The sequence below is a fragment of the Pelmatolapia mariae genome, linkage group LG8, assembly GCF_036321145.2.
Source record: "Pelmatolapia mariae isolate MD_Pm_ZW linkage group LG8, Pm_UMD_F_2, whole genome shotgun sequence".
In the NCBI taxonomy this organism is placed as follows: domain Eukaryota; kingdom Metazoa; phylum Chordata; class Actinopteri; order Cichliformes; family Cichlidae; genus Pelmatolapia; species Pelmatolapia mariae.
In genome coordinates, this window is record NC_086234.1 from 15,781,853 (window position 1) to 15,920,483 (window position 138,631).

General features: G+C 39.8%; 7 protein-coding genes across 16 annotated transcripts; 2 read left to right on the top strand and 5 right to left on the bottom strand.

The window, feature by feature from the left end:
• The first annotated feature begins 576 nt into the window (after positions 1-576).
• On the top strand, positions 577-42,394 carry lrp2b (low density lipoprotein receptor-related protein 2b). Its single transcript, XM_063482010.1, has 81 exons — positions 577-643; positions 2,193-2,303; positions 2,490-2,612; positions 3,117-3,233; positions 3,327-3,437; positions 4,920-5,036; positions 5,146-5,262; positions 5,526-5,669; positions 6,129-6,245; positions 6,506-6,634; positions 6,838-7,007; positions 7,109-7,332; positions 7,587-7,793; positions 7,881-8,083; positions 8,385-8,525; positions 8,764-8,973; positions 9,098-9,290; positions 9,590-9,715; positions 9,839-9,969; positions 10,491-10,628; positions 10,849-11,127; positions 11,219-11,458; positions 11,577-11,699; positions 11,901-12,017; positions 12,148-12,525; positions 12,714-12,962; positions 13,057-13,265; positions 13,373-13,557; positions 13,714-13,942; positions 14,192-14,369; positions 15,030-15,158; positions 15,342-15,508; positions 15,758-15,901; positions 16,476-16,585; positions 17,104-17,281; positions 17,372-17,585; positions 18,374-18,610; positions 18,729-18,920; positions 19,031-19,503; positions 19,939-20,386; positions 20,478-20,643; positions 20,768-20,926; positions 21,019-21,308; positions 21,441-21,644; positions 21,769-22,011; positions 22,318-22,443; positions 22,542-22,661; positions 22,864-22,995; positions 23,138-23,339; positions 23,443-23,738; positions 24,787-25,303; positions 25,629-25,784; positions 25,955-26,125; positions 26,260-26,483; positions 26,572-26,749; positions 26,840-27,036; positions 27,289-27,534; positions 27,990-28,118; positions 28,931-29,050; positions 29,195-29,311; positions 29,433-29,549; positions 30,946-31,083; positions 31,318-31,440; positions 33,185-33,313; positions 34,981-35,112; positions 35,220-35,345; positions 35,815-35,958; positions 36,160-36,325; positions 36,484-36,612; positions 37,154-37,374; positions 37,470-37,652; positions 37,999-38,118; positions 39,434-39,521; positions 39,680-39,744; positions 39,865-40,027; positions 40,726-40,789; positions 40,907-41,038; positions 41,361-41,450; positions 41,638-41,721; positions 41,862-41,909; positions 42,268-42,394. The coding sequence occupies exons 1-81, from the start codon at positions 577-579 to the stop codon at positions 42,277-42,279; spliced, it is 13,842 nt and encodes a 4,613-aa protein (XP_063338080.1). The 3' UTR covers positions 42,280-42,394.
• Positions 42,395-44,337: 1,943 nt separating this feature from the next.
• Positions 44,338-72,157, top strand: LOC134632576 (MAGUK p55 subfamily member 3-like). Of its 7 annotated transcripts, none has more exons than XM_063481249.1 (20): positions 44,338-44,559; positions 59,247-59,408; positions 59,708-59,826; positions 60,647-60,724; positions 60,820-60,900; positions 61,406-61,543; positions 63,087-63,168; positions 63,596-63,681; positions 63,781-63,855; positions 64,484-64,680; positions 64,777-64,841; positions 65,328-65,345; positions 65,516-65,671; positions 67,430-67,495; positions 67,719-67,877; positions 68,855-68,935; positions 69,698-69,791; positions 69,917-70,025; positions 70,601-70,720; positions 71,494-72,157. In XM_063481249.1, the coding sequence occupies exons 2-20, from the start codon at positions 59,372-59,374 to the stop codon at positions 71,671-71,673; spliced, it is 1,941 nt and encodes a 646-aa protein (XP_063337319.1). In that variant the 5' UTR covers positions 44,338-44,559; positions 59,247-59,371; the 3' UTR covers positions 71,674-72,157. The 7 variants fall into 7 exon arrangements, with proteins under 7 accessions (XP_063337319.1, XP_063337323.1, XP_063337322.1 ...); XM_063481253.1 differs by having other exon boundaries at positions 44,339-44,559; positions 65,630-65,671; positions 71,494-72,156; XM_063481250.1 differs by lacking the exon at positions 44,338-44,559 and adding an exon at positions 46,413-46,431.
• A 27-nt stretch (positions 72,158-72,184) lies between these two features.
• On the bottom strand, positions 72,185-76,733 carry psmc5 (proteasome 26S subunit, ATPase 5). Of its 2 annotated transcripts, none has more exons than XM_063481257.1 (12): positions 76,681-76,733; positions 74,737-74,811; positions 74,581-74,650; positions 74,393-74,490; positions 74,252-74,308; positions 73,869-74,099; positions 73,518-73,644; positions 73,234-73,424; positions 72,791-72,889; positions 72,595-72,705; positions 72,424-72,510; positions 72,185-72,346 (listed from the first exon to the last, which is right to left on the bottom strand). In XM_063481257.1, exons 1-12 carry the CDS (start codon positions 76,702-76,704, stop codon positions 72,293-72,295), a joined length of 1,224 nt encoding a protein of 407 aa, XP_063337327.1. In that variant the 5' UTR covers positions 76,705-76,733; the 3' UTR covers positions 72,185-72,292. The 2 variants fall into 2 exon arrangements, with proteins under 2 accessions (XP_063337327.1, XP_063337328.1); XM_063481258.1 differs by having other exon boundaries at positions 74,737-74,808; positions 76,681-76,725.
• A 1,193-nt stretch (positions 76,734-77,926) lies between these two features.
• Positions 77,927-88,499, bottom strand: smarcd2 (SWI/SNF related, matrix associated, actin dependent regulator of chromatin, subfamily d, member 2). 2 transcript variants are annotated; one of them, XM_063482013.1, is made up of 13 exons: positions 87,962-88,497; positions 85,383-85,582; positions 83,138-83,180; positions 82,931-83,053; positions 82,204-82,323; positions 81,410-81,505; positions 80,875-80,976; positions 80,615-80,776; positions 80,294-80,391; positions 79,943-80,078; positions 79,718-79,840; positions 79,069-79,170; positions 77,927-78,864 (listed from the first exon to the last, which is right to left on the bottom strand). In XM_063482013.1, the coding sequence occupies exons 1-13, from the start codon at positions 88,112-88,114 to the stop codon at positions 78,811-78,813; spliced, it is 1,512 nt and encodes a 503-aa protein (XP_063338083.1). In that variant the 5' UTR covers positions 88,115-88,497; the 3' UTR covers positions 77,927-78,810. The 2 variants fall into 2 exon arrangements, with proteins under 2 accessions (XP_063338083.1, XP_063338082.1); XM_063482012.1 differs by having other exon boundaries at positions 79,718-80,078; positions 87,962-88,499.
• Positions 88,500-90,697: 2,198 nt separating this feature from the next.
• On the bottom strand, positions 90,698-98,242 carry atxn7l3b (ataxin 7 like 3b). The gene is made up of 9 exons (XM_063482014.1): positions 98,119-98,242; positions 97,465-97,513; positions 97,256-97,379; positions 96,987-97,119; positions 96,680-96,851; positions 94,303-94,403; positions 94,178-94,200; positions 94,004-94,049; positions 90,698-91,606 (listed from the first exon to the last, which is right to left on the bottom strand). The coding sequence occupies exons 3-9, from the start codon at positions 97,304-97,306 to the stop codon at positions 91,527-91,529; spliced, it is 606 nt and encodes a 201-aa protein (XP_063338084.1). The 5' UTR covers positions 97,307-97,379; positions 97,465-97,513; positions 98,119-98,242; the 3' UTR covers positions 90,698-91,526.
• Positions 98,243-98,860: 618 nt separating this feature from the next.
• LOC134633151 (nucleolar transcription factor 1-like) lies at positions 98,861-105,242 on the bottom strand. Of its 2 annotated transcripts, none has more exons than XM_063482016.1 (15): positions 104,992-105,242; positions 104,704-104,879; positions 104,444-104,521; positions 103,434-103,589; positions 103,277-103,341; positions 103,059-103,166; positions 102,438-102,573; positions 102,272-102,313; positions 102,114-102,182; positions 101,085-101,140; positions 100,794-100,983; positions 100,660-100,707; positions 100,491-100,562; positions 100,154-100,222; positions 98,861-100,057 (listed from the first exon to the last, which is right to left on the bottom strand). In XM_063482016.1, the coding sequence occupies exons 1-15, from the start codon at positions 105,023-105,025 to the stop codon at positions 100,010-100,012; spliced, it is 1,347 nt and encodes a 448-aa protein (XP_063338086.1). In that variant the 5' UTR covers positions 105,026-105,242; the 3' UTR covers positions 98,861-100,009. The 2 variants fall into 2 exon arrangements, with proteins under 2 accessions (XP_063338086.1, XP_063338085.1); XM_063482015.1 differs by having other exon boundaries at positions 102,438-102,576.
• A 1,205-nt stretch (positions 105,243-106,447) lies between these two features.
• slc4a1b (solute carrier family 4 member 1b (Diego blood group)) lies at positions 106,448-114,002 on the bottom strand. The gene is made up of 16 exons (XM_063482017.1): positions 113,846-114,002; positions 113,278-113,413; positions 112,390-112,459; positions 112,221-112,263; positions 111,124-111,308; positions 110,275-110,479; positions 109,927-110,130; positions 109,690-109,838; positions 109,366-109,560; positions 108,711-108,959; positions 108,486-108,575; positions 107,801-107,967; positions 107,462-107,703; positions 107,171-107,340; positions 106,621-106,794; positions 106,448-106,528 (listed from the first exon to the last, which is right to left on the bottom strand). Exons 1-16 carry the CDS (start codon positions 114,000-114,002, stop codon positions 106,448-106,450), a joined length of 2,517 nt encoding a protein of 838 aa, XP_063338087.1.
• Positions 114,003-138,631: the final 24,629 nt, after the last annotated feature.

The window sequence follows — 138,631 nt, forward strand, 5'->3', positions numbered from 1 at the left end:
GTCTCGCCCATTCCACCACATCCCAAACATGATCTATTGTAGTGATCTCTGGTGACTGTGGAGCCCATTTGAGCCATGTTCAAGAAACCAGTCTGAGATGATTTGAGCTTCATGAGGTGGTGCGTCATCCTGCTGGAAGCAGCCCTCAGTAGATGTGTACACTGTGGTCATAAAGGTGGGATGGATCCATGTTTTAATGTTGTTTATGCCAAATTCTGACCCTACCATCTAAATGTCACAGCAGAAGTCAAGATTGGTTTTTTGGGGGTTTTTTTTAAAATCTTAACAAATATGACTAGTTACTTTTTCTTGCTGATGTAGACAACATTCCAACAATTAAAAGTTAATCTTAGATGAAGTTTATGTAAAACAGCATGCCATAAAAAGCTGTATAACTCCATCTCAGATCACTGCTTCCCTGGTTGGTCTGAGCCATACATCTTACATCTGAAGTCATTCTCTTTTGGGTTTGGGAGAGTGAGGGCACAGATTTAACATGAGCGTACTTACTTTGTGGAACTAACGCCAGACCTGGGGAAGACAAGATCACTGCAAAAGGAAACAGAGCTTTAAATTATGGACCTTAAAGGTCTTCATCTTCTAATTCTTTTGCTGCTGTTCCAGGGAATTAAACTTGTTCAAGGTAGGTGTACACTCTTCATTTCAAGAAAGCACACTTTAAGTAAATAATACACTGGCAGTGAAATGTAAGGGGAAATAATTGATGTTTCTGTGCGATACAAGTGATTTTTTTCACCAAAACAGTACAACTACTGCTGTAGAATTTCTGTATGTGATTTCAGTTCTAAAATCCAAAACAAGTTAATACTTTTAACCACTACCTAAAATAAATGCTATAATTTGATGTAAAAAATCTCAGTTAACTGAACATAAACAAAAAGTACATTTCTAAAAATCTGAAAACATGTTGTGTACTTACAAAACTAAAATAATATCTTTTAAAAAGTACTGTATGTTTTTGGTTTTAATTTTTAGCAGTTTGGTCTAATCCAGTCTAATAACTTCAGTTCCTATTTATTTATAAATCACAACAACAGTTGCCTCAAGGTGCTTTATATCATGAGGTTAAGACCTCATATTAATACAAAGAAAACAAAAGAAACTCACAACAATGGAGATGTGGCAAAATCATATCATTATGAGCAAGAGGTTTGGTGTTGGTGGAAAAGAAAAATTCTCTTTTAACAGGAAGAAACCTTTGGGAGAACCAGGCTCAGGGCAGGATGGCCATCTACTCCAACCTGTTGGGGTGAGGGGAGAAAGAGAGCCACAGATTAATAATAACTGATAGTTAAATGCAGAGAGGTGTATAAACACACAGTGAGTGAGAAAGGTGACTGAAGAAGAAACACACAGTGCATCATGGGAAGCCCCGAGCAGCCTACACCTACTGCAGCACAACTAAGGGAGAATTCAGAGTCACCTGATCCAGCTTTAACTATATGCTTTATCAAACAGGAAAGTTTTAACTGTAATCTTGAAAGTAGAGAGGGTGTCTGTCAAATCCAAACAGGAAGCTGGTTCCACAGAAGAGGGGCCTGAAAACTGAAGGCTCTGCTTCCCATTCTACTTTTAAATACTCTAGGAACAACAAGTAAACCTTCAGTCTAAGAGCGAAGTGATCCAGGGTGATCTAATAAATTTAAATATTTTTAAACAACAACAGAGCAAACCTATTCTTAACTAAAACCAAACTGCAATCAAAACTAAATGATTAAACACAAATTTCATTTAAAAAAACAAAGCAGAATTAAAAGAGCTAGCTTTTCTGCTAAGTACACAGATTCAGTTAACGTTGTGCTAAATTAAAGTTTGATAATGAGTTTAAAACGATGGTCTCATAATCTCCTGGGTCATAAGTTGGACTGCTGAGGTGTTAATTAGTTATCTTTAAAACACCGACTCACATGTTTAAAGTTCAGAAGCTGCACACGGAGGAAGTAGCTCTCATAAACATAGTAACTCATTTGTGAAGAACACTATAAAACATGTTCATCTTACTTAAGAAACGTGGACTTTAAGCAATTAAATATCAGTTAACTGCCTGATGTCCATTTATTTTTATTTTTTTATATGTATATTTTGTAAATGATTTCTAACCAAATCTGTGCATGTGAAGCACACATGCTGTCCATTAAAAAAAGAAAGAAAGATATTTTTTCTCTCTACAGGAAGGTGTGGAAGTGATCAGTTTCAGTGCAACAATGGACAATGCATCGACATAGGTTGGAGGTGTGACGGAACGAAAGACTGCACAGATGATTCAGATGAGCTGAACTGTTGTAAGCATCGCAAACAATCACAGAAAAAATATCCTTTTAAGAAGTCAGACATAAGTTGGTACATGTGCTCTCGCTAATGTAACAAAAATAAAACAAAAAGAAGAGTTGTAAAGAAATGTGAAGCCAAGCATAAACTGTATGACTTTTTTTGTATCCTAAACAACTGTTTTGCTCCTTTTGTTGCAGCACCTCCATCGTGCACTTCACAGGAATTTAAATGTGTGACAAGCGGCGAATGCATCCCATCGGGATTTGTCTGCGATGGGGAGGAGGACTGCATCGACGGCTCAGATGAGCAAAGAGCCTGCGGTATGCAGAATGAATGCTTGAACGTGGTGTCAAGGAACAGAGAAATGAACAAACACTTTTGTGTTCTGAAAACTGACATAATCACAAAACACAAAAATGTCTGCTTGTAATGAAGTAATGAAGAGTCAAACTCGGTGGCCTCTAAAGGTATTGTTCATAATTTCAAAAGGAGCAGAAACTAAACAAAATGAATAAAAGTTAATCTGTAAAAGAAGCTATCTGACCTCACTAAGTATTTTAAGTATCTAATTTTAAAACTTAGGTCTTCCAATATTCATGAATTTAAAGTTAACACTGTGCTTTATTCATAACACAAAACCGTTATAACAGTCAATCTACCTTATGAACTATTTCTTTTGTAAGGTCTGTGTTTGGCTTTCAGTGTGGCAAAGACTTATTGAACCAAGAAGCAATTCTATAATCACATTATGCTCCTTGTTACAAGTCTAATTCTCCCACAAAGTGGATTTTTGAAACAAGCCTAGCTTCATGTTTTTGGTTCAGGCGGACGGACCTGCAGCTCAAACCAGTTCACCTGCCGGGAGGGCCAGTGTATCCCCAGCAAGTACAGATGTGACCACGTAAAGGACTGCGTGGACAACTCTGATGAGAATAACTGCAGTAAGAGTTTTAGATCTAGATGTAACCGGCCATGGTTACTTTACTAGACGATAGTATTCTAATTCTAATGGAGGAACTACTTGTTGTTTGCAGACTATCCACAATGCCCTGAGAAGACCTGTGCCAACGGGGCCTGTTACAACAACTCACAGCACTGCAATGGGCTAGAAGACTGCAGAGATGGCTCTGATGAATTCAACTGTAGTGAGTAGATAACGCTTCTACTCTTCTTGTTTTCAACTCGCATTTGGAGCTACTGCAAGATATCAGACCAAAATATAAACTGTACACAAAATCTTAAAGTGAAAACACTACATCGAGATGAAGAAAATCCGCTTTTTGGGATTTCCTTACCTGGATGATTGAGCATGAATCAAGACCTTTACAATATCATACTCTTATTTTGGTACTTGAAAATAAACTGTAGCCCTTTAAAAAAGCCGTTGTAGAGATCTACACTTTGTTAATAGAAATGTCAATGTTGTTTCTTTTGTACAAAAGTGTGTTTTCCACAAAAGAAGGAAAAAAAATAGAGTTATGTATCTCAAAATTTCAAGTTATGTCTGAGCAAGTCAGACTTTCAACATACCGAACTCAAGATTTCCACCTACTATGTCAATCCAAACTTTGCAATATGTAACTTGAACTTTTGAGATTGACAACTTAAAATTCTGGGTTAGTGAGTCAGAATTTTAAGATACCAATCTGAAATTTAAACTCACCAACAGGAGAAAACTATTTTTCAGTTGTGGAAACTAGCTTCCATTGTCTTGTCTGCACCTTTAAAATTCAACACTTTTCTTACCTACCTTACCTTTACTTGTCTTAAGGTGCTGAGCACAGCTAAGTCAAAATTTCAAGTTACATTTCTCAAAAGTTTGACTCACTAAATATCTCAAAACTTCAGGTTAATTGTGAGCAAGTCAAACTTTTGACATACTTAACTCAGAATTTCAAGATACTTGAGATACCAACCTGATGTTGGGCCTCATGGACGGCAAAAAAAATTCTTCAGTAGCAGAAATAGGCTTCTGTAGTCTCTTCTGCGTCTAATTTAACTAAAATTCTAATAAATTTATGTATATTTATACTTTTTCTATTAATTATATTTTTAAAGTATGCTATTACCTAAATTTTATTAGTGTTCTCCTGTTGTATAAACATAGCAAAAAGCCATTTCCAGACGCCATATTTGTTTGGCCTCTAATGGTGGGTCCTGCATGGGGTGTTAAGATGATGCATGAAATGATGTTGTGCAGCAACATTGCAGAATGTTTTCATCCCAGTTGCTTAAAGAACATATTCACAAAATGGTTGTCATTTTAGTTCATTTTTATTATTTTTATTTATTATTTTTATATTATATATTTTGATAGCTATGCTGAACTCCTAATTAGCCAGTTTTATTCTGCATAATGGCTACGAAGTATTTAAATTTTATTTGGTTTACAGGTAATGATAGCCCAGCTATGCATTATTATAGTTTAGCAGTCTATGGTGCCAGAGAGCAGTAAAGTCTCAACCTTTGTACCTCTGGATCTTTATCAGTCTGGACTCCTCGTGATTTTGATGAACCTAAATTGAGATCTATTCACTTGTTACTTTAGTTTTTGTGGGTCATAACTCATTTTAATAATTAACATATTGCTGGACCTCTTGTAAATCCAGTCTCTGTTTTATTTTCAGCAACTCAGCATTGCCCCATCCACCAGTTCCAATGTGCAAATGGCTTCTGTATCCCGATGTCACTTGTGTGTGACCACTGGGATGACTGTGGGGATGACAGTGATGAGCAAAACTGTGGTAAGGGTGAATGAGACCGAACACACATGCTAGCTAATTATGAGGCTCTTTTACATTATAAATTATGTTTAGTAAGCACAGGCTGCCATTTAACTTACTGGTTGTCTAGATTACCAGAGCTGCAGTGGCAACCAGTTCACTTGTGCCAGTGGCCGTTGCATTCCTCAGCAGTGGGTGTGTGACAAGTTCAATGACTGTGGGGACTACAGTGATGAGAGAGGATGTGGTGAGAAAACTTGACTGATTTACTAATATGTGACATTGTTTATGACTTTCAATGAAAGAATTTTTAAAAAGGTCATGAAAATGTCAAGATTAGTTTAACTATTAGATGTATTAGAAGGTTCACTGAGTTTTGAAATCACTCTTCAAGAGTTAAAGCTCAAATTATACCATCACAATAAATCAAAAAGATTTTTTTCCTCAAAACAACATGAAAGAATGTTTGCATATTTTTAACATAATTATACGTCTTTCGATGTTTTTCAGATAGTAACTCCAGAGACTGTTACCCTGGTGAGTGGGGATGCCCAGGCTCGACCATGTGCATACCAGTAGGAAACGTGTGTGATGACAAGCCTGACTGTCCTGGAGGCACAGATGAGACCAACACCACTGCACAGCAAACCTGCGGTAAGCCTCACGTGTACAAGTCCCGCACTAAGAATTCTACCATTTATGATAATATCATGTCACACCTGCCTTTAAAATCTAAAAAACAAACAAATGAGATGAATCTGAAGGAATTGAAGTGATCGAGATCTTGTCGAGTGTAGAATGTCTCACGTTTTCAGAACCGTGATTTGGTAAATTTGGGTGTAAGGGCTTTAGATATAGTGTCGAGTAATCACAAATGTTTACCAGATGTCAGCTGCTCAGATACTATAATCATAACTTTTGCATTCCTTATCACTGCCTTAACACACACTTGGTTTAATATTAACTTTTTGCAGGTCATTTTCAGGCCTATAAAGCTTATTACGATACCAATAATGTCCTGGCATTCAGGCTTCTTAGAATAGGATTAATTTTACAATTTAACCGTTGTCTACATTTGTCCATGATGTTCATTTGTGTGATGTTGACTCACAGGCCTGGAAAGGTGCTCAGCCTTGAGCTGTGAGTTCTACTGCCACCCATCTCCTCAGGGTGGTGCATGCTACTGCCCTGATGGCTTCATTGTAGCCAATGACAGTCGGTCGTGTGTAGGTGAGTGCTTTTATATATTTTTTTCCCCTAAAAACATAATCTCTATGTGTGGCAGTGTTAAAAATTGAATCAGACATCGACAGCACACACAGTTTTAGGAACTTGTGTTTTGCATCCTGTCTGGAAAAAGCACAGAGCTTTGAGGAAGCATAAACTGTGTAATTTCAATGCGTTCTAGCTGCAAATCATTTGTATAGACCCTTACTATAATGTCCCTCACATTATACATCCAAAACATGGCTGTTTGTTCTATTGCCCAGACTATAATGACTGTCAGATCTGGGGCATCTGTGACCAGTTGTGTGAGGATCGCCCTGGCACACACCACTGCAGCTGTGCTGATGGATACGTCTTGGAGCAAGGTCATGTTTGCAGAGCCAATGTGTCAGGTACAGAGAGCGCACACGTCATGGTACCTGTGTTTAATTTTTGTGTTTAAAAGATGAGAGTGAAATGATTAAATTAAAAAGACATTATTGTTCACAGTCCAGCTGAGTGACAACGATCTTCAAATATCATTCTTTTCATCTTATTTTGTTTGCAATTCTATCAAATGTTAAATTTTCTAGTGTCTGTTATTTGTGTTTGTCAGCTGGGCTGCCACAGCTAATTTTCACCAATGGGGGTGATGTGATGATAGCCGATCTACACGGGCGCATTGTCAGGATTCTGGTGCCATCCCAGGGCAAAGGTTTAGCAGTAGCAGTCGCCTACAGCTGGCACAATGACAAAGTCTTCTGGAGTGATACTTATACCAAAAAAGTCAGTTTGAATTTAATGTCTGATGAAGTTCTTGATTATGTTTTATTGTTATTTTTTTATACAACAAACATTAATCCAAAACTTTGAAATTCTTTTGCCAGGTTTATTCCGCCAACTATTACGGAGGCGACATTAAGGCAATTCTGAATAATTCGGTTCACAGCGTCCAGAATATTGCAGTAGACTGGATCAACCTCAAACTTTATGTACTGGAGGCCAGGGTGGAGCGCATTGATGTGTGTGACTTTAATGGAGGAAATCGAGTGACGCTGGTGGCTGAAAACCTGCGGACTCCTCATGGCCTCGCCCTGGACCCAACAGTAGGGTGAGTTTGAATAAATGACGTGGTTTTATAATCACAAAAAGATTGAAATATGAGTTTAGGTTTGGGCATTGGTTTTTGAATTTTTCATCTACAAATTCAGTGTCAGGACAAAAAAAGTTTTATAAACATCATAATTTTGTGAGTTAAAGATAATTTGAGTGTAAAAGATTGGATGTCCAAGAGTCTTTGAGTTCACCTGAGTTTAGCTCATATAACTCATATAACATCCTTTTACAATTTTTTTTGGTTTGTAGCTACATGTTCTTCACAGACATGGGTGGTAACAATGTGCAGTCTAAGCTCGAACGTGCCTTCATGGATGGCAGCAATCGTTTTGAGCTAGTAAAGAGCAGGCTCGGCACACCAACAGGAATTACCCTTGATATCATCACCCAGAGGGTCTACTGGTCTGACAGCCACTTTGACACAGTGGAGACTGTCACATACAGCGGTTTGGACAGGTAAAGGTTACATTAGAAATAAATTGTTGACATCCTTCAGTTGTATCCTCCTTGATGTTCTTTCTAAGGCGTACTTGTTTCACATAGAAAATTAGTCCTCAATGGTGGAACACAGTCGCCGCATCCTTTTGGAATTGCTTTATTTGAAAACTACGTATTCTTCACTGACTGGAGCAAGATGGGTGTGATCAGATCAAATCGCTTCAATGGCAGCAACCCAACCCTCCTCTATCGTGCCGCAAACCGGCCAGGCCATGTTGTCGTCTCCCACCCTCTCATGCAGCCTCTGGGTAAGGAGATTCAGTCACAGTGAACACCCAGTCTGAGGAAAACAACTTTAAAAATGTCTGCTTTCCCTTGAATATAATGTAACAAGATGCCTCTTAATTTATGGTACTTATAAAAAAAATACAATACTAAAAATGTATTTCTCCAGATATCGTGAACTGCTTACTCAACTAAAAAAATCTACCAACTGTGTTGTGAACAAATTTTTATCTTAGCACAAAAAGAAAATTCTTTGTTATCTATAAGAGCTACATACTACACTGAGTGATGTCATAAAATGATGACATCTGTCTTGTAATGCAGTGAAGAACCCTTGTGGGAGAAACAATGGTGGCTGTGAACAAATTTGTGTCTTAAGTCACCGCACCGACAATGATGGTTTGGGCTTCCGCTGTAAGTGTCGCCATGGTTATGACCTCCATTCGGACCTTCGGTCCTGCTTCAGTAAGTTTATCTAATTTGTAAAATGACCTTACCCTTCTGTTATACACGTGTTTATATACGTGTTTCTGTTCTGGGTAAAAAAAATACTTAATGAAATGTATAATAATGTGCAGACAATTAAAAAAATTGCAATCATTTCTGGTAAGCTAACGGTGGGAATTTTAAGGGTTTTTTTTAATATATCATTTAAACATCATGTTTATGCGGTAATAAGCCCTGGCATTCACTTTTTGTGCAGAGGTGAAGGACTACTTGCTGGTGGCCTCCTCACTGGCGGTGCGGGGAATCCCACTGAATCTGTCCACGCAGGAGGACATCACTCTGCCCCTCACAGGCCTCGGGGCGTCTTTTTCTGGCTCTGCAGTGGAGTTTGACGGCAATGAGGGGGCTGTTTTCTACAACGACAGGTCCAAAGGCCTCATCTATAAGTCAAACCTCAATGGCAGTGGTGAGTTTTTGACTTGGGTAAAAAAAAAAAAAAAAGTACCACTAATGTTGCTGAGATTTATAACCTAACACTTGATGTTTAATCAAAGCGATCTCACTTAACTATTATATTTATGCAATCTCAGTTCAGCAGATTTTGACAGGCTACAGAGTGGGGTTAGTTGATGCCATGGCATATGACTGGACCTCAAAAGTTTTGTTTTGGACCACAAGCACCTACAAGTCAGTGGTAGCCTTCAGAGTCACAGACAAGTCCAGACGAGACATTGTGACGGGATTAGGGAACCCAATGGGAATTGCAGTGCATCCTAGTGCTGGGTGAGTTATCAGATTTATCACAAATAACTCCTGAAAGATACTTTGCCTGAGCAGGTCTTAGTTTGTAGAAACAGGAAGGAAATTAAACACAATAAATGGTAATTAATATTTTTTATTCAGATTTTTCTGATCATAGAAAAATGCTGTCTATTCAAACCACTTTTACTATACTCACTACTCTACACTACTACTTCCTAAACCACAACTATCACATGGGCCTCTGCCCTTTATATTCAGGATAACAATTGTCATTATTCACTGTAGTCTACTGCGTTACTTCACTAAACATTTCTCCACAGCTACTTGTTCTGGTCTGACTGGTATCGTCCAGCAGTAATAATGAGAGGCTTCACTGATGGCAGCAATGCTGTCCCTCTTGTCAACACAACACTGGGATGGCCATTTGGGCTTGCTGTTGACTATATGTAAGTATAGTGGTCAACTATGTCAGTTATGGGAATACCTGCTTGGTTCCATTTAAGGAATAATATACAGTATATAGTGTATGACTCGGTTACAATTCTTCTTTGTGGATTTCTCTTTGACAGGAATGACAGGCTGTACTGGGTCGATACCCTCCTTGATCAGATTGGCCACATTGATATTGAAGGAAGTGACAGACAGACATTTAGCAACATCGGCCAGATCACTCAGCCCTACTCTTTGACAGTTTATACAGGTTAATTCAACTGTACACTCATTCAGAATACTGCACAAAACACAAACACACCATACTCACCATAAGCAAGCTCTTAAAGAAACCAAAGTTAGCCTTATTATTGTTTGATTACCTTCTGGCTTCTACAGTATGCATCTATTCGATATTCCCCAATTCCAAAAATATGGAATTGGTAAATGGACTGGAACTTACATAGCACTTTTCTACTCAATTTAGTATTCAAAGTGCTTTCTACTGCAAGTCTCACTTACCCAATCAAATACAAAATCAAACAGTGCTTTTATCTATGCCCAAGCGCACATGCATTTCCACTCCAATGGATGCATCGGGACAAATCGGGGTTCAGTTTCTTGCTCAAGGATACTTTGACACATAGCTGGAGGATACAGGGACTGATTGATCCACTGACCTTGTGATTGGTAGCTGACCCACTCTACCAGCTTGTAACAACCACTAAATCACATTAATGTCTTTTAGTTATGTATACAACTGCTTGTAACGCAGCAATGTCTATCTTGTAGACTACCTGTATGTGTCTGATACAAGGACCAGCGCTATATTCGAGATGAGGAAGAGGGACGGTGGTGGGAACATTATGGTCAGACAAGGAATCACCGGCATCATGAATATCAAGGCCTATACAGCTGACCTCCACAGCAGTAAGTTTATCCAAAGAAAGACACTGGATTCTGGAAGGTGTTTAGAGGTGCAGTTTAGTGCTGTGGGACCAGGACTTTGGATTTTTGAGTGGCAGTGAGAAGTAAATGATCTTGCAGAACATTGCAGAACAATGAAGGAATTCTAGGTCAAGAAAACACATGAGCAGTGATAAAGCAATCTAGGACCCTACTGACTTCTTCTTTGTGATCCTTCTGACAGCCTTCAACAGCCGATGTAACATGCTGCCAAATGGACACTGCAGCCACTTCTGTTTTCCAACTCCCAACTTTGGTCGAGTGTGTGGCTGTCCGTATGGTATGAAACTTCAGTCAAATCAGAGGGACTGCATCAAGGACGATTCCGTTCCTCCACCTGACAACATCTGCGGGGACTACTCTTTCGAGTGCGACGAAGGACGTTGCAGACCTAACTCTGACCGCTGTGATGGGATTGTTGACTGCATAGATCAGACTGATGAGGCCAATTGCACAGATTCAGGTGAATGAAAAGAAAAATGCATATGCTTATGAGTTAGTGTAAGAAGATATTTTTAAGTAATCCAACTGATCGCCTCATTTATCTTTATCAGGAGCGACCTGCTCTCCGTACGCCTTCACCTGCAACAACAAGCATTGCATCTATGCCAATTGGCGCTGTGATGGCATGGATGACTGCGGAGACGGCTCCGATGAAATTAACTGTCCCACTCGTGTCCCTACCAGCTGTTCATCCGGCTACTTCACCTGCAACAACAACAGATGCATCTCTGCAACATGGGTGTGCGACGGTGAAAATGACTGTGGGGATGGCTCTGATGAGCACAACTGCAGTAAGCACAGATTTCACAAGTCTTCTTGAATTGCTGCACATACAGCTGTTATGTTATTACATATTAACATACATGTTTAAAAATAAATAAATAAATGAGCTATGTTTGTGACTGTCAGATTCAACCATCACCACATGCCCTCCAAACTACTTCTTGTGTCCCGATCATCGTTGCATCAGTAGCTTCTATGTTTGTGATGGAGACCAAGACTGCTTGGATGGCTCTGATGAGAAAGATTGTGGTACGTATCAGGAAAATCATCCATGTTTTAGAAATGTTTTTAGATCTTTGGAGCAACAGCGTATATTTAATGCAACTAGTTTGATGGCAGCAAAAAGCTGCAAGCCACTGATTGTAGTTGGCATATTGAACATATGTTTGCTGTTGTGCAATAAAAGTTTACTCGTCTTTTCTTTGTTTTCTGTCTCCTTTGTGCTTTAAGAGTTTTCCTGTTCCTCCTTTGAGTTTGCCTGTGCCAGTGGGGACCAGTGTGTCTATTCAAGTTATCGGTGTGATGGAGTGTTTGACTGCAGGGATCATTCTGATGAACAAGGCTGCCGTATGTTACCTGCACAGAATAATGTTTTGTATAATTACAGATTGGGAATTCCACTCTCTGCTCAAATTTATCAGAGAAAAGTCACTGAAGTTTTAATTAATTAATTATTTATTTTCTTTGACAACTCCAGCCACCCGAGGTCCAGGCCTCTGCCACGATGATGAGTTTCAGTGCCAGAGCGACGGTTTCTGCGTACCAGATGAGTGGGAGTGTGATGGTCACTCAGATTGCGAGGATGGGTCTGATGAACACAACTCCTGCCCACCTGTCACCTGTCGTTCCAACTACTTCCAATGCGCCAACAAGATATGCATCCCAATGAGTTGGTTGTGTGACGGCGAAAATGACTGCCGGGACATGAGTGATGAACTGAACTGCCCCACCCCTCCGTTTACTTGCCCCTCCGGACAGTGGCTGTGCCCGATCAGTGAGGTGTGCATCGACCAGGACAAGGTGTGTGACGGCCAAAGGGACTGTCCCAATGGAGCAGATGAGTCACCTATCTGCAGTGAGTTGAATGCATTGTGTATAACATTTAAATCTCTAAATGGACATAAAAAGAAAAGAAATTAAGGATAGCTAAACTGCTTTATATTACTTAAAAACTGGTTTAAGTAAGCCAAAAAGACAAATGTACTAGAATTTAAGACACAAATACATTATATTACTAATACATTATATTACTAACTCCTGTAGATGAAGATGACTGTTCACTCAGCAACGGGGGCTGCAGCGACGGTTGTGTTCAAGGCCCATTTGGGGCTGAGTGCACCTGTCCACCAGGATATCAGCTCCTCAATGACTCAAAGACCTGCGATGACATCAACGAGTGTCTGGTTCCTGGTTTCTGCAGCCAGCAGTGCTACAATGAGAGAGGAAGCTTCAGGTGCCACTGTTCTGATGGTTACCTCCTAGAGCCAGATGGACGGACCTGCAAAGCTACAAGTAAGCAACAAGCAACACAATACAGGAACTGTGTAACTTGTATAAAGATACTACAGGTCTTTCAGTGACCAACAAGCTCTTTTTCCATCTTTAGACCCAAGTGCAGCTGTACTTTTGCTTGCCAAACGTAGCCAGATCATTGCCAACCGAGTCAACATAATACCACCCCTGATGAGTCCAGTGATCACCGGTTTAAGCATTGTGACTGTAGACTTTGACAGTGTCACTTCCAAAATCTACTGGGCTGATACCACAGAGAAAAAGATATGGAGTGCCTACCAGAACGGCACTGACAAACAAGCGGTAAGGCAAATGGTCAAATGTAACAACAGAGTTTCTTGCTTTATAATCTGAACATTTAAATGAATGGTTTAATTTTGTGAGTGCTCAATATGTCCCTGTTGTTTTAGGTGTTCTCTTCTGGTCTGATGGTAACGGAGAGTATTGCTGTGGACTGGGTTGGTCGGAATCTGTATTGGACAGACTCTGTCATGGAGAACATTGAGGTTTCCACTCTGGATGGTCGTTATCGCAAGGTCCTCTTGAGTAAAAATATTACCAACCCCCGTGGATTGGCTTTGGACCCCCGTAACCAGTAAGTACACTCAAGTTACATGGATTTTATGCTAGTATTACATTATTGAATTTAATAGTTAAGCAAAAGGCCCTTTATAAATACATTTTCACCCTTTTTTACCATACTCAAGAAGTAATAAATCTTTGACCTCTCTGTCTTTCTCATTCATGCCAGTACCAACCTGATGTTCTGGTCAGACTGGGGCCAGAACCCCAGGATTGAGCAGGCCAGCATGGATGGAACCATGAGAAAAGTCATCGTCAGCACTAAGATCTACTGGCCCAATGGCTTGGCCCTGGACTACACCACACAAAGAGTCTACTTTGCAGACGCCTATCTCAGATATATTGACTACTGTGACTATGATGGAAACAATCGATATCAAGTTATGGCAAGTGATGTGGTAAGTTTAGTTTTTCCAGTTTTTCATTATAAGGAGGAAATATTTACTACCTGTTTAAAGTTTATACCCTTTTAATCCTTTTTAAACGCAATTTGGTGTCACTCCTTAACGCATGCATTAAAGCCAGGGGTGTTATCATGTCTGTTATTGGAGGTTACTGGCATAAACCATTCAAATACAATGAGTGTTACGTTTAAAATATAATCATTGTTCACAATAAGTTTTTATCCTTTGTGTGTCTAACACCAGGTTCTCCAGCACCCATATGGTATGACCATCTTTGAAGACACCATATACTGGTCAGAACATTATACCAGCAAGGTGATGAGTACCAACAAGTTCCATGGTGGCAACATCACTACTCACATGAACAATGTCTACCAGCCCATGGGCATTGTGATGGCTCATCCCATCAAACAGCCCACAGGTAGTTTTCAAATAAAAAACAAATCTTACTTGCATACTTGTAGCTTTGAGAAGTCTATTAAAATGTGTTGATGTCTATAAAAACTGAGTACATGTGTTTCACACACACACTACAGTTATGCTTTACTGTAATAGTAAAACAAAGTTTTTGCTAATTCACAGAGAATGTTCTTTTTTCCTTTCTATTGTGAACCCACTATAAAAGTAGAAATTTATATTGTAAATAGTGAATAAACAAGAACTTTCTGTCATGTAAATGTTTATCTATTACTTGGTTACTTTGGGGTAGTATGAATGGACATGGAGGAGGTCCTTATCAGGAAAAAAACAACCTAAAACATATGATAATACAGTTCAAAATTTATGTCCTCCATCACATTTTCCAAAGCAATCCAGTAGGACCAGATTGGAGTTTTTGGTGGGCCAATTCTGGTCCCCGGGGCCACAATTTTGATACCCTAAAGAAAATAAGCGGACCAAATCATGCCAGCAAAATGCTCCCAGAGGCACCAGATCCCTTCACTGTGAGCGTGGAAGGCTCAGCTTGTTCCTTTCATTTGTCATCTGTTTGCTCACTAAATTCTTCTTTTAATGTTACCAGTGTGATAGTTTGATGAATCCGATTTCAAGGCTAAAAGTGACTCTGTGCTTTTGTGTTTAGCCATCAACCCATGCAGCGAACACCTGTGCACTCAGCTGTGCCTGCTGTCAACACTGAGACCCAGGTACTACACCTGCCACTGCCAATCAGGTTGGAAGCTGGATGCTGACAAGCGCACCTGTGTTAAAGGTAATTTTGGTTTTACACCTCTGTCTGTCTCACTGTACACAGAATTTAACAGTGCTGAATATAAATCAGTGTCAGTAATGAGTTTTCTGCTCATGGTTAATATTAATTTTGTAAATGTTACGCTAAAAAAAAAATCTCTCCTACAACTGTGCATCATCCTTGTTCTTCTCCATTCATTTCTAGATGAGACTCCCTTCTTAATGGTGGTTAGGGATACTGTGATTTTTGGCATTCCCCTGGATCCCACAGACCCTTCCAACAATGCAATGACCCCAGTGTCTGGCATCAGCCAGGGGCGGGACATTGACTTTGATGATCAGGAGCAGTTTGTCTATTGGGTGCAGAGCACTGTGAGTGGAGGTCTTAAACTGAAGAGGCGGAGAGAGTTTTATAACATGCAATAAATTTGAGTGTGAAACATGCATAGATTCTAAGATGTCTTATTACAATCAATTCATTATATTAGGAAGGAAATTGTATTTCATTTTAAATTTGAATAAGTTTAAAACAGAAGAAAAATGAGATCAGTACACATCAATAGTACCTGCAGATTCTGAATAATTCTTTTAAATTAATTGTCTCTTTTGTTCTGATGCTAGGATTCGATTTGGAGAGTGAAAACCGACGGAACAAACAAAACTCAGTTTGCTCCAGCTGCTTTCATGGGCTCACCGGCTGGTCTGGCTTTTGACTGGATAGGCCGAATAATGTATTACACCAATCCCACTGCCAAAACCATTGAAGTAAGCATTATAGTGAGATACAGAATCATTTGATTATCAATTACTGATAAGATGCTGTCATACCTAGGCTCACTTGTACCTGCAAACAAGTAAACAACACCTGAATTAGAAGAGATCAGAAAACACCGGGGCAAAAACGATTAAATACAGAGCTTGTCATGATGTTGTGTTTAACTACCAAAAATACCCCAAATCAAATATACTCATTTCCTTTTTTTCCTGTTTTGTGGTATATTATTATTTTATTTTATTTGTATTATTATTATTTATATAGTTAATATATTTTCAAATTTTTGTTACTTGAAGAAGTTTAGTTTAGCAAATTATTACAACAACCTACAATTAAAAATGCTACGCATGGTTAACTTAGAGGTTTCATATCTTTTTGATAACAAATTAATTAAATGTAATTTTTTATAAAGTGACTGCTGAACAGTTGCTCAGTGCTAAAATTAACCTTTATTGTTTTAATCTGCAGATTATGATTTGTCTTTTGGTTTTTTGCATTTATTATTTATTTGGGGATTTGTTTGTTTTTTTAGTGGAAGTAAATAAAATACAATGTTGCACTTAGGTTATCCGTGTTGATGGAAGTAAGCATTACAGGAAGATCCTTATCACCTCTAACGGAAAACCAGAGGGAGTAGGAGAGCCTATTGGAATTGTGCTGGATCCAGCCCGAGGGTAAATCACATGTTCATAAAAATTAATAAATACATATAATTACCTTGATCGGTGCTATTTAGTTTGTATATATTATATGTAGACAATATACCAAGGACACAGTACACAGCACCCTCATTACCATTAAGAAGACAGTAGTTGGCTGGTGAATATGTTGGCAACATATTCCCCTCACTTTTGCTTCCTGTGACATATATAACCCAATTAAAACAGTAACTTAGTCCAAGATGTTATTTAACTAAATGTCTACATGATTTTTTTATTTCATAATATTAGAATATTTTTCCATTTTAGTGAAACTAACCTACCATTAGGAATTCTTAATGTAACCTTTTTAGCGTAAAATCTAAGAAATCTCAGTTTTTTGGACTTTAACATCCTGTTACCTATCAGCATTAGTGTGGCACCAGCAGCAAATCATGCGTATAGGTGTGACGTTTGACTGAATGGGAGGAGAAGTTGGCGGTATGACTCGCTGAGATCACATCACTTGTCATGTTTAACCTTTCCATCCACAGAAAGTTATTTTGGTCAGACAAGGGGTCAGACAGTGGAGTTCCTCCAAAGGTCGCCAGCGCTGACATGGATGGCAGCAACCTTGTGAACCTCTACACGGGCAACATGGCTAACATAGGGTTCATCACTGCCGACATCTCCACCATGAAACTGTACTGGGGCGTGGCTGGCACAGGGGTGGTGAGTACAAGTTAGCTGTTTAATATGTAGACTTTAACTAGAAATGTGATCACTCACTTTAATATTTTCTGTTCGTTCTTGTTTTCCCAGATTGAGTGTGGCACTATGGACGGGGCAAGCCGTGTGACGGTGGTCAGCGGTCTGTCCCATCCATGGGGGCTGACTATTTACCAAAATTACCTCTACTACACTGACCTGGACTATGAGGTCATTGAGAGGGTGGACAAGGACACTGGCGCCAATATGGTGGTGATGAGGAGTGGCATGTCTGGCCTCCATGGTCTCAAAGTGCATGCAAGAGACAGTATGTGAATCAAGTGTTTTTCAAATAACTACAGAAGTGTCCGTTCTTTGGGTTTTTGGTGTTTTCACGCAGACTGGTTAGATTATACAACAATTAATACCAGCCAGTGAATGAGGGAAGGATATTTAGGGCTAATTTTATTTCATTTTCTGAATCTAGCTTTTTGTCCTTTGCTCATAACATTTTCTTGTTTTTCACAAAAAGTAAATGATCTTTCATTTTGGGAGATTTCACTTGGTAGTAGAATATACAATACTGTTTATCTTTGTGTTTTTCTTTTCTCTGTACGTAGTACTATATTTTGGCCTTTTTTCTATTCTCTTACTTATTTTTTTATTTTTTTCAGTTTTCACTTTTTCTAATATATCTCTAATTCATTTTTTGTTCCTGTTCTTTGTGCTGCTGGAACGAGTGAATTTCCCCACTGTGGGATTAAATCAAGTCTACATCTATGTCTTTGTCTATGTTAAGATGCATTAAAGTCTAGGACTCCAACAAAGGGTGCGTCACCTCTGTGTTTGAGATAGATTGCGGAATACGAAGAAGACAAGTATTTGAGGATATTGGGAAGCAGGTTTAATTAAAAGAAAAAAAAGTCCAAACTTAGTTTATACGATCAAAGATTTTCTCCTGCTGAAAGTCACAGATTCGGCACAACACAAAAATAACTTGTATAATATCAGTCAAACCCTTTTCATGTCAGGAGATCTGGTATAAATTCTTATTCTCCAGTCAAATATGGGCATCCAGTAACGCTGGCCTTCACCACCCCATCTTTTCCACCTCAGACTCAGCAGGAACCACTAATGCCTGCAGCTCCAACAACGGGGGCTGTCCGCACCTCTGTTTGCCCAAACCCGACAATAAGAAGACCTGTGCCTGCACTACAGGGTTTCACCCATCTCCAGATGGCTCCAGCTGCCAAGAGTATGAATCTTTCGCCGTTGTCTCCACCCGCTCATATATCCGTGGCTTCCACGTAAACAGCTCTGACCACTCTGAAGCTATGGTGCCTGTTGGCGGATGTATGTTGGCTTCTTATTGTCTTGAAATATGAAGTTCAAACCTGTTTTCATATTATATAGCATAGATTATAATCATCAACTTTCCATTAACCCAAGTTCCTCTCTGATATTTTCTCAGCATCATATGTCATTCATGATAAGGTGGATGCCCACATTAAATCTGGCTATGTGTACTGGACTGAGAACAGCACCTACTCCACATACAAGGGTATTTTCAAAGCCAGAACTGATGGAGGGCATTACACCAGAGTGCTCCCTTCAGGAGTTGGCGTAAGAGGCATTCAGGGTCTGGCTGTTGACTGGATTGCAAGTATGTGGCAACATCCACCAACAATTTTATCCATCCACCTCCACTAGCATTAATGTAAAATGTAAAGAATCTACAAAAATAATGTAGAATTTCTCTATTTACCTTTTCAGATAACTTGTATTTCACCAATGCTCATAAAACCGAAACCTACCTGGAGGTGATGGCCATCAACACGACCTTCCGAATGATTCTCATTAAGTCCTCTGAGGATCAGCCCCGGGATGTGGCTGTCAGCCCTAAACTTCGCTACCTCTTTTGGACTGATGCTGGTCAGACACCAAAGATTGAGCGGGCCTTGCTGGATGGCACAAACCGCACAGTGTTGGCATCAGAGAGCTTAGCGTCACCTCGTGGCCTAACAGTTGATTACAGTAATAACTTCCTCTACTGGACAGATGATGTTCTTGATATGATCTCACGCATGGCCATAGACGGCACAGAGAGGCAGATTATCCGGTATGGGAGCCGGTATCCATCTCCAATGGGACTAGGTATATTAGGAAACTACATGCTGTGGGTGGATAAAAGGCTTGGAAAGCTCTTCCAAGCCAGTAAGGACCCAGCCAATACCGACCAGCCAGAGGTGAGCATTGAATTTGCTTGATTTAACATACAGTTGTAGTTTTAGCTGTCATCCTCTCCAGTGATAGCTTACAATAATATAAAATACAGGTAAACAGAAAATCCTCTTTTAAGAATCTGGAAATTAAATACATGTGATGACCTTTTTTTTTCTAGATAAAAAAAGAAATCAAAGGATTACTTACTTATTGAAATGGACAGTTTTTGGTTTACTAGCTTAATAGTTAAGCTATAATATAATATAATATAATAGTGCTCGTCAAATTTAGCTTGGGTACATAAGAACCGTTTTTCTGTCCGTAGTATTGTAAGAGAGAGTTTGGCATACTTTTTGTGATAGCAGTTGGAATTAGTTGTAGGCATTTAACAATCATTCTTCACTTGTGCTATGCCTATGCTATCTGACAAAAAAAATAACAACTTTTGGTGTTACCAGGTAATCCGAGACAATCTCGATGAGCTGATGGACGTCACCATCTTTGACGCACATGTCCAGCCTACATCTGCCAACCTGGTAGGATTTAACCCATGCCACGAAGACAACGGACGCTGCCAGCAGCTCTGCTTTGCCATTCCAGACAAGCAAGGACCTAAATGCGCTTGTGCCCACGGGACACTTCTTGGTAATGGAGTATCATGTGGTTATGAACCGGATGAGTTCTTAGTTTTCTCCACAGACTACACGCTAAATAGCCAGAGGTTAGACCCAACGGATCATAGTCTACCCTATCCAACTGTGACCTTGGGCTATGGCGTAATGGGCCTGGATTATGACTTCCGAGAGAAACGAATTTTCTTCACACAGTATGTCGGGATAGGTCGGAGCAGGATTGGCTACATCACCACAACATCTGCCACTAGCCCTCCTGTCACTATCATCTCAAGTGAGTTAAGCATTATCACTCTTCACATTCATCATTTCATTTTTCTCATTTGAGACTTTATTTAATTTCAAATCCTCTAAATGCTACTTAGATTTGGACGATCCAGAGGGTTTGGCATTTGACTGGATAAACAAGCGTCTTTACTTCACTGACTACTATAAACGTAATGTCCAGTCGATCGGAGTAGATGGAGGTAACCGGTCAATCATAGCCCCTGCAAACTGGCCCAAAGGCATCATTGTTGATCCATGCTATGGGTAAAAGCAAACTAATATTCTCAAATGTCCAAAGATTGAAGATGACTTTCAGATATTAAACATGCTATCAAGTATAGCTTTGAGCTCCCTCTTATTACTGTGTCTGATGCTTTTCGCTTTCCAGTTACTTATATTGGACTGACTGGGGATCTCCAGCTAAGATTGAGAGGGCAACACTGGGTGGAAACTTCCGGACTGTCATCATCAGCACTGGCCTGACATCACCCAACGGACTGTCTATAGACTATGAGGAGAGGATGCTCTACTGGGCCGATGTTTCACTGTATGTCCAGTTATTCTGATACAAATTAAAAATTAGGAGAGAGACAGATTATCCAGCAGATTTTCTTTTCTTTTTTAAATTTCTTTCTACAGAGACAAGATTGAGCGGTCCACCCTGACTGGTGAGAATCGAGAAGTGATCATGCAAGGGCTCAAGTATCCATTTGGTATGACTATCTACAAGCAGGATATCTTCTGGACCGACTGGACTGAAAGAGGTGTCTTTAGGGCTAGTAAGAATGATGGCTCTGGCTTTACAGTGCTAGCCCAGAATCTGGAGTACCTACCAAAAGACATTCACATTCATGCTGAATCAAAGCAGGAGAATTGCTCCAGCTTCTGTCAGCAGTTCAACGGTGGCTGCAGTCATGTCTGTGTTTCTGGTAAGAGCAGGTTTTCTGATGCACAAAAAGGCACCAAATCCCACCTTAAGTTGTGTAATAGACAACAGGAAAAAGACAGCAAATATACAAGGAATCTTACCTCAGTTATCTGTGTTACTTGTGGTTTTTCAGGTCCCGTTGGCCCTGAGTGCCAGTGTCCTCATGAGGGGAACTGGTATCTGGCAAACAATGGCAAAGACTGTATACAAGACACGGGGAAACGCTGTCAGGCAGATCAGTTTACTTGTCTCAATGGTAACTGTATCTTAGCACGCTGGAAGTGTGATGGCCGCAATGACTGCCACGATAACAGTGATGAGCTCGAGAGAGTTTGTGGTGAGAAATCCAGAAATTTTTTTCAAAATTTCTTATTTAAACAGACAAACTTAGCCAGCCAAGAAGCAAACAGCTATACCAACATCTGCAAAAGCCTTCATGTTTTCTTTTAACCCTTCCCCAGCCTTCCACACTTGCTTAGCCACGGACTTCACCTGCAACAATGGGCGCTGCGTCCCACTCAGCTACACCTGTGACTACACAAACGACTGTGGTGACAACAGTGATGAACAGGGCTGCCCCTTCCCCACATGTAACCCTGCTACCGAGTTCACCTGCGCTAACGGACGCTGCATCAGCGCAACTTTTGTCTGTGATGGCTATAATGACTGTCGGGACAACGCTACCTCTGACGAAATCAACTGCCGTGAGTAATGACGAGACTAATTGTTGAGCTTAATATTTGATTATGTTAGACAATGAGATGGTTACTGCAAACACAGAAAAAAATTTAAAAAAGATGAGATTGAAGTCACTGTTTTCTCCATCTGTTCCTCCCCAGAAACTAAAGTTGGACAATTTCAAGTCAAATACTGTGCCCGTATTCACACCTAAAATGATTCTATATTGCTAAATAATAATGTTATAAATAATGTTACGTATGTAGTGTCAAAAGGCTGCCAGTGGCCTTGGGTGAATGATCCGATCTGGTGTCTTTCCAACGTCTCTCCAGCTGATCGTACATGTCCCAATGGCCAGATCAAGTGTGACAACACCAACATCTGCATCTACCCTGGAAACCTATGTGACGGCTTTAACAACTGTGGAGACAACAGTGATGAGAATCCTCTCTTCTGTGGTGAGCTGAGTCAAAGAATGTATAAAGCTTCAGCTAATTTGGACTGCACATCAATAAAGATGTAAATCTATGCAAACTTGCGCTTATGTGTGTTACAGCGGGGCGTACATGTGCTCCCGATCAGTTCCGTTGTGATGTAGGAAAGTGTATCCCTCAGACTTGGGTATGTGACTTCATCAACGACTGCACTGATGGGACAGATGAACCTGCCTCTTGTGGTGAGTGCTCAACATTAGTGCAGCTAATAGGTAATTTAAATTCAAAGACTTTTATACTTTAGGTTTGATGTGAGTTTCTATAGTGACTCGTGTTTTGCATAAGGAGGACACACTTGTATGAAGCAAGCCAGCCCTTTTTTTCTCTTTCAGTTCACACTTCCCAACATCATTAAAATATGATTCTGTGTTTTCTACTGTGCAGAAGATATAATCAGAACATGCAGTCCGGACCATTTCACTTGTACCAATGGGAACTGCGTCCCTGAGTCACTGGTGTGCGATGGCAACAATGACTGCTGGGACAACAGTGACGAGGCTCCTGAGCTGGAGTGTGGTGAGACACCAGTTAGATATGTCGGCATTATTTGTGCAGCGTTAGGCTGCTCGATATTTTTGACTCGTTTTTATCATCTCAGGTTAGCATTCTCATACACTTTCATCAATTTTGCTTTTTAATATCATATTGTCACCTGGAGGCCAACGAACCTGTAGTTCTGACCAGTTCACCTGTCCGACCTGGTACCCGGGGCATCCACGCTGTGTGCCTTTAAGCTTTGTGTGTGATGGGGAGAAAGACTGTGCCAATGCAGCTGATGAGCTCCAGAACTGTCCCAACCGGACCTGCCACATGAATGAGTTTGCCTGCGCCAACGGGCTTTGCATCCTCATCCCCTTCCAGTAAGTGTGGCACATGTGTGATTGAATAAAAGTAGAGATGCGTTTACTGGTCTTGAGACAAATTCTCTTGTCAGGCAAGTAATTAATCACTACTCTTCTGTAGCTGTGATCGCGTGAATGACTGCGGAGATGGCAGCGATGAGTTGGGCTGTACGTATGATACCTGCAGCAGCAACCAGTTCACCTGTAGTAATGGAGCCTGCATCTACTCTTTCTACATCTGCGACGGGCAGAACGACTGTTTGGATGGTTCGGACGAGGCGGACAGCTTGTGCCTCACGCCTCAGCCCACCTGCTCTCCTCAGCAGTACATGTGCAAGTCGGGAGAGTGCATCGATTCCAATAAGGTGTGCAACGGACAGAAGGACTGTCAGGACGACAGTGATGAAAAAGGCTGCGGTAAGAGGCAAAAAAATATGGGAAACTGTGGGACATTTTTGATAGAATTTATGAACTGTATTTCCTTGTCACACAGCATCTAAAAGAAACTGTGGTTGCACAAATCTTCACATGCATATGGTTAAAGTATATATAATGAAGAAAGATAAGGTGTCACAAAAAGTATATTTGTCAATCAGACCAAGCCTATGTGCTTTCATATTTTATGAAAATGTTTGCTTTTATAAATATATGTATATTTATACAGGTTTCTTTGTGCTACATATTATAAATACTGATGATTTATTCTGAAAAGATGGAGTATGTAATGAGACGTATTTGTCTGTCTGTCTGTCTGTTTGTTAGCAGTCCAACATCCACAGTTTTCAAGATACACATTTTCAGATTTTGTGACAGTAGACACAAAAGACAGCTCAGGATGATTTAATTTTGGTGAAAATCAGAGGTCACGTCAAATATGAATATCTGTGAAAATGTTTTATGGATTGTCCTTAAACTTGACATCAATATAGAAGGCCTTGGGGGACATGAGTACCTGGGTTGGCTAAGCAGGCCAGTCTTGACCTTCAATGTTTGCACCAAAAGTCAATTTAAATTTAATCGATTTTTTTTTTTTACAGTTTATAGAAACCAAAGGTTTCAGTCAATCACCTCCAATCACCTCCAATCATGTGGGTAAAGATAATAAAATACACAATTTTAGTACGCAATACTTTAAAGTCATGAGTCAAAGGTCAGGGTGACACAAATGAGGAAAAAGGCTCATTTGAGATTCCATTGGATAATCTCCACATTTTAAAGCAATATATTAGTCAGTGGAAAACATAAGCACTGTCATTGTTTGAGCTCTTTTAAAACATTCTTGTTTCAATACAAAATTATACAATTTCACTATGATAAACCATCAGAGTTTTAGTATAGCTCTTGCCCTTCATGGAGAGTTGTGCTCTTTGAGTGCTCTTGTTACCTGTATTTTTGCTGCGGGTCTTAAAACCTCATCCATATTCTGTCTTTGCTCAGCTTCTCACTTTTTCTTTATTTTCTTTAGGAATTAATGAGTGTCTCGACCCAGCAGTCCATAAGTGCGCCCAAATCTGCACTGACACCCTCACCGGTTATTACTGTTCCTGCAGCCCAGGCTACCAGCTCATGCCAGATGGCAAAGCCTGCGAGGACCTCGACGAGTGTGTCAGCACACCCGCCGTCTGCAGCCAGATCTGCGAGAACAGTTTTGGCTCATACCACTGCAAATGCGCCACAGGGTACATCCGCGAACCGGATGGACGCACCTGCCGTCAAAACAGCGGCATCAACCCGTACCTCTTGTATACCAATCGCTACTACATCCGCAATTTGACCACTGATGGGTTACAGTTGAGCATAGTCCTGCAGGGCCTGACAAATGTGGTGGCATTAGAATTTGATCACTATGAGAAGAGGCTGTACTGGCTGGATGTAGGGGCAGGAAAGATTGAGAGGATGCGCTTCGATGGGAGCGACAGGGAGACGCTGGTGAGCAACGATATAGGAGGAGCTGAAGGCCTGGCACTGGACTGGGTTGGCAGGTTTGTAAAACAGGAGAAACCTACTAGATAATAATCTGTTACATATAAGTATTTAGGTTATTAAGTAACAAGAAGTGATTCGCACAATTGGAAAACAATTGTTTGCACGTGTACTCCTATTTTATTTGTTATAACTAGCAAATCGCTCTCAGAGCACAAAATACATCCTGAGTAAACACACACGCACACTTCCATATACAAAATAAAGAAAAAGAGAATATGAATTGGGTAATTTTTATTAACTTTGCATCTATGTGTTTCACAAACAACAACATCTTTTTAATTTATATATTTATTTAATTTTTCTCCTTCCTGTCTCCTGCAGGAAGTTGTACTGGGTGGACAGGTATTATGGCTCAGTTCATGTGATGGAGCTGGATGGGCGCTACCAGAAGAAACTGCTGTCGGGGCACTTTACAGATAGAAATCACACCTACGTTATCACCAGACCTCGTGCTGTGGCTGTCAACCCTAAATATGGGTATTCACACACACACACACACACATACATACATACAGAGAAAATCTATGATTGACTCTAAAACCAAACATGTGCAGTTGTTTCTGCCACCCGGTGTTTAGTTGTTCCCATTCCTTTGCTTCGACTTTTCCTCATCCCTCATTCCTTCATTCCTGCCCTGTTTTGCCCAGATGGCTGTACTGGACCGACTGGGGTGACGCAGCATATATCGGCAGAGCTGGCATGGATGGAACAAATGTCAGTGCCATTATCACAACCAAGCTGGAGTGGCCTAATGCTCTAACTATAGACTACACCAACAACAAGATCTTCTTTGCTGATTCGCACCTTAACTTTTTGGAGTGAGTTCATGAAGTATCCCACAGAATGTTTACTTCTGTGTTGCACTAAATTATCCAAACATTGGTTTCTCTTTATATTTGTACATGTGAATTAATCACATTGTGTATAAAGTTCCCTGTTCTGTGCATCTTAGCTTTGCAGATATGGACGGCCAGAATCGGCACCGGGCCATCGCTGGCTCGCTTCCCCATGTATTTGCTGTTTCTCTATTTGAGGACTGGGTCTACTGGACAGACTGGAACACACACACTGTGGAAAAAGCTCATAAGTACACTGGCGAGGAGCGTACAGTTATGGGCAACAACACCCATCGCCCCAATGACATTCACGTCTACCATCCCTACAGGCAGCCTCGAAGTAAGTATATGACAACTGTGTGCTTTATATTCCCCGCATCAAGATAGACGGCAGAAGATAATTTATATTCAATCGTCTTATTCCCCAGGCGAGAACCCTTGCTCGTCCCATGACCTGACTTGCAGTCATCTGTGTCTGATCGCGCCTGGAGGGCAGCGAGCTACCTGCGAGTGTCCCGATCACTTCATTGGTGTGGCTGTTGGATTTAAGATCCAGTGTGTTGCTGACTGCTCCAGCACCCAGTTCCGCTGTGGGGACAATGAGAAGTTAGTGTGACAGAAAGTCATGATACTTTACTGTACTGCATATTAACCATCATCAGGGGTAAAGCTTTTTGTACTTTTTCTTGTCCTTAGGTGCGTTCCGATATGGTGGAAGTGTGATGGTCAGTCGGACTGTGGTGATGGCTCGGATGAACCTCAGACCTGCCCACCTCGCTATTGTTCAATTGGCCTGTTCCAGTGTCAAGATGGCAACTGCACCTATCCCGGCTTCATCTGCGACGGCCACCAAAACTGCCCTGATGGCTCAGATGAGGATGCTGCTCTCTGCAGTATGACAGTTTCATTAAATCCTGAATATGAACTCTAAATAACTCAATCAAATGAAAATTGAACAGAAAAAATTACTTTACATTTACCAGATTCAAGTTTTTAACTATGATTCTTTTAGGCCTTTATTTTTTCCTTCTTCTCTTTCTTTCTTTCTTTCTTTCTTTCTTTCTTTCTTTCTTTCTTTCTGCTGAAAATAAAAGCCTGTTTTCAGAAAGAAGGTTCAATGTTAAACCTGTTTCCTATCCTCACAGGCGATCACCGCTGTGCTGAAAACCAGTTCCAGTGTAAAAACAAAAGGTGCATTCCTGTGTCCTGGCACTGCGATGGAGTACTTGACTGTACAGATGGCAGCGATGAGGATGCGGAGACCTGCTCCCAGAAGACCTGCAAACCGGGAGAGTTCACGTGTGCAAACGGCCGCTGCGTGCCGTCAATGTATGTGTGTGATGCCCAGGACGACTGTGGTGATGGATCTGATGAGCCGTATGAAGTCTGCAGTGAGTGCTACTGTCACACGAATTAAATATGTGCCAACCATGATTTCCTTTTGTTTTCCCCATGTCTGTCTGTGATGAGCACAAAAGGAGCAGCTTAATTGATAATAGCCGTGCACTTTGCAGAACAGCATGACCGTTTAATCAAGCATCGACTTATCTGTTTCAGAGATATACAATCGATTTAGGCGTAGCTCAGGTGTAACCTGGGTGAATTAATGAAGCTGCACGTAGTTTGGATTTTTCTAAATTTAAGTTGCACAGTCAATCTCTCCTCCCCCTCCTCCCCCTCTTCCTTCTGCTTCTAATGACTGTCTGTCTGGCTCTGTCTCAACTCATCCTCCCTCATTATTTCTCACCCCCTTGTCACCTTGCAGACTTTATTTTCAATCTCACTACTAATCTCGCCACTTTCCTTCTATCCTTTGCCTGATGTCTCTGTCGCCTTGTCTCCACAGTGGGTCCAGACTACAAGTGCGATGAGGATACAGAGTTCTCCTGCAAGACAAACTACCGCTGTATTCCTCAGTGGGCCCGCTGCGACGGCTCAAACGACTGCATCGACAACAGCGACGAGGAAGGCTGCGGTCAGTGCTCATGTGTCAGCAGATGTGTCAGGGCTGTCAGACCAGCTGCATACTGCACATGTGTCAAAATCTTAAATTAGTTCCTAAAGATCTGATGATATTGTGGTGTACTTTAAAAGTTCAAGCTCTGCAATGCTTGTAGTTTCTAATCCAGAAAAAGAAATCTGAATACCTTTACAGATCATTTGCACCGCTCAATCATTAAATAACGTATTTATTTGTTTCAGCCTTGGCTGTAGCCGACTTTAAAGCTCCGGTTCCAAAGATTAAATAATAATGGGTGTAATGTAGAACAGTAAAAACAAATAGCAAAGATGCATCATCCTATATAGATAGAAATTACACTGTAAGAAGGCGGTCACACACAATTAGTATTTATTAGTCAAAATGTATCAAGCTGTGTTAAAAAGGCTAAAAAAACTCATGAAGTTAAAGCTACACTGTATAAGATATCACCACCAGATGTCAGTAGAATGCAGATTGCAGTCTACTGACAATGTCAGGAATAAATAAGCATGCTTTTATTTATATTTCAATGTCTTAGAGCCCTGACAGCGATGACATCTTGGCCACTATTTGCAATATAGTAGGGCTTCCACAAACTGAAGCCGACTTCTATCTGTTGGAAGCTGTAATAACACACTGATCAATTTATATTTATGAGTACAACCTTCTTTTATTCTATTAAATAACCTAAAAATTGACACTCTTTACCTTTAAGTCTTTGGTTTCAGCAGGTTAAAAATCTTATTTCCCAAAATGTTCTCATGACCACATGTTCAAACACCTTTTGTGCTGCTGCTTTATAACAGAGGAAGTGACCTGTGACCCTCTGGGAGATTTCCGTTGTGACAATCACCGCTGCATTCCCATCCGCTGGCAGTGCGATGGCTCTAATGACTGTGGTGACAGCTCAGACGAGAGAAACTGCCGTAAGTTTTTCACTGCAATCTGTTTCAAAAATGTCTTCTTATTAAAAATGTTTCTTCTGCCTGCTTTTTACTCATGTAGTTTTAAGCCTCATATCACAGCGGCCACACATCTCATATTGAACACGTTTGTGTGTGTGTCTCTAGAGCCAAGGCCTTGCTCTGAAAGTGAGTTTCGATGTGACAACGAGCAGTGCATTCCCGGAAGCTGGACGTGTAACCATGTCAACGACTGTGGGGACAACTCGGACGAGCGAGACTGCGGTGAGCAGACGCCTCCTCCTCATGCTAACTCCTCGGCCTCCTTAAAATTACATCCAGCCGTAAACAAAACACACACGGGCGCAAACACACACATCAACATAATATCTTGGCTCTCTTCCAGAGTTGCAGACATGTCGCCCAGGTTTTTTCCAATGTGACTCGGGTCACTGTATCCCCGCTATTCTGCAGTGCGACAACCGACCCGACTGTCTGGATCTGTCAGATGAGACCAGCTGTCGTAAGTTTACAGCGTGAAAATTAATGGCACTGTGGGCCCCCGCAGTTTTATTTATTTATTTTTTCTGTTTATATGTGTGCGAGGTAATTATTCAGGCTTTAAGGCTTCAAAAGAATGAAAATGTGGCACAACAGTCTAACAGCAGACAGGGATATACAGTTTTTGCTTAAAGCTTAAATGAGGGGAGAAACACAATAAGATTATTTAAAAGTGCATATTAGTTTACCCCAGTAATTAAACCACAGAGTAGCTGTACAAGATTTATCCTTTTTTCACATTTGAACACACACTGAATAATTTGGTGTGGTTGAACTTTGCACCTGTAGGGCTCTGGTCATCCAGTGAGATCAAACCATCAACTGCAGTCATTTCCCTGCATTCTTTCCTTTTCTCTCCAGTCATTTTGTTAACTATTATCCAATAAAGCCATAACATGCTTCCAAATTCATTGTAGACTAAAAACCAGTCTTTGTTATGTGCATCCTGTAAATGCCAAATTTCCCAGATATTAAGATTAAATCCAGAATACCTTTAATAAATTGTAACTGTTATTCAAATATATGAAAGTTGGACAATTATACAAGCACTCCATCCATTAATCCGTTAAGGTATTCTTGCAGCTAACGGTTTAAAGTCAGAGATATGTCTGCTGATATGTTCCTCCAAGGTAATGTAACCAGGCTGGCTTCATTTGCTGTTGATGAAAGCTGCAAGCCATCCGTGTCTTCACTTTCCACACTTGGATTTATTCCTGTTTGCCCAAAGCGCCTGTGAAATGGTAACAGTGGGAATTCAGAGTAATTGCTGTATCCTTGTCTCTGTAAAATATGTAACCATACACTGAAAGAAAAAAAAGTCCCCTCAGCTCTTCTCGCATCCAGCAATCTCAGATTGTCTGTGATGATGGAAGAAAACTCTCTGCCGCTTGGACCCATCTGTTTTTGCCTCATCACTTGGTTCCCCTATGCTCTCTCTGCATGTCGTCCTTTGATTTCTGGGAACATGTCAGTTTTTGTTCTTCTGGTTGCCATGCAGCAGCAGCAGCAGCAGCAGGGCTGTGGAAGGAAAGTGGTAATAACATATTTGTAGAAAATAGAAAAATCTACCAACCGCCATGTCCAAGGACGGCACAAATCAGAGAAAAGTTACCAGCGATAATTCAAATAACTGTGGTAATAAAAAGAAAGTTAAAAGAAGTGGACCAACTTTGAAAAGGGGCAGCTTTAAGAGAAACAGTGACCAGAATGGTGTGCAGTGCTGGTTTGTTTTATTTGTCCACTGATATATCTCTTCAAGAAAGACAGTTTAAAACATGACCTTGGTAAAGAAAGGAAAAAATCAACTGATTTTAGTAATAATGTGCAAACTATCTCCCTTATTTTCCCAATCTTTCCAGCTACTCGATACCCTGGAGGCCGTTACTGCCCTGAGCACCAGTTCCAGTGTGCGAACCACATCTGTGTGAACCAAGGCTGGGTGTGTGATGGCATTGATGACTGTGGGGACAGATCTGATGAGCAACTCAATTTATGCTGTGAGAAGCTTGTTATTAATTTTTTATATATATATATATATATATATATATATATATATATATATATATATATATATATATATATATATATATATATATATATATATATATATATATATATATATATATTAAAGATCTGGAATTAAATAGTAGCAGTGTGTTTAGTCAATATATGCCTGTGTATACTTAATACAAGACATTGAGCTCAAGTCGCATTTGCTTGTGTTTAACCAGTGAACATCACCTGTGAGATGCCGTCCCGGTTCCGCTGTGACAACGGCTACTGTGTCTATGCTGGAGTGCTGTGTAATAAGAAGGACGACTGTGGAGACGGCAGTGATGAGAAAGAAGACCTCTGTATGACTCCCACTCACACATTCCTGCAATCTGCATATTTTAACATGACTAAAAATATACATTTAAATACACAAATCTGATCAGTTATTGGACGTTTGAGCAGCGTGTAGAGTAATGGAATAGGACAGCTGAACACTTATATGGAGGGATAAACATTGATGTTTTGTAGTTGCCCTCTGCATAAACTATGTTTAGTGTACTGTGTAAATATATGGTGCCGTGAAAAAGTATATGTCCCCTTCTCAGTTTTGTGTTTTTGCATATTTTTCACGTTTACATCTTACAGACAATCAAATTCATTTTAACGTTAGACCAGCCAGAGGAAATACACAATGCAGTTTATACTACCCTGTCCTTTGTCCTGTCTTCCTCCCCAACCCCAACTGATTATGGCAGATGGTCGCCTCTTCCTGAGCCTGGTTCAGCTGGAGGTTTCTTCTTATTAAAAGGGAGTTTTTCCGTCCCACTGTAGCCAAAGTGCTTGCTCATAGGGTCACATGATTGTTGGGGTTTTCTCTGTTTTCTTTGTGTTATTTTAGGGTCTTTACCTTGCAATATGAAGCATCTTCAGACAACTATTGTTGTGATTTGGCACTATATAAATAAAACTGAATTGAACTGAAACTCAAGAGTACTGGGGTTATGTAAACACTCCAGCATGAAGAACAAACAACAACAAAAGAAGAACGTTTTGGAGTGGCCCAGTCAAAGTCCAGACTTAAATCTAAACAAGCAACTTGAAAAACATATTGCCGCTTATCAGAATTTATCTCTTGCTGCCAAGGGAATAATCACTTATTAGGTTTAAAAGAAGGGACAGAGGGTCATTTTTTCATTTTTTCCCTTAACCATCATTTGAAAATAGCATTGCGTATTTATTGTGCAGTGTTAACCTTTTTTGATGATCTGAAACATGTAAGTGTGACAAATATGCAAAAAAAAAAGAAATAAATCAGAAAGGGGGGAAATACTTTTTCACAGCACTGTGTGTGTGTGTGTGTGTGTGTGTGTGTGTGTGTGTGTGTGTGTGTGTGTGCATATATATATATATATATATATATATATATATATATATATATATATATATATATATATATATATATATATATATATATATATATATATATATATATATCTTCCTTTTTGTATGTGAACATAATCAGATTGCATATTAGTTTCAGCAAATGCACCTCTTATCATCAGTTACTGGGATTGTCAGGCATTAGTCCAAACAACACTAATGCTGATCCTGAACTTTCCTCTCTAAAGCCAGTCAAATGGGAAATCCCAAAATGACATCAGTGCCTGCACAGGACACAAAGCTGAAACATAACAAGGATAAGGAAAAAGTCTGTTGTATGGAATTGTTACACAATCAGCTTAAACATCAATCACAGCAAATTATTTTGAGAGGAGATTAAATAGTTTGGTTCAGAGCAGAGGTGGACATTGGCTTGCTCATCTAAATCCACTTGTTTGTTGGCAGGAGACAGTAAAGATGTGCAACGCTGTGATACACAAGCACGAGTGAAAGGCGTATATGTGCATCACATATACGCATGTTTACGCTTTAATCTAGTGGGAGGAGTTGTGTTTGAAAATTTAGAAGTAAAGAGCTTCTAGAAAAAGCTCTGAATTTAATCTTAGATAAGTGGAGGTGATGCTTTCAGAGGTGGGCTGTATACCCACTCAACCATTTCTGAATACTTGTGCTGATGATTCATCTCGACTGCGTCCTTCACAGGCCACGAGCCCACACTGGCCCCCTGCACACTGGAGGAGTTTAAATGCACCAACGGACACTGCGTGCCCCTGCCATACGTGTGTGACCACAATGACAACTGTGGAGACCGCACAGACGAAATGGGCTGCAGTAAGTGCCACAACAAAACACTTATTCAGCTTCCTGGCAGGAGGACAGCATCCTCTTTGCACTTTAACTCAATGGCTGCAATTAAATGTTCCTGGGAAAAAACAGCATGAATCCTTTAGGACGAGTGATGATGGTGTTTTCACGGAGCTTTAATAAAATATTTACAGTGTTTTGGTTCAGGCAGAAAAACGAATCCAAGCATTATATTGACCGAAACAAAAACAAACGTATTGTGCAATCGGTAGGAAATATAGCATGGATCTATGTATCATATTACGTAATTGAGATTATGTGCTCTTCTACAGAAAGAGGAGATATATTCTCATAATCAGAGAGAATTATAGGATAACAGTATTATAACTGTTGTCAAATTAATGAGATTTTTGCATAGCACAAATATAGATAATTACTTCAATATTCTAATGAAGTTTGCCACCCAGAGCACATTATAGAGGGTATCAGGATGTTTTCATGGATTCAATCATGTCCACAATACACGTGATTACATCAGTTTCCATACAGTCGTATGACAAAGAAGTTAAGGTATGAAGACATAATAAAAATCCTCTGGTCTTTACTGGGTCCTAAAATAACTTAAACATAACCAGACATGAACATCAACATGACATGGTGTCATTATTTATTTAGCAAAGGTTAAGCAGTGAGTGAAAAACCTAACTAAAGGCCATCATTTAACAGCTTTTAGACCCACTTTTATCAGCAATAAGTTTGTGGGCATTTGTTGATGCACAGCTATCTTAAGGTCCCACCACAGGATTTCAAACTGGCTGAGGTCTGGACTTTGGAGTCTTTTCTTTTTCAGCCTGTTGTAGATTTGCTTCATATCATTGTCCTGTTACACGACCCAATTTCAGCCAAGCTTTATCTGTCAGACAGAGGAGTTCGTGGCCGACTCAATGACTGCAACATGCCCAGGTTGTGTGGCTACAAAATGAGCCCAGATTATGACCCCTCCACCACCATGTTTAACAGCTGATATGCTGTGTTTGTTTTTGCACCAAATGTGACACTGTCCATGGCCAAACATCTCGTATGTCAAAAGGACATTGTTCCTGAAATCTTGTAGTTTATTCAGTAGTAACTTTGCAAACGTGCCATGTTCTTTTTGTAGAGGAGACTGTTTTTCGGGCACTTCCATAGAAGACATACTTGTTCAGTCTGTTTCTAATTGTGCTGTCATGAACTTTAACATTTAACATGTTAACTGAAGCCTGGAAAGTCTGAGAGGAACCTCTTCGGTTCTTTTGTAGTTTCTCTGAGCATTGCAAAGTCTGACCTTGGGGTGAATTTCCTGGGATGTCACCCTCTTAAAACACTGGCAACTGTTTTGAATCTTACTTACTGTAGGATGATGACTTCAGATTATTTGGAGTGGGCTTTATAGTGCTTTTTTTAGATTGACGGGCATCAGCAGTTCCTACTCTAAGCTCATTGCTGATGTCTTTCTTCCTAGCAGTGCTCCCAGCCAGTAAACTGTAAAAACATTTGCTTCTATCGAGGTGGTTACACATATGTTCAGTGATGGTGAATACATTTAACCAGATTACTGGGTTATATCTGAATTAATCTGCCTGTGTAAACTAAGCCTATAAGTAGCTCTTGCGTGTGGCTCAAAAGCTGTTTTTTGCATGTTGTCTGTCCTCCAGATTTTGGCCTCGATCGCAACTGTGACGAGAATCTGTGCCAGCATGAGTGCACGAACCTTAATGGCACAGGCTTCATCTGCTCCTGCAGGCCCGGATACACAGTGGACCCAGACAGCACCTACACCTGCCTGGGTACACACACTCATACATACATGTTTATGACAAATATACATGTCTAGTTAAATATCTGTTGGGTAAAACCCACACTCCTTCTGATCCTGGCTGGTGATTTTTTTCAGACATCAATGAGTGCGAGGTGTACGGCACCTGTCCTCAGGTCTGTAAGAACACCAAAGGCAGCTACGACTGTGAGTGTGCCCCCGGCTACAGGAAAGTGGGCAATGGCAAAATGTGCGAGGCTGCGGGTAAGAACCGCTGGGTTTTCTTTGGAGCTGAGAAGACTTCACAGCTACTGAAATATATTTTTGGCCTCATTTACAGTCTTCTTTCTCATCTAAGTGTGAAAAACAGATTCATCAATGATTTAATGGTGGGTCTAGTTAGCAGGCATGCCTTTTCTCTTGCTAGATTTGAAACAGCAAGAATGCTGTTGTAACTAATAACTGTTGTTTCTATTGCTGTTAAAAATTAACTACATCATTTATACATTTCATATATTTTACAATGTATATTTTATAAAAAAGACAAGTAGATGCAGGCCATACTGATCATTTTATTGGTGGAGAGACTCTTAGAAACTCTTAGATTAAAGACCTCAGAGACCAGCCTGTGCACCTTAATGAAATGTCTTCAAACAACAAGAATGCACTTTTGATTGAATTTTATATTTTTCAGTGACAAAAACATGTAAACATGTATGTATGTGTCCAACAGGAGCAGCTCCCATGCTGCTTCTACCGGAGAACATTCGTATCCGGAGGTTCAACCTGCAGACAGAGGGCTACCATGACTTCATCGAAGAACAGGAGCACATCATGGCTCTGGACTACGACTGGGACCACAACAACACAGGATTCAGTAAGATATCCATTGATTAACATCAGTGCTGTGTGATACTATCGATCTGATACCAAGTAAATACTTTTAACCTATAAAGACAACTTGTGTAGGTATTCAGGTCAGTATTAGTTAATTATTAATTAAGACTACCTACTATAAAAACCACATAGTACACCTGGGTGCACACAAATTACACCAATAACAAATGTGTTTTGTCAGGTATGGTGTATTTCACTGTTGCTGGTAAAGACGCTATACCAGGCGCCATAAAGAGAGCATACATACCATCAGTGGACGATGGCAGTAATAACATCGGCGCTGCTGTTGATCTCGGGGTCAAATACATCACCAGCCCAGACGGCATCGCTGTGGATTGGGTCGGCAGGTGAGTTTACCTGATTACAGTAGTTCAGTGCTCTAATGCCTTAATCCTAATCCAAATGTATTAAAATAGATTTTATTTACATTAAAGTTTTAGGGGGTTTGCCCATAAAGCACCAGAATGTTTTTCAGCTCTCTGATAATTTTGTTCCTTTTTTTAAGAAACCTTTACTGGGCAGACTCCACGCTGCAGAGGTTAGAAGTGGCCTTCTTGGATGGACGCTACAGGAAGCACCTTGTCAAGACTGACCTGGGTCACCCATCTGCTGTGGCTGTGAACCCACGACTGGGGTAAGATTGCACCTGTGTTAGATTTTGTTTAGATTTTCTAAACACAGGCACAGTCTGTTAATTTATATATCAAGCACAAAAACATAAGAGAGGAGCTCCCAGAAACACACATGAGTCAGTGCATATACAACAGGGTCACATAAAATCACAGAGTTCTCACCTCTTACACGCTAAATAATGACAGTATCTTTTATGCCAGAACCCAGTTTGCACTGGCCCATATTAGATGTTATTAGCGATTCAATGATATACCTTCAAGAGCAACATATGAAGACTGTACAAATATGAAACATCACAGGACTTCTGTGTTTGCCAAGATGACTGTGATCTTGTATTTGTGGACATAAGCGGAGATATCAGCTGAACATGCCGAGGTGGAGGGTCAACTTAGCAAAGGGGACTGGTTAGAAACCCTGCATCAGTATCAGTGTCGGCCAAGATTTTCAAAATACTTGTAGTTTCAGATTTTGTAGCTGTCCTGGGAAATCTCAATGAAACCGTCTTAATGAGCCGTTATTTCATGTCCGTCATGTTGCTGCAGGATGCTGTACTGGGCAGATCGTGGGACCACAGCCAAAATTGAGTGTTCCTGGCTTGATGGTCAGGAGAGAAAAGTTCTCGTGTCTGATGGTCTTGGGTGGCCCACTGGCTTGTCAATCGACTTCACCAACAATGACAGAATTTACTGGTCAGACTCCAAGGAGAGCCGCATAGAGTCTATTCTGCCATCAGGAGAGCAGCGTAAAACGGCCGTGTACATAGGTGATCCTAATTTCCTAATCCATCGTTCATATTCCAAACTGTTGCTGTTACTGGAGCTGAGTAAAACTATTCAAACATTTCTGCATTTTTCCCAGATGTAAGGAACCCCTTCAGTGTGAGTGTATTCGAAGACCATGTTTACTGGAGCACTCAGGAGAAAGGCGAGGTGTTTCGACAGGACAAGTTTGGCCAGGGTGACAAGATCAAGCTGCTGACTGCTGGGCCCTGGCTCAGCCAGGTCTCTGTGTACCAGCAGCAGAGATACAACTCCATAGCCAGTAAGCTGCACACTCACTCACATGTCCACAAAGTGTGCATGCAGGGTTTGTTTGTTTACAGTGTGCAAAGCCTCATTTGTATCCATTTTATTTCTGTGTGATATTACGTTAATAGTCCATTAAACGTCGTGAACATTGAGTGCTTTGACCCACAAGAGCTATTTTATGTTTTTTTGTGTGTTCAGCATTAGCAGTAATGTGCAGGAAAGTGGAAGAAGTCAACCATGAATAACAGAGGAACACATTATTATTCTATTAGCCACAACTGTAAAGAGAGGAGGTTGCCTGGACAATGATGGTGATGATGATGAAACATGAAATATATGTTATTTATTTGCTTGTGCAGTGAAGAATCCATGCAAGGGAACCTGCAGCCACCTGTGTTTGCTCCGACCGGGAGGGTACAGCTGTGCCTGCCCCGAGGGCACCAGCTTCATCCCAGGCAGTAAAACTGAATGTGATGCAGGTGAGAAGAGGAGTTTTTTAAATTTCCTCTGTCCTTTTTAATAAAATAGTAGGTATCATGTCTTAGCTGGGAGTGCCAGCAGCTCAAGAGACAGATCGTCTGTCATTCGGAAGGTTGGTGGTTTGATTCTTGCCTTTTTTTTGTCGAAGTATCATAGGGCAAGGCACTGCATCCTGAGTTTCCCCAGATGCATCTAGTGTGTGTGAGCATTAGGTTAAAAGTTAAAAGTTCTTAGGCATAGGAAAAAGAACTTGTGTGAATGGGTGAATGAGTGCTTAGAGTGCTCAAATTAAGTAGAAAAGGATTAGAAGTATTAATGCATCAATTCACCATCAGTTAATTTTTTTTATTCTGTGATGTTTCCTGCAGCAATATTGACAACCTTTTATCACTTTCCCTGTTATCTACACAGCATCAAATTAACACAGAGTTCAGTGAAGCTGGTGGGACTAAATAGAATAGATTAAATAGATTTAGTAAACATGTGTAGTGTCATAAAATCAAGGGTAGTGTTAACTCAGGCAGGCTGTGAAGTCGAGCTCAACCTCATTCGCAGCAGATCAGCCAATTTCCGCTGGGGCTCACATCAGCTGGTAGCTAATAGTGAGGATAATATTATTTCACCATATTAATGTGACATTTTTACTGTAAATGTATTCAGACTTTTATTTTGTGACATTGCTGTAACAGGTCCTTCCACAGCATGTCTTTTGTCCTGTCTTCCTTCTCTCTTCCTGTTAAAAGGGAGTTTTTCCTTCTCACTGTCGCCAAAGTGCTTGCTCACAGGGGGTCATATGATTGTTGGGTTTTCTTTGTATGTATTATTGTAGAGTCCACCTTACAATATAAAGAGCCTTGAGGTGAGTGTTGTTGTGATTTGGCGCTGTATAAATAAATTTGATTTGAATTGAATTTTTATATTAGTGTTACATGAACTGAAATGTTGAGCAGGCGGGAGAGACCAACAGTAAATGGGAGAAAGGTTAAAGGTCACTGTTCTGCCTGGTTCTGCTTGTAGTTTCTTCCTGTTAAAAGGGAGTTTTTCCTTCCCACTGTCACCAAGTGTTTGCTCAGAAGGGATTGTGGCTTGGGGCTTCTTTCTAATATTGTAGCCTTTACTTTACAATATAAAGCACCTTGAAGGGCCTGTTTTTTTTTAATTAGTGTTACATAAATAACTAAATAAAGTGAATTGAAATGACTATTGTTATCTTGACTGAATTAAGCTACACCATATCATCAGTATTGATGTCTCAGTAATGATCGTTTTCCTGCCATAGCACAGTAAAAACCTCTCAATGTTATGATTGTTCAGGGTTTGATCCACCGCCCACCATGCCGCCTCCCTGCCAGTGTCAAAACGGAGGCACCTGCTACTTTGATGACAACAAGGCTCTCTGCATGTAAGATTGTCTTTCCTCTTTTTTTCCTGCCAGCTGTCAAAATAAAACATTGGATTAAATTGCTGTGTTAATGCTGATGTTAATGTAATGTCAGTGAGATAAAGTTAAACCATTGGCAGTGCTGGAACTGTTATGTTTGTGGTTTGCTTTTTGTACAGATGTCCTTCAGATTGGAAAGGGGATTTCTGTGAGATAAGTGTGTTCCATGTGATTGCATCGTCAGGTACGTTTGATTTTAATTGAACAAAAATAAGATAATAACAAAATAAAAATGTCCTTCTAATTCTAACGAGCTTCTTCATACGTCACCTCTTGCCTGCCTGCCTCTGTCCCTCCCTGGCAGTTGGAATAGCCATCGGGGTAACGGTGGTGGTTGTGGCTCTACTGGTTGCTCTGGTCTATGCTGCCAAGAAGAAGTCGAATCTGGCCGAGAGTTTGCGGAACAACTTGCCAAGCATGCCCAAAATGCCCAGTATGCCATCAATTCCTAATTTTCCAAACTTCAGGTAAGATCGGAAAAGTCAGAAATTAATGAAGTGTAACATTCAACCACTAAAACTGATTTTCTGTTCAGGAATGAAAGTAAAAAAAACCTCTAATCTGACATCTTAATCAAAAATAATAATATGGTTTATTATTTTTTTCTGCTTTTTTGGGGGGAAACAATAAATATGAAAATTCACAGATAAAAACAAAATATATTTTAGAAGTAACAGTATCATTTTAATCAGAGCTTGTGCATACTGGTGGATTAACTGTTACATAAACATTAAAAAAAATATTTGGTAATTACCGGTACTGTTAATTTCGAGCACCAGTTCCACAAACCTTACACTGCGTGGTGGTCTAACAATGAGATTTAATAATGAAGAATTTCATGAGTAAACTGAAAATCAAATGGGAAAGTAAATAAACAGTAAAATCACGACAATGATAAATACACACTTTTACATTTTAATATTTATTACAAATATTAAAATAATAAGAATAAGAATTCATATTTCATTTTAATATTTTTTAACATTTTTATACATTCAATAGCACTTTATTTTGTGATTTTATTTTGTGATTTTTGACATTGTAAGGCCTCCATATAAAAAATGAATATAAAAGCAGATCCATTCATTGTATTTAAAGGTTGTTGACAGAGCATTATCAGAACATGCTAGTGTGATATTTACATCCAAATAATAATACTTTGCAGGAATGGTTCAACCCAAAACGGCATGAAAAGAGAAGACAATGAAGGGCTGCAGAATGGAGAGGCGGTCAGTAGCAAAACAAAATATATTCATCAACTGTTTAAAAATGCTTTATAAAATGATTATACTTGCTCATCCTGTCTATGGTGATCCATAACGCTGATGTGTGCTGTGTGATGTCAGGTCCCCTGTACGTCCGTATTCACGGTGGAGACGTCGGGGAAGAGTTTTGAGAACCCAGCGTATGAAGGTGGAGAACCGCTACCCTCCAACAACTTGCCTAAAGCCACCTCCGCTCTTATGGCAACAAATGAGGTGAGTAAACAACAACCACTGCTCTCCTGTGGACTTTATTGATTCCTCTCTATTCCTTTTTATTTCATGTCTGCGTCTAACAATTCCCCTATGGATTATGCTCTTGTGCTCAGACTTTCTGTATAAATTACATTTCAAGGCTTTAATATAAACGTAGTGCAAATCTTGTGTGTGCTGTTTATTGTGTTACGTAACTGAATGAAAAAAGTAAAGTACCTTTCCTCAGCATCATATTCTTGTATTAAAACGCTGCTCTGTGATCTGGTGGGTTTTATATTTTGATGAGCTCGGTCTCATGGCCCCTTTTTTTTCCCTCCCTCAGGAGTTTGTTGAGAATCCCTTATATGGGGAAGAGGCTCAAGCTGTGATTGAACGCATAGGAAGTGATTCCAAGCCCGAAGTTTCCACCGAGGTTGCCATCACATTCATCACAAATCTTCGCAGATTAGTTTCATTTGAGCGAGTCGTAACACATTGAACACTTAAAAAAATAGCTTTCAAATCTCACTCTGATAGTCTTATTTGTTTTATTGTGTGGTGATCATTTATTTGTTTTTTTTAATCCTCTAAACTTCTTCTACTTTTTGCATTTTTTTTAGGAGGATTTTGGGATCCCATCATATGGCTCTGGTGTAGAAGACGTTAACGTCACATCTGCACGACCAGCTGCTTCGAGCACGCAGGTATCCACAAAGACAGGTGTCAGAATAGTGTTCAAGCATTAGAAGCTGAAAGCAAATAATGACGGGATCTGAATCTGCAATCATCTGCATACACATGGGCCTGCTTTAAAAAAAAAAAAATTCCTTTGCATATGTTTCAGCCAAATGGAGATGAGAGTTCTGCATCTTTCCAAAACCCTGCATACACGGTGAGCACAGGATGCACAAAGGGTGAATGTGGGCATTTTAGCTTTTATTTGATGGGACAGTTGAGAGAGATTAGACAGGATAGCACACAAACCCAGGACACTGCATCACCTTTAGTACTTGGTGGGAGCTATAATACTGTAATGGAAAACCAGTCGATCCAAGTCAAGTTGATCCGAGTAGGTACTAATGGTAAACGGGCTTTAGTGAGCTGTATGTTTATGCTTCAAGTAAAAAGCTGCAGTCTAAAAGGCAGACATTGTTTTTTTTGTTACTGTTGTTTCTGTCATTAAAAATTGTGACATTTTGGGTACTTGAAATGTAATTTCTCCATTTAACATAATCATTTTGATCTTCCAGGAGGACCCGTAACACATTACCGATTCTGAGACTAGACTGGACCTTGTTTCAGGACTAAAACCCTCACTTGCTTCTGTAAAACAGCGGCACCGTTTCAACAAACTCAACAAATCAGAGAAAGTCAAAAACTAACCGAATTTAAATTCATGGTAGCTATTTGTGTAAAAAAAATAAATAAATAAAAAAGCACTATTATAAACATGATTTAATATAACTGATAAGAAACTTGTTCAATGATTTTTTAAAAACTCGGTAAAAACTTGTAAACTTATATTATATTAATGATTAAAAGTTTGTATTTCTTTTTGTAAATTGTGAGAAAGTTATGTAATAAAACTGCCATTATCATCAGTGTGTGTTTTCACTACTCGCTCCATTCTGGATGCACAGTATGCTTTTCTCTGGCAATTATATCACAGGAGGATCCCGCTGGTGTTATCCGCTCCCTCATCTCCAACAGAACTCTGTTTCCCAGCTACTGTATCTGGCCCAGTGAACCAGGATGAAACGCTTTGTCATCTCTTTAATCAAAGAGACAGTTTTGAGAGTGATCACAAAGCAACAGCGATAACTCTGCTCGTCTTCTGCCCCACTGTCATGGGTGTCTGAACACATCAAGGTCTATGAGCTTGCAACAACTAGGCCGGCCACATGAGCACTGGGACAAAAGAAAAGTGAAAGAGAGGGGAAAACAAGTGGGCAGAGAGAGTGGAGAACAGAGAAAGCACAATGGGCAGGTACGAACAGAGAGCTGTGACCAGTGTGTTTGTGATGATTCACAATCACTGTTTTCATAATACTGATTCCCCACAAGGCATCTGCCAGAGTCAGCCAAAGTGTGTAGTCTGTACTGCTCAGTGAGAGACGGAGGCACAGAGGGAGGGGATGAATAGTTATGGATGGAGGGGCAAACCAAAGGGGCATGCAGCTAACAGCATGTGTGCAAACAGTGCTGCCTTCATGGGCTGTCAGAAATAATAAACCCACTTGTGGTAAATAGCCAGAAAGAAGTTGGTGTGTAAAATTGAAACAAAAACCATTTAAAAGGGAGTTTGTTGATTTTGTTTGTTTTTCCTGTTGGACTGGGGTGAACATAATTCATAATTCCTTCAAATTTGGCAGGATCCCTAACACCACTGGCCGAAATGCAGCTCCAAACCGTGAAAGAGCCTCCACCTTGTTTTACAAATGGCTGTAGAGACTCTTGTTGAACCTCTCTCCTGACCTCCTCCATACATATTGATGATGAATGAAAATGTTCACATTTGGATTCATTACTCCATAAGACCTGGGAAAACTGTTGCCACTGTTCTTCAGTCCAGTTCTTGTATAATTTGGATGTAACTTTCAAATACTCTTCATGTGCTGTAGATAGTTTGTAGATAGGCCTGCCATATCTTGTTTTATCCTCCACCTGTCCAGATTCCTCAGTGTTTTTTAAGGACACAAGCCAAAATATGTCCAGTTTATACCTGATAGCGTTTTGGCAGTATTTGGCGTTTCTCATTGATTCAACAAAAGAAATAGAAACAAATGATGCAGTTTTGCGATAAGCCACAAGTAACAAAGTGCCTCAAGATGAAGTTTAAAACTGGTTCTTTGCCAAGTTGTCTATTAGGCCTAGAAACAGCATGGTTCACTGAGTTAGGTGGCTTTTTTTACACTGGCATGATTCATAGTTCTGTGTTAAGTGTCTTAACAAATAACAAAAACATCCCTCTGAGAATGGTCGGGTACAAGAACTGGACTGAAAATTAGTGAAAAAGCAATTAATGTCAAAAGAAAACCTTTGAAAAGCCTGGAGAACTAATACTCAAGACCACTTAAAACACACACACACACACACACACACAATAAAGTCTGGCTACAGTAATGATCACAGACCTCAGATTTATTGATCAGAGTGGCTTAGGGCGCGTACAGGTGTGTGAATCCCCCGATAGACACGTCAAATTAGTAGCTCAGCGTTTGAGTCTAAGCGAATAGCGGTGGAGTTTAGCGTTTACCAGGATCACCTGAAGGCAGCAGAGAGAGAGAGAGAAGAAGAGAGGGCTGATGAGAGCAAACTGACTGACAGAGGGGGAAGGGGAGGCTCACTGAGCGATATATTGGGTGTAGCAGAGAAATAAAAGCAAATGTGTGCCAGTCAGCTGGAGACGGAGTGAGCAGAGAGAAATACAGAGAGAGGGAGGAAGAGGGAAACAGGAAAGCGGGGCAGGCTGGTATTATAAGCGCTGTCGAGATAGAAGGAGGTGAGCTGTGCACGCTGAGGCTGTGAGGAGCCTCAAGCAGGTAAGAATGCTTTCTAATGTGGACTGACTTACCTCTGCGCGCGTGTGGAGCGACACAGACATCTGTAGCTCCAGGGATGGTTTACACAACTCTCTGCGTATCTGCCATCATTAAAACCTTAGCGCGTTTAGTGCCAAAAGCTCAGTGAAACTCGTGTTTGTTTGGGTTTCTTTCTTTTTTTGTTTAAAAAACAAAACAAAACAGATTTAGGTTTGCAAGCACATGTCTGAGTAACACCATGTGGATTGCCTGGCTGTGCCGCATGTTAATGAGGGGTGTGTATCACCTGTCATTGATTGACAGCTCCGCTTTTAGAGGAAAGTGGCCTGAAGTGCTCCCAGTCTCTCTTCAGACTAAATCACCTCCCAGATTTATTTATTTATTTGTTTATTTTCCCAAATTTGATTTAATTAAAAACAGGAAGCGACGGCTCGGTGTGATTGGTGACCTCAGCCTTTATGCGTGGTCTGGTCACGCTTTGCTGCAGGGCAGGACAGAATCTATTGCGTTGCTTTATTGGCTTTCGGGACAAGCCGAAGCACCAGGAGACTTAATGAAGGTCGGAGTCATAGATGGTGGTTTTGGTAAACAAGGACTGAAGGGGGGGGGACTGCGCACCAGTTTATTGAAATCCATGTAGGGGCTTAAAGGATTTCTTTTTCTGTTTACAGCGATGTTGCCATTCCTTCAGGTAAAAAAAAATCATTTTTTAATATGAAAGACCTGAATTTATTGGTAAGGCTACCTTTTTTAAAAAAAATTGTTGTAGGCGTACATGCTGCACTTGGTGTCCCCATGGAAGGATTACTGAACAGGATGATCCCTTGGGTCCCTTAAGCCTGAGCTGTTTGAAGTGAATGACTGCACAAGACTACAAAGTGACACAATGTTATGCAAAAAGGCCACAAAATGAACAAAAACAAGCAAAACTTACACAAATCGGTGAGGTGTGACGTGCCCAAACTTTTTCCACATATGCAACGACCACAGAGAGGGGGAAAAGATGAACACAGTGACAGGCTGTAAAATTACCACAATACAAAAAGGAGACATCACAAACGGGTAACGTTGGTGCCTTTTCAGGTGGTGTGTAGGTGGTGGTGGCTGTTATGGAGGGCTTTTTGCATGTTTGTCCCCAGAGGCCTATTGTCTGATAATCTGCCCATGCGTGTCCCCTTTCACAGCCTTCTATTCCACTGCCTTTACACAAATCATTATGCTTCAGTCATCAGTCGCAACTCTCTGACTTTTTGGCTCCCCACCAAATAACCACATCATCGGGGTCCTGTGCTGCTACCAGCACCCACTTGGCTGTTGAAACTGCTAAAGTGTCAAGTGTTGGGCTTCCCTGCCCGGGCGAGGAGCCAGATTTGCTCTCCTGTTGCTGCGAGGGCAGGACAGCCTGATCCTTGATCCCGCTGCGTCTCAGAGTGGGCGTGTTGAAGGTGTTTTGAGGTGATGTTCTTCTCATAAGCCTCTTAAGAGCCGTCTGGCCGCTGACCTTCTCTGCACTACGTTTTATTTTGTTTCCAGCATCTTCTCTTTTTTTTCTGTACCAGCACAAGTAAAATCTAAACTAGATTTCGAGGTTAGTTGTGTAGTTAGGAAGGGAATAAGGAATCCCAGACTGCATTTACATTCTACAAATCAATAGGGGGCAAAAAAATGCATTTTTATAGCGTGAATTAGCCTTTTTAGGAATGCAGAACTATAATACTGTTTATCCACTTTAAAGCAAACATTAGAGACTGTTTAGTTGTTGCTGTTGGGAGTTATGAGATTTTTTTTAAAAATTCGTTCTTTTCAAAATGTACAGCGGGGTTTTCCACAAATGGATATTGGAATGAAATCTGTCAAATCCAAACATGTCAGGTCAGTTGTGCATGTGTGTGTTTGGTGTTGTAGGTGGTGGATGGGCTGCACACACAGAGGGGTGGGCAGATGGCATCAGCAGTGTACTGGTGACCTCACCCCCTCCACCAGCTCTCTCGAGACCCATCCAACGGCAAATGATTCTGGCAAGCAGGTGGCATGCATACATGTTTGTGTGTGTGAGTGGAGAGGACGGAGACATGAGGTTAAGCTCTCCCAGCACAATGCCGGCATAATGAAGTAACTCCACTCTTCAGCTGGAGGTTGTTCTGATGTTTTAGTTCAGTAGCAGCGTGAACCATTCATGTAAATGCAAATCAGATGAGCAAGGACTCAACTGGTGTGGTTGGACAAAACTCACAAGCTAAACATTGACATTTTGGAAAACATTTGTATTCACTGTTTGATAGTTTAGTATCTGCTACAGTCGGGAAATAATGATTTGTTCTGACTCTGTGCAATGAACTTCCAATCTCACTCCCTTTCAAATGGTTGGTTAGAAAATGGAAATCAGGTCTGCGACCGCTCCCAGTCAGGAGGCGTTTTCAAAACAACTTTAGGGAGATAAAATGGCAATAAGATGTAGTTACTATTACATCAATCTGTGATTGAATGTGTCAACTTGGAAATTACATGCAATTTGTTTGTGATAAATCTGTGGAAATCTGTTGCCATCTGCTGCAAATGTGTTGCCATCTACATACACAGAACTTCACTTTATCTGTGTACACTCATTCCAACCAGATCTTGTTAGATTTGAAGCAGAAATTCCAACATAAATAGTGACATAGTTGCTGCTGCATAATGGTGACTTAACTGCAAAATGACACAGGTGCTCGGCAACCTTTAAGTTTTTATATGAAAGTAAAACCAGGTTTCAAGCAGTTTGCAACTAGTCAAGTCATCTGCTGCAAAAACAGGATTTCCATTTAACTGAGATTGATTGCAGAGTGTTTGGAAGCCCTGTTTAGTCTGAAATTATTTGCAAACTTTCAGAACTCCGTATGAGAGTGACTGCAGTCAGTGTGAGTTGGACTGTGATTGTTTGGAGACTGGTTGCTGCCTACTGAGCAGCTGTGCAGTCGAAAGTCAGGGGGTTGAGTTGAGGGTTTGCATGCTCAGTTTCTGGACAGCCAGTTGTTTGCTGCAACTTTTTACAATTCTGTCTCTGAAAGAATTCAGTGCAGTCACCTGTCTTTACCCAACTGTTACTGAGCAGGATGATTGGAAGACAGGAAAATTGCTCACCTGGCTTAGTCTAAAGGTGCTGATTACCAACAGTGCTTGTATAGAACCTTGAAGTGACTGTTGTTGTGATGTGGTGCTGTATAAATATAATGGAATTGAATTGTATCATGTCTTGGTAGTTTATTGGTTTTAAGTTTGTGTTCAGCAAAGATGGCTGTTTTTGTTTCCCGGCCAGGTGCCAGGTGTTGATTCATATTGTTGCTGATCATCTTAAACCCCACTAAATAAATGTAGATATCAAAAATCTAACATAAAAAAGGACTTTTTGAGGCTTTTTCCCATTTATAACTTGACAGTTTCAAACTTTTATTATAAATTTAGCTAAAATTGGCTTATGGCAAGGGGGTGGCCTAAAAAACAGAAATGCACCGTCCTCAGCTCTGCTCCTCGGCCTGAAGGCTATTTGAATTGGCTCCTCTGGGTTTCACTTTTTTAAAGATAATTTTTGGGGCATTTTTCTTTTATTGGACACTGCAGCTGTGAAGATTAGACAGGAAGGAGGAGAAACCGAGCCAGAGAACCCAAGCCTCTGTATTTCAACCATGTGGCATATAGTCACCTGCTCAAAGGCATTTTTCTTTTAAACCTAATTTGATTTAAATCACAGAATTTGCTTCAGCAGCTTTTACAATAAATAGTCAGGTTTTTGTTTGAAGTGTCAGAAAATAAGTGCAAATACACAGCATGTTGCTTCCAAGGGACTATTTTGAATAAAGAAGCCAAAGCTCTGTATGGAGAGACATAAAATAGAGTAAAGCAGCTTTAGAAACTAGAACCCATCAAAATACTGTTAATTTATTTAGGTTAATAACAATAATTAAGAAGTAGATTTGGAACAATGAACGTTTTACTTCTACTTCCTATCAGTACACCTCAGATATAGCTGTTTGTTTTGGGGGTTTTTTCCCTGAAACATCCCTGCTGCTGTTGAGTTTTCCTTTTCAGTGCTTCATTGTATTCACCAAAATCCTCTGTGATGCACGCAGCTGTCAGCACTGCCAACTTCAATCAAAGAGGCTAGATTATACCACCATATGGCCAGTGGGAACCCTTCGTATTTAGAAGACGCTCAGTGAATGAAAGGCACAGAAAGATGTCGGCTTTAAGCTCTCGTCAGCCTTTCGTAACTGAAGAGAGAGAGAGAGTTCACTGGAGCGTAGGCCTGAAGAAAAGCAGGAAACCCCAGAGGAAGTGAGGTGATGTATTAAGGTTAATTATTAAGTTGGTCATCAAATTGAGCAGGACACTGTGTTTTGAACCATCAAACGACAGAAGCATAGGACAGAGCTGGGCTGTGCAGGCATGTGAGTGTTCTGCAGTTTATTGATCCACAAAATGAACAGTTGTACATGAGCTGTATCAGAGTACAGTGGTACAAAAGCACTTAACCACAGTACAGGCGTATGGATGTTAACCTGGGAGGGAAGAAAGCTGCTGGTGGCACTGCTCAGTCTGGCAAACTAATCCGACGTTGTGTCTGTGCAGTTTGATGTACGGTGAGTGCCATTTAAAAATGCAATTTTTGTTTTTGAAGAAAGTTTCAAATGCCTCTTAAACACGGTCTACATTTTGTGCAGATAATGTTTTCCTTGTTCATTGTTTTTTTTTTTTGTTTTTTTTTTTTTTCTTTTTTTCTAAATCCCGTCTAATTGACTTGGAAATTCCCATGTCAAGTTTCATTACGGGGAAAACAAACAGTGACGGCAGATTAGAGTATCTGCCCAACTGCTCCAGTCTGCTGCCAACCTGCTATGGCTCAACCCTGAATGAGGGACAATCATAGGAGCGATCTAGGGGCATGTCAGGCTTGAGCAGTGCTTCAGCTTAGGTGCTGTGTATTTGCACTCTTCTGGATACTTGGAGATTTACTCAGATAGGGAGCGATATCACATCTCTTGTAAATGGACTGGTACTTTAACATCTTTCTATTTGAGAACTTAGATCACTTTCTACATTTACTAGGATTTAAAAAAAAAAAAAAAACCAAATCCAGTTATCAGCAGTTCTCTGGGTGAAAATGTATTGTTGATGCTAGAAGACAGGGAAGAATGGGCAGACTGCTTTGAGCTGATGGCAACAGTAATTCAAATACTCACTTGTTAAAACCATGGTATGCAGAAGAGCATCTCTGAACACGTCAAACCTTGAAGCAGACAAATTACAGCAGCAGAAGACCACACCAGGTCATCAAAGTCAGCTGAGGCTACAGTTTGCTCAGGCTCGTCAAAATTAGGCAATAGTGATTGGACCACACTGCCTGGTCTGACAATGATTTCTGCTGCAACGCTGAAATGGTCGGGGTCAGAATTTGGCATAAACATGAAAGCATGGATCCAGCCTGCCTTTGAGCAAGCTGACCATGCCATCTATTTGGGACCACAGTGTACCCATCTTCTGATGGCTCCTGGATCATGAAATTGAGTTCACTGCACTCAAATGGCCTCCACAGTCACCAAATCTGAACCAACAGATGTAGTAGAAGGGGCGATTCACATCATAGATGTGTGTCCAACAAATTTGCATCAGCTGTGTGATGTTATCTTGTCAATTTGGATCAGAATCTCAGAGGAATGTTTCCAGCACCTATGAGGATTTCTGAAAGTGAAGGGGTTTCAGCCCAGTAATAGTAAGGTGTAACAAACAAAGTCACCAGTGTGTTTATTTTTAGCCAGAGCTAGACCACCTCTCTCATATGAGCAATAACGACTGGCTGTGGCCTATGTGGCAGAGTAAAATATCCTTCTTTTTTTTTGTTTGTTTGTTTGTTTTGAGACATTAAACCTAAAGTTGCTCCCAAACACAGGTGAGCATCGTGTGATTGAGTGTGTTACTGTGGTAGAAAATGCACACTGGTTACCATTAGTAATGGCGTTTATTTTCAGCTGATCACGGCAAAATAAGAGGCTCACTTTACAATATTTACTAACGCTTTTCAAAGCAGATTGTTTTCAACAACACTCAGCAGCCCAATTAAATCTTAGATCTTAAACACTTCAAATATAGCCCCAGCCTGGCTGCCATGAGCACTTGTCACCAGCCAAATGAAGGATCGTTTGTGCCGTGGCGGTTCATTCTAATTGCCACTCTGGCATAGCGCCATCCTGTCTTCAATCAACATTTTCCAAAAAAGACATTTCCTTGGCAGCGAGTATGTTTTCATCAGCCTATCAGGGGGAAATGTGACAAAGAATTGACAGAACGTGACAAATAATGAACCCAAGACTATTGTTAGTTTGTCAGAATATGAAACACAAGATGACAAAAAAACAATTGGTTATTGTTTTTAAAAACTCTACCAGAAGTAGAAATGATCCCCCAATAGCTGTAAGTGATTTGTGTAATTATAATCGGCAGTAACGAGGCAAATTCACGAGCGCGATAGATCTCGGTTTTGCATCTTAACCGTAATGAAATTGGAGGAGAGCTTGATGGCTTGCTTCACTGCCATCGTGCTGATCAGGCGGTTCTGTCTTTTGTTGTCGAACGTCAGGGGTGTGTTTGTCGATGTGAGGCGGGTTGATTTGCCAGCCTTCAAAACCACAAGAAATTGCTGCAGGATTACTTTGTCATTTCCAACTCGAAGGAAATGTTGCTACTGAAAGGAAGAATAGAATAGAATTCAACTTTATTGTCATTGCACATGTCACAAGTACAAGGCAACGGAATGCAGTTTGCATCCTTCCAGAAAGTGCTTTAGCAATAATATAGATATATTAAAATATATATTAGCAATTATATAGCTATAATAGACCCATTTTTGTAATATAGGTATGAGTGTATAAAATATGGGTCTATTATGGGTATGTTACAATGTACACGGTATGAAGGTATGTTATGAATATGCTATAACTAAGTATGTACAGGCTGTAGTGAGTGTACAAGCTATGAACAGATAGAAATATGAAACTATACAGAAATATGAACTATACAAGTTATAAACAGTTGTAGAACTATAATTATTATTTTACAGAATGATTGTCTGTACAGAATTTACAGTAGTACAGTTTTGATCAGTGAGATATGTGACTAATTTCTGCAGAGGTTATATAAAGTGCTAGTGGATGTGACTGGTGGTTCAGTCCATGTTATTATTGTGTATATGATGGTACAGTTGGCCATTTGTTTGTTTCTTTGTCCATTGTGTGTGTGTGTGTTCAGTTATGGGTGGTTGTGGGTGTGTGTATGTTCAGTCCATTATTTTAACGTGGGTCAGATGTCAGGAGGCAGAGTTCAGGAGTCTGACAGCTGTAGGGAAGAAGCTGTTCCGGTACCTGGTGGTCTTAGTCCGGTGACTCCTGTAGCGCCTCTCAGAGGGCAGGAGGGTGAAGAGTCCATGTGCTGGGTGACTGGGGTCTTTGATGATTTTCCCGGCCCTTTTCAGACACCGCTTCCTGTAGATGTCATTTATGGCAGGAAGTGGTGCTCCGGCGATGCGCTGGGGAGTTTCACGACCCTCTGCAACGCCTTCCGGTCTGAGGCAGAGCAGCTCCCGTACCAGACTGTTATACAGTTGGTCAGGATGCTCTCGATGGTGCAGCGGTAGAAGTTCACCAAGACGTCTGAGGACAGGTGGTTCTTCCTCAGAGTCCTCAGGAAGAAGAGGCGCTGGTGAGCCTTCTTGACCAGCTTGGAGCAGTTGGTCGTCCAGATGAGATCCTCGGAGATGCGGACTCCCAGGAACTTGAAGCTGCTCACACGCTCCACAGCTGTCCCTTTAATGTAGATGGGTGGATGTGGGTCAGCATTCCTCCTGTAGTCCACGATGACCTCTTCTCGGTGTTGAGCAGCAGGTTGTTGGTGTCGCACTAGTCAGCCAGACCTCCCTGTAGGCAGCCTCATCGTTGTCATTGATGAGGCCAATCACCGTGGTGTCATCTGCAAACTTAATGATTGTGTTGGAACCACTGGCAGGTCTGCAGTGGTGGGTGAAGAGGGAGTAGAGGAAAGGGCTCATCGCACAGCCTTGTGGTACACCGGTGTTCATTGTGATGGTAGATGAGCAGTGGTTATCCAGCCGGACATGTTGGGGCCGGTTGGTCAGGAAGTCCAGTAACCATTTACACATGAGGGAACTGATGCCTAGGTCTGTCAGTTTCCTGATGAGTTGTGAGGGGAGGACTGTATTGAACGCTGAACTAAAGTCTATAAACAGTATCCTGGCGTAAGTGTTTTTATTGTCTAGGTGTGAGAGGACGGAGTGAAGCGCGATGGAGACTGCATCCCCTGTGCTCCTGTTCTGACGGTATGCGAATTGGTAGGGGGGGAGACAGGATTTGAAGTGTGCTAGGACCAGCCGCTCTAAGCACTTTGTAGTGATGGGGGTGAGGGCTACTGGGTGGTAGTCGTTGAGGCTTAATGGTTTGGAATTTTTGGGTATCGGGACAGGGGTGGAGATGGATTTGAAACAGGCCGGTACCACAGCGTAGGCCAAGGACAGGTTCAATATGTCTGTCAGCACTCCTGCAAGCTCCCCAGAACACGCTCTGAGAACGCGCCCGGGGATGCCATCAGGACCTGCAGCCTTGTGGACATCCTGCTCAGCACCGCTCCTACATCGGTGGGGGAGAGAGTCAGTGGTTGGTGGTCTGCTTTAGTTGCAGTTGTTGGATTCCCTGGCTCAAAACGAGCATAAAAGTTGTTGAGCTCGTTGAGGAAGGAGACATCAGAGGATGCGGGGAAGGGTTTGGTGGTCCTGTAGTCTGTAATGGTCTGGAGTCCTTGCTACATACGTCGGGGGTTGTAGTTGGAGAAGTGTTCTTCTACCTTAAAAACTGATTCTTTTTGTTTTAAATGTGGCCCAATAGACTTCTGATGGTGTTTTTCTAACGTTGCACAAAGTCATCTACTTGTTTTTCAGCTTCTCGAATAAGTAGTGGAATAGAAGTGAAGTAGAGCATAAATTTTAGACTTAACTGTATTTTCTTAAGTTGTACAGCTTTTCCTCCATTCACACTGCATCAAAGTAACAGCAAAGCAATTAAATGACAGAAACTATGCTGCTTTTTCTTATATTAAGATAAGTGTGGCATTAGCCTTCTTTATATTAACAGAAAAGGCAGTTTTTTTTTTCTGCTGGCTGTCATAAAGAAAGCAAGTTGAGCTTTGAATTAGCTTACTTTTCAGACCTGGGCCGCATGCCACAAAGCACATTCGACATAGCCAGGGTATCTTTCCATTATCTGGATTCACTTATACCAACATAAGTATAAACGGTCACACAAAGCTGCTTATCCACATGCTAAATTAACGCAGGGTTTCTCATTCTAGCTATGAGCAGGTTCATGTGAAAGGGAAGACACTGGCAGCATTTAACCAATCACAATGGCTGATTTTACACAGGAAGAAACGCATAACGCAGATTGAAAGCAACACAGATGCTCCAGACAAAAGTGTGTGTGTGAGAGGAAAAGGTACTGAACATTATTTTAGAATCAAAATCTCTGTATGAATGCTTGATCTTTAAGTGCTTTGGTCAGTAAGACTGGAAAAGACCTACTGTATTACAGAATTTTAGTCTTTTTGAAGCCTGCAAGCAAAGCCAGATAAGAGGCTAACTGTGAAAATAACAGGCGTAACAGAATCACAGCTGAATCATTAAGACGCAGGGAAATCTGATGGCTTATAATAGAGCATTTTATTAAGTTAATTGGTGTTTAACAGTCTGAGAGCAAGCAATGAGTATTTTTAAAGCAGAAAATTGTTTTTAGCAGTTCTGCTGTTGATTTCTAACATGACGGCTGCACATCAGAGCTCTGAAACTAAACTGGATCTATTTAGACATTTAATGTTATATTAAATGTTATAGATAAAGTAGGTGCAGGATCATATATTAATGTTTATAGAATAACCCAAGAATCTGTCCTATCCTGCTCATCAGGATAAGATGAAGACTTTAGACACTACTGAAAAACTCCCTCCTATCCCCCTACTCGCCCTACAGAGGTCTCAGGAATCTTCTCCAGATGGTCACGCTGTTTTCTGGAGAATTGATTGGTCAGTAGGCAGTGATTTCACACCTCTGATCTCTAATCTGAAACATAACCTGCTCCAGGGCAGGATGGGTTCAGTGCATGAGTTACCATGGTGATTTACCGTGGTAAGAAGTGAACCACCTTTGTAGTACAGAAAACCCAGAGTTAGCCTTTGGATAAGTCTAAATCCGACTTTGAAGTACAGGCTCTGTCTCTTGTACAGTCTGTGGTGCAAAGTGATGCGGAGAGGTGAAAGTTTGTGTCGTGCTTGGTTGACATTTTTTTAAACACTGCTTTGGATGACTGGAATAAATTTTAGTCTAGTGTAGGTGGGAAAATATGCATTTTACAACACAGAAATGTCTTTTATACATGTGGAGAGCTGGCTGAGATTCTTTCTTCAGTCAAGCTGTGAAGAAAATGTGCAGAGATTTAAAAAAACGACAGCCCTTTGTTTAACTAACATCCTTATTCATCTCCATAGAGATGCTGGTTTACTCATATACGTTTATGCGATGGGAACGAGTTGATTGTAACACAATCGGCTGCATGGCCTCTCAGCACTGTTGGTAATGAAGGAATGTGTGTAGGATGAGACTGTGAAGACTCAGCATACACACTGTGCGCTCTGCTCACCTGGTATTTTATGAGGCTCTCCCACAGCTGTGAGCTAAGCTCAGAGGGGAGATTTGGCCTCCCACCTACATAGCCAGCAATTCCAGGAGCAGTTATGAGGGTGAGCAGGTATGTAGCAGCTGGTCTGTGGGAATAGCTGCTCCACCTGCTGCACTAATATAGAGACTGTTAATTAAAATAAATAACAGATGCCAACAGCTCTAGAGGAAAAGGCATAGTCCAGTATTAAGAGACATACAGTTTTCTTCTTGTATTAAAGGTTTTACCAGCATAGTCATGGTTGACCATCATTAGGTTTATTGGTTTTAGACAACAGGAATTGTTTTTGCCCTTTTAAGTGCCAAGAATGCGAGGGTTCGTGATTGGATGTGAATCAGGCCAGATTGATTTTTAGATTAAGGGAGAGTTTTCTGGGTATCAAAAGCTGGTTTTCTAAAATAATCTATTTTTTATTTTTCCTTTTAAGGAAAACTAGAACATGACAGAGGTAATGAAAACTGCTTTCATTGTCGGAATTAATGACTGGACTTCCCCAGGACTCTCTGCCGCAAACCCCTGGAAAACATCAAAAACAAAAAGGTCAGGATGCGAGTTGAAAAATGAGTAAAGTGGAAAAACAAAAAAGGAATGGTTGTTTCGCAGAGCTATTATTTTTGAAGTCTCTCAAAAGGATTACCTGTGAAGTCTGTAACCTCATCTGACTCAGCAGGGTTCATCCCCCTGACGGTCAAGCTAAAGGCAGAATGTGCTCACAGCAAGCTGCACTGGGGATGGCATGGCCACTCTCTGATCATTCATTATCAGTATTTATAACAGCCAGTAATTTAAAAGCAAAGAGAAACACCCTTCAGTCATGTCATCAGTGCCATTGCATAGTTTGTCCACCAGAGGGCACTATGCAACCTCCTTATTGGCAACAACCAGCTTAAAAATCTGTTTTTATTACCTAGTGAACATTATGATTTTCCCGGCCTGTGAAGTATCTGTCCAACTTAACTTGGGCGTCTTGTTGGAAACAAGCAGCCAGTTTGATCAGACTTGGTTCGAGTTTTTTCTTGGAATAAAACAATAAATAAATCTGGGCCTATATCTTAAAAGTTCTCCCTCTCCTACAGAGTCCTGTGATAAATTGGTCTGTCCAGGGTGCAACCTGCCTCTCACCCTATGACAGCCTGGATAGGTTCTAGCACCCCACAATCCTGAATTGGATAAATGTTAGAAAAGAGGGATGCATTACAGCTGAGATCTGGCACTTGAATGTCACATCTGCTATGCTATTTCAAATTGAATGCCCATAGCTTGCAGTTTCTCAGCTGTGTTGGTATCAAACACAGACAGTATAAAATCAGTCAGTGACGACCAATCTAAACATTTAAACATAAGGCTTCATCCATTTCCTTCCACTTTATCCAGGACAACAGGTGCCGTGGTTAGCACTAGAGATGGACCGATCCGATATTAAGTATCGGTATCGGTCCGATACTGACCTAAATTACTGGATCGGATATCGGCGAGAAATTAAAAAATGTAATCCGATCCATTAAATATCAAAAAAGCACCTCACAAAACTTGCGACACGACGTAACTCGGCTTGTAACTGTAGCACGTCGAAGCAGTGTGCTCACGTGATAGAGCGGCTGTGTTTATTTGTAGCCTCGCTAGCAATCCAGCATTTCATCTCCGAGGAAGTTATCCCAGAGAGAAGTAAAGCAAGTGTGTAAGTTCATCTCTGAATGTTTGTAAAGCGTACCTACGTTAAGCTTAACAACCGATATATGGAGCCTCTTCTCTCTCCCTCTCTTGCTGCTACTTCAATCGTGAAACTGCTTAATGATCAGCTGATCGGCTTTTCTGTGGCGAGTCCGTCTCTCTTCTTTGTTTTTGGCCCACTTTGCACCAGAAAGAGGAAACCAGCGGCTGAACAACAGCAGCACGTTTAACCTTGATAAGCTGTTGTTAGAATTTATTTAATATTACTTTCTAGACCAGGATCCTTTTCTACGTAGCTGACGGCTGGTAACTGTGCAGGGGCGGATCTAGCAAAGTTTAGCCAGGGGGGCCGATAGGGCATTAACAGGGAAAAGGGGGCACAAAGACATACTTATCTTTCTTATTCTCATTTAAAATGTCTAGCTTTTAATAAATAATTATCTGAATCTTACACCCAAAGTTTTAATCTGATGTAAAATGTATAGAAGTCCATTACTGTATATAGTAACTGTTAAGTCTAATATACCCTAGTAAGTACCATCTGTGCAGTCTGCAATTCTGTAGAAGAAAGATGTTGAATATATTTAATTATTCTTGAAAAATAATTTATTTCTGTGCATTTTTTTCACACTGCATCAAATTAAAGTTGATTACGTCGATTAAGCATCATGAGGTGGAGGGTGGGGGTGGTTCCCTTTTTTTTTTTTTTTTTTTTGCTGGGAGTTTGCAACCCTATTAGTTAGGTTGCTTAATATTTCTGCTAAGTACTCTTTAAAATACCAGAATAGGAAGGATGGAGTAGGTTTAAGTTTATTAGATTGATCAGTATTGCTGAACTATGAAATATTTTGGGTGCAGTGTATTTTTTACATACAGGTATAACAGAATAGCTTTAGTGTTGTTTATTTAAACTTGAGTATGAACTTATACAAAATGCAGCAAGATATAAAAAAAAAACAGTTTTATTGATTAAAAAACACACTATATCGGATTAATATCGGTATCGGCAGATATCCAAATTTATGATATCGGTATCGGTATCGGACATAAAAAAGTGGTATCGTGCCATCTCTAGTTAGCACCATCACCTCACAACTAGAGGGTCCTGGGTTCGAATCCATGCATGTTCTGCCAGCGTTTGATTGACTTCTCTTGAGGTGCTTTAGCTTCATCCCACAGTTCAAAGACATGCATGTTAGGTTATTCCACACTGGCTGTAGATGTGAATGTGAGTGCGGCTGGTTGATAGATTGGCAACCTCTCCAGAGTGTGTTCTGTTTCTCGCCCTGTGACAGCTGGGATATTCAGCCCAAGGACAATTTTCTGAATGCCCTGCAAATAAAGTAGAAGCTCTCCATCTAAACACGTATTCTGTTTAGTCTGCAACCTTGATCAGGATTATCAAAAAATAGCTGGTTTTGCAGGTGAAGCTTGCACCACTTCAGCCACATGTGTTCATTGGCAGTTAATGAGGAGTGTGGTTAAAAATGTATCTGGCAGTGAGAAGGGAAGCCATGAGTGATGATTGCACATGAATGATTGTGACAAAAGTATTCTAATATACAAAAGACCTGAATGCAACATTGTTAAAGACTTTCATTACTCTAATGTGAAACGGCTCTAACTGCAAAAAGCTTATCAGTCACTGATACTATAGTGTTGTCATGGTGACAAGGTAAAGAATCCTATTGGACAAAAGTGCCTGGTATCATTATCTGACCTTGCTTCTCTTCAAATGAGCAGTCGCACAGTTTGAAATGAAATTAATGCTTTATGCCTCGGTAATGAGAGCAAATATTAATTATACTGAAACTTGAGCGCAGTAATGGGTCCATTCATCACTGTCAAAGCAGGGCTGCCTTTTGAAAAATGTATTCGGATTTGGGTATTGGTTTTAAATGACCAATTATGTGCTGCGTGGAGATCGCTGTCCTCTCTGTAAACATCACAATCAACCAGACGTTTGTTGCCAGGGAAGTTTTTTAAAAGAAGCATCTGTTTTTTCTCCTGTTTAATTTTACAGCGAGTTAAAAATAATGACATTCTGATAATAACACAGCAAAAGATCCAGAACCAGTGTGTTTAGTCACATGCACATGACTGCAAAATATCAGGTGCTGGATGCAGAAATAGTACATGAAGTTGCAATGCACAGAGACAAATCTCACAATGAGTCCTGGGTTTCTTAATGGCGCTCTGAGGCGTCCTCACTGATATGGTCATATGTTGTGTTCTTTGTTTTCATTCCAGGTTGTTCTCTGTGATTCTGTCTCGGCCTCATGTGAGGAACAAAACAAAACAGAAGAGGGAATTATTTGAGAGAACTGTTTCCTCTCTCCCCCTCCAACCTCTCCGCAGCCTCCTGCCGCCTCTGAATGATTGAAGCCATGCCCATCGTATCTGCAAGCACAGGTACATGTGCTCAGGCTCGTTCATGGTCTGATGCTTTTTATGTAGTTATGAATAAATTATGTGCTGGAATAAAGCATTATTACATTAATGTGGATAAACTGTTGGAATTTGAAAGGAGGGATGATATGGGAAAGCATACTATTATAAACATCAGTGAGCTAAAGAGAGAATCCATAGAGTCTCTTTGTTGATGAAGGTGGTTATTATGTACGATGCATTTCTAGATAGAAATTGTTCTTTGCCTCAGTCATAAATACACAGCATGATTTCTTTTTCTCTTTTTTTTTTAAATACTCAAGGGCTGCATGAGATCCTGGCTCTGCTCACGTCTCAGCTTCACCCTGATGCCAACCACAAAGAAGACCTGGTCTTCCTCAAAGATGTCTTCAGCGAGAAAAGCATCGGATACCTCATGAAGGTACAGTATATACATCAGAGTAGAAGTGACTGCTGTATTTGTGATTCAGACATTTTATTTATTTTTAGTTTTTTTTTTTTTCACACATGCTCCATTACAGTGCATTTACATTAAGTTTAATTGCTACGGTGTAGATGACATCTACTCATGGGTCACCGCTGAACCCCGAGTTGTTCCAAAACCATCCATCTACAATTGAATGTTGGACAGAAAGCACAGAAAAAACTGCGAGAGTGTGTGAATAGGTGAATCAGACATGTTGTATAAAGCACTTTGAGTACTCAAGTATAGTCAAAAGCGAGCTATATAAAAACTGAACCATTTAATGAGTGGTTGTGTGACTTACTTTTTCCTTCCTGTCAGCTTGAAGCAGTTCGATCCTTCTCTGACATCAACAAGTCATTTTCACCCAGTCATTTTCACCTGCCTCTCAGTGGATATTTTCTTTTTCCAACTATTCCCTGTAAACCCTAGAGATGGTTGTGTGGGAAAATCCCAGTAGATCAGCAGAAATACTCAGACCAGCCTGTCTGACAAAAACAATCATGCCCTGTTCAAAGTCACTTAAATCGCATTTCCTTCTCGATGTGATGCTCAGTTTGAACCTGAGCGGGTTGTCTTGACCTTGTCTACATGTCTGCATTGAGCTGCTGCTATGTGATTGACTGATTGGATATTTGTGTTAACAAACTGTTGAACAGCTTTACCTAACATAGTGGCTGATTATAAAACGGTACACATCATATATGATGTTTGTTTGTTTTCACTAAAAATGAATTATCTGCATTTGTGGTTTTGTTGCTTCTTGCTTTACATCCAGATCCATGAAAAACTGAAGCAGTATGAGAAACACAGCCCCACTCCAGTCCTGCACAGTGCCTCCTGTTTGGCAGAGGATGTAGGTGCAATTAGAAGTGAATATATATTTTCTCTGGTGACTAGAAGAATACTTTGAAATACTTAAAGCAGTAATTTTCTGATTTCAATCACCAGCTAGCAGAAGAGCTTCAGAATGGGCCACTGGAGGATGATGAGCAAGAACTGCTGCTCCTCTTGAGCACTCCTCATCTCAAGGTGTACACACACACACACACACACACACACACACACACACACACACACACACACACACACACACACACACACACACACACACACACAGCCTTTTTCAGCCTGCATAAAGAAGCTGATAAATGCTAGACCGTACCTCTCCCTTGCTACATCCAGACATCCTCTCTTTCCTTCTGAGGTTTGATCTCTTTAATAATGCTGCTTCACAGTATTTTTGCCCTGCACTGCTCTGATTTTTCCACATTTATTACATAAATGTACCCCTTCCCCATCCCCTAGACACACACAAGACTGCCTAATTACTCTGATCAAGTGATTATGCTCAGGTTATTGGCTGTCTGGGAAGCATTCTGGGAAGTGATGATAGCTGTGGAATCAGAACGTTCATTTTATTCCCTGAGTTTTCTTTTCCCCAGAAATCGTGTACCTTTCCTATGTGCTGTAACCTTCTTTTCTGGATCCTTTTATCTCTGTTGATCGAGCTCCTAAATCTTGGCTTGTGATTCAGGCAGTGCTATCGGCTCATGACACAGTGGCTCAAAAAAAATTTGACCCTGTGCTGCCGCCGCTCCCAGACGATCTGGACGATGACCTGGAGGAAGAGTCTGTGAAGATCGTTCGGCTGGTGAAGAACAAGGAGCCACTGGTAAGTGTCTAAGGGTGCAGTTTGGCTTTTCATTAAACTAGTACCTGTTTTTTTTTTTTTTTTTTTTTTTTTTTTTAACTACTGCTAATGAAATAAAAGAGAAATGAAACAGATTCAGTAAATCAGATTTTACGAAACATGCACATAAAAGCAAAAAAATATTCTTAGTGAGTATCAAATATGTGCTGATGATTGATATTAGAATTTCCTATGAAGGTGAAATCAACAGCTTTATTTGAACCTGTTAAATTGGAGTTTGAAACGAATTTCTATGAAGGGCATCGATAAAGAGAAGCAGTCATACTCATATGTGGAAAAGATCAACCCCAACCTGCCGGCACTCACTGCTGCATTCACAAGTTAGAACCTGGAGGCTGTAGAAGACATTACAGAGCCGGGTCATTTTCAGATATTTATTGACTCTTAAACTGGTCCCAGTAAGTGGGACAAGTTGCCTCCTTCCCCGTCCAGAGATTTTCAAACGTGAGTAAAAGAGGGCGATGTGCTGCAGATGACGCTCTGCAGGATAGCAGAAAAAAAATCATCAAAGCAGACTTTTTTTTTTTAAGGAATTGGTTGTAGTGGGGTATTAAACCAACAGCTGTCTCTTATATAACTTGTATAACTTAATAATACTTTGTTCTTCTTACCGACCAATCAAAGTGCTATGTAAATGCAAGAATGTTACACTGTACAACTGGAAAATCCCCATCCTGTCCTCAAGAATGGTTAAAAAATGTCATTTACTTTAATGAACTTCAATGAACAGTCTTGGAGAAATCTGAAGTATGAATGAGGGTCTTCAAAATCCACAGAGAAAATATATACTTAGTGTTGATCAGGAACACCGGCTAATGTGATCCTACTTTTATATCAACAAGCAGCTAGCTGTAGATTAGAATTTGGCTGAGTTTCATTGTTGACACAAAATATAAGCTTCAGAAGTTTTGTCAAAGACTCACAGACCACTTGGTCCATAGCCAAGCTAACAGTTCCCTCCTGTTTCCAGATTTCAGACTTCCAGACTGTTAAGCTAAGCTAACTGTCTGCTGACTGCACCTTCATGCTGTGAGTACACAGACATGAGATTAGTGTTTATCTCTTCATCCAGCTCTCAGCAGGAAAGGAAATAAGTACATTACATTTTCTAAAATGTCAAACTAACACATGATTTACTTAAAGCTAAAAATGGAGCTGTAACCCAGAGTAGCAAACAGTGATTGAAGCTAAAGTAGGCTGCTAATTCTTTGCTTGATGCAGCAATTAGAAAACCTGTAATTACAGCATTTAAATGTCATTAAATTGCATGAACTTTTAGTAGAAGCACAAACAAGTAGGCAATATTGATGATGGGGTATCAGACTCTTCATTCACGTACCATTTTGACATTTAGCTTCAGTGAGTTATTGATCTTTCCAATTACAACTAGCTGCAAATAGGGAGCCTCTTCCTCCAGTCGGAGGATTGGGCCAGCTTAGTGACTTTGGGATGAGATTTGCTATGAATACATCTTATTTATTCATGTGTGTGCTTGTATAAACAGGGAGCGACTATTCGGAGAGACGAAGCAACAGGAGCTGTAATTGTGGCCCGAATCATGAGGGGAGGCGCTGCTGACCGGAGTGGTGAGACTGAGTTTGCAAAACATTTCTACTGAACTTTAAATGCCAGATATTTTTATGTGGAAAATCAAATGCATAATGGAACAGCACTATAGTATAATCTGCCGATAGAAACAGTCTCTATTACTGTGGATGCTAACGCTACCCAGTGGGACTACACTACTGATATACTGAGAGAGATGTGAGTAGATTACATTGCGTAACCCTGTGAACTGTAACAGAAATCAAATCCGTGAGATTAGTGCCACGAGATTGCATATTTTGAGAATACAAACTAGGTTTGCGTCTGGATGTTGCCATAGTAATGTTATCGACATACTGGCAACACAAAGTCGTCTTTTGTTCACATTTCAGGTTTATATTCTAAGAATCTGTGTATTGGGCATTTCTTTAGCTGTATTCCCCCTGCGTGCTATGCTTGTGTTTCCAGGTCTGGTGCATGTAGGGGATGAGCTTCGAGAGGTCAACGGAAACCTGATAACCCACAAAAGGCCAGATGAAATTAGTCAGATACTGGTAATAAATGTGGAATCGGACTAGTTCAGATACTATGATTCTTGTAGCTGGCAGCCGATCATGGTGGTGCTCTGTTGTTTTTTGTTTGTTTTTTTTTAGTCCCAATCACAAGGCTCCATCACACTGAAAATCATCCCAGCTGTTGCAGATGACGATAAAATGAAAGAAAGCAAGGTTAGGAATGCTTGCTGCGTGAGTACGCAGGCTTTTCTTATGGAAGGCCACAACCACTCAGCCCTTTATCAAGGTTTATTCACATGTATCCACTTTACTTTTCTTTACCTTCCCCTTTAGTGTTGTATATGAGACAGCAAATGTTTGATTGTGCAAATTGCAGAATTACAGAACTGTGAAAAAATGTCATGATCCACCCCTCATTTAAAAAATAAAATAAATACCCCAAACCATGACAGAGCCTCCACTCACTGTTGTATCTCTCCTGATCTCTTCTGTGCAAACTGATAACGGTTAGAACCAAAAATGTCTAACTAGGGTTTATTACTCCATAAGACCTGTTGCCACAGATTTTTTTTTTCTCCAGTCCATTTTCAGCTTTCTTTCCTTGGAATAAAAGCCTGATGAGGTTTCAGCAACCAGTTGTTGCTTCAGCCTGCGTCAGATCTCTGCTGGATCTTGGATCTGTGTCAGGCTGATAGTAACAAAGTGTCTAAAGATACAGTTTAAAATTGTTATTGGCTTAGTCGTCTGTTATGTGTAGACACTCTGTCCTTTGCTGTATATAATGAATAAAGTTAAATAAATACAGAAGTTTTTAACAGAATATTCCTCCTCCTTTTTAAAGGTCTACATCCGGGCTTTATTTGATTATACACCTTTTGAGGACAAAGCAACCCCGTGCCAAGAGGCAGGACTTCCCTTTAAACGGGGTGACGTTCTTCAGGTTGTTAGCCAGGAGGACCCCACCTGGTGGCAGGCCAAGAGGGTGGGCGACTGTAACCTGCGCGCTGCCCTCATCCCTTCGGCGCAGTTTCAGGAGAGGTAGCTTGCATCAACAGTCTGTGTATCAGATGTTAAAAAGCTGCCTTTTTTATCAGTAATACATTTTTGAAAATGTTTGTTTGTTTTTCTTCCCAGGCGACTGAGATACAGGATGAAAATGGGTTCCGTGTCTGCTCCCATTTCCCCAAAAGCTCCCACATGTAAGCATTATTTACTACATACAAGCGCAAATGTTTTAGACGCTTAGATCTCCACACACATCTTCTGTTGTGGGTCAAATCTAATCTATCCAAGGAGGTCCTAAAAGAGAGATTATAAAGAGAAGGAGGGGATCAAAGGTTAATCTCTGAGGGGGGGAAATGCATAATCCATCACTTTAATTTCCTAAATCCAATTTAAAAGATGAAATGATGCAAGTCCTTTTCTTGCATCTACAAAGTAAAAGTAGTAAAATGGTTTCTCTCCTTTAAAAATCTGATTATCCAGTTATTCTTAATTTAAAAAAAAATTAAAGTCTTTCCAGCAGAGAAAGAAGATGGTTGAGGATCTCCAAGCATGGATACAGTGACAGTTATGAGACTGCATTGTGAATTTGAGAGAGCTGAATGTACACTAGGGGTCGCCGAATAGTCTATGTCACACTCTACAGTGATACTGTGTATTATTCCTTGCTTTGCTAACTTCAGATGAACGGGCCGATAGAGGTACGTAGAAAACCCCTCATTTTAGCAACCATCTCTCATCCCCAGTTTGGACTGGCTCCATGTTTTTCTTGCCTGAATTTCTGTATGAAATTCTCATCGACCCATCTGAAACACAAATTTTGGTCACTTTCCTCCTCCCCATCCACACTGTGCCATGTTTGCCTTTACAGTTTCTTTAATTGCCACAAATCCTCTCCTAACCTGCTGTGTTCTCACGTTAAAGTACCCCCAACACCTCCTCCCTCCTCTTACCCTGTCTTCTCTTCCCGATTGCCATCCAACAGAAGACTGTGACAATAAGAGTGCTGTGAATGGAAAGGACATAGGTGAGCAAGCACAATCAGTGAGTTTATGTTAATCACTGCAACATCACATCTTTTGCTCAGTCTGTGTGCTAAGCTTTTTCTTTTCGAGTGTGCATATTATTCCTGAGATTGTGTGAGACTGGATTGCTTTGTGTTGCTTCATTGATTGTTGAGGGTTAGGCCAGAAAACAGTCAAACAGAAAACAGTCCACGTGTATGACCACTACACAGGAAATTCTCACCAGTAGGTTGGCCAGGCTTCCAGGATGTGACTGTGCTTCAGTGGGTGTTTGTTCACACCATTTTGACCTTTTTTTTTTTTCTTTTTTCCCCTAAACCATATCCACACCCGTCTGTCCTCTAGAGCTGAAATATCTCTACAGCTGCCTTAATGTAGTGTAATTTCATTTAGACATTCCTGTAGTGGCAACTAGGGTGACCAGATTCCAACAAACTAAACATCGGGCAAATGGTATGTTTGTATGAGATAATATGGGATACTAATGCTGAGAGGTAGTGTAAAATTTTCATGTATCAAACTCATTGCAGTCATTGAGTCGACCATAAACTCCTCCGTGTGTATTCCAGAGTCAGATGTGAGGCTGTCTGTCCAGCAGTGAAAGCTTGGCACAAATTGGGTCACACAACAGGACAATGAAGTCCATCAGCAAAACTACAGCAGAATGGCTGAAAAAGAAGAGTTGATGTACTGAGTTATGGGGTGTATTTAGTTTTTTCACAGATTGCATAGAGTCCTATTAAAAACTTTGTTTCACCATAAAGAATATCGTTGTTTTTATGGTCCAATAGTGGAGTCTTAAACTTGTGTATTCCACTTTTCTAACTGATCCTTTTTAGTTCACCTAATGAACTAAAACTACCAAACTTTTCTTTGATTATCAGATCCACTCCATTAATTTTTTTTTTTTTTTTTTTTTTTGAGCCAAACATTTCTACTGATTCTTACATGTACTGTGGTACTTAACATCATATTCTTGTCTATGCAGAACTGAACAGTAACCAGAAACTGCATAAAAGCTCAGTGTTTCAGTCTCTCATATCACTGTAGCGTAATTGTAGTTGTAGTTACGCAGTTTTTATGTGGTTTTTTTTTTTTGTTTTGTTTTGTTTTTTCGTGGTCTTTTCCATCATATTGCGGCAAAAACTGAAGTGAGTTTCTCATTGAGCGTGGCATTGATGGTAATACAGTGACATGTGAAACTGCACTTGGGCAGTGTTGACTTTTGGAAATTGGAGCCAGAGAAGAAAATGATTGATGAGCAGTAACACATGAATGGGGAAACCTGGTCACCCTAGTAATATAACCATTTTTTGTGTTTTTTAAATTAAACACCTCAGCAACTTCCGGATGGATTGCCATCGGGTTTACTGCACATCCCCATGTTCCTCTTAGGATAGGATGTAACAACTTTAGGAACCCAACTTTCTTTAGTGCCACCATGAGCTTAGATTTTTTTTTTCCTCTGTAAAATCAAACAAATTTTAATATAAATATAGCCTGTTAGGGTATGATTAGACTGGCAGGCTTTTTGCCCTGTGTGCTACAGCCATCGAGCTTCTCAGTGTTCATGTGGCGCCTCATGCCATCTCAATGTGCTGCAAATGGCCCTTCATCATGCGTCATGCTGACAGTGATTACCCTGTGCTTTAAGAAGTTAGACACAGCATGCATGGCTTCTGATCTTTTTATTCTGTTTCAAAAGAAATAATAAAATAAAACTTAAGTTGCTTTACTCAATGGTCTAATATAAGCTGTAGTTTCTCCCAAGAGTAAGGCAGCCCCTGCCTTCTGTGGCCATGCTTTCTCATGGGATTTTTACTCAGGTACTCTTACTGATATCTAATGGTGTTGTCCACTGTGTGTGTGTTTTGTGTGATACTGTTTTGACATGCGATTTTTCAGCTACCTCAAACCTGTTTCTTAATATCAAAGTGACAGAGTGATCTGCAATACATGGGAGGATTTTGGTGTATTTATTGAATTTGTATAAGTGTGTATCAGTGCAGTAGCATATGTACCCTAAGGCTACCTTCATGTCTTTAACAGCTAGCCTACGCAGAAGCTTCCGCCACAGGAAAGATCGCCAGGGTTCTCCTGGTGAAGCGCACACTCCCGATGCCAATCACACGGAGTTCCTGATTTACGAGGAAGTCGCACAATATTTCCCACGTCCTGGAGAGAGGCCTCGCCTTATAACACTCATAGGTTCGTCAACTGGAGTGAATTTTGCAACAGCGAAGAAACTACAGTTTGATGAGAAATTCAGATACAGGCATCACGGGTTATGAATGTCATGGTACTTTGGGGATTTTAATTTAACTGTTCTTTATGTGCATAAACTCAAATCTGTGTTTACAATGTTAATATAGTATTTTAACTTGACACAGTGAAGTCATCCTCAAAATTCTTTAGGATGTTCAGGAACCACCAGGAGTCAAACCTGTCATGAAGTGGAAACTGCTGGAATAGCAGCGTCACAGTGAAGGGAGTTTTACATCACTATGAACTGAGAGTGCCGACCAAGGACGAAGCCTCTGTTCCAAAATCGACTTCATCAAACTCGACTTTATGGATAAAGCAAATGCCTTATGGACAAGAGTTTCATGATCAGATGAGACCAATATTGAGCTTTATGGCGGTAATGATCGTTGGTATGTTTGGTAGCATCATGCTCTGGGGCTGTTTGTTTGTAATGTTGGTACATTACACAAAGTGTATGGAATTGTGGAGGAAGACTACCTTCGAATTAGAGTCAGATCAACAGCTAGACAACTGAAACTTGGGCACAACTGGATGTTTTGGAATGGATAAAGCAGGCTAATATGATTGTGAACCGGCCTTCAAGAAAACCACGACCTTAACCCCATTGAAAGTACGCTCAAACCAGCCAATTTAAATCAACTTTAGCCTTTCAAATTCAAAAATCCAAATATTAGTGTGTATATTAATGTATAATTTTGGCCTTGTGAGAAAATCCAAAAAGATTCAAACTTGCATTGCAGATGTATGCTGTACAATCATTTCACCCTGGAAAAAGAACAGTTCAAAGAAATCATTAAAAACTCCAAACTACCATGTTATTTATGCCCACAATGAGTGAACGTTTGGCCAGATCTCTACACACATGTTCTAAGTTCATGATCATCTTATATAAACTAGCTATGCTGTTTGTATGGTCACAGGTTCACTTGGTGCACGGATTGCTGAGATCAAACAGAAGGTGATTGCTGAGAATCTGCGGCGGTACGGTTTGGCTGTGCCTCGTAAGTGTTGTTTATCTTTTCTAATTGACTGTAAGTGTTTGCACTGAATTCACAAGAGTGAAGTAAAAGAGCTTTCGAGTGAGTATAAGGCACTTTGTTCTTTGGCACTTCATACCTGCAAACGCACTCAACCTTTACTTTCTCTAAGGAAACTCCCATAATTTGCATGACCCTCAAAATATTACACGAGTTTCCAGATTATTAAACAAACAATCCACACACCACATACCATTCCAATTCAGTTTTGTTAGTTATGACGCCATTTCACAACAGCCGTTCCTTCAATGCTTCCAAACCCATCTGTCGCACCAACCTGGCAACCCACTGCCTAATTCAAGGGAGGTGTGTGCATCTAATCTCTTCACAGGCAGACTGAGATGGTGAATCATTTAACGTCACCATCATAGATGCTGTTTTCCCCAGTTTAACTACTGTGAGGATTCAGTACGAGAGACTTTTAAAACACGCCAAAATAAACAACGAGTCGTACATGGGGCTTGTTGATGTCTGTGACAGGGAGTTGCAGACTTTGGTGTAGTTGGAAAGATGTTTACTTTTTAATAACTCATTAGCAAAACATAAAAAAATAGGATTGGTACCGACTGAGACAAGTATCTCTTTGCAAATTGATTTTACAGTAAACGCACTGCTTTTTAATGCAATCAGTATCGAGCTTAATGAGATATCCAGAAACATACAAGCATCCAGTATCTTGTCTTATTTTCCAACTTGCTCTTTCTGCCGACCGACGGCACCCTGAAGACACCACTCGAGCCAGGAAGAGTCATGAGAGAGAAGGAGTGGAGTACCACTTCATCAGTAAAGCTGCTTTTGAGGCAGACATCCAGAATGGCAAGTGAGTGCTGGGAACAATGTTTTCTGATGAAGTGCAAAAAACTTATAGAACACAAAAGGATTAATTGAAGCGTTTCAGCATTTTAGTTAATTTAACATCTGAGTGGTGATGATGTGTTTCTGCAGGTTTATTGAGTATGGCGAGTATAAAGAGAATCTCTATGGCACCAGTTTGGACTCCATTCACAGAGTTTTGGATCAGAACAAGGTCTGTCTGGTGGACGTGCAGCCAGAGGTAAGTGTTTTTAAAAATATGGTAGGCGGCACTGCTAAACAAATACACTTCTGATTTAAATCGAATTTCCTCTGTGTAAATGTAAAAGTGCCTCCTTCTTTAAAAGAAGTAAAGACAGCAGGTTGCATATTGGCCTCATCGTGCCATATACATGTGTAGTATGTGCAATATTGGAATACATTTCATATTATGGTATTTTTAAATGAAATTGGATTGATCTGTTGCCTGCGTCCAGACCTGTGAAGCTTTCCAGAGCCTGGAGACAAGTGATAGAAATGCATGATATCAGGCAAATTGACTTTTCACCTTATTTTGTGCAACTGTCTGCCAACATAAAACCAATAATAAATCATCAGAAATATGTTTATTTTAACATTTTTAGTGGCTCACAGGCTGTTTCTGTTTGCTTCACAAAGAATATCCTCTCTGATAATTGTGCAGTCTTTTATACTTAGACATTGATTTGACTTTATATGGTCTTCTGTTTGTGCAGTATATCTTCTCAGCATAGAAAAAGCTCTGTGGGATTTTTATATGGGAGTTTGTAAATGGCTGATTGGTCTTATCACATTCAGGCATTGAAGACTCTCCGCACCGCTGAGTTCAAACCATATGTCATCTTTGTAAGGCCTCGCATCGATGATGGTCATAGAAAGCAGTTTGGCTCCTCTTCCTCACTCAGCGTAGGGGTCACGGTGAGTGATCCCACATCAAACCTGCCAGACATGTGCAGTACACTTTCTGGGCTTATTAATTGATGGTGGAATATAAATGAAGTTTACAGAGGCTTAGTGCAGATTACGGTAATCTTGCAGTTGTTTGTTTTGTTGAGAAAGGAATCATATCAAAAGGCTGATTGAAGCTCAGTGAATAAAGCTTTTCTTCACATGGCATGCATTTAAACTCAGTGTGTGAGCATTTTATGTTTAATATAAACTGCTTTAAAAAAGTTAGTTACTTAGTTGTACAAATGTACAAACACACAGCCAAGTATGTTGGTGTCTGTGAAGGTCATTTGAATACAGTGAAGTGAATGAGCTCTGTGTCATAGTATGGTATGCTATCCTGTTGGAAGCAGCCAACAAAAGATGATGAGATGACACTGTGGTCTTTAACAGATGGACATGGTCAGCAACAATACTCAGGTAGGCAAGCATTTAAACGATGCCAAGATAATATCCCCCCACACCAACAACAGCCTGTAGATGGGATGGATCCATGCTTTCATGTTGTTTATGCCAAATTCTGAGAGATGGTTTCAGTAGATCAGCAGTTTCCCAGCCTGTCTGGGACCAAAAATCATGCCACGTTCAAAAAGTCACATTTTGACAATATCTCAATATCTGCATGTCAGCTCTGAAGGGTACTGAGTACGAATAGAGAAATTCCATATGGTCATTAGTTTGACTTCGGCTGTTCTCTAGCAGAGTGTATTAGCAGCTAAACACTTGTCTCTCTTCCTCTCCAGGACGATGACTTGCAGGAAATGAAGCAGTCGGCAGAGCAAATGGACGAATGCTACGGCCACTGGGTCGACTATGTGTTGGTAAAGGAAGATCCAGCTAGTGCCTTAGCAGAGCTCCAGGTTGTATTGGAAAAAGTACAGATGGAGCCACAGTGGGTGCCTGCGTCCTGGGTGAGGCGCTAGCCAGCTGACCTTCCAAATAGAAAAAGAGGACACAGAACTGTGGCGTGCCTCTGAAGGTGCTGAGCATTTGGACTGATCCAGTGTTTTACTGCCATGTAACCATTCCACAAATGAGTATGTGAGTCACTGTAAAAGAACATCCAACAGGCCTGTTGCAGAGTGGTCAGCATAGAATGACCACAGTAGTCAGATAGTGCTGGTGTACATACGTATATCCTGATAGTGCAGTGGCTTTATACGAGAAAGGTATGTAGTACAAGCATGCAGGACAAAGTTCCTACAGCAACTTATTGTCAAAAACATGTGCACTCAGTGTGGTCAGCAATGTAAGCCCCCTATTATAACAGCAGCTATAATGTGAAGTGCCATATTAAATATGTTAACTGTAAAGCAGAAGAAATCTGAAGACCATGTGACTGATTTTGCTTTGACAAAAGTTTGAGTTTAGTGAAGTGGGTTGAATATGTCTACATTTGCTTGAGAAATAAAACAAGACCAACTCTGTTTATTGGGGAAACTATTTTACTGACGGATCACACTCATGAAACAATTATAAACCATAAACAAAAGGGAAATATACATATGTGGTTGCATTGTGTGCAAGAATACACAAGGCCTTTTACTTCCACAGCTTCTTGATGGACATGTTCTTCTCACTGTCTTTCTGCATGACCTGAAAAAGTTAAACTGCGTTAGTATAGTGCAAGACGTGAACACTGCATTCAGAAATTAGCGTCAGGTTATACTGACCTTTGCCACCGCCATCTCAAAGTCCTCCTGAGTGACGTGCACTCTCCGTTCTCTCAGAGCATACATCCCTGCCTCTGTGCAGACGCCCTATAATACACAAATGCAGTAAGGGAAATTTAATTATGTAGTTCCTCATTTAACACAGCTTCCATTTAGCAGGTTAATTCTTACCTTAACCTCAGCACCAGAAGCTCCAGGCATCAACTCTGCAATCTTCCTCAGGTTAATGCCGCGAGTCAGATTCATCTTCCTGGAGTGGATCTTCAGGATATCCAGACGGGCCTGTGGGCGCATAATTAAGTGTGCTTAGATACAAAAAACTCAGCATGTTTGAGTAAACATGCTAAAGGGTATAACGATTAACTACCTCTTCATTGGGAGGCGGAAACTCGATCTTCCTGTCAATCCTGCCTGGTCGGAGCAGAGCTGAGTCCAAGATGTCAATACGGTTAGTGGCCATGATGACCTGCAGAGATGGACGACATACTATTAAGTATATTTGAATAATTGGGGTTATTTAATACTTTAACTCCCATGTTTGGCACTCATGAACATTTATTTAACAAATGCAGCATTACTTGTTTCGAAATATAAAGGTCTTCTGTAGTCATCAGCAACTTTAGGTGATGCTGGCATATAAATAAATACCAGTTGTACCACAAAATGTCATCATTTATGCATAAAGAACCTATACAGCAAGCCGAAATGTCATCAGTGACGCATGTTTTAAGAGGCTGTCCTGTGCACATAACACTACACCTCAGTGTTCATAGTAAGGATATGAGACTACACAGTGATCCTCTGCGGTACCTTGATGTTCTTGGTTGCCTCGAAGCCATCCAGCTGATTGAGCAGCTCCAGCATCGTCCTCTGCACCTCACTGTCCCCGCCTGAGCCCCCCTCCAGCCGAGATGAGCCGATTGAGTCGATCTCATCCATGAAGATGATGGACGGAGCATGCTCTCTCGCCATGACAAAGAGTTCTCGCACCATACGGGCACCTGCGGACAGCCAGGGAGAAATCAACCAAAACCAGTTATTAAAAACATGGGGATCAATTCGATCCCAGTGTACAGGAAAGAAAAGGCACGCACCCTCTCCGATAAATTTCTGGACCAGCTCTGATCCAGACACCCTGATGAAGGTGCAGTCAGTGTGATGGGCCACAGCTCTGGCAAGGAGGGTCTTCCCTGTACCTGGGGGGCCATAGAGCAGCACACCCTGCAAGCACAAAGGAAAATGAAAATCTGAACCACCTACACAGAGATCTTTTTCCCCCCTTTCTTTGCTTTTCATGTTTTAGGACTGAAGTGAATGTTGGGCAGGCAACAAGACTAGAAAATGTGTCAAAGATACGATTTTTTTTTAAATTTTAAGATATGAATATAAAACCCTAAGAGAAACTTCTGAAATTCGTACCATCGGCTCTCTTGTCAAATACCCACCTTGGGCTGGGCAATGCCTAAAGCCTCGAACAGCTCGGGGTGTTTGACGGGCAGCTCAATCACTTCTTTGATCTCCTTGATCTGCTTATCCAGGCCGCCGATCATTTCATAGGTGGAGTCCGGCACCTTCTCCACCATCATGAGGGACACCAGAGGGTCCACCTTGTTAGGAAGGATCTTGTGCAAGGTGTAGCTGTCGTTACGCAGAGCTACACGACAGTTTGGAGTCACCTAGTGGCAATTTGACAGAATAATAACAGAACAGTTTGGGTTTCCTGATTCCTAGTACTTATTTTATGAGTAAAATGCATTTTTTTTCTTGTTTAGCTCTATCATACTTTACAGTAAATATTACAAATGGACTCAGGTTTTATAATACTCACATCATTGATGTCAATATTTTTGTCCACATCCACCACAAACTTTCCCTCTGGATGCACCTGAAAATGATGAACAGACAAATGTAAACTGTCCACAACTGATTCAAAAAGAAGGATGCTGCATGGTGAATGTACATAGCATACCTTAACTAGCACTTTCTTTTTGTCCATGACCCTCACCACCTCTCCCACGTAGGATCCCTGTTCCTGTAGTAGCTGCAGCTCCTCACGAAGGAGACGCACTGAGACCAAAGTAACAAAGGAAATGTCCGACTGTGTACATCAGAATGACACAATTCCCAGTAATGTGGCAGGAAGATAAAGCACCATACCTTTGGCATTGAGCTCATTTCTCTGTGCCTGCAGACGTCTGAGATTTTGACTCTTCTCGTTCACAGTCAACTATGAAGAAAAAAAGCAGGTCAGGCCTGACGGGCGAGCATGCATTAAAAAGCAACAAAAACAAAAATGATTTTTCATTTCCTCACCTGCAACTCTTCTATCTTAGATAAGTAGTACTGCCGCAGACCTGATCCACCTTTACTCTCCCCCATCTCCATCTGCTAAAGAAACACATTGCAACGTGGTGCAACTTCTTCACAGCGAGCTCTTGAACATTTAAATATGGCATATTTAACCTCCTAGGACCTGGCCTGACATATATGGACATCACATTTTGGGTTATTTAGACCAAAATACATCAATTTTGCTCTACAAGGGCCTGATATCCACTTACGAGGACATTATACTGCTACTGTTCTATTGAAATTTTAAAGGAATATCCTCATATGTGGCTCTCATTTTTCTTAGAAACAAAAATTAGGTAAAAAAAAAAAAAGAAATCTGGTAATTCTTTATTTTTACATTCATCGGATCCCAATCAGCCCAAATATCAAAGAGAAATTAAAAATGCATACTGTGGAAGATTTCGGGTCTTAGGAGGTTAAATATGCATCAATCAGTGACTGCGTTCATAAGCCATCAATTTTGTTTCATTTTTGTTTTAAGCTAAGAAAGTATGTTAGCCAGTTGATCGCTACGCTGCCAGCCAATTGTGTGAGTGATGATGATTTTGACAGAGCCGACAGCAAACTGGGTCAAATGAACTCTCACTAATGAGAAGTGCTTTTCCTTTAGTCCCCATTTGCAACTTAAAAGTCGTCTATCAAGTGTGGTATGGTGGTTAACACTGCTGTATCACAGCAGGAAGGTTCTGGGTTTGAATCGGGTCCAAGGTGGTGTAAGATTAATTGGTGACGGTGTGAATGTGAGCACGAATAGTTGTATATATGAATTAGCCCTGCAAAAGACTGGTGACCTGTCCATGGGGTACCCTGCCACTGGCCCTATGACAACTGAAATAAGCTCCAGCCAAAACGCAATGCTAAATTGGAGCAGAGACGTCACTGTGTACTCTGTATACCCTCAATATGAAGCAGCCTCTATGCATACAGTTTTAGTTAGGCAGATATCTCCTGAAGGATGCAAACCACGTCTCTTTTTCCTACTATAGCATTTACGCCACTACATTTAAAGATTAAGATACCAATTATATAGCAGTCTACAGACTTATGCTGTAAAAATACTGATGGACTGTAACATTTTTCCCGCGAACATTCTTTTAGATTAACCCAGCAGCATATAAATCATCTACATGAGCTTTTTGTGGTCCCGAAAAGTCCAACGTACATGCCCGATGAGAGGATCGTATGTTGGACAATGCAAAGTACACAACATTTATCAGGCGATGGTAAATAATGTATGCCGAGCTTGACATTATCGATATTATAGAAGAAGAAGAATAGAAATGCTCATTTGTCCAATTTTCATTGATTAAATTGGTGGACTGAACTGGTTGAAATTGACCACTGTTTACATTAGCCATTAGGCCTAACCGGTAGCACTAACACAGGAAATATCTTTTAGGCAAGGAAAAAAAAAACACCCCCAAAATAACCTATGAAACAATAAGCGTTAAAGTGTGTGACGCTAACTTTCTCCCAACAATTACAGTTCATTAGCAAACTAACATCAGTTAGCTTACGTATAGACGTGCACGTATGTTAATAAAGTAACGCTTGGTGTTTCCCATATAATAAACTCAGATATATATCTCTCATAATATGCTGAAATAAGCACCCCTGTGTGGTGAAAAAAAGGAAAAAAAAGAAGAAGCTAAGAATAGAATAAACTGTCAGCACCTCGCTGCCAGTCATCGTGAGAAGCTAGCTGGGTTAGCTACAATGAGACAGCAAACCGGCACAATCGCTGCTTTCAATGAAGTGACGTTTCAGTTTTTACACTGAAGTTCCGCATCCTTCCCTCAAACAACCGATTTTGAATAAACTATTAGACCCACAGCAAAACAGAAACGTTTCCTTCGCATGGCAGTCATAAAAGCAACAAAGCGGCAGGAAAAAAAATACACCTACATGATCAATTCCGTCCACCTCCATCTTGAAATTTCTACATCCGGTTAAAGCCACTGCAGACCAGGCGCTATTTCCGGTACATTGGCGCTTCTTCGTGGTACTTCTTTGATATATAATATATAGAAATGCAGACACCCCCACCTACAGTCCATTTTTAAAAACTACACCTTTAAAAAAGTAATTCCAGGACGTGTGAGGACAGCGAGACGGTGGTGAGGTGCGCAGTAGGAGTGGCAGATGGGTTCAAGGTGGGGGTGGGATTACATCAGGAATCTGCTCTGAGACCCTTAATGTTTGCGGTGGTGATGGAAAGATTAACAGATGAGTTCACGCAGGCAAATCCATGGACTATCATGTTCACAGATGACAGTGTAATCTATAGTGAGAGCAGGGAGGAGGTAGAAGACTGGGGAGGAAAGGAATGACAGATGGTAGAAGCGAGGCGAAGAATACGTCTGTGAATAAAGGGCGGGCTGGTGTGACAGTAAAGATGCAAGGATGTGAGGTAGTGAAGGTAGAGGCATTTAAATGCCTGGGATCAAACATCTGAAGCAAACAGTGCATAGGAGAGGTGAAAGAGACAGTGCAGGTAGGGTGTAGTGGGTGGACAGAAAAAATATTCTCTTTAACTTTAAAAATAATTTCTATGTAACCAATATGAATTCTTGGAATACTAAGGAATTGTGTCTGCTAATATTGGGTCTACCTTACGATATAAAGCACCTTCAGCTGACCCTTGTTGTGATTTGGTGCTTGATAAATAAAATGTAATTAGATTTTTTTTAAAAAGAAAAAAAGACCATATTCAAAGCATAATTAAGTCAGTAAACACATGTAGAAATGATCAAAGAATATAATTCAGTTTTAAACGTTAGGCTGGCCTTTTCTCTGAACCAGTGTCGCATTACAAGCCGAGACAGAGCTCTGTTAGTGAAGGGTGTTTTAGGGTTGGCTGTTATTTGAGGAGTGGTAAACAGAAGCTGTTTGAGTAAGACCAGACATACCTGTTGAAACGGCTGCTCTCAGAGGCACCTAAGCTTTGCAACCAGCCCCAACATGCACCTCACAGCATATCTGCAGCTCTCTAAGCACGCAATCGAGGGTGTGCGGTAGATGAGGTTATTACAAGCCTACAATGGACAATATTTTATATAAATTCTCGACCCTCTGTAACAGGCTGAATGTTGTTAAAGAACACACAGTACGTGAACATTTGTAAGTATATTTATTGTAAAAAATACTCCAAATGTATAAAAGATAAAGGCTTTTGATTGATACACAACATGCAAACATTTAACAAAGAGAAGCTGTACAAAAATAACATTTGTACACAACGGTTTTACCTCATCTTAAATTCTATGTGCCTTCTTCACTAAACACATTTTGGCGCAATGATATCTGTCAAAAAGGAATGTTTCAAGAACTTTAAGACTGATGTACAAAAAGTCAACAAAACAGCAAAGCTTTAACTCATGAAACTATAAACTGTACACAATATTTTGGCGCTTTTTTTTTCTCCTTTTTTAGCTGACATACTGCAGTTGCATTCCTATTAAATTATTAATAGCAGTTAACTTTCTTTGAAGGTATGGATCCGTTCAATCTAAAGAGCCTCAGCTCCTCTTCCCCTCGAATCACCCCACTAACAAATAAAAACGGCGTGTAAACATTCACAAAATCAGAATGTTTCATTTCAACTTTCAAAAATGCTGCAAAAGCATTAAACATATTATACACACTGGAATGAAATGGTTAATTCTACCATGCCTCCAGGAAGATCAGGCATTACTCTTATCTAAAAATTATGGCTTTTCAATGTAAGGGTAAACACATCCCTCTTTCAAAACAGCACTCAAAGTGACAGTGAAAACACCCAAACAGCACCAGTGCTTAAACAGCATTTTGTACCAGAGACAAAACATATTGCAAATAAAAAAAAGGATACAGGTTATTTAAACAGGCTCAATATATCAGACACTACAAGGCAAAGATATTATTAAAGGTCATATAAGCATCACTTTGGTCCCCGAACTCTGCGTCAGTGACGATGGCTTTCTGAACATTTAAAGGCGAAAGGCTTCTTTCCAGTTTCAGCTGAGTGGAACATTAACAACTCCTATAGAATTGTACTTAGGTGAGTCGGATACCCAACACCTGCTCCAGCTCTTGTCTTCTCTGCTGCACCTATAGCAAAGAAGAGGTTAGACTCAATGGCAAAACCACAAACTGTATAGAAAAGATGGATTCTGTGACATCACACATTGGTTGTGAAATTTTGAGTTATCTTTCTAATTTTATTTTGGTGTAATGTTTTGACTTACCACATCTTGACATGTATAAGCTAACACTAGTTAGCACTAAAAAGTGCATTATTCTCTGTCTACTTACTTTGGAGTAAACATATCTGCCCACTGCCTCTGGCACCCAGGGCTCATGGTAGAACTCGGTCCTCCTCTCCTCTTCTGGGTTTCCAGTCACATCTGTCATCAACTGAAAGAACAAAAATGCATCACTGAACCCAGGGAACCAAAATTGAATGATTAAAGAAAAGGGGTTTCTATTCCCACATGCTAAAACAGTACTGTAAAGACTGATTCATGTACTGCAAAGTGACTGTAGTAGTACTGAGAGTCTGATGGATCAATGATTCACTGAGCCTGGTTCCTAAAGGCCTACATTTTAATCCAGGTGCTAAAGTCTCTCCAGATGAGGAATGCAGCACAAACAGCTAACTGGTGTTTTGCTCTAATCTGAATACCAATGCTATGTTTGGACACAGTCCCGTGAACCAATGGTGCCTTTGTGTACCCAGTAGTTAATTGTCTATGAAAGCTGGAAACACACTACCACTGCTCACAAAATAACTGCAGCCTTTTTTTATTAAATACACGGAAAGCTTTGCAGGCAACTGTACAAATATGAATAAAAGCTCAAAGTGAGTGAAGATGATACAAATATCGCGTCACTAAACTATATGTTTTGCTGTTGTGTAGACAAGCACGTATGAGCATTTTAGAAGCTGGAGCATAGCGTCTACCTTCAGATCCCTGGACTGAGACTTCAGCCAGTCCTTGATGAACTCCTGTGGATTATTGCTGAAGCTCAGCATGAAATCTCTTTCGGTCTTCAGCTGGTTAATGTACTCAATGGTTTCATGAATCTGTAGCGAATACAAACACCAGCCGCACATTTTCAGAATTAAATGGAGTATGCAATTTTTTTTTCCCTTCCCAACTCTGGTGAAGTGCAGATGAAGCCTTACCTTCATCTCGAGGGCAGCGATTTCTTGCTGGTTGGTTGTAGAAGACAGGAAGCTGTTCATTTGTCCCTTAAGTGGGTCGTCAACTTCCACGTCGATGTCGTAGCATGCGGTCTTCTTCTGATCTGTGGGATCAACGCTGCTCGGGGGAGACACAATGACAGTTTGGAGAGGAGGAGTGATGCTGACAGCACACTTGTATAAGCACACTAAGAAATAACAGGCCAAATCATAAAGCAAAGGAAACTATCGTTCAGTATGAGCCTCACACACAGGGCTTTCTAATATTCACTGAGAGGCTGATGTAACTCTTTTTTCAGACAGAAAGAGGTAACATGATCCAGGCTCCCCTACCTAATGACGTGATTGATAATAATGGGGTCAGGGTGCTGCAGCAGGCCCGCCAGTTTCATGGGAATCTCAGAGAACCTCATGCGTGGACAGCCGAAGATCTGGACAGGATTTAGTTAAAGAACAGAGCAAGTTAGACAACATAAGGGGAAAAACTTTTTTTCCTATTTGAGGTCTTGCAAAGGGCTAAAAAAACAACACTTCACAAAAATCATAATTGCCTGAATGCAAATCATTTAGCTGTGAAATTAAATACATGCAAAATGATGTTTCAGTGCCAAAATATCAAAGCGCCACGAGCCATTTCTAGCCATTTGCCATTACCTGTCTGAAATAGCGGTTGCAGTTGATGAACTCTTTCTCATGACTGTCCTGCAGCTTGTTGTTCTTGATGTAAAGCCAGAGAGCTTGCATGATGCTGGCTCGTGTCTGTGTGTGTACACCCAGAAGGCGAGCCAACCGTGGATCCAGTTTGTACTGAGGGGGCTGATCAAAGAAAAGCATCGGGACAAAGCAAGTGTTGGTGGAAAAAAAGAAATATATTGGGAAAAAAATGTATTGATGGTTGAGAAAGTAAGTGGCACCTGGTGGTCGAGCATGAGCAGAAGGGTGCATTTAACATTCACGTCTCCTGGCCTTTTGACCTGGAAACCATCCGTCTCCTGAGTGGTGGGCATTCTGTGCCACTGGAAGATGAAGACGTGATTTTTTTAAAGCAGATAAGCAGATTTTTATTAACATGAAATTTACAATACTACTTTACAACAATAATGGCTCAGTGCCAGGTTAAATAAACTGTTCCATCAGCAGATCCCTAAGACTGGAAATTCTCACTTTCACCACTGTTAACCACAATTTTTCAGTTAAAAAACAAAGAAAGAATCTGGTTTATGTGTGGGATGAGTTCACGCACAATAAGCCCGCCTACACAGTCAAAAAAAAAAGAAAAAAAAGAAAGAAGGATTGGCTCCAAACTTTTAGTGTTTCAATCTGAGCTCAGCTTCTTGACCACAGCTAAACAAGGTCGGTGCTGGCGAACTATTAACAATCTCTGAGGCTTCTGGTGTCAATGTGCCTACAATGTTCTGAATGGAAATGCAACCAAGGTTTATGTCATACCTCTACTAAGTGGTTGTCAGGCCCGTAAAGCTCCTTATCAAGCTCAATCACCAGGCTTTTGAAGAAAGATGAAAACTTCCTCTTCTGTTTGCCAGCCTGGGAAGACAGAAAGCACGAAACAAAAGTGTCAGAAGGACGGAGCAGCAAAAAAGCCGTGTATTCTTATTGTGCTGTGTCAGTGTGCAGCTGCATTGTTTAGCTCTGACCGCATTGGGGGTGGTGGTGAAGCGCAAAACTGTAGACTAGAAAAAGCTGTCTTCACCCCCCCCTTGTCTGCCCGCTCCCCAGCCCTGTCAGAGTCTGTTTGCTCAACACGACCCCTTTCACTCCTTTCCCTCACATCCCTTTTTCTGTTGCTCCATGCAATACTCCTACACATGCCTAAACCCATGAGACTGAGGAGAAATTTTAACAGACAAAAAAAAAAGAAAAAAGAAAAAAAGACCTCCTTCTCCTTCATGTGGCCCAAGATGACACAATGAGTCGAGCTAGAATTGATGTCGGGAGGGGAGGCTAGTCAGCTCATGGTATGCAACGGCCAGTGGTTTCAATTCCGTATTTCAAATGAGATCCTGAGTGTGTGTGTGTGTGTGTGTGTGTGTGTCAGCAGTTGTGGGGTGGAATGAGAAAAGCTGTAAACACACATCTGGCTGCGTAGTCTGAGCCAAGAACACTGGCCAACTCAAGTTTGAAGAAACACAATGAGAGAGACTGAAATACTTGCAGTCAGACCACACCAGGACAATAGCGAGAACACTCGAATGCGTTTTTTTTTCTTTTTTTTCTAAACTTACTTCCTCCAGGAGTTTGCCCTCAACTCTCAGCTCCCAGGAGGACACCTTCTCCGCCTCCTCACCCTCGGGTTTGCTGGGAGTGTACGTGTTGGAAATGTAGATCCTGAGCTTGCGCTTTTGCTGTGTAATTTCAGAGGGACAAGCAGATGTATCAGGAATTCTGGCAACAATTGAGCCTCTCAAGCTCACTTGCCAAATGCACTCTCCAACAAAGACAAACGCTTCATTTCAGGCTATTAAGGGTGTTTACAATAACTTCATCCTTATGTATAAGTTCACATTATTAAGACCAGAGAAACACTGCTACCTAACGAGGGAGTCACGGGAAAAAGTTGTGACCGTTTTAACTTCACACCAGTCACATCGTTTGCTCTTCTCTGTGGCCGTGTCACAGTTGGATTAATTTACTGCTAATGCAGATTTTCCTGCTGCTGGAGGTGTTTTTGTTGTGAACACATCTCAGCAGACCGACTGTTTCTGCCACTAAGGTTATTGTTAACAGTTAAAATTGTAGCAAGAAAACACAAAGGTCAGATTTCAGTGTGGGAACCAACTTTACTGTGTCCTGCTGTTCTGTGGAAACTGCTTACACTGTGCTCCGCAGGAACTCTGATTACAGCCGAGATCATGTTTTACTGACTTTTCATTTGTTTCAGTTGACAAAGCCTAAAAATAATCTTCTCAAAGTATACTTTTAACGGCATGACAATGGATCAAGAACACATACCATAATGGGCTTTTTGATGGCTTCCTGAATCTCCATACGCTTTCGAGCGATGGTCTGGTCCAGCTTCCTCTCAAAGGCCAGGAGGTCCATGTAGGCCTGGGACTCCGGGACCAGATCTCGGATCTAGAAGACAGTAGCAGGTGAAGATTGAGGAAATACAGCAGACTTTGACAACAGTGTGATTCAAGGGGGTCGAGGTTTTCCTACCCTCTGTGGCAGAACCTTGTCAGCCATCTTGCGCCTTTTTGCTCTGAATCACAGAGAAAAAAAACAAGGAAAATTATTCAGTTTGGAAAGAAGACATTAAATGACCGCTTTAACAGTCTCTACGATGTGAAGGAGTGCATTTCTAAGAATATCTCAAACCGAGCTGTTGTTTTTCAGTGTGTGTGTGTCATCATTTTGCTTTCGGCCTCATAAGTATGACTTCAGTCAACCAATTTCACAGGAACTGGCCCCACACCAACACATGATATAGGATCAAATAAAAGATCCCTTTCATTTAACCCGATTACCGATAATTGGAAGACTTCACAGTGCGATAATATAATCTTGGCCAATGCGATATGTTAATTAAGTCCCCTGAAAGAGTGCTTCAGGTTTTTACTTGCCGACTTCATTAAATTGATTTTGTTTCCTTAATTATACACTTCACCTTGGCAATGACTGAATTTAATTTCCATGTGATTAAATGAGAATTTAGGATGGTGGCACCGTGACTCACTAATCCTCCTAGACTGAGATTATGCTGAGATACTGACTTTTTTTATGAAATTAACCTTAAAAACACAACAGAATCATTGTGGACGAAGCATTACAGATGGCCGCATTTATGAGCGTGGCGTCACGGAGCAGTCTGAAGTCAAAAATACCCACTTGTGTCTGCTGTTTGAAAGCAAAGGCCAGTCATGAGACACTGGTATCCTCGTGTCTGTGCGATCTGAGCCGTGCTTTTAACAGTACAGTCACTTTACAAACAGACGGGAGAACAAATCATGAATGAAACGTTCTGTTGAGACAATGTAAATAAACCACAAAAGGGGAAAAAGAAAAAAAGACATACCGCATTTTTATAGCTGGATGACTCCACCCATTTTGTCAGAGAAAATATTAATGGAAAACTCCCTAGAGTGACCGTGTTTTCCTGTACACTCAGATTCATATCAATACTCTTATTTTCACCCAAAAATGTCTTTATTCTAGTGAACTCTTTCCTGGAGTCATTAAGTCACAAATAATCCTAAAAAGAATGTTAATGTTGGACTTGGCAGTGGGGTTGAACCTGGCTTTTGAAAACCTTTATTTACCTTTTTTTCTCCCTATGATGTCAGCAAGAGCAGATACCTTTATTACAGTCATCTCAGCCACACAGCTCTGGCTATGAGCCACTTCTGTTACGAGGGGCAGCCAATTATCAGAAAGTTGGCTTTGAGCGAGGTGTTAGCAACAGACTAGTGTTTATATAGCACTTTCAGTTTCCAGCTGAAGGACTAAAGCAAAGTATAAGATGAGGTACTTTTTGGATGCTCTTTAAGGGGTGGATGGATCTGCGTGTTTGCTTTGGCACAGATGCCGTTCCTGACACAGCCCTCACATCTATCCAGTGTTGGGCCAGGAACTAGGAGTGCACTAGTTTGTGACCCCCTGAGGCACTTGTGCATCTCCTCCCCATCTAGAAGCAGGAATCTTGTAAGGGGAATGTGTAAACCACTACACCCATGGAGCCAGTATGCACAGTATAAGACGAGTAAGTTTAAACTGTAAATCATCCAGAGCTACTCTAGAAAAGTACAAGACCAACAATATGGAGCTGGAATTAAGCACAAAAGTTCCTCAATAAAAAAGGGGGACATGTCACAAGCTGTCAAGTGCTAAAAATAAACATGATTGCTGTTGCTCAATATTAAAATTAGGCTTGGCAAAAACTTTAGAGGTGAACCTATTTTATATAATTTCTAAGTTACTGGACAAAAAATACCTGGTAACAGTTTTAATTCTTTGAACAAGTGATTTAACTCTTTCCCCAATAAAGGCGACATCTGATGACCTCCCCAGCACCCTTAATCACAAACCTCAGTATATATCAATAAAGATGTGCTTTGACAACCATTAGAACAGTTTCTGGGTTTTTCTAAGGGTCGCTACATAGGCAGAGACCACCCTCACTAACACTCCATCACTTGTGTAGCAAACCCAGTGATTTTCATCTATAAGCAGCAGTTCTGAAAAGAGTTTCAGCAGGTCACTACTAGCAGCTTTCAAGTGGTAAAGAGTTAATGATAAGAGGAAAAAAAGAAAACATTTTTGGATTTCATTTACTTAATGAAGAATCAATAATAGATTTAATTGTTTAAAAGTCATGAAGGAGTAATTAGCTAGTTATTTTAGATGGTAGTGAGGTCCAAACACTGGCAGTACCATCCCCTACATTTTGTCCCGTCTCCTTTCTTACCCTCGTCTGAGGCCTCCCAGCGCCTCTTGTTGCTGTTGGTGGTGCTGGTGATGAAGAAACCGTTTCCTAGAGGCGTCCATGCTTGGGGGTCCCATGCCTGCCCGCATGGGAATGCTACTGCTACCATAAGAGGGACCAGGCAGCTGACCCCCCATTGACCCCATGGGGCCCCCCACTCTGCTGGATGGCATCCCGGGGCGCTAGAGAAAAGGAGGGAAACTGATTTCACGGAACAATTTCTCCATATCTACACAAAAAATTTAATATTTCATCTAGGACTAAAGGAAATCAAGGATCTGATTTATTAAAGAGATACAAAAACGTACCTATTTTAAAATAATAATAATAAAACCAATGATGTGTTAAGCTGTTTGCAATTAAATTTCATATTGTATGATCAACTTATATCAAACTCTAGCTTTTTGGATCGGGTGGGTAAAAAGAATGCTCAGTGACATACAGTACTGTCACTTACACTGTATGCTTTTGGTTGTACCATAAATATTATGAGTCATAATATCCCCATTAAAAACATGCCAAAAACATAAATGCACCGTTTCTGCAGGTGGGGTTAAGTTTTTAAGTTCTGAGGTTTAATTATGAAGTTGTGCATATAAAGACTGTTATGGCACTGCAGTTTTTATCTCCATCTACACAAAGCACAACCTCTTTCAACTTTAAGGTTTCAGATATCAGGATATAATGAAAAGAAATCAGGTACTTAGCATGCTTTATAATTTGCTAAATATAACCTTGGATGAAATACAACACGTGACATATTACACTGTGTTTTTATTTATTGTTAAACAAAAAAATAATAAATAGAAATCCAGAAGCAGTAAAGTAACAGCCAGATGCTGCTAATCAAATGCACTTCATCAATTTATTAGTTTCAGGAAGTGTGAACTTCTGTAACAGCAGAGGTTTTGACAGTTTGCTGGTTTGGAGGATTCAGGTGTGTTAACATGAAGACATCAATGATAATCCTTGAGAAGTAACTGCTGCCCATCAATCTGGAAAGCCTTATAAGGTCATTTCCAAACAATATGAATCCATCTGTCTACAGTGAGAACCATTATCTACAAATGGAAAGCATTCAAGACAGTTGCCAATCTTCCCAGGAGTGAACGTCCCAGCAAATTCACTCCAAGTTCAAGCTTTGCAAGAGCTACTTCTCAGGCCTCAGTTAGCATGCTAAATGTTAAAGTTCATGGCAGCACAATTAGGAAAAAACTAAACAAGTACGGCTTGTTTGGAACGGCTTCCAGAAGAAAGGCTCTCACATTTGAACAAACCACAAAACCTCTGGCGCAATGTCCTTTGGACAAGTGAGACCAAACTGGGGATATTTGGCCATAATGCTCAGCACTACATTTTGTGAAAACTAAACACAGCATAACAGCACAAACACCTCATACCAGCTGTCAAGCACGGTGATGAAGTCAAATGCGAGGCCATATACTTGACAGCTAAAGCTCGAGTGCAATGATCACAAGCACACAAACAAATCTACAACAAAATAGCTGAAGAAGAAAAGAATCAACGCGGTGTAATCACACAATCAAAGTCCTCAACACGCGTAAAATGCTTTGGCAGGATCTTAAGAGAGCTGTGCATAAACAAATGCCTGCAAATGCCAATGAACTGAAGCAATGTTGTAAAGAAGAGTGCACCGAAATTCCTCCTGATGTGAAGGGCTGATAAAGTCATACAGAAAAGGATTACTTCACACTGTTGCCGCTAAAAGCGGTTGAACAAGCTCCTGAATCTTGAGGCGTGCTTAGTTTTTCACACACTGCTTCTGCATTTCGGCTCAGTTTTTGTTATATAAATAATAACCCAGTGTAATATGTCGTATTTTGTTACACATCAGAGGGTGTATTTATTTTAAGACCTGTTACCAACTAGATTTTTTTTCTTTTTAATTAGGTCTTTATATGTAACACACCAGTACTGTAAATAATGTATCAACAAATTGTGAGAATTCTCACACATAAAAACAAAGTCTAAACCCAAATGGCTCCAACTGTCAAAACGGGGGTAACTGCGATGGTGTCTGTTAACTACAGGAGAAGCTGCAGATGGTGACAATACTGGCACGATATATGCAGGCTTGCCTCTGGGCAGATGGTGCTGATAAACTTTTGCTTTCACGCTAACTGACAGGAGGCGAAGCGGGCAACCACGTGATTTTCTTTTTCACACGCGCACAAAACGCTAAACGATATCAATTTGAATTAAACGTCCCACTACTTTTATGAACCACTTTAAATGCCATAAAAGAAAAAAAAAAAACAGGTTACACTTAATTATTGCGGTAATCAATAAATAATTACACCCACTTCGAAGGCGGAAGTAGTGTCCACACGGTGATATATAATGAGCTTTATGGGTTTTTTTATTTTATTTCCATGTCTCTCGGGTGACTATTTCAATTAGCTACTTTCATTTAAACACGAATTTAAGGCTCTAAAGTAACGAAAAGCTTAAATAGATATGGGGGTGATCGGACAAATACCGTCACCCTCACCTTTCACTCAGTTTCTTTATTCGACACGGAGAAATCAAGCAGAACCAACCTGGGGGTATTGGGGAACGCTGCTCATGCTTCTGGGATATCCCCCCGGAGGCTGGGGCATTCCTTGCATCCTCATGCCCGCGGCATGCCCAACATTCATGGGGCTCATACTCGGATTCATCGGAGGACCCGTGAAGCTTCCCCTCGATGCCATCTTCTAGAGCCACAAGTGGTTAAAAGTGACGGAAACTTCAAACCAAATTCGGCCCAAATAAAAGTGTGGCAGGCTGAAGTCTCCAAGTAGGTAGCTAACTAACTCCGGGTACTTCTGCTTAGGTCGGTTTCTGGTTTGACAGCAAGCACACTGTCAACAAAAAGCTAGCTAACGTTAGCTCACTTCCTACCGTTTCAAGTTCCGGGATTTGCTTCTACCTAGTGACTGCTCGTTTTGTGAACACACCAAGTGGGAGCTGTTGTCATCTCCCACTCGCGCCTTTACGACTGAACGACGCCACATAAACGATAACTAACAGCTATTACACTGTGAGGCGAATGAAAAACATGATAACGTCTTACTAAAGACAAACTGAGTATCTTGAGCAGATAGCTTGTCTGCACTCTAAAGCAAAATCAAGTACTCTCAACTACATGCTGCGTTCACAAACATCGGAAATTAGGAAGTTCCAAATTTCAGCGCGCAATAATCTCGATTTTTTTTTTCTTTTCGAACACCTTTAAACACATGCTAGTCCGAAGTCTTCATTTGTTGTGTATTTTGTAAAAGTATATATTTTCAATGCTTGATTTCAAATGTGACTTACAGAAACTTGCGCTTGGTTTTGTAATAGTGTAATTTTGTTTCTTGATCAGAAGCTCGAGATTTTTCTCAGTAGTGCCAAACTATAACCTGGAGTAATACTCTGCCTCCTGAACACTAATTTTTGGTAAACAGTAATGTGCTGAATCTAGAAGTCTTATGCCACCCATCCTTATATTTTCCCGGGGGAAATGACGGAGTAAGGCAAGGCAAGTTTATTTATATAGCACAATTCAACAGCAAGGTGATTCAAAGTGCTTTACAGAGACATTAAAAAACAAAAACAAATAAAAAGCATGATTTAAAATGGAGAAGAAAAAAAAGGAACAGTAGATAAAATCAGTAGTTAAAACGTACGTTTTGAAATTTAAGCTTAAAAGTAAAACAGTGCGGATTTGGTGCTTTATTCAAATGCAGCTAAGAACAGGTGAGTCTTCAACCTGGATTTAAATAAACTGAGTGTTTCAGCTGATCTAAGGCTTTCTGGGAGTTTGTTCCCGATATATGGAGCATAAAAGCTGAATGCAGCTTCTCCATGTCTGGTTCTGACTCTGGGAACTGATAAAAAGCCGGATCCAGATGAGGGATCTGGAAGGTTCATACTGGGAGTAGGCAATTTACTGAAACATATAGGGAAATGCAGGATAAAAGAAAAGAAAAAACAGAGGCTGTACAATTCTAGCGAGCTTGAAAGCCAACATTTGGTATGACTACATTTATTCATCAGCACAGCATGAACTCTCTTAAGCAACTTAAATGCTCTTCAGGAATAGTTCTCTTAGCTATATGTCCCTCCAGTCTTCTTGAGGGACATTCAAAGCTCTTCTTTGTTTGGGATTACCTTCCTGCTAAAAAATGTCACTGCCAGTCAGACACTTCTCAGATTGCATTGTATGGTGGATCTAAATATAATGGTACTTTTCCATTAATTTTAAAAAGATCCCCAACAACATTTGCTGAAACACAGCCCCAAACCTCGAGAGAGACTCCACCATGTTATACAGATGACTGTAGACACCCACTGTTCTACCACTCCCCTGACCTCCTCTGTACAGTCCAATTCTTGTGAAGTTTTGCATACCTCGGCCATTTCTCTCCATTTCCCTTCCTTAAGAATAGCTTGTTGATGGCCAACCTTCCACTGAGGTTACTTCTGATGAGCCTTCAGTAAACAGTACATAGATCCTCTGTTAGTTTTTCTGGATTTTTTTCTGTTTACTGTTCATCTGTTGTAGATATTTGTTTTAGGCTTGGCACTTTTTTTTTTATCCTCTATTTGTCCAGTTTCTCCAAGTTCTTGCACACAATACCAAATTATGCCAAGTCTTCAGCTAGTAGCTCTTTAGAAATCAGCTTGTTGCTGTAACATACTCAAACTGTGTTATCTTTGGAATTATTTGTCTAAAAAAGTGCCACTTTAAAACTGGTCCTGTGCTAAGTTATCTGGTATATGCAGACATAAAACTGGTTCCTCCCTTGAGTTAAATGCCCCCTTTTATGCTTGAATTTAAAGAAAAAAAACATTCTCCCGAAAATGGTCAGGTACAAGGACTGAATATGAGTGACAAAGCAGACCACGTCCAAAGAAAAACTTTGAAAGACTTTCAGAAAGCCTTGAGAACTATTGCCCATCAAAATCTTTTAACCTATGGGCTACATTAATGCCTGTACTGCAGAGTTTAGGAAGGCTACACAAAAACAACATTATCAGCTCCCCCTTGGCACAATGAACTCTGAATAAGAAGCTTGAACTGTATGAACATGGCTGTGTTTACAACATGACAGTTTTCTAAGAATATGACCTACAACCACACTAACCAAGGTAATATTTAGCCCCACATCCAGCAACAAAGCATGTGTACATCGTCTGATCAACAGCACCCCCTGTTGATCAGTTAGACATTAATTCCATGTACTTGGTTGCTGTTTTATACATTCATACTTTTGTTAAAATGAATGTGAAAACACAGGACAGATAACAAATCATTTATTTTGCTAGACAGATGAAACAAACTGAGCCATGATAGCAGCAATTCAACTATTAGAATATTTACACTATCACATCACACCAAGGACATATGTAACCCTTTACAATGTAAACACATGATACAAAGACATATTTCAATGCTAGAAAACAAGCAACTCTATCCCACCAAAAAAAAAGAAAAATGAAGAAACCTGTTTTCTGCACCAAATACCTGCTTCTACACTTGAGTTCGTGCCCTGAACATTGTGAAACAAGTTTCCACAGGTGAACGACAGAGATGCTTGTCTTTTAATTCTGTTTGAGAAATTCAGACAGTGAAAGGTGAAAATAAGACAAACCATTAGCAATGATTGTCTGACATTATTATTATTTTTTTTCAAAGAATGAGATTGTAAAATGTGAGGTAATATAAGGACATCCATTGTGTAATCATTTCTGTATTTTATGAAAAGAAAAAAAAAATACTGTAAGCGTACACCGTCTCTGAATGAATTACACCGCAGTTTACATCTGTGCAGTGAAATCATATTTGGTGACAAGTATCAGTCGAAAATGATAACTACAGAAAATTATTTAAAAAAACAAAACAAAACAAGTGTTGGTACAATGATTTTCTGAATAAAAATAAATTTGTCAAGTATAAGGTTGGGAGTTCTGAACTGCTTCTGCAGAGCAGCAAACACCACAAACGTTGCCTTTAACCATCAACGTCCATTCATTTCACAACATAAAGAACCAAAGGTGAAGTGTTGTTGGTCGTCCCGTGAGCGTGTTTCTGTGTGCATCTCCGCACACACGATGGTGAGAGAATGTGTGTTTGTGTTATTGAGAGAATGCCTCGTCTTTCATCAGCATGCGCGGGCTCTCCTGGTTGTCCATGCGACGTCTGGGACCCATCATGCCTAGAGGAACACACGCGCCATTTATTTATTCATGCTTCAATCCAGACACATAATTGATTTCAACTGGTGTTTAGTGTCTCAATCACTACACTATTACTGGTTCTAAATTATATGTGCACCAGACAATTTATTAGGTACAGCTGTTCAACTGCTCATTAAGGCAGATATCTAACCAGCCAATCACATGGCAGCAACTCAGTGCATTTAGATATTTAGAGATGCTCAAGACAGCCTGCTGAAATTAAAATTGAGCCTCAGAATAGGGAAAAAAGATGATTTAAGTGCGGTTTAAAGAAAACAGAAAATATCCAATGAGCAGCAGTCCTATGGGTGAAAGTGCCTCATTGATGCCAGACATCTGCAGTATGGTAATAACCACAATACAGTTAAGGTACGCAGAAGAGCATCTCTGAACGCACATGTTTAGCCTCGAAGCAGACAGGCCACAGCAGCAGAAGACCATAGCGGATGCCCTTCCTGTCAGCTAAGAACAGGAACCTAAGACACATTGATACACATTTCCTGACCAAATTTGGACAATAGAAGGTTGGAAAAACATTGCCTGGTATGGTGAGGCTTAGTTTTTGCTGCAACATGCGTAAAAAAACAAGAAAGCATTGATCCATTCTGCCTTGTCTCAACTGTTCAGACTTCTGGTGGCAGTGTAAGAGTGTGGGGAAATATCTTCTTGGCACACTTTGGCCAATATCAATGTGGACCAGAATCTCTGAGGAATGTTTCCAGCACTGCGTTGACCCTGTGCCATGAAACATGAGGGCAGTTCTGTGCACAAATGGGGTTCCAACCCAGCACAAGAAAGATCTATCTAGTAAAGTGGCCAGTAAGTGTATTTTGAATTATTTTTATAATATTCTAGCTAGCAGAAATTGGTAAGTTTTTTTTTTATATATTTCTTTTTAGTTGTACACTTGGTTTATACCAGTAGGTGCCTGGGGGTAGCTGTAGCTCAGGTGGTAGAGCAGGTCAGCTACTAACTGGAAGGTTAGTGGAAGGTAGTGGAAGGTTAGATCCCAGTCTGCATGCCAAATATCCTTGGGCAAGATACTAACCCAACATTAATAAAACATGGCATCACACGTCCATCAGAGTGCGAATGTGTATGAATGTTAGATAGGGAGCAATTAACAGCTTAGAAAGTGCTTGGGTGTGATTGGGTGAATGTACAAGTTGTATAAAGCGCTTTGAATGCTCAGAGTAGAAAAGTGCTATATAAGAACCTCATGTTGCTACACTGTGAAGTTTCTTTATTCTACAGAACAAAACGTTCTACCGCGTCATACTTTGGTGTGGTAGAAATCTTATGAAGTCATGGATGTGACAGATATAGAGAAAGCAAAACAGGATACCTTTATAGTCACCACAGTCTGAAGCCAAACACCTTTAACACTTAATTATGTGACCAAATATATGGTTATAGTTTCCTGTTGAATTACACTCATTAATAGTGGCTAATAAAATCAGCTGACATTACCACGTAGTTGACATTTGGGACAATAAAATTCACCACTTCATTTCATTCTATTAGACAAAGATTATTAGGGAATTCTTGTGTAATTTTGCCCTTGAAATCACTTACGTGAGGATAGACTGGTAGAAGCAGCAGCTACTTTTGGCTGCTCCCTTATTTTTAAAGGGTCGCCACAGCGGGCAGCTCTGCATGCTTGGCTTGGCAGATTTCTTTTTTCTTTTTGATGCAACCTCAAAGGGATTTGTGTCTCCTCCTGCGATCGGGCTGAGGAGTTTTCATTTGTTAGGTGAATGTGTAAACCACTACAGTATGGACTGTACTGACAGATAGGCGTAACCTGGAAACATAATACCTCCAGCCAGACCAATATAAGGACAGAATAAAACATTTTTCATATACGGTAATGTGAAAATGATTCTATATGCTGAGTCTGCTAAGCTTCACTCTGGTATCCACTGTTATACAGTGATGTGTGGGTAATTTAACTAATAGTTTACACACACACACACACACACACACACACACATGTCTGGTTTGCTATCCTCGTGGGGACATCCCATTGACATAATGCTTTCCCTAGCCCCTTACCCTAACCCTAACCATTAAAAATGACTGCCTAACCCTAACCCTTACCCTAAACCTAACCATAACCTAATTGTAACCCTGACAGTAAAACCGCATTTTGAGTGTGAAAATTGCTTTCAACCCCGAGGGGACCTGGATTTTGGTCCCCACGGTGCAGAAAGTCCCCACCAGGATAGTAAAAGTCAGATTTTGGTCCCCACCAGGATAGTACGAACCCGTACACACACACACACACACATACATATAGCAGAGCTGCACTGTTTTAAGACCTGATTACATACAGACAAGCTCCAGCAGGAAGTTAAAATCTTGTTTTCACTTACTGTTCTTATGCTTGAATGATTTGGATCTTCTTGGTGAGTTTGGATTCTGAGGTGGAAAGACAAAATATTTTATTTTTGAGTTTTTACACGCAGACGAATGCTGGGGGTATTAAAACAGCGATGCCCAACATGTTTGTTTAGTTAAAGTATAAGGTTTGATGAAAAGAAAAGTACCTTATCAGATTTCCTTTTCTTGGCTGTAAAAGAAAGATATTTTTTAGAGATTTAACTCAGAGTTAACAAATATTAGTCACATTTAAATTTCACGCATGCGCAGCCCAAGACTACGAGAGCGTCACCTTTCTTTTCTGCCCCATAAGACCAGTCGTTATCATTGACGTCGTCATTATCCTCTTGGTCACTCTCTGACTTGTTGTTGGTGTTGTTACCAGTGACTATTCTGTAAAAGAGGAACAAGCAAGGTATAACACACACACACACACACGCACACGCACACACACTGAGTGAGTCAGCATTATTCACTGCAAATAACAGTTTGATTATGAAACAAACCAACTTCAGGCTGAAACTGATTTTTTTTTTCTTGTTTGTTTTCTTGTTTCTGGAGTTCATAAGATTACCATTATTCACTATGCTGCAGGCAGCATAACGCCTGCAGCATATTTGGCTTATATAGAATACTGTGCAAAAGTCTTGAGCCACCCCTTTCCATTTATGTTTATTTTGCTAGGAAGATGAGGGATAGGTGCGGTGATTTAATGAAACATGGAAACAGAGTATATAAGGTATATATAGAGAGTATATAAGGTATATATAGAGAGTATATAAGGTATATATAGAGAGTATATAAGGTATATATAGAGAGTATGGGCAATTCTAATGAGTTTCAAAGTTTATGATATGCCTTTTTGTTCTGTTCTCTCTTAAGATGATCCCACACTGCCTTGACGTTGAGGTCCGGGCTCTGGGAAGGCCAATCCATGACTTATGGTGTTCCGTTGTGTGTTTTTATATCCAGGTATGCTTTACCTGCACTGGTGTCTACTGATAATAAACTTCCCAGTCGTGTTTGGTAACAAGATGAACCTTCTTAACTGGGACTTTTAATTTTTATTCCTTGTCCTCCTGTCCCACTTTTCTAAAGGCTGGCGCTTTTTTTTAACCCAAAACATTTGAAGGGAAGACGTCCCCCCCCCCCTTTTTTTTCTTTAATAGTCAAATGAAGATAAGCCTGTTTTCATTTTACTAAGAAATACCTTTTGTCCTTTTTTTACTAGTTATTTTTCCCCATTTCATGCCAACCTATGGATCCATCCCGACTGAAATCCAAAGATTGTTACCAGACAGTATAATTGCTGGATTAACAGGATACAGGCAAATACAGACTATCAAGAACATCATCATCATCATCATCATCATAATAATAATAATAAACTTCAGCTTCCATTTATTCTTATTTTATTAACTTTGCAAATATAATTGTCTGTTTTTGTCCCAAATTTCCTTTGTAGGGATCTAGCCACCCTAATTCACAATGGCTTCTCTATGAAACCACATGACATGTATGCTTTACCTGCACTGGCAGTGTGATTGGGATCATTGGCTTGCTGTTGCCAATTATTTTCCAGATATTATTGCATGATGAATCAATATCTGTTTTTTTTTCCCACGGTGGTGACAGGGCCTCCAATGTGTTTCACAGCTGGCTGTAGAAACTCACTGCTGTGCCTCTTTCCTGACCTCCACAGCGCATACTCACAATTTCACTTATGTATATATTACTCCATCAGATGTGTTGCAGTGGATTTTCAGTCCAGTTCTTGTGTAATTTTGCATGTCTCAGTCTTTCCTCTCTGTTTCCCTTCAATAACAGTTTGATTAGTAGTCTTGGGCCTTATTAGAGATGAAACAGGACCTGTTCATTCAAGCCTCTTCAGAAATGAACTCAGTGGAAGGCTGTCTGTTAAGAATATATTCTTAATCAGATTAAGAATCAGAATCTGATTCTGATTCAGAGGCTTGGATGAACAGGTCCTGTTTCATCTCTTTGGTGTACATATATATATATATTTTTTTATAGGCCTGCCACTACTTCTTTTGTCCAGTTTCTTTGACACAATGCACATCACGCCAAGATATCCCAAGTTTTTGGGTAATAGCTCTGTGGGAATCACAGTGTTTGTGCAAAAAAAGGGACTATTTTATGTTTGTCAAACTGTGTTTTCTTTGGTGTTTTAGTAGATTCAAAAAGTAAAACTGGAACAAACTGTAAATTTTAGTTAGAGGTTGCCGGTTGCAAAAAGAAAGAAATTTAAATTAGTTCATTGCCAAGTTGTCTTTTATGTGTAGACACAACACTGGTTATGTCCTTGAGTTAGGCACCTTTTATATGCTTGAATGATTCACAGGTCAGTGTTAAGTAACTTAGCAAACAAAACTAACATTCCTTTGAAAATGGTCTAGTTAAAGCAGCCAATGTACAAAGAAAACCTCTGAAAGACCTTCAGAAAGCCTGAAGTTTCAAATATATGAACCATCTCTCAAAACCACTTAAAAAAATGCCAAGAACATCTGGCTCCTGGAAGCCATAGTCAAACACCTTCTTGGTTTTCCGTTTCACAAGACAACACGGTGAAAACATTTGAGATTACAACAGCCTCTACTCAAACAGAGTCTCAAATCAGCTGTGTTGGCTGATTTTTTTAACGCCCGTACCTGCGGTTGGCTATACGGCTGCTGTTACGTCCCATCCCCAGACATTTCTCCAGGTGTGGAGCAAAGCGTGAGGCAGCGATACTCCGGCTACAGTTGGGACATACACACTCCTTGTTTTTCCACTGGTTGTACACTTGGCCAAACACATCCAGTCCTGGCTGGTCCACAATTTCTGGAAGTCGAAATAAAGTCATTTGATTTATACGTTAATTATTCTCTGGTGTACGCTGGCTGGTATTGAAGAAACAACTCAGTTTTACTTGGCTGAAGAAGAAAAGAAAGAAAAAAGAAAAAAGTCTGTGCTCACCGAAGTCCCTCATACTTTCTTGGTCCGTGTCATCCAGGAAAAAATAGCCCTGCTTTACTGCCCGGTGGACCTCAAAGCAAAGTCCCAGGCATGCATCCTCCACCAGGTCAGACAGGATGTCCTGAGCTAGGGCCTGGCAGGGAAGAGAAAGACACACAGTGTTGCCTGATTGCTTTATTGTGTTTTTCTTCTGAAGCAATTCAGCCACACGTGTCTGCAGATACAATGTGCATTTCCAAGTCTACCAGAAGGCTTCCACTCCATTGTACCTCCAGCTTGCTGTTGTCCAGGCTGGACACTGAAACCTCCTCCATTTTCATTTGCCAGAACTACCAGATGAGCAGACACTGCTGTGGTCATGCTGTAGCGCAGCAAGCATTGGCCAAAACAGGGCTGCAGCGGGAGGGATACACAAGTAAGCAACACGGTGGCAAACAATGAATGCATATCAGTCTGCGGGTGAGATGCGTGGACTTACAACTGCACGTTGAACACTGCCAGGGAGTCACTTCCCAACGTTTTAAAACCTGGAAAAAAAATGACAATAACTTGGCGTTGGTGGGTGTTTTTCCCCTTTTAAGCACTGCAACAACTCAAGAAAACGACATACGAAAGAAGGAAAACGTGATGCTACGGCGGTGCTCCGAGCATTACCGTGTAATGAAAGTAGCTTAGCCCTAACCTTGGAGAAGAAAACAAAGAGCGTGGCTGTGAATGGGCTGCTTGCGAGATGAATTGAAAATGCCAAGAGGTTAAAGGAGAGGCGGTATCGTACTCACGACCCCCCTCAACAGCACAACTACACAACACGCACAGCTACTAGCCAAACATGCTAATCCTGTCACATTAATTAGAAGCTATGCAACACGTTTAGTTGTGACTGGCTGTGTTATTTTATTATGTTGCTGTGTTTTTTTTCTTCGACGCTGGAGAAACAGAGTAACAACGAGGCTCTTCCCCGAACCCCGACACCGCTGCTGCACTGCGGCTGTGCGCCTTTCAACTCCCCGTACAAACACCCAGCAAGGGTGGGAGTGGGGGGACAAAGCGACGCCCAAACCCTCACATAAAGCTCACCGACGGATAATGAAGCAGCCTCAACCCAAATCCCCCATTAATTGTGTTTATTTACCTGTTTCGGCAGGCACCCATCTTTACATCAGAGAGATCAGGCAGGAGCAATCGATCGCTACACGAGTTCCCACCAGCGATTGCTTCCTCTGCTCTTCTAAACCAACTCCAACCGAGTGTTTACCTCCCAGGGCAGCATGTGACTGTGTTTCCCCCACGCCGCTTACCAGAGCTACACTGTGCCTTTATTTCACTTTTTTCCCACCACCCCTCCTAGTTTGTGCCCGGTTATTTGAATTTTACAACCAAGATTAAACAAATCTTTAGGCAGACTTACAGCATTTATCGCAAAAACACGTGGGACGTAATAAAAAAGGCCATCAAAAATCCAGTAAATCACACCATTTTATCTCAAATAGGTGTCTACTGATAATAAACCTCCCAGTCGTGTTTGGTAACAAGATGAACCTTCTTAACTGAGACTTTTATTTTTATTCCTTGTCCTCCTGTCCCACTTTTCTAAAGGCTGGCGCTTTTTTTTAACCCAAAACATTTGAAGGGAAGACGTCCCCCCCTTTTTTCTTTAATAGTCAAATGAAGATAAGCCTGTTTTCATTTTTACTAAGAAATACCTTTTGTCCTTTTTTTTGCTAGTTATTTTTCCCCATTTCATGCCAACCTATGGATCCATCCCGACTGAAATCCAAAGATTGTTACCAGACAGTATAATTGCTGGATGATACAGGCAAATACAGACTATCAAGAACATAATAATAATAATAATAATAAACTTCAGCTTCCATTTATTCTTATTTTATTAACTTTGCAAATATAATTGTCTGTTTTTGTCCCACATTTCTTTTGTAGGGATCTAGCCACCCTAATTCACAATGGCTTCTCTATAAAACCACATGACATGTATATATGTATCATCACATTACAAAAATAGCAAAATATAGGTGCTGTCAGTATATTTATCTTTGTTTCAGCACCACCTCTGTGTGCAGCATAAACAGCATTCAAATGGACTATAAAACAGACCAGAAATTACAGGAGACACAGATTTGGGACTCTGTGAATCCTGAATTCAAACCTGCAGGTAAAATCAGTATGTAACTGCAAAAAAGGTGGAAGTAGTACCAGAACGTCCACGGGTGAAGAAAAAAAAGCTAATAAAATGATTTAAGCTGTTTTTAATCAGACTATACATTTAGAGACACAAGGCAGCTCAGTGGCCCAGTGGTTGGCACAGTACATCACAACAAGAATGTTTAGGCTCGACTCCTCTGTGGTCACCAAGAATCACCTCCAGATTTCTCCCACAGTCCAAAGACACACATGGCAGGCGAACTAGTGATTTTAAACTGGCAGTCGGTGTGAATACATCTGTATTAGCCCCATCATAGACAGGCAACATTCCCAAAGTTTACTCCAACTTTTACCCTATGCCATCTGGGATAGGCTCCAGCGCCTACACAACACTGAATAACCAGTAAAAAAATAAAATAAAACAAACAAATGAAATTTATGGATCGACGATATACATGGTGTTTTTACTCCCCAGTGTTCACTGAGAGTAAAGTTAAATAATTGGACACGTAAGTGCCAGGAGGCGTTGCCAAGAAGGCTGCAAACTGGCAAAAATTCCTTCTGTAAGGAATCTGAAAAGACCCCAGTGTGTTTTGTGTGTTTCATCATTTGAATGCATTAACTTGCAAAAAATGATCCACAACACAACACAGACAGATTAAAATTTCAAGCATCGCTGCAGCGTCCATGTGAATATAAACTATCTTGCTTCAGTGTGGAAGTCAGAACAAACCCTTAGATGGTGAAGAATGTGAGGTTGTGAGGTTTTTGTCACCCACTCGAGGGCTTCTCCCTCTCTTCAAATCCAGAACAGCATCTGAATTTTCTGCATTTGGTTTTTCAGCTGTCCATCTCATCACCAATTAATACATGTCAAACATTATATCATCTTCTTCCTCCTCCTCGTCATCCTGCAGATTAACGGGGGAGATTTCATATTTAGATGGACTGAATCATTTTTTATAATAAGGAACATGAAGAAAAAAAAGGTCTAATATTTCACAAACCTCATCAAAGTCCAGTATGTTGTAGTCTTCATCATCACTGCTGCTCTCGATGATTTCGTCTTCTGAGTCCTGCGTGACATACAAAAAAATTAGAAGAGTGCAGCTTCATCATACAAATTATATTATTCCCATTATCACTTATTCTCATTCCCCCTGAATATACATTGCTATTTTACATCGACTTCTCCGACATTTACCTGAAGCTCTTCAAGCATTATGTAAAAATGTGAGTCATAAGTAAACCCTGTGAATAACTTGACTGCATTCATATCACGAGCATGAACTTGAACATGTGGGTGTATTACTTGGTGCTTGTTGTATAAATATTCAGACTTACTGATGGCTGCTTCAAAAATAGTTCGTCCTTGTCAGAATATTTCGGTACGGTATCCTCAAGATATTTTAATTTCTGCAATAATGGATAGGAAAACACCAGAAATGACAAAATGTTATTATATTAGAAAAACAAAAGACAAAAACAGGAGACTGAATTTTGAGGTACTCACACGAGGATTCTGTTTTCGATACTCATTCTGCTCATCTGGAGTCAGTGTCTTAAAAAAAAACAAAAATCAGTGGGAAAATTAAAATACTAATTAAAACTTAAAAAAATGAAAATTATAAATAAATATTTTCCTACCTTAAACCACTCCTGCAGCTCGATGGAGTATTTCCTCAGCTTTTCATTTACTTTTAATTGGTACCGGGACTTGTCATTTATGGAGAGTTCATGCCATTTTTTGTTGGCCGCAGCAAAGCGGTCTTTTGCCTTTGGGATTTTTTCTTTTAGAATTTTCATCTGATCTTGGCAGAAAGCCACATTGACAGACCTATAAAAATAAATAAAATGAAAAACATTTGTCTTTTAGGATTTCATTTGTCGAGTTAAAATGAATGCTTGAAGGTGAGTGAGTTTGAGGACTATGCTCACGTGGATGGCATCTTGGGCTCGCCGAGTATATTCTCCTTGGTTTTCCTTTTGAAAATCTGTAGATTTATGACAAACGTGTTGATTTCAATGGCACGCAGTTAATACTTACATGAATAAAAAGAGAGCTCAGAAAACAGAAAGCTCTTAGAGGCAATTGCCAACAGATAGCTGAAAAGGTGACAAATTCCCCTAAAGTATCAAAGAAAAATGTTTGTTCTGTTAAATGAATTGTACAAAAGTGGCAAAAAGTGTTGGCACCTTAACAGGACAATGTGTCATTCCTTCACTCTGGTAGTGGATTTGAACCACGGATATTCTTGCATCAGTGCTGAACACAGGACCAAGCCATACTCAGCTAGCTTCCCCCCCCCCCCCCCCCCCGTTTCTCATGAAAACTGTCAAGATTTGAGAGGAAGAGAAGAGTAGAAATACGGACACGTCGCATTGGATGTCAGGTAAACTATGGTGCTTTTTAAACCATGTGGAGGACCTCTCACTGGCAAAGAACATGAAACTTTTACACTTTGTATTTCAGTCAACTGAATCAACTTTTGCAGATTCAGTCTCTGATAATCATATAATATTTACTTGAAAAAAACTAAAAGAATTTAGATGCTTAAATAACGATTAAAACTAAATGACATTTAGTAATCCAGGGTGAAAAGGTTCACTGATTGACTACAGTTATAGCTGGTTTCTAAATGCTTCAACTTTGCAGTAAGACGACTTACACTTGATGTGGAATATCTCAGAGGCAAGAAATTCCACAAATTGGAAACACCTGAATCAAAAGAGGTAAGGCCTTTGTGTAACACTCTGGTTCGTATCGTCTATCTTTATAGTTTTTTTAAAAAGCATTTTTATTTCAGAGTTAACTTTGGTCTTTTTCTTCCCAGTGGAAAGGAACCAACACTTTTGCACATGTCTGTACATTTGTTATTATTTATAATAAAGAACAAAACATGAGGTCCAAACGCTCTCCCAGGTTAAACTCATTTTCCATTTACTTGCAATGAACAGTCCTCTTACCTTACGCTTCGTAGGCATACTGATCTTTGTTTTACGGAGGACCTTGTTCCGCTTCTCCTCATCTAAACTCTGAAGATGAGAATACAACATAAAGTCAGCATTCACACAAAGCCCGTGAGATTTGTTAGCAATGCTGCAACTATGATCTTAGAACTTACCATTAGATATGTATACATCTCACTTTCATACTGCATCTTCAGCTGAAATGAATGAACTACATGTTCAACTCTGCTTCAAGACATTATTAACATAACCCAACAAGATCTTGATTTCGAAACTTTGTTTTACATCACAAAATAAAAAAAGTCATTTATGCTGCCATACCTCTTTGGAGCGTGTGTTGTAGGCTTTTCTCTCCTTTTCACTTAAATTTCGCCACCTCTGGGACCACTCTTTTATGTAGGCTCTTGTTGGGACACCCATACTACCAATCAGCTCTTTGCAGAATAAATTGTAGCCACTTCTACAGACAGAAAACAAACAAACATGCTCAGTAGCCTCTTCACAGAAGACTAGATGTGATTTTAAACTACATTAAATCAAAGTTAGCATTGAAACAGGGTACACACAGGCAGTCAGAAATGCAGTTTTCCCGCACATTTGTTCAAGAAACTCAACACTTAGAACAACAACAACAAAATAATGTCTTAAACTAATGCACCATTACTGTGCCCATGTATAATCTTTCTTCTTAATACGCTAAACATACACACTAAACACAAACATAAAATTTGACTAGAAAACCAGAGCTATGCAATACAGCAATTTCTGGTATCAATACCACGTAAATAAAGGGCCAGTGTTGCAGAAACCAATACACATATCAAAACTTTTAACCTATAAAAGGCAGCTTATGTAATGGATAGAACTGATTAAATGTGCCATAGGCTATAAATAAAATGAACATGACAGCTGCCAAGCCAAGTGTGTGTATGCATGGCTTACATAGGTGGCTTGACAGGCAGACCCTCAAAATCCTCATCTGACTCACTGGTGCTTTCAGGGACCACCTTCTTCCTTTTGCTCTTCTGAGGGGATTTGCCATATTTTTCCCTGAAAGACAAAAACATTTGTTTGGCTTTTTTTCCCCCTTCTTCTTGTACAGGCAGCCTACTGGGCCAATCCCACACATACACAGCTGGGAACGTATGTTTGTCTTTTACCTCAACTCCACCCTCTTATTAGTGAATTCTTTATATGCGTTCCTGTATTTCTCCAGATAAAATGCCTGAAAAAGTAAATAAATCATGACTTAAAATGTGAGCTTTTCTGACGATGGGAACAGGCAGTGTTGTAGTGACAGCCCCTGATATACTTTACCTTCTTTTTGTCGGGGAGCAGACTGAACTCCTTGCTTGCGATTTTCATCAAACCTGCACAGCTTATCCCTGGATTCTTCTTCTTAATCTTGGAAAAGACTTCCTTGTAATACCAGGTATTTACGGGCATGGGTCTCTTCGGGTACTCTGGATGGAGCTAATTTTTCAGAAATGTGAATACTCAGTAGAGGGCAAGTACAAGCAACAAAGGAATACACATTTAACGCTATGCACCTGACCAGCAGGTTGTAATCCATGTGGCCAAGGAGATACTGCCCAGAGCCATGGCATGTTCCGATGCTATAACAGTCAGCTGTTGTTCTGCAGTACACATACATGGCTTTCTGTGTAAACATTTCAAGCATAATCTTTTACTAGTTAAAAAATTAAATGGTACAAACGGTCTATTTGGCTGAAACAGTCTTTTTTGGAACAGGAAGGGGACATCCCCAAACTTTTCTTAAAAAGCTGGGACCATGAAATTGTGCAAGTTGCTTTGGTATGCTAAAGCATTAAACTTTTCTGTCACTGAGATTAAGGGCCGGAGAACAACCCTACACTGAACGCCTAACCCAGACTCATCCATCAGATTGTCACACAGAGAAAAATGATTGCACTTGGTGGTGTGAGGCTTGGATGCAGCTGCTGAGCCATGGAAATGCAATCCTCGAAGCTCTCTACCCCCTTTTTCTGATCTAATCTGAATGCCACAAGAAGTTTGGGGATGTCTAGAGAGTGACTCTGCAAAAAAATAATAGCAACAAAATTTCACAACTGCACTTGTTGGACGGGTGGCATCCTATGACAGAACCACACTGGAATTCACTGAGAGCTTTAAAGCAACCCATTACTTTTGGATTTTGGTCCTGCTTAAGACTGAGGAGGCTCTTTTGATGCATTGTTTTTTTTTGTAAATAAAGCGATTCACATGACATTTAAAAGGCAACTTTCCACAGGCCATTTTTTATTCACAAACTGGAGGTATGGAAATTGTTATGATTCTGTACCTACCCTTGTGTTATTTAAGGGATCAGAAAGGACACTTTCAGCTTCCACAATGAGCTCCGTGAGGCTGCGAACCTTCCGCATCTGAGAAACAACAAGGATATGTAAAGTGTAAATCATATAGTTGCTCAATTCTGGCTCTTAGCAGTGAAACAGGCAATGCTGAAGTGAAACTAAAGATTTGAACATCTGCTAAAAAATAGTTAGGGATACTGAACTAGTAAATGCAAGCTAAGTTACTAAGTTAAAGTTAGAATTTGACCCACCTTCTGAATAACCTCTTTCCACTTTTGTTTGCATTCCTCCGGAGAAAAAGGAGGGAAAGCCACTTTCTCCCAGTCTAGCGTTCTCTCTCCATGGGTATAACTGAGCTCTTTTTTCTCATCCAGGATGTTGACTTTCATTGCAGCGAGAAGTTTCTGGAGGTTTTTCTTGCACCATCCTGCACACGTACAGAAAGCACAGTCAACCACGACAAAGGATCCAACTGCCATTAACGAGATGCGAGCTTGCAAAGGCACTCTCATGTTGGCAAGAAAACTGCATATACCCACCAGACTCTTCTGCCTTCTTTCCAGCGAGGCTCATGTTTCAAACAGAGCTTGTTTCATTCACACAAGTCCTTGGATGTACCGGCTGCACACAAACTGCCCAGAGATTTAAACTAAACCACGTTATTCTGCGTGTCAAAGTTAGCTAGTTCGGTAAACTATCAGACTGAGCTAGCTTAAGTTAAAAAAGTTATTACTTTACTGCTGCTGCTCACCCAACAGTAAGAAACAACACCGCGTAAAACACACGCTGCTCTGTTAGGCAGGAAGTAAACGCGTGTCAACTAGCCAATGAAAAGTGACATTCTTCTTCTACGGGTTTACCGTCCTTCTTCGTCGTCTTCACGAATAATTGCACAAATTGGCACAGCACTGCCATCAACTGGTAGATTGTTGATCAGACGGTAAATTAATGGGAATCTTTTTTGTCATTTTATGCGATCACAAAAAATTACAGTTACCCTACAAATTTTGGAGCTTATAAATCAAATAAACTACAAAATGTTCTTTCAGCTGTTTCTTCTTAGTACCACTAATAAGATTTGCAAATCATTGCATTCTGTTTTTCATTTACATTTTACACAATGTTCAGATTTTCTTAAATTTTGGTTGTGTCTCCTTCCGCTACAGCTAAAACACAAACATCCCATTTCCGAAACCTGAGCCGCTAACACTAATATAAATAAATATTAATACACAGCAGTACTTGGAGAATTGGCGACGCCTCCTTTTCTGGTGTCTCGGACAAAGTGTTTATTCGGAATTCAGAGAATCTAAAGAGAACTGTCTGCAGCAAAAATTATTAACACTAAGCAAAAATGAAAGCGGAGAGTTTTTACAGAAGATAGTTTTTTAATTACAGAGATATGAAAAGAAGAAAGCCCAACACTCAATATAATTACTTTTTACACAATATTATATCTCTCCTCGTATTGCCACACACTTGTGTTGTCCTTTTTTCTTTCCAGCATAAGCTCTTCTATCATTCCAGCAACAGTGTATACACATCATTTATCATCATATATTACACAATATTCATACAAATTTTAGCTCTTAAATAATAACTTAAGCGTCCATTTATTACATTCAGTGTGCAGTTGCTTGGAAAAAACAAACTTTTATGGCTTTTATACCTACAATTTTACACTCAGCTTTTGAGCTCTCTGTTTCTGGACAAAAGGCACATGTAGAATTGCTTCTTTGACATCTTGCACATCCTTTTTTTCTCTTTTTTGTAAAAACACGTAAATGAGAATATTTCCAGGTTCAGTTATGCAAATAATTTACCTGAGTGACAGTTTACAACAGCTAAATTTACAGTTTAGCAGTTGGCTTTAACAGTTTTACAGGTATGTGGAAAAAACCCCAACATTTAAAGTATTTTTGTGCTAAGACGAAAAACCTAGGCCACTTATAAAATAAATATCCATTCATTAAAAAAGTCTGTCATGGAAAACATCTACAATGGCATCTGAGATTCACAGTACACGTCCTTCCCAGGCTCCTCCTCAAATGTCACTTTGGCATCATCAGCATCCAACTGAAACAGACACACACAGAGAACCGTTTTAAACACATTGCAACACACATACCATCTAAAAAGGTCTGAACTTTCCACAGCGTTCAGCTTACGCATTTCATTTCCAGTTCGGTGAAGAGATGCCCGGTCATAAACATGCGCAGAGGAATGGTGAGGATGAGAACGAAGGGAAGTGCCAGAGACATCTTACTGGACTTCACAAGCCACAAAACTCCTAGACACACAATCTGGATGGCCGTGTACAGGTGCATTCGTCCTGTGCTCACCTGTAACCAAGACAGACAGATGTCAGCCAAACACAAGTAACTGACGATTTTAAGTAGCTTTGGAAACCTGCCAACACATGCTGAGTTCAAGGACAAATTAAAAGCATAATAAAACTGAAATCATAGAAATAGCCTTAGGCATATAAATGTGCATCTGGCAAATACCTCCCAGCAGTTCTACACAGAACATGATTTTATCACTACAGTCTCAAGCTGGGTAAAAATTAATAAATATAATAGGTAACACAGTAACATCTCATTGTGTTTAGTCTTGCAAAACCACAACTTCATTATTTTCCCCATGAGAGACCTTCTGTTTGCCCCGCTTATGCTAGCACCATGGACCTCATGTATCATGCAGTGATGAGATGCTTACTCTGGTAGCATAGGGTTCATTAGGATGGTATTTCTTTGGGATGAGAAGAAGCTGCACACGATCCCACAGCTGAATGCCATTTAATGACGTGATTCCCATGTAGAGGAAGATCCCAAACAAGGCTGCCATGGGAATCATCTTTAGGATGGGCTCCATGAGAACTGACAGACCTTGATACAAGCATACATTCAGATAAATGATAAAGGATCGTACATACACATCAGTTTAAATGCAAAGTATAAGTCTAGCAATGATTTTGTAGTCAGAACTGGGTGATTAGACAGCACCTACCAACAAGCAAGGCCACCACAATGCCGCTTATTCTCTGCTCCATCACTTTCTCTATCACCGGTTTTGGTCCTTTGCTCATGACAGTGAGAGCGTTGGCATGTGTGACAGACCGCACTGTGGCAGCACTGAGCCACGGCACGCCGAATATCGCGCTGAGGCCTCCCATGCCAACTAAAACCAGCAAGTCAAAGTGAAACCCGGAGCCTTTGACCATCTTCCTCTCAGGTTTACTCACTATCAGACTGTTTAGAGCCATAAAGAAGGGAGACACTCATTAAAGTCATGAATTGTCACTTTTTCTATGGTTCGTGTCAGCTCATAAGAGCTATGATGACTCACGTTGTGATCTGAGACTCCAGAAAGATGAGAATAAACACAAGCACGGCTGGGATGCAGGAAGCAAACATCAGCCACACAGGGAAAGGTTTGTGCTCTCCGAAAGGATTGATGAGCCAGCCTCTTTTTTCAGGATTGGACACCGTCAGACCTTTGGGAACGATTAGTTTCTGTAAAGAAAAAAAACAACAACATTTTCAATCCAAAGCGTTAGGGGATAGAAATGTGTCTTCAAGCAACATTCAGATACCCAAACTCTAAGAAGTATGTCTTCATGCAATTCTTCTTTTTTACACTGGCCATCGATCTCTTTGGAAGTGATGAGAGACACGATGATGGTTTTTTAGGATGCTGCATTTAGTGTAGAAATGGCAATTTCTATGCAGTTAAAATTAAATATGTTACACAGTAACATGTATAAAAAAGTGAATGGTTCTAGCTGCTTCCTAAATCCACTTTAAATTTTCCATGTAATTTTGTTACAATGTAAACATTAAATTTAATGGAATCTGGTCAAATTAAATTTAGTTAATTGGTAAACATTGAGTTTATACCAAGCTTATTTTCCTTAAAGATGAATCATTTGAACAAATAAACCTTTGATTTTCATATATTTACTTGCATTTTACTTTAAATTATTGCTTCATGTTTATGAGTGTGCCTTTGTAGTTTGGAGTCACATGCTAACCTGAGTGTACGTATCCTGAACGTTGTAGTCCACAATAGTCATGAGGACAATAGCAATAGGAACACCGAAGTCACCGATCAAACGCCTGACCTGTTAAACACACATCACCGACATCAAATCTACTATTTGAATTTAATTTCATTTAATTTGGTTTCTTTTAATCCTATTATTTTAAAGTAAAGGTGACCTCATAAATGGAGTGAAACCTTCTGGGCATGAGCTCACCTTTCCAGGAAGGAATGTCCCGTTCTTGAACTGACGCAGGAAGTAAGCAATAAAGAAACAGCCCATCATGAGGCACATAGAGAGCAGGGCTGTGTTGGGGTAAGGTGGCTTGATGGTGTTGACAATTAGAGTTTTGTTGCCAGTAGCATTGTCATACGTGACAATCTCTTCGACCTTTGGGTGCCAGGGATACTCGGCACTTGCATTCACGTGTTCGTAATTTAGAATCAGTGGATGCGCCTTGAAGATCTAAAGAAAAGTTAAAGAGCATAGGTGAAAATGACGGCTTATGTTCAACAAATAAATCGCAGATGAGAAATGTTTCAGATTTTATTACGACATGTGACACACACTTATTAGCCACAATAAATAAAACCACTGAAAGATCAGTTGAACAGCACTGCACCAATGATGTAAAAAATCATGTGTTAAATCCAATACTCTAGGCCTACAACCAATAAGACCAAAAGGACCTGATGCCAAACACCCAGTGCCAGACACCATAGGGTCCCCAGAGGTCTTGTTTCTTTGCCCCGGTAAGTCACGAGGTATTTTTGTGGAATGAGAGTAACTTGCGCAATATTTGGCTTGAAGTTTTAAAATTGTGGCTGATTGGTGTGTGTGTGTGTGTGTGTAATGAATAAAGATTGTTTACCCTCCCGAGTTTGGCAAAAGTTTCATAGATGAAAATGAGGGAGATGAGGATGGAGAAGATTTCCTGGGTGAATCGTGAAATGAAGCGAACCAGGAAGCTGCCCTCAAGGGCCACAATGATCACCACAATGACGACCAGCCACGCTCCCACCCAAACTCTCCCAACAATATACTCAATGCCCTGGGACTTGCAGAACTGAATGATGGAAATGAATGATGATTTAAATTTAGTATTTATGAATGAAAAAATATTAATTGAATTAAAAAAAGACAATAATGGAGTTGTAATGTTTGTTAGGGTTAATAAAAAGGCTTTTTAACTCACTGCATAGAAGGCCTCCTCAAATACCAACAGTGGACCAGAAAACCCAATAACCAGGACGGGCTGCGCGGCAACAAAGCAGAATATAATTCCCTGAATGCTGGTGGAAATGAGGAGCTCTGGCACACCCATCATGTTGTCCACCTTATAAGCTACAGGCAAAGATAAAAAAGAATTTATAGGATCTCCAAAAGTACCAAAAACAGAAGAAAAAAAAAATGGTACCACAGATATACACACCCAGGAGGCCTCCAAATGTGATGGCAGGAGACAGGGCAGCAAAGTAGATGAAAATGATGGCAGCAAGGACCTGTGCATTTAGAGCATCGGTGATGTCACTCTTGTAGTACTGGTAGCGCCTTTTTATGTCTCGAATCATCCCCCCAAACGGTCGACCAGTACGAGAAAGGGGATCTTCAATAGGAGGTCCGGAAACGATCGAATCTGGGGAAAATGTGAAATCTGAGCTTAATCCACTATCAGATCCCAAATAGTTATCCAAATAAGAAACTAAAAGCTGGCGAACAAATAATCTGTTTATCTTATTATTCAAAATGTCAGCCAACATGGTAAATGCGTATGACTCACCACTGCAAACTTTGGCGTTGTTGACGAGGTCATAGCTTTGCAGTTTGTCCTGTAGCAGTTTCTTCTGAAAGTTGATGATTGAGCTGAGCATCGCCTCACTCTTGATCTCAGTGGGTGGGATCACGATGCTGCAGTCCATGAACTTGGACACAGCGTTGATCAGCTCTCGAGCACTCTTTGCCTGAAGCGCTGTCTGATTAAACACCTAGCACAGATTGAGCAGAGACAGATATGAAATCTGAAGATTGCAGGATTCTGTCTTAAAAATAAATTTTTCATTAGAAGCTGTTAATCTAATATTATTTTTATTTGATTATCAATAAATAGAAAAAAAATATCTTAAAACCTTTTTTTCTATTAACTTTATCTAATTTGGCTCATTTAAATTGCATTTTGAACTTGGACTTGCAACCTGCAATAACTCCTTTTGCCACTTGGGGGCAGTGGAAACAATCTAAAACGAGATAAAGCCATCCATAGGCAATTGCCTCTGGATGTGCCTGGTATAATTACAGAAAAAAAGATAATGGTCGATGTCCTTTGATGTGACGGAGTAATAAATTTCCAGAAAAATGATACCATTGGTAATTGCCTATTACAGTTGCAACAAAAAAACCTAGATTGGAATGAAATTGCTTTAGAGCACAACTGTGAGTACAAAAAAAGTCACAAAAGAGGAAAAATATTTCTTAACCTTTCTGCTTTCTTCTCAGTAATGTCACTGTTGAGCCACCTTAACCCTTGCTACTTTCTCTTTTGCTGAAAGAGCCTGAACAGAGAGCGAAGACCTGAACGCTGTTTTTGCAATGAGTAGTATTTTTTGTCATTTAAAAGCCTCAGTCAACTCACTTTATTAGCCATTAGTGCTGCCATAGCACGTCCAGTCTCATAGTAGTCCATGTCACTGCTGCTGGGGCCAATCAGAAGAAAGACAAAGCGTACAGGCTCTGGGGCCTCCAACGCTGAGTCCAGTGCTACTGCTTCCTTCAGACGCACAAAGACAGCTGTGGGCTTCTCCAGAAAATCCAGGGTTCCTGGTCAAAAGAGGACTCTGCATTAGTTAACTTTTGTTTAACTGCATATTAATCACAGATTTTTTTTTTCATCTGTTCTAAATGTACCTTAACAGGACATTTTTCATGTTGCTTATATTCTTATGGACAAATCAATTTTCTTTATTCACATTTATGTTTATACTAAGGCCCAGAATATTCTCCAGAAGAACCTCAGAGATGCTGCATGGTCATAAAATACACCAAAAGTGTACTTAACCATATACTCCCACACAATCTAACTGCCTGCAAACTAAAGCCACCCATGTACTTATTCGCTGTTGTGCATCAGCTGTGTGCTTGAGACTCAATGTACTATGGTGGTAACTTAGTTCAGATCAACTCAAATACCCTTGGTCCTATCAAGGAAACCATCTGGAAAAGCTTTAAAGCTGGACCTGCCATTCAGAATACCATTTCTTTATCCATTTGTTTACCATCCACAATGTCACTGCCAGGGATACCGAACTATGGGGGCGGGCCAAAGGTCACAGTCTATGCATGTGTGCATTAACTGCTTGTCAAAAAAAAAATAGAGGAATTTGGGTTGACACTTTGCCAGCCCTAAAAATAACTGCTAATAATCATTAGTTATTATTAATTTGGCTCTTTCCCTTTCATCACCCTCAGCTGGTCGCCTGGTTGTGCCGGAGGTTTCTCCCTGTTAAAAGAGAGTTCTTCCTTCTCACTCTTGCCAGGTGCTTGCTCATAGGTGTTTGTCTGATTTTTGTGGATTTCTCTCTAATATTGTTGTTTCTTTACCTTACAGTATAAAGCGCCTTGAGGTTGCTGTTGTTGTAATTTGACACTTTTTGCATTAGGTACACGTGTGCAGCAATCAGAATGTAAACACCAACACTGTACTCCACATCGAACATGAAAAAAGCAGCTTACCCACTAGCACCATGGAGGCCTCAACATGTTCAGATTCATCAGTCTAAGGGAAGGCAGAAAGGAAAAAAGACTTTTCTATTCAAGACTTTGTGCATCAGAACCAACTTTTAAACATGCTGCTATTGTCTGTTATGCTTAAATAAATGATAATATCAGCGGGACAACTTACTCTCTCCTTGACAGAAAACTTTTGCAGGTCAGTCCCAGTCAACATTTGGCTTTCTGGGTCAGTTGTTTGGCTGAAAGGAGAGCAACACGTCACTGTCATTGTTTCTGTGACCCACAACTGAAACTACAGCGGCAAACTACAAACAGTAAACTATTCACTGGTAGTTCTCTGTTCAGTGAATAGTTTACAAAAAAAAAAGAAAACAAGACTGAAAAGTGGTAAAAATGTCATATTTGATTGAAACTTTTTTTGTAATATTGTTAAGTTTATTTAAAAAAAACCAGGAGTTTTCAAATGTACAAAATTACCTATTCAATATTTTAAAAACTTTAAGAGAAATTGCTTGAAATGTAATAAATGAGTCCTTAAGTTGAAATTTTGACATAATAACCTAACTGTGTTGACTTATGGACATCAAGAATGTTTTTTTCACATTGTATTTTGTTTATTCTGCACAAAAATATCAAAGTATAAAAACAAAAATCCATAGCTTTAAATGAATAAAGCTATGGTCCCGTATTTTGAGGTTGGGGCACAAGCTTTCTGACTTGTTACCCAGTGGGTGTTCTCACAATCAGAGGGTTTGTTATGCTTATTTTGTTATCTTTGTGATTTAACTCTCAGACTGCACAGAACAAAACAGTTATAACAGTGTCCACTGTCTGTGTATAATAAAGGATTCAACAGGCAGGCAAAAGGGTTTGATGGTCAGGGATGATGATGCATAATTATAGGTTGGATTCCACAATAGCTACAATAGCGTCAACCACTCTGAGCAAGCTAATGCAGTCTTTTCCTTTTGGAGTCTTGGATAATAGCCGGCTGAATGCCTGAATGTATTTCATTTGTATTTGTGTTTGTATTTGCGGATGATGTCTCAGACGATACCTGCGGTTTTGCAGCAGAGAGTTCAGCACTCCTTCCCGATCTCCTGACCTGATTTCCTTCTTGTTAACCATCTCACTGACCATCTTCTCTGTGATGGTGTCCAGGGTCTTCTCCTCACAGTCTAAAATGGTCACACCTTGGCAAACACAATTTAGAAAAATATGTGGTCATGTTCAATAAAAGGGAAAGAACTTCTGCTGTGGTTTAAGAAGGGACTTTAGAAGTAAAAGCCACTAAAGAAGCACTAGGACTCTCAGAACTAAAGCTATATGTATCAGGTTGGCTAAGACTGAATTTTACAGATGCTAATCTAAAGTAGCTTATTTGATAATTATATTTTGCAACAACAATCTAAATCAGCAAAGCATTTAGTAAACTGGAATATAAGTATAGACTGCAGCACAGTTTTCCTTTGACCATACTGTAACAGGGAGGAGTGTGACACAGCATGGATTTACATAAAATATCAGTACCTTTAAATCCTATAAAAGTAAAGCACTTCAGAAAATTGAAAATAATTATAAATAGTGTAAAAAAACCTGTAAATGCTGATGTTTTCCTCACTGACCTGGGCTCATGGTGCGTCTGAGCTGGATAAGGCTCCTGAAGGTGAGGCAAGAGATGAGAGTGGGCGCCCACACCTGCGCTTGAGGGTCAAAGCTCTCCTCGTAACTCACCCATCGGCCCTTCTCCTGCCAGTAGCCCTGCTGCTCCTGGTCCTTCATTTGTTCCTTCAGCTTCTTGTAGTCAGAGAGAAACATAAGCTCGCTCACATAAACACAGGACAAAGGTGCAAGGATAATTTGTGTTTGTGAGGCAACAAGTGAATTTTAGACAGGGCAGGTGGATGATATAGAGCTGCTCACCACCCCCACTCCCCCCACCCCCACCCCCCTCCTTGCAGTGCAACATGTGAGCATGAGGTGTAGGCCTACAACTGTACAACTGTGGTTTCAGTAATCTCTTACATTTAAAGTAGTCTACAAATTTAGGACATGTCTTTTTGTAACAAATAGTAATAGTAAAAAAAAAATTAAATAAATAAACACGTGAAAGATGGTTTACCTGAGGTGACTGTTTCCAGCTACTATGACTTGTTACTGCTTGCCTTTTTTAATTCCAGGTTTTAAAATCTTACCTCATTCATTGTATCATGTTTTGACTTTACATACAGTTCCCAAAATGATTTTAAACAAACCAAAACGAATAAATAATAAAAAGCATTTATCTGCAAAATTTACTTCAAGGTTAAGAAAACAATATTTTTCATGCCACATGATTCCCAAGTGTGCTTTACTCTCTTCAGGCAGAATCAGATAAATCCTGGTCATGCTTCATTACAAAACAAAAAGATTAAAGATATTATGAGTGTTGTTTTCCAGTGACTGCCACTGTAAGAAGGCTAATTTCAACATCATCATCATTATTTATTTTAAGTTGGTTGAGTTAATGTTTTACTTACTTTTACTTCATCAATGAATAGTGTAGTTAAAAGAGCAATATAGCAGTAAGCAAAGGTCTAACTAAGGTCATTGCACATACATGGGCGTAGGTTCAGAAGGCTTAGGAGTTATGTTGTGTATCGCAACATTTCAAATCTAGCAAGAGCTGCTAATCTTAGGAAGAGTCTGGCTAACTGATCGAAAACAAAGAAACAATCCACTGTAAACATATCAGTGTCTTAAAATGATGCGGAACTATTATTATTATTTTAAGCAGAACAACCCTAACCTTTTCACAGAACAAGTTTAATCTTGCAAACATAGTCTAGAATTCTAACACGTTTACTAGAAAAAGACCCAACGGCCCAGATCTGTACTCAAGCTTTGAATGTTGACCATAACCAAGCAACCAGAGTTTGATTTACCTTAAGGTCACGAAAGCAAAGATCAGCAGGCTTGTATTATATCAAATATAGTCAATGATGTTGGTTTCTACAGTGAAATCCCCTTTGCAGTGTTTTTCTGTGTTGTGCTCTTTGGCTTACATTCACAAAGTTTTGCTCTGGACTTTGTATTGGTATTAAATGCATAAAATAAAAAATAATGTGATATGTATTTTGGACATACATGCTCTTAAAATAAAGCTACAGCATGCTTTTGGATGGTGCAGCTCTGACAGTGCATCTTTTGGCTGATGAGATTTACTTAGTGTAATAACGTCAGTCAAGTCCTGCAACCACCTGGGCCCTGTGGTATTGAAGTATACTGCAGTATTCTTTAATCAAACACAGAAGTTCTACTGAATGATAATCCTAAATAGAACAACACCTTGTTTTGTCTTGATAAATCACACTGTTACTCAGCTGAGTAAAGACATAAAGGCTTTACAGCTTTTTGCCCGATTTTTATTTTTTTTATTTTAATATTGCGAGGGAAGCTGCTCTGACTTCTATAATCACCAAAGTGGACACGGATCATGAAAATGTGGGAAGGTGATGTCCAGCCGACACTTTCATGTCTAAAAGGTAAACACGGTTTTCTCGCCTCAACAACCGCCAGGCTCCAGACCTCTGAGTCAAAATGAGTTTCCGGTGTGTACACGACTGTTTCGAGTGTCAATACGTGTCGAGCATCTAGAGTGGTTATACAGTGTGTGTGTGTGTGTGTGTGTGTAGGGGGGGGTGACCCTTACCTGACACTTTGTAATGAGGTTACTGTCGATGTTTCGGTTCTAGGCAGCTGGAACAGACACAAAATACATTATTTACAAAACAGAACTGAACAAAAGGGCAGAATTCAGCTTAGCCTGACTAGACAGTGTCTAGAGTGCGTGGGTGTGCACTTATAAAACAAAATATGTGGTGTGCTAAATAAGTAACGTTGTGCATCCTCTGCTTTCTTTTGAGGACAAAATGCTAGTCACCAGAATGTAAATCAATGCATTTAACAGTGAAGACAGTCAAGTTTAAGGTCTGGCTGTAACAGTAGGGTTACAGAGGCAGAGGCAGTAGTTAAGATAAGTATGAGGCTGAATCAAAGTGTAGCGTCACCTGTTCAACCTTGTGTGTATGTGCGTGCATATATGTGAATCATTAAGTGTTTATGTGCAGATTCTTTATATGTACAAGGAGCAAATGTTATATGGGTAGCTGTAGGCGCAGGGTGCATAACAAGTGCATTTTTCTGCAAATATACAGTATTCTGTGAAAGTCACGAGTCACTCCTCTATTTTTTTTTACATTTTGCTTCCAAGTTGCCAGACTTTCTTATAAATTTTTGAAATTGGTCTTGAGCGATAGCTCGTCAGGATTTCTGAAGGTCTTTTAAAGTTTTTCTTTGGGCATCGGCTACTTTTTCACCTATTTGGAGTCAAGTCCTTGAACCTGACAATTTCTTTCTTTGTATAGCCATTAACACTGACCGATGAATCATCCAAGCATAAAAAAGGCAACTGACTCATGGAATGAACCCGTGTTGTGTCTACACATAACAGAAAACTTAGCAAAGAACCAATATGAAATTGTGTCTTTAGGCGTTTTGTTACCGGTGGCCTGTCGCAAAAACACGAAATTTCCTCCAATTTCCTAAATCTACAAAAAAATAATGCACTCTGACAGAACTAAAATTGTATTTTGGCACCAAAACGGTTATTCCCATATCTTGGCATGGTGTACTGTGTGCCCTTAAAGAAACTGGACACACGGAAGACAAAAAAATAAAGACTAAAAAAAACCTACAGCAAATGAACAGTATTGAAAAGTCGTGTCCTATCTATGCAATGATGAATCCACATATAATATTCTTTTGTTCAAATCATTTTAAGGATGTACAGAGGAGTTCAGGAGCTAGATAAAGCAGTGAGTGTCCACGGCATCTGCAAAACACAGTGGAGCCTCTGTCATGGTTTGCTGCTACATTTCAGCCAGTGGTGTTGAGCTCTTGTCAAAATTGATGGAAATATAAAAGCAGAAATGTCAGCTTTTGTTCCATTTTGATTGGCAGCAGCTTCATGGTTTTAGCATGACAATGACACAAACACACTGTCTGCCAATGCATTAAAAGCATACCTGGATAGAAAACACACATAGTGGTACACTACCAGTCATGGATTGGCCTCCCAAGAGTCTGAAGCTAAAGATGAAGCAGTGTGGGATCATCTTGATAAAGACATCTAAAGAAGAGCCTTAAATGTCCATTATAAACCTGGAGAACTATTCCTGGAGACTACTCAAAGAAATGACAAGAACGCTTCTCTAAGAGTGTTCAGGCTGTGCTGACGAATAAATATGGTCATACCAATTATACACTCTCAACCTCTGGAATCATATATTTCTGTTTTGGCTTTATATATAGTATCTCCATTTATTTTGACACTTTTATATAAATTGCTGCACCATTTTTTTTGCTAAATAAAATCTGCATCTTTGCAAATGTCTCAAAGATCATTAAAATTGCAGTAGCATCATTAGCTTTATTTGGCATGAAATTATGTATCTGCACAAACATACAAACCAATACAGAAAGACAGAGATAATTCCAAATATGAAGCTTTTGTCATTATGCAGATGAGAAAAGCATTCTTATCTTATTGTTTGTGCATACTTAATCATCTGGGCATGTATTCAATAAAAAGTGACCTGTGGTTTTACACAACATGACTGATATTGCCACATTCTGTTTTGCAATGACTGTTAAATTTCTTCAATTAACCAATAAATATTATTCCACTGCAGCAGTGACTCTAACACACATCACAACAACATTAAGTGTGCAACTTCAATGAAGTGCTCCATTCCCATATTTTCATGCTTCAAAGTAACAGCTTAACTTGTATTTTTGGACAAATACCATTCATAGCTGTAGCAGAAAAGCTGACACTTACCTCCTGCAGGCACTGCTTAAACTGACAGCAGTGGCAAGTGACTGACCCCAGAATGGCAAAAAAATTGTGACTTTATACGCACCACCTATTTAAAGCTTCTTCGATGCCGATGCGTGCGTGCATGCTTCTCGATAATGGGTGGGACTAATACATGCAAGCACACACACATGGACACGTGCACTTTAATTCTCTCGAAGCGCAAATCCAGCACAGCAATGTGTTCCGGTCTCACCCATAATATTGATAGTGAATACAGTGGCTTGGTATGGAAGAAAACTAGTCAAACTGTGTCATTATCCAGCCCGCATCTTATCATATTTAATGTCTGTGTTTAGAGGACAATAAGGGCTTAGACTTCTCTGCTGGGCCTGGTCACCTTCAGTCTTACTGAAGTAAAACATTTCCTTAAAGCTGGCTTTCATCTGCTTTTTTTCCTCCCACCTTAAGACGATCAGCATAAAACTGAGGTCTATTAATCACATTTGTGATTGCATATATTAGTCATTAGAGACTAATTCTTATTCCCCAAACTGTTTTAATCTTTAAAAAAGTGTGATATTACATTTCCTGTAATGCAACTTTCTGCTTTTTGAAAGATTTATGTTTCTTGAGCTCACTTTAATGACTCGGCTGGATTATGTAAAAAATGAGTGGTTCTGCACAGGGCAATTACTGTAAGCTTATGCTTGTTAGTTTTTTAATAACATAATAATCAAGTTGTAAAGCAGATCATAACAGAGGTGTGCTGTGTTTAATAAACTTTAATGTAAAGAAAAAAAATATTTGCATACCTTCTGTTGATGGTAAATGTTATCATCCTGCATCTTGTTTCTGTCACTGTACCTCATTATGTAACTGTCTGGAATCTCCTTGAGACTATTTTTTTCTTGACACTGGGTTGTCATTCACTAACATGAGTGACGAAATACGAGAAGTCCTGTTCCTATATGCAAATCTGAAAGCATTGTTTCTCTGCACGCTGATATACTTAATAGAGTGTCTGCATGTGTTTGTCCTGAACAGAAGCTCAGAGGCCTCTGCATCCCAAATCCTCTGATGTATCTCCCATTACAAGTATAAAGAATCTATCAACTATAAGCAAAATAATTTTTTTATGTATGTTTTACTATCTTTTCTGTTTCATGCATCAAGCAAAACTGACATTCACTAAAGTGAAATTCTGCAACAGCTGCAATCTCCTAATATAATTCTAAAAAACAATATGGATGTAAATCTATCAAATTACTCTTTGCAAAAGCAAGAAAACTAGGAATTAGCAATGTATACTACTATATAGCATTATTGGATTATTATTATTATTATGTGCTGTTAAGCGGTTTCATCTGCACAAATGTGTCATACTTTGTATCTAAAAGTGTAAATGCAACCTGGCTGATATCCTTCATTATATCCGTTAACATAACATTTCATTCCTCCAAGAAATGTTTAGCAATGACATCAGTCTTCAAGAAAGGCATCGGTGTGAATACTTGATAGACATTAATGCATGTATACACTACACATAAACGCCAGACAGTTGATGCCAGCACAGGCTTCTGAGTTTTCATGCAATATTAAATTACAAAGCAGAGACTGCTTTTGTTGAGCCTTTTCTGTAGTGTTGTGGTTAACACATTTGCCTTATAGGCAGAAAATACCCAGTTCAAAACCAGAAGGAGACACAAGCCCAGCCTCAGAGGTCATAATTTTCATTGCTGGTCCCAAGCCCGGATAAATGGAACGGTTGTGTCAGGAAGGGCATTTGGAAAAAAAAAATCAACATGTGGTATCATCTGCCATTGCAACCCCTGGGAAATACGGGAGTAGCTGAAAGTAGTTGTCGGTTGTGAAGGACACACAAAGGGAGTTTTTTACCCTCGTGTAAATATCTCGTTTATGAATGAAAGGTAGCCAACTAATGCAGCTAGTGTTCAATCAGTACAGTTTAATTAAATTTTATTTATATAGTACCAATTCACAACAGAACACGCTTCAATTAGAAAGAAACTCAGCAATCACACAATCTCTTATGAGCAAGCACTTGGCGACAGTAGGAAGGAAAAACTCCCTTTTAACAGGAAGAAACCTTTGTCAGAACTAGGCTCAGGGAAGGAGCAATCTACTGCAACTGGCCTGATAGAGGGTAAATAATGTAAAAGGTATTGTTCCCAGCATGGAACCCTGTGGAACTCCATGACAAACCTTTGTGTGTGAGGAAGATTCACATGCAAAAATTGGAATTCATAAGATTGATATGATTCAAGCAAGTGGAGCACAGTACTGCCACAGTACAGTCAACATCTGGCTCTCAAGTAATTGAAATAAATTACAATTCAATAGTATTTCAACAATGTTTATTATTCATTTTCACGTAGTAAGAAAATAATTTTTAAAAATTATTTATTTTCTCATTTCAAGTAAAATAAGGCTTGGATTTTAGGTTTGCTTAATTTTAATAAAGGTGTTGTTTAAATCACCCCATTTCTTCTTCTTCCATTTTTCACATGTAAACCATCTCAACTTTGAATATTATTTTCTCCCTATGTGTTTCCCCCATGAGTTTTCTGTTTTCACACATGCCCTAAATAAAGCATTTGATTTGCTTAGTAATGTTATGTGGGATGAGTTACAAAGCATGTGACTCATCTGTGTGTTGCCTTTGCATATACATTGACTACCAAAGACAAAGGAAAAGGCTGCACAGATTAAAATAACCTTACCGTAAATACAAGAAACGTTGTGCAGAGTAAATTAGAAACAGTCCATCAAAATCTAGTAATAGATCTGTCAGAATGGCATCTAGATCCGGATCCAGCCCGCACTCTGTCTATTGGTGACCTAGGGTTTAGATGAAGACATTAACTCAGAGAGGCTGATCGAAGTGAAGGGGTCCAAGTAAACATCAATCAAATATCAGTTATTAAAGTTGCTGTACTTTAAGGCACATCTGTGGGATAGCTGTAAATAATTTTTTCTCTAATTGTTACAGTTTTATCTGTGAAGAAATTCCTAAAGTCATTGCTAGTTAAGGTTAAAAGAATAATTGGCTCAATAAAAATGTGACTTTTTCTCAGCCTGGCCACAGTGCTGAAGTTAATTAGTCACGAATAGTAAGATGTCCTAGCTCTACTGAGGGCTTTTGTAGAATAACAAACTATTTTTTTAGGCCAAAAGTGTAACACCAATTCTTCTTCAGCCTATGCATTATCTACTTCAAGGTGGAAGTTTGTGAGTTACCAGGGAGCCAAGCAATCAAGCATCTGTAATGTACTGCCTTCTTTTTCAGAGGAAACACAGAATCCAGGGTCATACGCAGTGCGGATGCTACAATATTAATAAGATATCATCGATTTCTGTGGGATAAAAAAATGCAGAGAAACATATAAGATTGCAACTCTGCTACCTGGTCCCAAGTCTGGATAGTCATGTTTTGGGGTGTTTAATAAATTCAGCCAGATTTCAGGAAAAAAGAGAGCTTCTCTATCTAACATCTCCTAACAAGACCAGGTTTCCCCAAAAAGTTTCCTAGTTAAGGTAAGTGGAGTACTGGAGGTCACTCAATGCAGCCTGATTTCCTGGCTGCTCGGGAGGACCAGCCAAGGGAGCGCTAACCAGGGCTAAGCTACTTTGGCCCACACTGACTACCAGTCGGGCTGGTTATAGGACTGTGGAGGCTCTCAGGTCATCGTACTCTAAGGAGCTTGGAAAGAAAAGCATCTGGACTTTTTAAAGTTTCTTGAAGACTTTTCATCTCTCATCTGAAAAGTTTCTTCAGTTCTAAGAGCAACTGGTGGAGTCCCAGATGATCTTCTACTCTTTCTGTCCTATTTGAGGTTTGTAAAACAATGACCAAACAATGCACTTTGGTGTGCAAATAGATACAGAAATGGTGCAAAAATGCTGGTAGCAAAATCCCATTTAAAAATTCAACAAATCAGCAATTCAATACCAGCAGAAGTGATTTCAGCCCAGTTGCTACAACTGGCACTAATATGCTTGGTATGTGTGCAGGGCAACTGAGACTATGCTAAACAAACTCAGGGAGGGAAATCCTTACTGTGTGTTTGGCAGCATGCCAGCATCCAGATCATGGTACACCTGAATAAATTCATTCCATAAATATTATTATATATACAGTAGTTTTATCTGTTACCATAACAGATAAAACTTTTTTTTTTAAAAAGACAGTTTCTTTACTTGTACTGCTTTCCACATTTCGCATTCTTTAAAATGCTGACAAGTGATAACAGAAGTGTAGCACAGCCCTTGACACTGTTTCTGCTACAAAGTACCATCACAGAAAGTGGTCACAGGGTGGAAAAGTCATCATGCAAGGATGGAAAAAGACAAGAATTGCCTAAATTCTTTTCAATGAGCATTTAAAGCGTTAAAAGGAAGTTTACTGCTTTAACAATGATCTTACAGCTGATAACAGGTGGGCAGGCAGGACATCAGCCACACTCGGTCAGATGAGGAAGCAAGTAGGAGGCAGGAAGGAAAGATTTTAGCCAGACAACAATCTGGCCAAAAGCATCAGAAAAACAGCTCTCTGCTTTCTACATGCTAAAGCTGAGCAGCATATGTGTAGGCAGGAGACTGATGACAGGAGACAACAGATGATCAGCAGATGGTCAGGTGGAGTCTGACAGCGTCTGAAAATAAAAATGCAAAAGAAGAGGCATTTGTTCTTATTTATTGTTACTTACAAACTTCATTCAGTGTGTCCTATTAAATTAACTAACTTTAGGTTAATAAAAAAACTGGCACTACTTCAAAAAAGTAGGGGCAGGAGACAAAAAAATGATACAACATAGTAATGCGATATCAATACAGGGATACCACATATAGACATTTTGTTAAAATACTTTGGGAACACTATGATCAAGAGGGCTATCCCATGCACCACCATCCTGAGATAACAGGATAATACACTGAATTAATCCATCCATTCACTTCCGCTTATCCTTTTCAGGGTCGCGGGGGGCGCTGGCGCCTACCCAGCTGTCTTAAGGCAAGAGGCAGGGTACACCCTGGACAGGTCACCAGTCTGTCACAGGGCTAACACATAGACAACCATTTGTGCTCACATTCACACCTATGGGCAATTTAGTGTTTCCAATTAACATATCCCCACTAACTGCATGTCTTTGGACTGTGGGAGGAAACCGGAGTACCCGGGGAGGACCCACGCAAACATTGCCAGAACATGCAAACTCTGCACAGAAGGACCCCAGCCTGATGATGGAACTGAACTCAGGACCTTGGTGCTCTGAGTCATCAGTGCTAAACAGCGTACCACCGTGCTGTTGAATTAACTCAACTGTGAAACCATCCAGCACTGGTCACACAGTCACCAGTCACACAGGTACAAATAGGACAGCAGGCTCCATGCATCTATATAAAATAAAAATGACAATAATAACGATAAATGCTGTCTTATTTATAAATGCAGACAGACTGCTAGCATGTTGCCATCAGTCCGAATGAGTTTTTGTCAATGAGCACAACTTGAGGGGACTTGAGGTCACTGCAATTTTTAGTAGATACACTAATGGTACCAATTGTTGCCCACCTGCTCACCCGGTGGGGGGACAACAATACATCATCAGCCTTTTATGAGGGGTAATAATAAACTGGATCATATGTATGGCAAGTGCTTTAATACTTTAGGAAGACTTCCTTAAATTTAAAACTGACTCCACTGAATGGGAGCAGTCCCATGGACAATAATCATCTTTAGCACAGCAGGGGGCAGCATTCTTTAAAGGATTGCAGCATTATTGAAAGTGACTGTGATAAAATCGCTGAGGTTCTTCAGGTTCATGTGCAACCAGAACTCATTTCTCTGTGTACATATCACTAAGCATATTTAAGCAGAAATCTATAAAACAGGAGATTCTTTGAACCTTCCTCATGTATAATTGTGGCGACTGGAACCACTACTGTAAATTCAGATGTGTGAATTGTAGATTAAATTATATTACACACATATAGATTATGTTACCTGGCAAACTTTGACTTGAGTAGTTACTAGTTAACTTTGGTTAACCATCACCCAGGGATGCTACATTTAAAGTTTAAATTGGTGACACATTGGACACTTGGATATATTTTTTTCTTCCAAAACCATGAAGTGGATTACATAATTAATCAAGCAGATTTGTTTGGCTACATTTAATTCAAAGACCCCAAACTGCAATGTTAATGGTATACAAGTCAGGGCGCACTTTATAACTTTTTAAAATATCTGCATAACTGAGGATTTACTCTCTGCTCAATATTTTTAAATGATCTCTATATCCAACCCCCCAAAAAACAACAACAACAAATTCCCTCTGGACATGGAGGTTCAGTCGCAGGTTAAAATATTGAAAAGATGAACTTATAAAAAAAGCATAGACAAAAAGCAAAGTGTTCCCCGACAACAAAAGACAAACTGCCCCGAACCCTCGGGGGCTCTTGCTTTTATACAAAAAAGCTCCTCATCCTCTCTGTAAATTTCCACTCCACAATCTCAACCCTGTAGGGGTGCAGATTCTGGACAAAACTGGAATTTTTCGGCCCTCATTTACTATCATTAAGGGGTCACTGTGACCTGCAACACTCCACTATTTCTCACCACAGGTGCTCTGATGATGTGCAACATGTAATATCCAAACACAGTAAACACATAATATATCACTTTGGCAAATACTCAAACATAATATGCTGATTACTTGAGCTCAGAGCAACCAATATGTTATGAGATAAAATGCCACTCCTAAAATATGTCAGGCAAGGAGAAAAGGCTCATACTGAAAAAAAACACAAGTGTTCAACGGTCTCTCTGCCATGACACATGTAGAGACAAATGCTTATGGCCATGGAGTTGGTAACGAGGGTCACTCACTTTAATCTGCTGCTTCAAACCAACATTTTTGACTGTGATCATGGGCTCTGTTCCAAAAGCACCTCCTGTCTCCTTTTCCTAACCTCTTCTTTGACCTTGGTGACATTTTTTATCAAGGTCAAAGAAATGTGAGAAGGAGCAATGATAAGGAAGATAAAGAGAACGACAGTCCGTTGAGAATCAGAATGACCTAACACTAGTCTCCTTATATGTTGAAACTAGTGTGTGCAGAAGAAAGATTACAGAATGCATCTTAATACACCAAGGTTGGAATTTTAGAAAAAAAGCATTTTTTCTCAAATTTACTACTACTTGTGTCTGCGGCAGAGTAAAGCCATCTTTTGATGTTTATAAGCTTACTTAAAGAGGCACAGTGTCAGTTTTTGTGACTGAAAGTTGTGGACGGGAGTATTTTTGCTGCTGGCCTTAGCATCTCAGCATATGTATTTGTGAGAGCTTTCCTTTCAGGAGAAGAATGTTTACACGACTGACGAAAATGTGAATTACAAAATCTGAGGGACACAATTTACTGCATTTTTACAAATCTAGTCCTGAAAAAAATCATGTTTTACACTGTAAAAAAAAAAATTGTAATATAAAAGTATTTTACTGTGTATTTTACAGTTTTGTACTGTTCTTCTAGAATATCATTAAATTTACATAAATAGACTTTGATTTTACATTTCGAATGTAAAGTAACGTAAAATCACTGTAAATGTAATAAAACATAATTTTCTTGTTTTTTAAATGTATTTGTCTGTACATATGCATGTTTAGATTGTTAAAATACATTCACAAATGTATCATAATATCACAAATATTTGTCCGTTATTTGAAAGGCTGAAATGTTAAATTCAAATGTAATGCTATGGAAAAATATATAAAATGATTCTTATAAACTTTTTTTTACATCAAATAATAATAAATATTATTGTTATTTAGGGCGATCGCGGCTCAAGAGTTGGCAGTTTGCCTTGTAATCACAAGGTTGCCGGTATACACTTCACCTACTACCTACTGGTGATGGCCAGAGGGGAATTATAAAGTGGAATTGTAAAGCGCTTTGAGGGTCTCAAAAAGCACTATATGAATGCAATCCATTATTATTTAAACCAACTGTTAACTTTATATTTCTGTACATTTAAGTATTATTATTCATATTGCCGCATTCATTGACCTTGTTTATAGGTAATTTCATTGTTTAATCACATTAAAATGTTCCTAATTTAATGTTTAAAAGCACTTGAAAAAGGCAAAATCCCATGTAAAATTAGGGCAACAAACTGTCATTACTGAAAATAACAGTATTTTCATGAGAAAGTTATTTTCTGTTATTTTATGGTATTATTTTGGCGCCCCAGCTGCCGGAATATTACTGTTTTTTTAGGATTTTTTTTTTTTACGGTGTATGTCTGTTGTGGCCGTGATAGTAGCAGAGTTTATTTTTAGTGGTGGGAGTTGTATTAGAACAAGAAGTGCTTACTCAGTATTTTCGGTGGATGGCTTAAGGCTGCCCAAACTGTCTCTGTCCTAAAACTCTTCACTCATTTCTGATGAGAGTTTAAAGGTAAGCTCCGCTTATTGGTCATAAGTAATACTGGGATTGTCATGAAAAAGAGCAGAAATCATCAGAGCCGAGCTGTCTTTTTTTCAGCAGTGTGCACAAAGCAAGTTCTGTCACTGCTGAATCTGTAAGACAATTAATTTATCTCAACCGGATTACTGTTTTCAGAGAAAAACACATGCGTGAAACCTGAGCTTACGCTGGATTATTTTGGTAAATTTCTAACCACATCTTTGTATACAAAGTATAGCATACAGTTAGTAGATCACCCTGGAACTGTAACATCACAATAACTTGCCTCACTAATTAAATCCGTTCCATAGCAGACAAAAGTAAATACCTGATCATTTCTTATATTTAACTACTCGGAACTTCTTTTCTCCTCCCTGTTTAGGATTTCTGTGACTGCAGTAAAATTTGTTCAATCCATCACTTATCCCATCTGACCCGAAGTAAAAATTACTTCACAATAATCCTAAAAGCAGCAATATAGCAAAGGACATAACCGATGCAACCTGATTGTAAAGAACTTAAAATACACTTTGATGGGTTGTTATAGCTCATAATCTTTAGAGAACTAATATAAATCTATGATCTTCATGCAAGGCAACAACTCAACCAGTAGTTTTATTACAGCAGTGTGATGTTCAGAGTTCAGCCATGCATTTACCAGGACACTGTTTCCATGAAACCGATGTGAACTAACATTTACATAATCTGCACTGCTTTATTATGCCGATTTTTTTTTCATGACTGCTCAGACGGTCTGAATTATGGGACTGTGAGGTGCGTTCCAAAAGTCCCTCCTATCTCCTTTTCCTAACCTCTTAATCTTGAGCTTGATGAAAATATCACTTATGAAAGAAGCACAATGTAATGTGTGGACAGATGTATTTTTTGTGGATGTGATGTGTAATGCACGTGGCATTTGTAATATAAAAATATTTACATGAGTCACGCAAATCTGAATTACAAAGTCTGTGGGACACAATTTACTGTGTACTGCACAAAATCGAATACGAAAAAAGCACGTCTTATGTCTGTGGTGCTTGTGATACTTGCTACTAGGATTGTTTATTTTTAGAACAGTTAGATGCGTGGATGGCTCAAAACTATGAGCCCAGGGCCCAAACCTTGGCTCTATCCTAAAACTGATTCATCATGCTGGGTGTTTAGAACTGAGCCTTATTTATTGCTCCTCAGCTATCCTGGGATTTTCCTGCCTCTATATGAGAACTACAGTAACATGTCATGCTAAACTATGTAACATTCAAGGGCTTGATAACGTTTGCGCACACATGAACTGATTTCTCCCTGCTGAATCTGTATTGAATACAAGTAAAACATGTGTGTCCATTTCACACTTCAGACAGGGAAAGTGTGAAATGGACGACTGCCTATTACACACTTTGCAGTGATACTGGGTTGATTCGTGTGTTAGAATATTGCCTTTGTGTTGCAATGAGTTTAGTAATTATGTAGCTCTCCTTTGGATAAATCCTGCGCACCACCTGAATCTTAATCCTCAGAACCCTCTGCAGTGAGTTCTATCAGAAAAGTTTGATTCTCCTTCATCCTCCATGATCTGAACAGCCTCATTGCTTTCAGAGAGAAACATATGTTAAACCTGACTAGTTGATTATTTCAGTTAGTAACCCTGCCACTCTCTCAGTCATGTTCCCTCATCGGGTTTGCTGCTCTTGGCTGAATGATGGTTATTAATGAAGTGAACTGGCTCCATTTTTGTAAACAAATTATACCACATATTAGTAGAGGACCCTGCAATTGTGGCATCACAATACCTTGCTCGGCCTAATAAACTGTCCTATAGCTTATAATTTATTTACATTTCCCTGTAGTAAAGTGATTCAGTCATCCATTTCCTCCTATACAACAACAACAATAATAAAAATAATAATAAAAATTAAATTTCATGATAATCATAAAGGCTGCAACACAACAGACATTAGGAATGTAAACTGAATTATACAGAATCTTGAGTGCACTTTGATCAATTAATATAAACCATAATCTGTTTTAGAGAGCTTAAATGAATTTATGTTTACGTAAGGCAGCAGATAGACAAGAAGCAGATTTTCTTCCAGCAGTCTGATGTCTAACAGGCTTATGAAGAAACTTCAAAACATTTTCAGCAGGTTATTGCATGAAATGGAAAATGCACTTATAATTAATATCTGCATGATGTGCTCCACATTTTTGTGATTGTTTTCATAGATGGTCGGATGGCCCAATGCTAAGAATTATAGGATGGTATGTGCTCCTCTCCTTTCATAAAGGATGCTTTCTGTGCTAAACGGGACAATAAAGGAGGCATTTACGCTCCTTTTCCTAGTATTTGGAGATGTGGAGTGGCTCTTAGTATGTGCTATGCGGATACTTCCTTGTCATTTTCCTCAGTTAGGGCTATTCCAAAGCAAAACTGAATATTGGAACACACCGTGTGACGAGCTTCCAAAGCGCAGGTGTTTTGAAAAACACTGCTCCAAAGTGGGGGTGAAAACACCCACATAACGTGACCATGGGTGATTAAGGTTTTTGTGTATCATCCCAGTTTCAACAGGTGGCTTATCTGCTGCTTTTAGGCAGGCGAGATGCCCAGATTTCCATCTCTTTACAAACTAGAGCCATCTGGGCTATGCCTTGTAATTACTGAATTTATACTTATACTATTCTACTATATTTATGTCCTTTCTGTCATTATTATTTTTGCTGCGGACTGTGATGCCCAACAAGGCTTATCCATTCACTTTAACACCAGGGTCCAAAGTATAACTACACAAATATTGTCATATTCGGATGATTACTGTCATATAGATGAGAGAAAGAGAAAGCTATACTGACTTACATAAGAAGAGAGAGAGAGATACAATGAGAGAGAGAGCGAGAGTAGCACACTGCGCTTGAAATTCATTAAATCATCCTAATTGAAACAACCTTTGCCTTCAATGAGAAACTAAAATATGCAAAAATTTGAATCTCTAACTCCTGTCTGTTCTCTGTTTTTTTCTATTGCTCTACCATAACTCCTTCTACTACTTTCGACAGAAAATGATGCAAAAAAATTGCTGCATGAAATGCCTTCATCTTCAGTGTAACCTGAACAGCCAGAAACTCAAGTAGTCATAATACTGTATAACAACAAAAAAAAAAAAAAAACCCCACAAAAAACACAAGAAAGCACATCATTACAGGTGATGTATTTCTTGACAATGCTTATGATAAATGAGGTTTCTTTTCTTACCTTGTTTTAAATTCTGACTGCCACGTCTGGTGCAAGTATTTCATTAACACCAGGAGAGAGGCATGCAGGTTCAGGGTAACCAAAACTTCAGTCACAATATATGACAACCACAGTACAGTAAATGTTGATAATAAAGTTAAGGACAGTTCTTTTATCCTCCGCTGAGTCACCTCTGAGCTGCTGCTTGTTTGCTCATATTTAAAAGGTATTGGTCAATGTGAGTTGTGATTGGTCAGAATTTGCCTCCAATAACGTAATAAATGTTACACTGTTACCTTTTAGATTTTTGTTTTTTTTTAAGGTTAGCACAGTTAGACTGTGAAAATAAAACACTGAAATAAAACCTAAAACATGTTTGATAGCGTGAAGAATAAACCTGATGGCATTAACTGTCACAAAGCTTAAAAGTCAGCCAAACACAACCAAACATTGTGATCTTTTTTCCAAGGCTCCAGGCAAGGTTGGAAAAACTCAGCCCCAAAACAGCCAAAAACCTGTGTCCTTATAATAGTTAACATGGCAGCCTTTTCTCAATATATTTCATTTTATGAACAGTTGTCAGTTTTTTTTTCTTTTTTGTCAGTTGCTTAGCACTGAGTGTACAGAGATCCGAATTTAAACTTCAGATCATTTTAACTCTCTGGTGCTAACTACTGTCAAGTGTTCTTCTTTGGTGTATCTGAGGTGTAGCATAAAGAAACACACTGATTATTGAGCAAACAATGGTTATAGTTTTCACATATAGAGTTTCAAAACAGAATGGGTCAAAAGGTCAAAGATCAAAGTAATTATATCCATTATACCCAACAGTGTATTGGTCTTGCACAAATCTGAGGACAGATGTGAGTCTATTTCTGTTTGTCAACCTTCAGCTTAAAATAAAAGTACTTTAATGGATTCACATTAAGATATGTGCTAGGTCAATAAATATTTTATACTTTTCTCTTGTATAACTGTTTAAGTGTGTTTGGGATGATTGTCTTTAGACACGGAGTTGTATTTTTATTCATTATTTGCGTAGACAAACATTTACAGACCAATCTATAAATGTCAACTCCTTTGCAGCCGCTTATCAGTTCATTCTATGTTACACAAAGAGCATTTACAGTGATGGTTCAGCTCCAAGCCAAACACGCTGAACCCTATCTGATCCAAACATTCCTTCTGAAAGTCTGCATACGTGTTTCCATACATTTTGGGGAAGTTTGATCTTGCAGCTCTTGCAGATCTTCTTTCCACTTTTTTTTCCCACTGTCTTAGCTGTCAGTGAAATAGCAGTTCTAGAGATAATCCCTACACCAAGTGAGAAAAGCTTATTTTTTCATAATACACAGTTGTGTAAATAGTGATTAGTGCCATTTCTTTAAAGGGGTTGAGTAACACTGTTGAGTTTTGCACGGTTCTTATCAGACACCCTAACCAATGGTGCTATGCAGCTTTTGCTTATGTTGAGTAATCTCACAATCTTGTACTTGTTTGCACATATTTTCCAGGGAGAACCTATAGGGCATTAGAAGGAAACAAAGGCAGAAACTGACTTTCTTAATAGCTTATTTATTCTTGGTCAAAAACACGATTAAAATTTCCAATGAAGTAGTTTACCTGTAAAATACATTTAGAGAGGTGGAAGTAATTTTGTTACCATAGCCTAATGTATTCAGCCAGTTTCTTTTACATACCATTGTATATCTTGCATTAACTGTTTAGGAGTTAAGACCATTTTTATGCACAGCCACCTATTTCCAGAGGGTCAAAATAAATTTAACAGACTAGCAGAATTTTAAACATAATGATTGATTTTCAATACTTGGATGAAATTCCTTCACAGTCAATGATTACCTGAAGTCTAGAACCAATGGATATCACTAATGCTGTATTTCCTCCCTTGAGATGCTCTTAGAGAACTTTACCGCACCCAACTTCAGTTGGTAGTTGTTTCTGGGTCTCTGTCTGTTTCTAATTAAGAAAAAGTACAAAAAGCATGCTCTGTTGGGCTGAGATAAGGCGAGTGATGTGGCTGTTGATCAGTATCCCATTTCTTTGCCTTGAGAAACTCTTGGGTTGCTTTTGCAATGCAGTTTGCTTTGGGTAATTATCCATTTGCACCATGATCACAGTTCATCAGTTCTTCAGCATTTGCCTGAATCTGAGCAGAGAGTACAGCCCCGTGCACTTCAGAATTCATGCAGTTGCTTCAGTCACATCATCATTAAACACTGTTGAGCCTGTTCCACTGGCAGCCATGCATACTCATGCCGTAAGATAACGAGTTAGTAAGTTAATGTTGGCTTCATCCGTCCAAAGACATTTCGAGAACTGTGCAGGCTCTTTTAGATTCTTTAAGGCTAATTTTTCATTTTTTATGCACTGAATTAGGGCTTATTACAAAACCATAAAGAAGGGTTATATAAATGAGTGTGAAATTGTGCCTTTTGACAAATGAATGCTTTTTTTTTTTTTTTTACAAAAACTGGATGGAGAAAGGAATTTGGACATTATTTAAGTTTCTTGTTTTCAATCCAGGATTTTTTAAGGTTGCTAAAGCTTTTGTTGCATTTAAAAATTATTTTTAAAAAATAATTGTTCCATTCTGACTGGGAAAAGAAGAATGCCTTAATACGTCCCGAAGTACTAGCTGTACATATAAAATAAACCCTTCTAAAGTTAATTGAGTTAATTTAAGATATTTGTTTATAGGGCTGGGCCATATCATACTGCTCACGGTAATACCGGTATAATGTCGGGCAACGATAAGAAAATGAAATATGGCGATAGAATATGGGTAAAACGCGCATGAGCAGTGCCTTTGTTTTCATACGTACATGGCGGAAAAAGCATGGCGGCGACGGAGAATGAGAAGGGCGAAAGTGGATCGCAACAAAGCACTATTTTTGGTAGAGCATGCTAGCGGGCCGTCGTTATTACCGTGTTTTTTGGAAAATACGGCACACTTAAAATCAATCCTTTGATTTTTCTGAAAATCGACAGTGCCCCTTATAATCCCGTGTGCCTTATGTATGAATTCTGGTTGTGTTTACTGACCTCGAAACGGTTTTATGTGGTACACGGCGTTAGAAAATCTGTCAAATGTTTCAGTACAACTTTGCTAAGCTACGAACCCGCACCGCTTGATGGATTGTCGGAGCATTACGGCTATCGTAGGCAGGAGCCTCGCAGAGTGATTCGTACTGTGCTTCAACATATTACCATATTGTGTGTGTATAACCTCTTTTTAAGTTTTGTGGATATTATACATGGTTATGCTGAGGATATGTCGGCCAATTTCCACTGGAAATGCCTTTTGGTTAAACTGTCAGCAAGGAATTTGCATTTGCACTGTTAAATTTTTATATAACTTTAATGCACATAAAAAAACAGCTGCTTGTTTAAGTGAAAATACATTGATTTTTTTTTTTTTGGAGGGGGGGGGGGGGTTTGCACTAATAAAGTTGTGGAGTTCTAAAGTATTTTGTCTAGTGTCAATTATATCGTCAGTTATATCGTTATTGCAAATTTTCAAATGTATATCGTGATAAATATTTTTGGTCATATCGCCCTGCTCTACTTGTTTATGTTTTCTTTTTTTGCTGACATGATTGTGCTTGTGATTGTGCCTAATCACATTTTATTTATGTTACTACAGACAAGCCTAAGCACGCCTTATAGGTTACTTTCAATTTAAAGCTCATACATACTTCTTTCAAATCATATATGACCATATGTACATGTATATCTTAATTTTCTCTTCTCATTATATTTTTCTCTTCCTCCACCACTGCTCTGTCTCCTCCTTCATTTTCACCTCACCCTCTTCCTTCTCACTTCAAGCCTCATTTCCTGAACTGAAGCCATGAAACACATGAAAACCTGCATAAACACTCTCATTTATTCCCGATACTGTCAGAATTACTTACTGTCAGCAGATTAGACATATGACTCCTGTCTCCAGACAGCTGACAATGAACAGGCTAAACAACAACAACAACAGCTGGTTATAAGCTGGCCTAACTGCTGGTGTAAAGCGTGTCAAAGCAAGGTGTTACTGTAATCCCGTTACATTTTTCAATAACACAGTAAGCTAACGTTACTGTGCTATGTTCAGTAATTACATCACTGTTAAATGTATGAGTTACAAAGGTTCTTCAGTTATCTGCATAGGGGTGGAGGAAAGAAAACAAACAAACAAATAAATGTGCCTTTTTGTTTCCTGCATGCTTCCTACAATCAGCTGATTTCAGTCCATGTGCAGAAGAAGGAGTGAAATGGTGGAGCTTACATTACAGTTATTTTAATTGCATGAAAGGACAAACTGAAAACTGCCTCCAGGACAGAAACAGCATCTAGCTAGCTAGAGATTTGTGTTGACACTGGCACTGTAGCCTAAGGTTAATACTGTTAACTAGTAATTGTGAGACAATGCGTGTCAATTCATTGCGAAATGTGAAAGTAATGCAAGAAAAATAACACGTGATGTGTAAAGCATTACGTTTTTAGACAGTGGTTATTAGCGGACATTATGACATATATGTTAGGTTCTAAAAATCACAATTTTCTTCTGGCAAACACTTTGATTAAATTCTCACATAGCATCCGAGTCCAACAGTCCACTTCACTAACAGCAGCAAAAATATCACACACACAAAAAAATCCAAAAAGCAAAACAAAAATCCCCCAAAGCAAACAAAGCAGTCTTACCCACTGAAAAGTTCAGATATCCTTAAAAACTCACCTCAGTGTCGCCGTCATCGGACAGAAGTGAGCTTCACTGGCTCATCCTTTCCTATCGGACTCCTTTTACAAAGTTTTACACCCTCCTTCAGAGTAAATAGATGTGGAAACATATTGACAGCAGAGGTGAACTGCGGACTTGCAGCCTACACGCTCTCCAGATCAACGGCGGCAACAGTTGTTTGTCCTACAGCGGCCACCATCCTGTTTTTTCCACACTCCCACACCAGGGGTCGCTGACATTTGGCAACCGGACTTCCTGTCATATAGCGACTAGTTCTGTGTCATACAGCAGATTTTGGTGTCGATCCGATACCAAGTAAATTAAGGGCTGTATTGCCAATACCAATACTGATACTGATACTTTTAAGTATCTTTTAAGGGAGCTTATGTAGGGGAGAGCAGTGTGTCATGAAATGTACGAGCTAAGTCATTGTACATTTACCAAATTCTGAACACATTTTAATGACCATAAAATGACAGTGTTGTGATTTTTACTATCCACAATAATTTGTTAAAAATACCTTACCAGTAAAAGAAATACCTTTCAGCTTTCCTTATATATCGTTACTGTGTTGTTGGAAATGTTCCCATCTTTAAAGGACTTTGGGTCAGCTTCTGCTGTTTTAGTGTGCTATAGGCTATAAAGAGTTGATGTGACAGACAACAGACAAGTTTTTTTCATAGTGCTTGTTTGAGGTACATTTTTTCATTTAAAAAATGATAATAAATATGTATTAAACACAGTTCAGTGGGATTCATACTGGACTTTGACGACAGAAGCAAAAAAATTGATCCAGTTGCGTTTGTATCGATCTGATACTGATACCAGCATTGATATCAATACTATCAATATTTGGATTGATCGTTTGAAATTTTTAATTTTAAATAATTCCTTTGAGGTGAAGTGGTTTACCAACTTACTCAATGACAAAGGCACGATTTGGAATGCCTTTTCAAACATTCTTTTTGTAATTTTTAATTGATTGATTTATTTTTACCTTAATGTGGTTACAAGATTAAAAAAAATACCTTTAAAGTTATCTAGTTCTCATAAACAAGCTCTTTTGGCTTGGAAACTTGCATACAAACCTAACTTCTCTCCAAAAAGTCATTAATGTATATAATAATGGAAATATACTTTATAAGAACAAGTCACTTTATTATTAAAATCGGGTTGAAAATGGTATTGTGCTACTTAAACATTTTTTTGGCGCCGGAGGAAATCTTTAAGTTTATCCAGGTTTATCCAAGTTTAATATACCTGTTATAATCAAAGAATATGCAGTGGTGTTTGAGGCTCTGTCAAGACGTGTGCTGTAAGTTTTTTGAGGCACAATAGCCAACATTCTAATTAGTGATACAGTTTGGCTACATAAAGGAAAATTCTGCTTAACCAATAATGTTATGAAGGTTTCTTTTAAAATACTACATAATGGGTATATACCCAGTTAAAAAGACATTGGATGGGTTTAAGCTTGATATGAATTATTGTTGTTCTTTGTGGAAGTTATACATTGAAAGTATTTATCATCTATTTTATCAGTGCATATATGTGAGAATTTTTTGGAATGATGTACAACATTACATTGGGCAGAAAACTGGACAAATAATTCAACTTAAAAAGGACATTATAGTATGTTTTAAGGAGTCATGGACCAAGTTTTCACCTGGGAAAATTCATAAAATAATTCATAAAACTAGATTTAAAGACTTCAATCCATAAATTAACATTTACTGTCAAGAACCTTTACAATGCAGCACCACAATTAAAGAACTTGAAAAATTAAGAAGCAATCAAAATTTTATGTAAACTAGTGACCCTGTATTATATTTATTTATTGTTATTCTGTTATTATTCTTTTTGTATTACTCCACTCTTATTTTCTGTTTATGTAGCTCTGGCATTGAGATGTTCTGTATATACTTGTTAGCTGTTAAAGAATTTGTTTATTTTTCGTGGGTGTCTTTACTTATATTGGTAAAAAGACTGCAGTCAACAGGATTTATAAAGGGGTTATATGTAAAATACAGAAACTGCCTGTTTTGCTTGTATCTTTATGGCTCTTTGTTATTGTACCAACATTATTATCAATCCAGTCCATTTTGGCCATTTAAAATATTGTTATTGAACTGTTATGTTTTATGTGTTGGAATTTCACTGCCCTGTATGCCAAATTTCTCTTTAAAAAGACATTTTAGTGTCAATGAGAGTTTTGTAGCTTGATAAATAAAACATATAAAAAAAATAATCTTTACTAAAAGGCTTCTACCTTGTGACAGGAATGCTGTCTGTGGCTTACAATGACTTTGTAACTTTCATGAGAGATACATTTGACAGATTATAGGCCATTTTTTGACAAATACCAGAAATTGCTCTTTTGGCACAACACCAGTTAAGGCTGTGAAGCTGGATCAGGACAACACGACACACCCTCAAGCAGGTATGATTAACATTAACAATGGTTCAACGATGGGTCTACGATGCCAAATACGCACTGTAAAAGTATAAATGCCTTCCTCGTCAAACAACTTCTGATCTCTGTTACATAACCTGGTCACGGAAATTATAAATGTAGCAATGTGCTTGTCTTTTGTTTTTCAGTCACAGAGTTCAGTCACTAGATACATATGTTTTAGTGAGGTCAGCTTGACAAGTACTGTAAATATATCAACAGGTTCATCAGCACATGGTATTGTAATAGAGTTAGGCTGTTGTGGTTTTCTAGCTGTGGAAACGAGAAACCGGAATCTGCAGTGATGTTGTTAGAGATGTTTTGCATATCATTATTGTTATGGGATGTGTAGATAAGCAGTACTAAATATGTCAAGACACTTACCTTATTTTCTTTGGTCTTTTTATCTCTACAGGTGCCCTGGATGAGGCTGTGGACTACATCCAAGACCTGGAAGCCAGGTTGGAAGAAGAAGCCCTGCCATCTCCTGTCCTCTTCAGCAGATATTGGTCATCTGATGACCTAACAGGATTCTACATTAAATTTCCATCTGACAGTGTCTTCAGGATGTTTTAGGAGTCCATCTGCTTATTGACAGTGGGCTAGACTAAACAAAGAAAACTGCTGAGGAAGCCTGCCTAGAACCCTCACGCCACGCCATTAATAGATGAGTTTCTGATGGACTCTTTGAGGGGTGTTCATGGAGCTCCATCGAGCTGCTGACATGGTTATTGTGAGCAATGCCAAATTGCCATCACCTGGACCAATTATCTATTCATTCATCATGCTGTCCTTCCTTCCTATCTGGATAGGCATGGAAAAGGTCAAGGCCACTATGCCCCTCAAATTCCAGAGATGCTGCCAGAATGTGACTGTCATGCTAGACTGCCTGGCGATCGCACAGGAGACATCCTCTTCTCTGACCTTAAAGTCACAAACATTCTCCAATTTCAGGATCAGGATGACTCTGAAAGGGCTGATGGGAGTTTCTCCCAGTGGGTTGGAATTCATCTCACGCCTGTATACTGTCTGCATCTCTGATAAGGAGATGACAAGCATCAGTGGAGTCCTTCCCTGGCTGGAGCCAGGAGACCAAGACGTGGCAGACAAAGGACTCCTTATCGAAGACCTCCTTGTTGATGTTGGAGCTAAACTTTTCATTCCACCTTTTAAACGTTCAGGGCATTTCAGCAAGCTTCACACACTTACAGTGATTAAAAGTATTAATCAGATCTTTTTTTTATGAATTAATGAATGTTATGTAAATAAGTCAGGGTTCTGTAAACATCAAATCCAAAGACTTCCTGAGCCCTATTTGCAATTGTTATATATTATATGAATATTATATTGAATCCCACGTTTTTCTCCTTGAACATTTCACTTCAAGAACTCATTTGACTTCAAAGATTTGATTAGCAAAACAATTCTGGATAAGATAAGATAAGATACCTTTATTAGTCCCACAAGGGGAAATTTGGATCCAACTCTTTGCCCTTTTACAGTGGGATGCAAAAGTTTGGGCAAGCTTGTTAATAGTCATTATTTCCCTGTATAAATCGTTGGTTGTTACAATAAAAAATGTCAGTTAAATATATCATATAGGAGACACACACAGTGATATTTGAGAAGTG

Coding starts and splice junctions, on each gene's coding strand:
- lrp2b (XM_063482010.1), top strand. CDS start 577: ATGGACCTTAAAGGTCTTCATCTTCTAATTCTTTTGCTGCTGTTCCAG. Junction 8,526..8,763: donor GGACCTTCGGTCCTGCTTCA/GTAAGTTTATCT, acceptor CTTTTTGTGCAG/AGGTGAAGGACTACTTGCTG. Junction 35,113..35,219: donor CAGCACCTACACCTGCCTGG/GTACACACACTC, acceptor GATTTTTTTCAG/ACATCAATGAGTGCGAGGTG.
- LOC134632576 (XM_063481249.1), top strand. CDS start 59,372: ATGATTGAAGCCATGCCCATCGTATCTGCAAGCACAG. Junction 63,169..63,595: donor AGGCGCTGCTGACCGGAGTG/GTGAGACTGAGT, acceptor TTGTGTTTCCAG/GTCTGGTGCATGTAGGGGAT. Junction 64,681..64,776: donor TCGGCGCAGTTTCAGGAGAG/GTAGCTTGCATC, acceptor TTTTCTTCCCAG/GCGACTGAGATACAGGATGA.
- psmc5 (XM_063481257.1), bottom strand. CDS start 76,704: ATGGAGGTGGACGGAATTGATCAT. Junction 72,890..73,233: donor AGGCAACCAAGAACATCAAG/GTACCGCAGAGG, acceptor CCATCTCTGCAG/GTCATCATGGCCACTAACCG. Junction 72,347..72,423: donor TTGAGATGGCGGTGGCAAAG/GTCAGTATAACC, acceptor TAACTTTTTCAG/GTCATGCAGAAAGACAGTGA.
- smarcd2 (XM_063482012.1), bottom strand. CDS start 88,114: ATGGCATCGAGGGGAAGCTTCACGGGTCCTCCGATGAATCCGAGTATG. Junction 80,977..81,409: donor CTGACAACCACTTAGTAGAG/GTATGACATAAA, acceptor TTCATCTTCCAG/TGGCACAGAATGCCCACCAC. Junction 78,865..79,068: donor GCAGATATGTTTACTCCAAA/GTAAGTAGACAG, acceptor TCTTTGCTATAG/GTGCAGCAGAGAAGACAAGA.
- atxn7l3b (XM_063482014.1), bottom strand. CDS start 97,306: ATGAAAATGGAGGAGGTTTCAGTGTCCAGCCTGGACAACAGCAAGCTG. Junction 97,120..97,255: donor TGGACAACAGCAAGCTGGAG/GTACAATGGAGT, acceptor CTTCCCTGCCAG/GCCCTAGCTCAGGACATCCT. Junction 91,607..94,003: donor ATCATTCAAGCATAAGAACA/GTAAGTGAAAAC, acceptor GTGTTCCTCTAG/GCATGATGGGTCCCAGACGT.
- LOC134633151 (XM_063482015.1), bottom strand. CDS start 105,025: ATGAGCCTCGCTGGAAAGAAGGCAGAAGAGTCTG. Junction 103,167..103,276: donor AATAAGAGGGTGGAGTTGAG/GTAAAAGACAAA, acceptor TTTGTCTTTCAG/GGAAAAATATGGCAAATCCC. Junction 100,223..100,490: donor TATTTTTGAAGCAGCCATCA/GTAAGTCTGAAT, acceptor TATGTCACGCAG/GACTCAGAAGACGAAATCAT.
- slc4a1b (XM_063482017.1), bottom strand. CDS start 114,002: ATGAAGGACCAGGAGCAGCAGGGCTACTGGCAGGAGAAGGGCCGATGG. Junction 112,460..113,277: donor TCTCTGCTGCAAAACCGCAG/GTATCGTCTGAG, acceptor CTCTCCTTTCAG/CCAAACAACTGACCCAGAAA. Junction 107,968..108,485: donor TTCAGGATACGTACACTCAG/GTTAGCATGTGA, acceptor TTTTCTTTACAG/AAACTAATCGTTCCCAAAGG.